The 119,354-nt window shown below is 36.2% G+C and overlaps 9 protein-coding genes across 15 annotated transcripts; 5 read left to right on the top strand and 4 right to left on the bottom strand.

Annotated features, from left to right (window-relative positions):
• Positions 1–2,318: 2,318 nt before the first annotated feature.
• Positions 2,319–8,648, bottom strand: LOC116177107 (transcription initiation factor TFIID subunit 2-like). Its single transcript, XM_031495982.1, has 7 exons — positions 8,494–8,648; positions 8,385–8,439; positions 8,176–8,339; positions 7,914–8,130; positions 2,868–3,594; positions 2,416–2,824; positions 2,319–2,367 (listed from the first exon to the last, which is right to left on the bottom strand). Exons 1-7 carry the CDS (start codon positions 8,538–8,540, stop codon positions 2,334–2,336), a joined length of 1,653 nt encoding a protein of 550 aa, XP_031351842.1. The 5' UTR covers positions 8,541–8,648; the 3' UTR covers positions 2,319–2,333.
• A 1,168-nt stretch (positions 8,649–9,816) lies between these two features.
• Positions 9,817–18,681, top strand: LOC116176726 (fringe glycosyltransferase-like). 4 transcript variants are annotated; one of them, XR_004146498.1, is made up of 10 exons: positions 9,817–10,109; positions 10,897–11,049; positions 16,116–16,164; positions 16,218–16,323; positions 16,374–16,518; positions 16,656–16,741; positions 17,201–17,363; positions 17,414–17,484; positions 17,529–17,803; positions 17,860–18,681. XR_004146498.1 is itself a non-coding variant. In XM_031495483.1 (10 exons), exons 2-10 carry the CDS (start codon positions 10,005–10,007, stop codon positions 17,683–17,685), a joined length of 1,035 nt encoding a protein of 344 aa, XP_031351343.1. In that variant the 5' UTR covers positions 9,887–9,906; positions 9,955–10,004; the 3' UTR covers positions 17,686–18,681. The 4 variants fall into 4 exon arrangements, 3 of the variants coding, with proteins under 3 accessions (XP_031351342.1, XP_031351343.1, XP_031351344.1); XM_031495483.1 differs by having other exon boundaries at positions 9,887–9,906; positions 9,955–10,109; positions 17,529–18,681; XM_031495482.1 differs by having other exon boundaries at positions 17,529–18,681.
• A 2,644-nt stretch (positions 18,682–21,325) lies between these two features.
• On the top strand, positions 21,326–24,413 carry LOC116177203 (fringe glycosyltransferase-like). The gene is made up of 8 exons (XM_031496104.1): positions 21,326–21,559; positions 22,676–22,724; positions 22,778–22,883; positions 22,929–23,073; positions 23,603–23,688; positions 23,871–24,033; positions 24,089–24,159; positions 24,210–24,413. Exons 1-8 carry the CDS (start codon positions 21,545–21,547, stop codon positions 24,310–24,312), a joined length of 738 nt encoding a protein of 245 aa, XP_031351964.1. The 5' UTR covers positions 21,326–21,544; the 3' UTR covers positions 24,313–24,413.
• Positions 24,414–25,569: 1,156 nt separating this feature from the next.
• On the top strand, positions 25,570–27,318 carry LOC116177362 (fringe glycosyltransferase-like). Its single transcript, XM_031496329.1, has 10 exons — positions 25,570–25,988; positions 26,034–26,201; positions 26,258–26,306; positions 26,358–26,460; positions 26,515–26,659; positions 26,709–26,794; positions 26,841–26,911; positions 26,959–27,053; positions 27,102–27,145; positions 27,205–27,318. The coding sequence occupies exons 1-10, from the start codon at positions 25,887–25,889 to the stop codon at positions 27,209–27,211; spliced, it is 870 nt and encodes a 289-aa protein (XP_031352189.1). The 5' UTR covers positions 25,570–25,886; the 3' UTR covers positions 27,212–27,318.
• Positions 27,319–31,008: 3,690 nt separating this feature from the next.
• LOC116176682 (fringe glycosyltransferase-like) lies at positions 31,009–112,081 on the top strand. The gene is made up of 10 exons (XM_031495412.1): positions 31,009–31,260; positions 33,769–33,984; positions 39,580–39,628; positions 42,656–42,758; positions 63,151–63,298; positions 97,381–97,466; positions 106,529–106,599; positions 106,678–106,772; positions 111,074–111,144; positions 111,584–112,081. The coding sequence occupies exons 1-10, from the start codon at positions 31,156–31,158 to the stop codon at positions 111,636–111,638; spliced, it is 999 nt and encodes a 332-aa protein (XP_031351272.1). The 5' UTR covers positions 31,009–31,155; the 3' UTR covers positions 111,639–112,081.
• On the bottom strand, positions 68,016–69,429 carry LOC116176687 (27 kDa hemolymph glycoprotein-like). Its single transcript, XM_031495420.1, has 5 exons — positions 68,878–69,429; positions 68,717–68,829; positions 68,386–68,662; positions 68,229–68,337; positions 68,016–68,174 (listed from the first exon to the last, which is right to left on the bottom strand). Exons 1-5 carry the CDS (start codon positions 68,936–68,938, stop codon positions 68,048–68,050), a joined length of 687 nt encoding a protein of 228 aa, XP_031351280.1. The 5' UTR covers positions 68,939–69,429; the 3' UTR covers positions 68,016–68,047.
• LOC116176683 (27 kDa hemolymph protein-like) lies at positions 75,976–77,174 on the top strand. Its single transcript, XM_031495413.1, has 5 exons — positions 75,976–76,130; positions 76,226–76,398; positions 76,444–76,714; positions 76,758–76,899; positions 76,951–77,174. The coding sequence occupies exons 1-5, from the start codon at positions 76,097–76,099 to the stop codon at positions 77,087–77,089; spliced, it is 759 nt and encodes a 252-aa protein (XP_031351273.1). The 5' UTR covers positions 75,976–76,096; the 3' UTR covers positions 77,090–77,174.
• On the bottom strand, positions 80,920–85,492 carry LOC116176684 (27 kDa hemolymph protein-like). Of its 4 annotated transcripts, none has more exons than XM_031495417.1 (5): positions 85,028–85,098; positions 81,714–81,877; positions 81,396–81,666; positions 81,214–81,343; positions 80,920–81,164 (listed from the first exon to the last, which is right to left on the bottom strand). In XM_031495417.1, exons 1-5 carry the CDS (start codon positions 85,059–85,061, stop codon positions 81,026–81,028), a joined length of 738 nt encoding a protein of 245 aa, XP_031351277.1. In that variant the 5' UTR covers positions 85,062–85,098; the 3' UTR covers positions 80,920–81,025. The 4 variants fall into 4 exon arrangements, with proteins under 4 accessions (XP_031351277.1, XP_031351276.1, XP_031351275.1 ...); XM_031495416.1 differs by lacking the exon at positions 85,028–85,098 and adding an exon at positions 81,940–82,115; XM_031495415.1 differs by lacking the exons at positions 80,920–81,164; positions 81,214–81,343; positions 81,396–81,666; positions 81,714–81,877 and adding exons at positions 82,574–84,221; positions 84,269–84,398; positions 84,445–84,715; positions 84,761–84,936 and having other exon boundaries at positions 85,028–85,492.
• LOC116176686 (27 kDa hemolymph protein-like) lies at positions 88,277–89,323 on the bottom strand. The gene is made up of 5 exons (XM_031495418.1): positions 89,218–89,323; positions 89,041–89,168; positions 88,711–88,987; positions 88,525–88,660; positions 88,277–88,469 (listed from the first exon to the last, which is right to left on the bottom strand). The coding sequence occupies exons 1-5, from the start codon at positions 89,249–89,251 to the stop codon at positions 88,340–88,342; spliced, it is 705 nt and encodes a 234-aa protein (XP_031351278.1). The 5' UTR covers positions 89,252–89,323; the 3' UTR covers positions 88,277–88,339.
• Positions 112,082–119,354: the final 7,273 nt, after the last annotated feature.

The following is a 119,354-nucleotide window of genomic DNA, read 5'->3' as shown; positions in this document are numbered from 1 at the left end:
CAAGAGGACTATAAAGAGCTTGATTTCCTTAAAAAAAAACATGTAGATAACGTTCCTGACGTTTTACTAATACATATGGAATTAATACCGAGAAAAACGAGAAAATATTAAGTGGACTTTTATGCCTACATTTTGGCAAACCATGCCGGCCTTAAACTCATCTCAAGATTTACTTTCAAAAAAGGATGCCAATGAAGTAAACGATGACGACAAATAGTTTCTAGGTACCATATTTTGTTCATGTTGATCTATTTAGAATTTAAGTTTTTTTGTGTGTTATATTTATAAAGTATGCTCATAGAAAAATTATTTTTGTTAGCTAGTTGGTTTAATTTAGGCCTTTTTAACATTTTGTCATGTGCAACTGCACTTACTTTGTTTTTGCACAATACTTTCTGATTTTTAAAAAGTAATACTTTTTTGAAAAAACAGTTTTTTGATCGCCTAGCGGGCCTAGCCTAAGAAAACATTCATAAAATAAATGAAATCTCAATAAAAGGTACTGTACACTAGTCGATTTGCTTTGGTAATTATTCAATGGCAAAATTTCATAAGGCATCGTAAGTTATAATAAATTTATTTAAAAGCAACAACAAGTTTTAACGACTTACTCAGTTTTTGCTTGGGACAGCCGCGCTATACCTTTACAAATATCCATGCCCGAACCCGGATTCGAATCGAGGACTCTTGCTACCGCAGTTCTTCAACTCCAGTTCGCCACAGGAGCCGGCACTGTATCACACGGACCACATCTGATTTTTACTATACAGGGTGACCATTTGAAAACGAAACAGAGCCTATTTTGGGAACCTCAAAACATTTACGAAAAAATCCTCGGACCTGTCAATTTTTGAATCAAGGGGGAACCATTTTTTTGCTAGTTTCGCCCCCCTAAGGGCAAAGCCCTAGCGGGGGTGACAAGTGCTCCCAAAATTTTAAATCGAATGGGGGGTCGAGTGATAACTTATTTTGAAGGTATTTTTATGTGGATTATAACCCTTAAGTTTTAAATCGCTACTAATTTGCCTAGCCGATACAGGGGCTAATAAATGTTAAAAACATTTTCTTATGAAAAAAATGCTTGTAAATGAATTAGTTAAATAACAAAAATTAATACAACAGTAAATACAAAAATGTTGTTCTCCTACATTCTGAACCGTACTTTTTGTTGTTTGTTTTTTTTCTTTTTAATATCTGTAGGTAGGTGGCTATGCCAATTCTGCAACGGAAATCTTGGTTATTGTTCAGAGCGTTACTATAGCAACATTTTAAAGTTTAATAGTGCGTGTCAATTGTTGTTGTCAAATAATAGTAGTGACAAATACACACCTGTCGCTATTGGGCTGATTCAAATCCCAGAATATTTGGTGAGGTGCACACACAACGTCCTGAAAAATTGAATGTTTGTGCTGGCATTTTTGGTAACCATATCGTAGGCCCCTTCTTTTTACCTGGCAATCTAACAGGAGAGAAGTACTTGAAGTTATTAGAAAATACGATTCATCCAGCATTAGTGGAGATACTAGAAAATAACAACGAGTACTTGGAAAATCGTATAGTATTTCAACAAGATGGTGCGCCACCCCACTATGCTGCAAGGGTTTCGTCAATATTTGGACCAAACGTTTCCAGGACAATGGATTGGAAGAAGAGGAGCTATTGAATGACCTCCTCGTTCCCCGGACTTAAATCTGTTAGATTTTTTTTATGGGGACATTTAAAAACTAAAATTTATGCTAGTCAGCCAACGTCGCTAGAGCACTTGCGACAAAGAATAATTGATGAATGTCGTCAAATCACCCCAGAAGTTTTGCAAAATGTACGGGAAAGGTTTGAACAAAACCTGTATTATTGTATGGAAGTCGAAGGCCTACATTTCCAACATTTACTTGATTGATTTTAGCTTTAAGCACTTAAAATAAAACTGATTTAAATCTTAAGAGTTATAATCTACATAAAAATACCTTCAAAATACGGTATCACTCGACCCCCCCTTCGATTTAAAATTTTGGGGGCACTTGTCACCCCCGCTATGGCTGTGCCCCCAGGGGGTCGAAACTAGCAAAAAATGGTTCCCCCTTGGATCAAAAATTGACGGGTCCGAGGATTTTTTCGTAAATGTTTTCAGGTCTCCAAAATAGGCTCTGTTTCGTTTTCAAATGGCCACCCTGTATGCGTTAAAAATTCAAAAAAAAATATCTCAATAACTAAGGAAGTTGATATTTGCGCAGTCTGCGCATGCGCACTTTTAATCGGTAAGATTTTTCTTGGTTGGGGTTTCGGAGCTACTGAATTAAAAAAGAACGAACTAAATACATTGAAAACTGTTGTAGTTAAGGGCTCGGAAGGACGGACAGAGTAAATGCGCTAAAGAGTGGGTAATGATTCTAACTGAATCTTGGAGAAAGTTCTTACCTTTTTCGATTAAACACCGAACTTAAGTGAAATTTGGCATGGCCGCCAGTTCGAACCCACTGATCAATAAAAACGATCATATCCTTCCCGGTCACGGTAAAAATCGCTTTAGTAAACGTGATCGTACTAATAAGCATGTGACTCCACAATCCGCTCCCAATTTTTTGTCCCGCCGCGTTCATCGCCAACGACAATTGCTTATTGAACACCTGCAACAGCAACTCCAACCCTATTCTGTTCTCCAGCATTCGCATAACTAGCAGACCTTTCTTATACATGGCCTCGATGTACAGTGGAGATAATGTGTGCAAATTACGAATTGAGAAGTAGAATTGCGCCTCGTGGTGCTTCGTGTGGCTCGAGGGGGTGCTGGACGATGTCGGCAGAGGCGAAGGAGGCTGACTGGGATCTGCAAGAGGTGGGGTAGTTAAAAGTTTTTGAGCATTTTCTACCTAAGATTATTCCGCCGTATTGCTCCTCGTACTTCACGACGTCCCTCAGCGTGCTTTGGACGTACTCTCTGTACTCGTTATTCCCGAAACACTTCTTGCAATACAATCCGCACAAATACTGGCTGATCGATTTGGGCAGCCACATATCGGACCAGTTCTGCATGGAGATGAAGCATCCGAAAAACTGCTCGGCGATTGCTTGCGCCATCGCACGTCTCGTGATGTAGCACTGATCGATGATTACGGCCGAGTGCAACAGGTTCGTGTTTAAAATGCTCATCGTCGCGTACGATCTGTAATCGTACGCGACCTCGTCGACAAACACCTGCTTGTAGCACGAGTACGGGTAGCGATTTGATAGCGTTTCCTCGTAAAATTCGAACGCCTCGTGCATGTAGCGTGTTGTCACCTTCAGCAGGGGTAGCAGCTGGGGGAGGCAGAAGTGGGTCACTTCGTGCATGAAGGGGTCCACGTAGATTTCGAAGGGGCCGACGGCTAGAGATATGTTAGGGGCGCAAGTTGGAATGCCCAGCACGTAGTGGAAGGTTCGCCGTCGCATGTCCGGGGTAAATACCACCTCAATAAGATCCCCATTGGACACTGCTGTCATTCCTTCGTCGACTGTAAACTCCAGTTTCCAAGTGCAGGGCTCGGCGTAACTGTCGACACAAGGAAACCACAGCCTGGATGAGTTTTCATGGCCGTAAGTGTACAAGTGGACGCCTCTCTACAACGTTACTCGGTCAGTTTCAGTGGATTAAACCACTGTGAAAATGTTACAGTAGCACCTTCATACAATAAAATCAAAATTTGAAAATATGCCGTTTTCAAGACTGTGGCGACGGCTGCACTGCCTCGACGTAGAGCGATTTTAGCTCTCTTTCGTCTCGACGGGAGAACCAGGCGAAACGAATAAATAGTGCACACAGCAAGAGTCACTCGTTCTCGATCGCGCATCAAAAACATTGCACCTCCGAGTTTCGACGAGCACCTAGACCTAACATCCGTTAGCCGCATAGCAATAATAATAGGCCCTTTTTGGACACTTGAACAAATTTTCAGGCGGCATCCTTATTCTTATTCTTCACACATACATCATTTTTACAATACACCCTAAAAGGGGTTGATTCTGTCCCACCTGATCAGCATAGCTTGTAACACAAATTTTTTGAAATGGCATTAGTTTTACTTTTATTTGAGGTGCCTGCATACAAAATTTCATTTAAATATATTAACAAATAAAAAATTAGGATTGCGCAAATACAAAAGTTGTTATGCGCATGCGCAGTATTTGTTTGCATCTGCATAGTTGCCTGAAGTTTAAGGAATATTTACTAACACAGAAAACCGGACATTCATTGTAACAAGAGTTAGAAACCCTTTTTGGAGGTTTGCCCAGTTTTTGGTCTGTAACTATTTGGCCCGTTGGTCTACGTAGCCGAAAAACAATTGCGAACTTTGTTATATCCTGAAGAACATGTGTATATCAATTTTTAAAGCGATCGGACGTTTCTACACAAAGTTATCGTACACACTGACAGACAGACTCACAGGCAGGCAGCAATACGAAATTATAAACGATCTCGAGGTTCGTTAATAATATAATGGGAGGAATAATTTTAATTTTTTTTGTACTTCTTTCCAATTCAGGAATATCGTTTCAACTTTTCTTCTCCTATAATACAAGAGATGATCCATAGACAACTCAGACACTTTTAACATTACTTTTTTTAAAACCTGAAACACAACAACTTGCTATATAGGTATTTGATTTATTAGTAAAAGAAAATTCAAATTTCAAATACCTACTTGACAGATGTCTCCAAACAGGTGGAACAATCCCTAACATTAAAGTTACTAGAATCTGGTAACTTCCGCAATTTTTGGGCAAAAAACATGCGTTCTCTCTCTAACACACGGGCCCAATGGATTGCGGTACTTTCTGTATTTAGTGACTTATAATGGATCTACAGTGACTGTATACCTACTGTATAGAGGTCATACCTTGGTGTTGTTTTTTTATTGGTATGCGGGATATCCGCCATATTTTAACCAAATAAATCGGGTTGGCGGAAATTAACTTGGAATCCAAGGTGATCAAGTCACAAACAGTTGTGGCAATAATATTGTAACCATAGAAAAATGCCAAAATCTACCAATTCAATTAAACCGATCAGCTTAATGAAGAATATGGGAAAAACATGGCGGATATAGAGCATATGACCACACTGTCTTTATACAGTCACTGTTAATGGATCGATATTAATTACAAGGCAAAAATTTTGCGCATGCGCATAGCGTATCGCACATGTGATCAGTTAGCTTCGTCTTTAGCCAGCAGAGCCACAGTTTTTTTCTTTAAAGGATGCCGCCTGAAAATTTGTTCAAGTGTCCAAAAAGGGCCTATAATTCTGATGTATTTCTTCCTTCATTTTTCTAAAATGGCTCTGCTGGCTTGTGGGACCTACCGTTTTGGAAGAACGACCCCAACCAAAGAATAACTCATAACGTATTCTTTGCTACTACACTTATTTAGTTCACACTACCGATAAAAACACACAAGGGCTATTCAAAATGATTAAAAACAATTGAAAAAAAGTTCAATGATTAAAAACAAAAAAAAAATTGAAAAAAAGATTTGAATTTTTTTGAATCAACATTTTTTTAAGTGTTACATTTCAAAGAGAATATTTTTCTGTATCTCTTTTAACTAAGAAAAGCTCTGATTAATTATAGGGGTATTCTGAAATTGACAATGGTTTTATTTTTTAATTTTTCGCCGTATCTCTTAAGCCAGCGAATATTTTCAAATTTTGATTTTACCATTTTAAGTTTGACCCAAAAAGAACACATGACTCCTATACTACTTTGTTTGATAGCACTAATAATTACGAAAATGAAAGTGCCAAAAATGGGACACTGTACAAAAAAAGTTACTTTCCGCAATGGGGGTTTACAGTATAGTAGAATTCCGTAGTTCTAATGTAATAAGCGTGTACCTGAAACCATAAAACATTTTTTTTGGACAGTAAAAGATTATTTAAAAATAGAGGCTGACTAGCAAAAAAATAATGAACTAGTGCGGTTTTAGAGGTTTATTCAAAACGATATGATTGTGGCGGGCTCTGTGACGTAATAAGCCCGACCAATCAGCCCCTAGAACCATTCAGATGACATAACGAATTGGCAATATAGCAGGAGAATGTCATTTGTAATTTGCGTCACCTGTCACTTGGTTCACTTTCGCGTTAGATGCAGTTAAACAGGCCTCTTAAAACGTCAAATCCGACAAACGTCAGACCCTCGCACAAGGTTGCCGGCTCATTTCTACGTGATTGGTTGTAGGTTTGTGACGTATTTAGACTGAAGCGTTTCAAATTCGGACTAAAAGCACAGCTTTTCAATAATTTATTTTGGGTTTATTTTACTCGCAAATAAAAATTGAGGACACACGGGTCTTTTTATTTTTAATGTACTTTGTGGATCAGAAATAAAAAATGAAGGCGGGATGATAATATTGCTATGTAAGGGCTAATTTTATTAAAAATTGTGATATTTCAAGACGGGCCGAGATTTTATTTTTAGGTGGCGTTTGGAAGGTTGTCAATTGAACATAATCTATCACTTCTATCATTTAAAAATTTTTTGATGCGCAACAAAAGTTACAACTCCGGCAAATGAATATTGCTACAATGCAATGAACACAAATTGTGAAAAGGGCTTCTTATTAATTTTTGAAACGAAAAAGGACTGTACTGTAGCGAATATTCCAGAAATTCCAATAGATATCGCGGCGGCTTGAAAGATTAGTCATAGGCGATAAAGAGCGAAGGCGGATAAGACGCAATCCTTCCGGGAAAAATGATGTGTTTATTCTAGAACATTCTAAGTATACTCTAGCACAATAATTGTCGTTTACTATATAAACAAATTGTAGGGTATTTCAGTTCAGTTCCAACTTCGATGCTCTTGTGTTATGTTATAATGTGTAAGTGATAAATAATAATTACTGTTATAAATTAATCCATTTTAAGACTGTTGTAAATTTATTGTTCGTTCACTGTAAATAAACGACGTAATTAAATTTACGTTACAATACTCTTCTGTGCATTTAAAGGGTGTCTTGTGGATTCTGTAAACGAAACACATATTGGAAGTACTATAAAAATGACAATCCTTACAATAAAAGGATTGTTAAGCCCATTTAAATCTGTACACCGATTATTTTTAAACTCAAGCTACAAATTCGTACTGTTAGTACCTACCTGAGCAATGTCACCTGGAAAATTGGTTTTTCCTTCGTTCAAATAAAGTTACAAAAGCTACACCCATTTCATGGGAACATTTGACCCCTTCTTCAACTAAACATCGTGAACAAAGTCACTACGCCCCAAATATGACCCTTTGTGAGTGGGTCCATATTTTCAAGTCAAAATTTTCCTTTTAGTGGAACGTTTTTAAATTTTTTGGTATGCCAGAGTAACAATAATTTCCAGGGGGTTTGTAAACATTTTTCTAAAATTCCACAAGATGGCCCACCCTTGAACGAGGGACCCAAAAAGCCCGAGATTTGAAAATACAGAGTGGTACAAAATGTGTTGCTTATGGTACGAATAAGTTAAGACACAAAAGATCTCACAAATAGTTTGTCATTTTTTAAAATAAAAGATAATGGATGCAGTAATAAGGTTTTCAAAAACAAATAGACATATAATTATAAATTTTTTCCAATACTGTGTATGGGGGCTAATAGGGGAACTCAATCCAAGCCTGAACGTGCACCTATTTATTTTAAAAACCAATGTCTGTCTGTTTGTCCTGTGCATTTCACACTACCATTCATCTGATGCCAATGAAACTGATATTTTTTGAAAGTTTTGGAAAGGGCCTGGACACGAACTGGATTTCTTTAAAAAGGAAAGTTCCTAAAATGTTCCAGGAAGTTTTAAAAATGTGATCACACTCCTATAAAAAGTATAACAATAACATAGATTACCTGGCGCTACTGTAACCGTTTAAATAAAACAATTAAACCTAAACCCTTACTTCAGCATAAGTACCCTCCAAAGGGGGTACAACAAAATGCAACCCGCCTTGCGGTTGCTCGAGAGAAAACTCAATCCCGACTCGTAAGGCCGTCCCTTCCGCCACCAAATGAGCGGCTTCCTGCGGAATAACGACCACCAGCTCACCTGCACTGTTATCGGGATCGACTTTTAACGCTGCCTGGTGATGCAAGTTCGAGAATTGCTCCAACGAGCGACTACAAAAACCGTACGGATAAAAAACTCGTGCGACGGCTACTTACATATCCACATCGCCCTGGCAGATATCCAAGAAAGGATCAAAGTACTGAAACTGCGCCTCGTAGCTTTCGTTGAGCACGACTCGGTAAATACGGCATTGTTTAGCGTTTAATTTGATGTGGCGCAGGTTGTCGCGAAGTGGAACGACGGTCAGCTCGACAAACCCCTACAAGAGATGCCTTTACGCTGTGATATTGGAGAGGTAACTTACGATGACGCTTTTTCGCTCGAAGCTTATTCCGGTGAGACTCAGAATTTGATGGGCTGTAAAGGATTAACTCGTATTATTGCATTGCCATTTTCTAAAAGGGGATACTTATAATTTAAATGGTCTACAATTGTCGGCGGTTCGATCACGCTGCTTCATGGCGAAGAATCTTTGAACATTCTCAGTTTTTCATATAAAAATTCAACAACGGTAAATTGAGGTTAGAACAGTTTTATAAACAAACACGAAGGTGGCCATTTTGGTTGTTTTCGTACTGTCACTGTCAAGACAGGTTCGCTACCAACTTTCAAAAAATGAAATCACCAAATGTACAGAGTGTTTCAGTAAAAGTTATACCAAATGGGCTTGAACAGAGCGTTCATTGTCCACACATACGGTAGCTTTCTGTTTGTCTAAGTATTCCACGACCCTTTTAATAATATTTCAGGCTACGGAATGCGCAGGATTTTTTCTATTTTCTAGCCGTACGGATAAAATTGATTCAACAAGCGGATTCAACATAAACATTTAATTTATACATTTGTCACTGTCACATTTTTACGGACTGTACACACCTACGTTGTAGGTATTGGCTTAACGTTTTCCCGCCACGAATTTTTAAAATTAGTTACCATATTTTCGCTCGGACTTGTTTGCTTGGTGGAGCTGTAAAAAGTGGTAAATGGAATCGGCTTGTTTGGAATTAACCCTGCCACTGTAAAGGAGCCTCTTTAGAATTTCTGAACAATTTCGTAGAAATGCCAAAAGAATCCCTCCCAAAAATTTTTGTCGTAGTGGTTGAAAGACCACGGTGGTTGGCGGTCCAACAGTGTATGTGAAGGCTATATTGAAACATCAGTTGGAAACAAGAAATGCACAACTTCAAAAATCCTGCGAGATTGGTCTGATGGAGCTGGACTTGAGGCTGTAAAGTGTTTCCAACAGTTGTTCCAACCAAGATCTAAACATTCTTGAAAAATAGATTTTGAATAGGCACTGAAACTACAACAGGCCAACCAACATTAGTAACAAAAATGTATTTCAGGCAACTTCATCTCATTATCACTAATTGTCATAGTCGTGTTATTAATATATTTAACAAATAAGTTAATGTTAGTTTAGTTTTTGTTTATTTATTTTGTAATTTGCATCTTAATAAAATTTAATTTCGTTGCGTTTTGAGGATTTTTCATTACAACACTAGTGGTGTAATGGTGGTCATTATTCAACGTGTGTCTAATGAGTGGAATAATAAGGTCGTTAAGGGCAGTTGTAGATAAAAAAAATTTTCACTGGGAAACTGATCATTAAATATCCTCTTGAGATTAATGTGTACAGAACATATCAAATATCCCCCTTATGGCCCTCTCTTTCGGATCGCGCTGGCGGACAGAGGACGCGTTTCAGTATAGTTCAGAGCTGATGGTCTGTGGCTCAGAGGCTGTAACAATTTACACCAGTGCATTGTTATACATTTAGATTGCGCCAATTTCTTCCGGGAAAACTCCTGCAATTGCACGGAAAGGTTAAATTGATTAGATTACGGATATCATTTGACACAGTTATCCAACAGTTAGTTTCAAACGATATTTCCCATTATTTGTACAAGAAATTAAATAGGTGATGTCGAAAAGGACAGTATTGAAAGCGTTGTTTACAGTTATCATCATAGGAAATTGCATGTTACTATTATTATTGTACACACCAACGAGATGCACACATTTGCAGGTATGGTACATTGATTTACTTTTTGGTCTACCAATATGCATAGCTTTTGCCTGAAATTTAAATTAGGTATCATTCAGCATTTTGCTGATGTAGATATTTTCCTAGCCATTTCCTCTTTGGCAAGTCCCAGTTTACACTATAATTTCAAAAAATGACTAATTTTAAGGTACGACTGCACATTATAATATGCACATTTGTGTGTTTCTACCACATCATTTCACGCTAAATTTGGTTGAGAGAACTTTAACACTAACAGAAAAAGTTATATTGACACATGCCCAACAATTTAATCTAATCAATTTTAATCCCTAACGGCACTTATCTGTTTACAAGTGTATCCTGTAGATGACTAATCTAATTCATTCATATTGTGCGTGATCCGCATTGCGATATCTTAGTGTTCGTCCGCACATTTTGTAGATATGTTCTTGAAAACCTGATTTTGAAATATTCCCAAGTAAAAATCCCATCGCTCCAATTTTTTTGAGATACATAGTTCTAAAAATATGACCGCGACTCCGCGTTTGGATACATCCTTACGACATCTTCTAGAAATCCTACTTCCTTCCCACTAAGGAATTCTACCAGCGATCTTGTTGATAACCTGGGTAAAGATTTTTTAGAAATATTCGTAAGGATCTTCTTTGTGAACATGTTACAAATTGTCTTCCAACTCTTCTGAGACAATTCTTAGCATTTATTGTAGAACACCCTAGTAGAAATCTTTCTTTTTAGTCGCACTCTATGGGTGCATTTATATAACAAAAAATAATTGATTTGTTTGCAGGTCACCAAATATACAAAGAAGAACATACCGTACCACACCACGAAACCTACAACATTAGATGATGTATACATCGCAGTTAGAACAAGTAAGAGTAACCACAATGGAAGGATGGCAGTGATACATCAAACGTGGTTTCAACTGGCAAAAAAGCAGGTGAGTTTTATCTAAATTACTTGGCATATGGTATCTTAAAACATTTGTCACTTTTCTTTCAACTTCAGCTTTTTTCTTCTACTATTCCATTCTTATCACGTTCTTTTTGGTATTTGCTAAACTTTATTGTACACCCAATCATAATTATCTACAATCTACCTCAAATTTGGTGGTACTACGTACTGGGTATCTAAATATTAGGGCTTTCCATTACCCTTCACCCAAATAAGCACATGAGTATTTTTACGCAAAAATAATACATTAAAACATAAGTCTATAATGCAATCGATTATGATAAGAGTAATTGTTTGAATACGAACGATTGTTCCAAATAAAACGATTTCATATTCTATTTGGGCGCCATGACAACTCATGGCGCCTTTATTGCACGATAAATAGTGCTGTAATGAAAATCGTGCCATAATATCCCAGATTTTTAATGTGTCAAAGAGACAACTAGAAGACTACTCGCAATTGAGAATTGCTTTACACGCATAGAAGAATTTTGTTAAAAAAATTTGAAATTTGAAGGCGGGGTGAGATTTTATCTTTAGAAGGCAATTGGGGGGTTGTTTGTACATCATTTAAACGTAATCGGGGAAGGAAACAAAAATATTCCGTGTACCACAAAAGTTACAACCCCCGTATTGAGAATTGCTATACATGTATAGAAGAATTTTCTTAAAAAATATGAAACTTGAGAACGGGGTGCGATTTTATCTTTAGAATGCAATTGGGTGGTTGTTTGTACATCATTTAAACTTAATCGGTGAAAGAAACAAAAATAAATCGTGTACCACAAAAGTTACAACCCCTGTAATTGAGAATTGCTATACATGCATAGAAGAATTTTCTAAAAAAAATATGAAGTTGGAGAACGGGGTGCGATTTTATCTTTAGAAGGCAATTGGGGGGTTGTTTGTACATCATTTAAACGTAATCGGGGAAGGAAACAAAAATATTCCGTGTACCACAAAAGTTACAACCCCCGTATTGAGAATTGCTATACATGTATAGAAGAATTTTCTTAAAAAATATGAAGTTTGAGAACGGGGTGCGATTTTATCTTTAGAAGGCAATTGGGGGGTTGTTTGTACATCATTTAAACTTAATCGGTGAAAGAAACAAAAATAAATCGTGTACCACAATAGTTACAACCCCCGTAATTGAGAATTGCTATACATGCATAGAAGAATTTTCTAAAAAAATATGAAGTTTGGGAACGGGGTGCGATTTTATCTTTAGAAGGCAATTGGGGGGTTGTTTGTACATCATTTAAACTTAATCGGTGAAAGAAACAAAAATATTTCGTGCACCACAAAAGTTACAACCCCCGCAATTGAGAATTGCTATACATGTATAGGAGAATTTTCTTAAAAATATGAAACTTGAGAACGGGGTGCGATTTTATCTTTAGAAGGCAATTGGGGGGTTGTTTGTACATCATTTAAACGTAATCGGTGAAAGAAACAAAAATATTTCGTGTACCACAAAAGTTACAACCCCCGTAATTGAGAATTGCTATACATGTATAGAAGAATTTTCTTAAAAAATATGAAGTTTGAGAACGGGGTGCGATTTTATCTTTAGAAGGCAATTGGGGGGTTGTTTGTACATCATTTAAACTTAATCGGTGAAAGAAACAAAAATAAATCGTGTACCACAATAGTTACAACCCCCGTAATTGAGAATTGCTATACATGTATAGGAGAATTTTCCTAAAAATATGAAACGTGAGAACGGGGTGCGATTTTATCTTTAGAAGGCAATTGGGGGGGGGTTGTTTGTATCATTGTACAACCCCTGCAATTGAGAATTGCTATACATGTATACGAGAATTTTCTTAAAAATATGAAACGTGAGAACGGGGTGCGATTTTATCTTTAGAAGGCAATTGGGGGGGGTTGTTTGTCATCATTTAAAAGTAATCGGTGAAAGAAACAAAAATATTTAGTGCACCACAAAAGTTACAACCCCTGCAATTGAGAATTGCTATACATGTATACGAGAATTTTCTTAAAAATATGAAACGTGAGAACGGGGTGCGATTTTATCTTTAGAAGGCAATTGGGGGGGTTGTTTGTACATCATTTAAAAGTAATCGGTGAAAGAAACAAAAATATTTAGTGGACCACAAAAGTTACAACCCCTGCAATTGAGAATTGCTATACAGGTATAGGAGAATTTTCTTAAAAATATGAAACTTGAGAACGGGGTGCGATTTTATCTTTAGAATGCAATTGGGGGGTTGTTTCTACATCATTTAAAGTAATCGGTGAAAGAAACAAAAATATTTCGTGTACCACAAAAGTTACAACCCCCGCAATTGAGAATTGCTATACATGTATAGGAGAATTTTCTTAAAAATATGAAACTTGAGAACGGGGAGCGATTTTATCTTTAGAAGGCAATTGGGGGGTTGTTTGTACATCATTTAAACGTAATCGGTGAAAGAAACAAAAATATTTCGTGTACCACAAAAGTTACAACCCCCGTAATTGAGAATTGCTATACATGCATAGAAGAATTTTCTAAAAAAATATGAAGTTTGGGAACGGGGTGCGATTTTATCTTTAGAAGGCAATTGCGGGGTTGTTTGTATATCATTTAAACTTAATCGGTGAAAGAAACAAAAATAAATCGTGTACCACAATAGTTACAACCCCCGTAATTGAGAATTGCTATACATGCATAGAAGACTTTTCTAAAAAAATATGAAGTTTGGGAACGGGGTGCGATTTTATCTTTAGAAGGCAATTGGGGGGTTGTTTGTATATCATTTAAACTTAATCGGTGAAAGAAACAAAAATAAATCGTGTACCACAAAAGTTACAACCCCCGTAATTGAGAATTGCTATACATGTATAGGAGAATTTTCCTAAAAATATGAAACGTGAGAACGGGGTGCGATTTTATCTTTAGAAGGCAATTGGGGGGGGTTGTTTGTCCATCATTTAAAAGTAATCGGTGAAAGAAACAAAAATATTTAGTGCACCACAAAAGTTACAACCCCTGCAATTGAGAATTGCTATACATGTATACGAGAATTTTCTTAAAAATATGAAACGTGAGAACGGGGTGCGATTTTATCTTTAGAAGGCAATTGGGGGGGTTGTTTGTACATCATTTAAAAGTAATCGGTGAAAGAAACAAAAATATTTAGTGGACCACAAAAGTTACAACCCCTGCAATTGAGAATTGCTATACAGGTATAGGAGAATTTTCTTAAAAATATGAAACTTGAGAACGGGGTGCGATTTTATCTTTAGAATGCAATTGGGGGGTTGTTTCTACATCATTTAAAGTAATCGGTGAAAGAAACAAAAATATTTCGTGCACCACAAAAGTTACAACCCCCGCAATTGAGAATTGCTATACATGTATAGGAGAATTTTCTTAAAAATATGAAACTTGAGAACGGGGAGCGATTTTATCTTTAGAAGGCAATTGGGGGGTTGTTTGTACATCATTTAAACGTAATCGGTGAAAGAAACAAAAATATTTCGTGTACCACAAAAGTTACAACCCCCGTAATTGAGAATTGCTATACATGCATAGAAGAATTTTCTAAAAAAATATGAAGTTTGGGAACGGGGTGCGATTTTATCTTTAGAAGGCAATTGCGGGGTTGTTTGTATATCATTTAAACTTAATCGGTGAAAGAAACAAAAATAAATCGTGTACCACAATAGTTACAACCCCCGTAATTGAGAATTGCTATACATGTATAGGAGAATTTTCTTAAAAATATGAAACTTGAGAACGGGGTGCGATTTTATCTTTAGAATGCAATTGGGGGGTTGTTTGTACATCATTTAAACGTAATCGGTGAAAGAAACAAAAATATTTCGTGTACCACAAAAGTTACAACCCCCGCAATTGAGAATTGCTATACATGTATAGGAGAATTTTCTTGAAAATATGAAACTTGAGAACGGGGAGCGATTTTATCTTTAGAAGGCAATTGGGGGGTTGTTTGTACATCATTTAAACGTAATCGATGAAAGAAACAAAAATATTTCGTGTACCACAAAAGTTACAACCCCCGCAATTGAGAATTGCTATACATGTATAGGAGAATTTTCTTAAAAATATGAAACTTGAGAACGGAGAGCGATTTTATCTTTAGAAGGCAATTGGGGGGTTGTTTGTACATCATTTAAACGTAATCGGTGAAAGAAACAAAAATATTTCGTGTACCACAAAAGTTACAACCCCCGCAATTGAGAATTGCTATACATGTATAGGAGAATTTTCTTAAAAATATGAAACTTGAGAACGGGGAGCGATTTTATCTTTAGAAGGCAATTGGGGGGTTGTTTGTACATCATTTAAACGTAATCGGTGAAAGAAACAAAAATATTTCGTGTACCACAAAAGTTACAACCCCCGTAATTGAGAATTGCTATACATGCATAGAAGAATTTTCTAAAAAAATATGAAGTTTGGGAACGGGGTGCGATTTTATCTTTAGAAGGCAATTGGGGGGTTGTTTGTACATCAGGTGCGATTTTATCTTTAGAAGGCAATTGGGGGGTTGTTTGTACATCATTTAAACTTAATCGGTGAAAGAAACAAAAATATTTCGTGCACCACAAAAGTTACAACCCTCGCAATTGAGAATTGCATGCATCGAGGGTTAAAAAAAATGTCATTTGAAAGCAGGGTACGATTTTATTTTTAGAAGACAAAATCCCGGGTTTCTGAAATCCAAAAAGGAAGTTTTCATGGAAACTGGAATATGTTCAAAACGTATTTTTCATAGGATACAGGAAAATGTTTCCTATGAACTTCTAGAAATATATTCAATAAAATTAAAACTCGTAAATATAAAAATTCAAAATTGTTTTTATTTTACTTGCATCGTCTTGATCTTTTAAGGGTGTCTGTAATACTTTTGGCACATAGTCACAGCCCTCTGTGTGTTATGGATAATTCTGTAAGGTAAATTTAATCACGTATTGGAGTAACAATACTAAATAAAGGCTCATTAATCCCATTCCCGTATAGCTCAAGTTTAATTCAAGTAAAAGGAAAAAGCATCAAACTTAATTGTTTGTTTACAGACTTGGTTTTTCACCGACGTGGAGGACGAGAAACTACAAAACTTAACAGGTAAATTATTCATTTTGTACATTCAAGTTAATTTTAAAATTTACTTTACGAAGACGGTCACATGATTAACACCAAATGCGGAGAGTCACACTCCCGAAGAGATCTGTGCTGCAAAATGGGGGTTGAAATCAGTACATTCATGACGGCATCTGAGAGCAAGTAAGGGTTGGTTATGAAAAAAAAGGCACCATCACAGAATGTAATTGTAGGTGGTTTTGTCATTTTGATGACGACAACTACATCAACATTCCAAAATTAGTGGATGTACTGAATGGTTACGATCCTGATGCGGATTGGTATTTGGGAAAACTTAGCTTAGACCATCCAGCTATAGTGACCCACAACGAAACCAAGGTAATAAACTATTTTTTATGTGGAAAGGTTCTGCTAAAATCGCCGTAAACCCTACAGATCTGTTTTTGTGGCGAGTATCTGCTCCACCATCCTAATTATAAATAATTCCGTAATAACGTCTATTTTTTATTCTCTAGAAAACGACAAGATTCTGGTTTGGAACGGGAGGCGCAGGGGTTTGTATTAGCAGACCCCTAGTTACGAAAATGAAACCATTCACAATGTAAGTATTAAAGTCTTACTAATGATTCAGATTAAGTAGTAGCCATGCAACGGAGAAGAAAATTGTCCAAAAATTTCCGGCATTTTGTAGTGCTATCACAAAAAGAATGACGGATAATCTATGCTTTATCTTAATTTGAACCTCTTTTTTGGAAAAAAATACTGGCGCCCTGTTGAAGAATTTCACTGAAAATTAGTAAATATCTACCAAAGAATGTCTAAAGCATTTTCTGAAGAACTTTTAGACGTATCTGGAGAAATATCGAATGTATAAGTTATGAAATGTCTCCCAAGAATTTCCGAAACCAAAAAAATCAACAAACCCTGTTTCAACAGTTAGGAGTATAATAAGACCATATTTTTTGGTATTTTCTTGCAATCCCTATAGCTTTGCCAGCTCGGTAAACTTACAGGGTGGTCAATTTTTTATTATTTGGTGAATTAATTTGAATTATTACAGTGGCGACCAATTTATGCGCACCTGCGATCTTGTGGCCATAGGGGATGATGCTACTATGGGCTACATACTACACGCGCAGAACATATCATTGACGGTTATAGACAGATTTCACTCCCACTACGAACAGTTTAAGTGCATCCCTAGAGAAACCATCGAGAAGGAGGTCAGTTGTGATTTATATTAAGGAATTTTATGACATACGCAAAATTGCAGATCGTACTCAGTTATAAAGGTGAAAATATTTTGGAGATAGAAGGATTTGATCTTGAAACCGACCCCACTAGGTTAGCCATAGCTTGTTGTTTGAGCGATGTAATTTTTTTTTTAGGTTTATGTCTCTGCACTGTGTTTTATTTCCGAATGCAGATCTCTGTACCACAATGAAAAGGACGTATACTATACCGACTAAAAATACTCAACACTCGTGCATAATACACAAATTCTTGTCAATTATAAGTGTTTCATTTTGGTGTAGATATATATAACTGTGTAACAATGCGGCGTCATCGTGGCGCATAAATTCGAGAAAATGAATATAACGCTTTGTTTATTCGAAGGATAAAGACTTGTTAACTATGTTTAAATTGACCATTGACGTTAATGGTTTGTTTTGGTCAATCATAAGTTAGATATTAAATTGTAATTCTCACAATTTCTAGTGTGGGAGCTGTAACTGTGATTCAATTCAACGTCAAGAAATTATAAAACAAAATGTTATCTTGAGTATTAATGTATGTCCTCGACGAGAGCTCCCATCGATGCGATTCCAGGCTAGAACAAGCAAGTATCCACGTATCTAATTATGTGGCTTAACAATGACTGAATTGTGGCTGAAGGACCAAAATGTTAATTACTGATAACCGAAGTTCAATATCGAATTCATCAGTTTTGTCTCTGATGGAGTTCACATTTACATTAATACCGAGAGCAAAGTCGATCAGGTATCGATTGAATTTGAGGCCTAGATACGCGCGTGGCTCCTGTCCACCCTCCTATTGTAATCCAGAATCCAAAATTCACATACATAAAAATATACTCTTCCTTGTCTTAAGAATTACAAGTCATTTTTACAAGAACTCACTCCTCGTGTATTACAAAAGCTTATTTTTACATTACGATTCGTCTATTGGCTGCCATTTTTACATACTTATGCGGAGTGGGAGTATGGATCCGTTGACCCAGTGACCTACCTTAAAGCGGTGACCTACGTCTCACCACCCAAGCTAAGTAGGTATAGCTCTCTTATTATTTTTACGTGTAAATTGTTTTATGACATTTTAGATAACATATGTTTATCTTTACTTTAAGCGACACAATTTATTACTCGTTGTGGTAGGTCATACATTTAATTTATTTAAATAGTAATAAACAAGTAGACGAAAACGTTCGAAATTGGAAGGAAAAGCTTCTATGGAAAGTTTTCGAGTTTAACTTTGTAGCTCGATAAAGTACATTCATAAACATCTTTCTCTCTCTTAAATAAATTTTTAGGCTTTATGTTTAGGAAGGTATTTGAATATACGTTTCAGAATTTAAAAAAAAGTTTATTAAACTCGAAAACTTTTCTAAGTTCTGAAATGTATTGGTATTTTTCTCGGGGCTATATTCCAATTGTAAAGCGAAACGACCTCAAAACCCAAGTAGAGACAGAAGTATTTTAATTTTGAGGTTCGAGATCCTTTAAACGTCAAAACCAATCTTCAGTGGGACTGCTCCTGTACTTGGAATTATTATTAAAACTTCAATGTGGTAATATAATTGGAATTTGCTTCATCTTCTTCAGTGGTTCTAGAAATTCTGCACTTTTTTGGAACTCTTGGCTTACTGTACCAAGTCGTCTAGAAATAAAATTAAGTTAGAATGGCGACCATGCTAAAAAATTGAAAAACAATTGAAATAAGAATCAAACAGGTACTTACATTGTAACAGATCATCTAGATAATACAACTACCTACAGGAACATTCATCAAGATATATGGCCACAAAAACTTTTCAACCATCTTCCACCACACATCCGCAACTGCGCCTCCTCGAGGGAGTTCAAGAAAATAGCCCAAAACCTGTTCGTCGATCACCCCTACTACAGTATTGGAGAGTATTTGGTTCAAAAGCTGTGATAACCTTATTTTTAATGTTTGTTTGTTACTGTTACTGTACTGATCTGTCTCCATGTCTTTTTACACTTATTTATACGATCACTAATTGACAATCCAATATTACTTAATGTAATCGAAATGGAATTAAAGAAATAAAGAAAGAAAGAACACCATAATGCTTAACAGAAGACTTTTAACCATAACGATCGAGCGCGTGACCATTGTTTTTTCACCAGCGAAATTCCTTGCCACATAAAAGAAGAACACTCTTTAGTTACTGTATCAAGGCCACGACCACGGCCCATAAATTTCCTTCACCAAGGCCACGGAATTTCTTGCCACGGCCATAAAACAATTTCATTTGGTTTTCCAAGGTTAACTTGTTGTCGAATAGGGAAATCTTGGGATTGCAACGTTACATGACTTTGGGACCTTGTGAGGTCACAAAAAAGTGGCGGGGGGATAGTTTCCCTGTTCTCCTGACATGTTTTCGACCCTAAAGGGCTAGTATTCCAAAAAGATTTTATCGACGGCTTCGAAGGGGGTTAGAGAAAGATTCTTATCTCCAAGAATTCCTAAATGGATTTGGAAGAACATACGTTGTAAGGGTCGTGACAACAGATTTAAATACCAGTTTTTAGGAAAATTTGCAACCCGATACGATTCAGTTAATTTTCTATTTGTTTGTTATTCACTGCCTAGGCTAGGTGTTTAGGACAAAGCATAAATATTTATTCCTCCGAAAGGAAGATAACGCTATTTTATTAGGTACTCATGAACGCTCGCTTATCAGAACAAATGAGAACGTGAACGAAAAATGGCAAGCAGTCTGATTTTAAACCATAAACTACTTATAATAATTACAAGCGGTGTTGCACTGTTGTACATATTGATTTCACATCTTAATCCTTACTTGCAGGTAAATTGAACTATCTGCAATTGCTATTATCAACACGTTGCTTTCAGCACGAAGGGGGAATCTTTAGTTTTAAAATAGGTGGTGCCACCTCAAAGTCCGATGACATTACACTAGATGATACCTACATTACAGTGAAAACATTGAGCGGTTTCCACCAGACAAGATGGCCGTTAGCAAAAGATCAGGTAGGGGTTTCCTCGGCAACTGTGTTTGGGTATGCTCGAAATCTGGAGCAGGGTCGTTGACTTCTTTGTCTATAGCAATTTCTGTAGACTCATGTAACATATTCTCTTTTCCCTTTTTGCAACGAACTATGTAGTGAAGCCCCCTAAGAGGAGGAGCATACCTCAGCAATCGCGAAGAGGTCATTTGTCGCAGGTGAACGATTTGGGTGGTAATCGGACTGATAACTTCTTCACTTTCAAGTTCTCTTTCAACCTTTTCCCGCAATGCAAAAGGAACATCTCGCTCACGGATGAAGACTGGCTTTACGTCTTTTCTGTTTGGGAACGTAAAATGATTCACTAGAATTTTGAATTCAATTGATTTTATTGGCGTATCTGGGCCCAAAATTGCGGCAAGGTTGATGGTACGATGAACATATTAACTGAGCTTTCTAACTAACAATAAGTTTCATAACGCTCCAAAACGTTATGCATATTTATAGCTTCTGGGGTGCTGGGGCTGACTGGCTTTGAAGTACATTAAACAAAACTGCTTCCCAACTTGACCCACAGATCTCACTGTGACACTTTACTATTTGTCCTACGGTCCCATACAAACGACAGGAAAAAATGTAAATGTAAATCTTTCCAGTGATTTTTTAACGTAATGTGTACAGTGTTTTTGGTCTATTCATGATATCAAAAAACCTCACTCTAGTGTTTCAAAGTTGATGCATTAACAAAACAAGTTGTAAATCATCATATCCATGATGAAAGCGCATTTTTGGTAATGCAGATCCGTATTTCATTAGCAAAAGTTTAAAATTATCGATCTCACTCAAAATAGACTAGAGCCTGCACATCTACACTAAATCAGAAAGCTTTTAGTGAACATTTGATGTCTCTTTAAGCTATTGTAATTGCTGAGATCTCAGTCGGACAGCCAGCCTGCCGTAACGAATATAATAGCGTATTTTTTTTTCCAAAAACGCGCTAAAAATAATTGACTTGCCCGCAGACCACCGAAAACGCAGAGAAGACCGTACCGTACCTCACCACGAATTCTCCCAAATCTACAACATTAGATGATGTATACATTGCAGTTAAAACAGGAAAGCGGAACCACAACGGAAGGCTCGCAGTTATACTTAAAACGTGGTTTCAAATGGCGAAAAAGCAGGTGAGTTTTATATCTAAATGCTTGGCGTTTGGTATCTTAAAACATTTGTCACTTTTTTGAATTCACGTTCAACTTATTTCTTCTACTATTCCATTCTTCCAGCCTGTCTCTGTTTTTTTTCCTAAACTTTATTGTACTTACACCGAATCTTAATTATCTACGACAAAATTTTGTAAACGTGACAGTAATTCTGGGTGGATTATGTAAGTGTTAGTATCCAATTTCAGAAAAATTTAAAGTCGTTTCGCTGCAAGGATCTTCTTGACGTTCAATCATGATTCCAGAAACCGTATCATTCATCGTGGTCCCTTTTGTCATATATTTAATAAGAAAAACGTCCTCATAGTCCCAAAAAATGGTTGCTATCCATTCTCCCTAAGACATGGTTTGGGTGGGGGGTGTGGAGAGCCCAAATAATTCATTCATTCCATGCATAAGATAATGGGCTGTTAGTAGGTACACCTAGGATTTTTGTTCATTAATAACTTTCGCACCATTTCTTTCTTTGGGGAGGAACTTAGTTCATTCATTTTTCGGAACAAAAATATTGCCAACACTGCCCAATGTTCTGGATCCGCACAGAATTAAGTCAAACTAGTTATTACACTAGTAATTATTTGACAGTCAAGATGAAATTGTTTGTGTGTAGTCATTATCAGGTTGGGCAAGTAATTAAAAAAACCGCCCTCGTATTAAAATAGTCGTAAAGGAAATTCCCAGAAAAAATGTATAGAGCTATATTGCTATAGATAGTAAGAAGAGATTTTCAAAAAAAACTGCTTACAATCCATAGAAGATCTAAATAGAATTTCTCGAGAAAGGTTTCCGAAATGGTTTATAGTAAGGAGACATCTGAAACAGTTATTTAGAATTTTGCAAGAAATTTTCCAAAAAACAAAATTTCTGAAACTTCTAAGTTAACATTCGAATATGTTCAAAACGGATTCATCGAAGGATGCAGACTCTTCCTTTACCGGGTTTCTAGAAAAATTGATTCCTAAGAATGTCTTCAATTCGATTTTTAAAAAGAGATACTTTTGATATTTTATTATATTAATAAATTAATCCCTTCTGTCAAGTTTAATGCAAATGAAAAACATAATTCTTTGTTTTCAGACATGGTTCTTCACCGATGTTAATGACGAGAATCTCCAAAACTTAACAGGTAAAATATTCACCTGGTACAATCAACTTAATTTTAAAATTTGCTTTACAAAGACGACCACATGATTAACACCAAATGTGGAAGGTCACACTCCATCAGAGATCTGTGTTGCAAGATGGGGGTCGAAATCAATACATTTCTGACGGTATCTAAGAGCAGGTAAGAGCAAGTTTTGCAAAAAAACACCATCACAGAGAATTCTAGGTGGTTTTGTCATTTTGATGACGATAACTACGTTAACATTCCGAAATTGGTGGATGTATTGAATGGTTACGATCCCAATGGCGATTGGTATTTGGGAAAGCCTAGCATAAAGTATAAATATCCAGTGTACAACAAAAAAACCAAGGTAATAGGTCATTTTAAACTATTTTATCTTTGGTGCAAACTTCAAACAATTACATGTGTAACTAAAATCTTTTTTAATAGATTTAATAGATTGATATGTATTACATTTCTTAGTAAGAACGAGATAACTCACTAGGGAAACTTTGGGGGGGATTGGTAGAATAATTCATTCAACACTTTCTTTGCAATTTAATTACTTAGAATTTCCTAAGGAAAATTTGTAAAAAGGAATATGTGTTTGGAAAGAGAACGTCGTAAATTTTTTAAATCAATATATTCAAAACGTCGTAGCAATTTGGTGTGTGATTTGGCAAGCAAAATATTCAATTAACTATACAAATTTTAAGGACAAAGAAGTTCTGCATTAAGTAGAAAATAGTCATGCTAGCCGGGATAATTTAGGAAGTTTATAAAAAAGTTTGATTTTTGGTAAAGAATCCATATGATGTGCCATTAAGAGAGTTCAAAACCCTTAAATGAAATAGCGAAGCCTACTATATTCGTAACACCGTCTATTTCTTTATCTCCAGACAAAAACAAAGTTATGGTTTGGAACGGGAGGCGCAGGGATTTGTATTAGCAGACCTCTAGTTACGAAAATGAAGCCATTTACAATGTAAGTATGAAAGTCCTACTGGGGTAATCTTCTAAGCAGCAGTCACGCCACTGGGAACAAAAATCGTCCAGAAAGCTTTCTTCCCATTCGATTTTTTAAAGTGAGGTTTAATTGGAATCTGCATCCAGCACTGTTTGATAGCAACATGGTAGTAGTAATTTGATATATTTGGATTATTACAGTGGCGACCAATTTATGCGCACCTGCTACGCTGTGATCAATGGGGATGATGTAACAGTAGCCTATATAGCACACTTGCAGAACATATCGTTAACGGTTATAGATAAATTTCACTCCCACTTCGAAAAGTTTAAATCGTTCCCTAGAGAAACCATCGAGGATGAGGTACCTACCTAACTTGTTATTAAATATGAATTTTATCAAATATGTAAAATTACAGATCGTACTCAGTTATAAAGGCCCAAATATCCTGGATATTGAAGGGTTCGATCTAATAACCGACCCTACTAGGTTAGCTAATTTGTTTGGAGCTTTGGACTATGTAGTCAGTGATTTTTTAGGTTGATGTCTCTGCACTGCATCTTATTTCCGAATGCCGATCTCTGTTCCACGATGAAAAGGACATACCCTACAACAAGTAAAACGATTGAAGATTCCGTATAATATACAAATGTATGGCAATTAAAAATATTGTACGTAATCGGCGTCACCGAGGCGCATAAAAACGGAATACTCGAGAAAATTTGGTGTATAAATAACGCTTGGTTTATTTAAATGCTAAAGACTTGTTCATTATTCATTAAATTGACTACTGTTTAATTAAATACAGACATTAATGGTTTGTTTTGGGATAACGTAGTCCAACATAAGTACTATGTTATTGTCACAAGTTACAAGAAGTCGAGGAGGAGGGGTATAGTTGGTAGAAATTAATTCCTTCCATTGAGACCTTTCATTAGAGTACCATGAAAGATAAAACTAGTTCCACTCCCCCTCATCCTTCGCCCCGCACTTTGATAAGAGGAGGACAAAAAGAAGGGTAGTATTTCGTAGAAAACGGTTCCTTTCATTGAGACCTTTAATCAGAATACAATGAGAGATAAAATTAAGTTATAGTTTGTACAAACCAATTTATTTCGATGAGATCTTTCTTTAGAATATCATGAAGGGTATAACATGCGTTTACTTCCCCCCCCCCCTTTCTAAAGTTTAATTTGGCACCACTAAAGGCATGAATATGCAAAATCTGAGACCAATTGGTGGTCGTATGTAAAAGTTATGCACGTTTTACTTTCAAAACCAGCATCTCGCGAAATAATTCGGAGGGGGGAGGGGGACAGCGCAATTTGATGGCCGTCTGGCACACCTTCAATGCATAGGCATTGTTTAAATCCTTTATTAAATATAGGCTACCTACTGCAAAAAAATTCCAGGACTCTAGGACCATTCCCCTAGAAGTAGTTCGAAACGGTAGAAGTGGGTCCGGACAAAACGCAAATAATAGCACATTTTTTAAGAATTAAAAATGTGCTATTGTTTGTGTTTCGTCCGTCCGTCCGCCCGGATCCACTTCTGCCGTTTCGAAGTACTTCCAGGGGAATGGTCCTAGAGTCCTGGAATTTTTTGCAGTAGGTACCCAGACGATTTACCTAATTCACTGGAGGTGATCGCGGTTTTTGATAAAAGTTGAGTTTACAATACATTTGTCGCATCTTAATAATAAGTTCCGACCAACAATTAGTCCCCATTTTGATCAGCTACTTCCCTTCTATAAAATACCAACCCTTCCACCCCTTCATTACAAATGTGAAACAAGCGAGTTCATAATATGGACTGCCCATACAGTATAAGGTTTAGGCAAATTAGAAATTAGTGAGCATCTTGTTAATATTGTGTGTGTGGGGGGGAGGGAGGCATACCCTTTCAAATTGATTAATAACAGAAAATCAAAACACCACAGTCTCATCATTAAAGTGAATTTCTATTTTGGTGGTTAAATAAAATTTATGCTCTATTTATCACACTACTGTCTGTTTGTTATTCATATCACTCCAGATTTGCGTTGCTATGTTTTTAGATATAACAAAACAAATGGATCTATACCTTTATAAGGGAGATAACGCTATTTGATGACTGAGGGCGGGAACCTCGCTTTGCGTCAGTACAAATGAAAGCATTAGAGATAAAAAATCCAAAGACACCGCTATAGATATTCACCATAGAGATAAACGCGAAAAATGGGAAAAAGTCAGATTTTAGGCAATATGTTTAAACTACTTATAGTTATTGCAAGCTGTCTTGCACCGTTATACATATTGATTTCACATCCTAACTTGAAGGTAAAGTGAACTATATCTTGAAATGCTATGATACGTTGCTTTCAGCATGAAGGGAGAACCTTTCATTTTGATTTTAAGATAGGTAGCACGATCTCAAGGCCCAATCACATTACGTTAGATGATGTCTACATTGCAGTGAAAACATCGAGCAGTTTCCACCAGACAAGATTGCCGATGATTTTGCAAACGTGGTTCCCGTTAGCAAACGATCAGGTACCAAATCGTTAATGAACGATAATCGTTACGCATCGTGTTAACAATTATTTCAGATCTGGTTTTTCACTGACGCCGATGACCTCGTTCTCCAGATGATAACCGGTAAACTCAGTGAAAATCGATTTCACTTAATTTAATGTTGATTAATTTTAGACCGTCACATGATCAACACTTACTGTCCGCCCACGCACTTCCGAAGAGATTTGAGCTGTAAAATGGGAGTGGAAATCAATACGTTTATGACCACCAACAAAACGTACCCAAGTGGCATTCGTGTACCTGCATTTTAACCCATTGTTATTCGCCTTAGGTGGTTTTGCCATTTCGACGACGATAACTACGTCAACATCCCAAACTTGATCGAGATGCTCAAAGGGTACGATCCCGAAGCTGATTGGTATCTGGGGAGGAATAGTTATTCCACCCGATACAATGCAACAATAATAAAAAGAATGGTGGTAATAGTTTCATTTTGATACGGAGGAATAACAGCCAGTTTCACAGGAAACTGTTAATTTTTGGTTCGCAACCGGAGGTGCCGGAATTTGTATCAGCAGACCTTTGGGAGTGAAAATGCTTCCCTACATCAGGTGAAATTACTTTCATTAAACTTCTTTACAGTTTGAAACATTACAGTGGGGTGAAATTTTTGCATACCTCCGATAGTATATTAGAACCTGACGATGTTACTGTGGGTTTCATCATTGGTAAAGACCCATCTAATAAATTCACTACTCCCACCTTTTTCCTTCAGAGCACTTGCTAAACGTGTCCATGACGAGGATAGCAGAATTTCATTCGCACGAAGAGAAGCTGAACCTGGTTAAACGGGATACAATCAAGGAGCAGGTGAGTATGTAAGTGCTTATGGCACTGATTATTTTTTAAACATTTCAGGTTTCATTCGGGTACCAAAACAAAAATATTATCGAGATAGAGGGGTTCGATCTCAAAGTTGATCCCACCAGGTTTCTCTCACTACATTGTATTTTGTTTCCAGGCGTTGATTTTTGTTCAAAGATGGATTGGGGACCGGTTCAGAAATATGCAGATGAGAATACCACAATTTCCTAAATTTAAGCATACTGTCAACTTTTTTTAAATATATGTATAACTGTTTTTATTGTAGACGGAGATACGTATTTCTGTAACCTAACCTAACTATCACACTAACCTAACCTCACTAATAACTAAACCTTGAATCACGTCGTGCGAGAACAACCATTCCCTTTAGTGGTGTGGTTGAAGGAGGTGGTTGGCAACCTCCCACAGGCTACACACTATAAAGGTAGTGCAGGGAAAGACTGCTTTCCTAGGCTCCTCAAGGTTGCCATCTGGGTGGAAATCTGACGATCTGGTGGCGGTTAAACGGCGCTTACAGGTACACTACCATTTAACACGGGGAGAACGCAGAGTACCTACGGGTGTCGTCGCTTTTCAAAAATGTACCTTAAGAGCCACAGCAATAGACTCCATCCATTTTCTATATCCATTAATTTTTTAATGGTACTATGCAGAGCTGGGCAGAATACTTTCAAAAAGTATTTGAATACTAAATACTTTTACATCCAGCGCAAGCGAATACTAGATACAGATACATTGAAAAGTATTCAAATACTTAAAAAAATAAGTATTCACATACTTTAGAATGTATTCGAATACTTTCAAAGGTATTCGAATACTATAAAAAGTATTCAAATACTTGTCACTCAAATATATTAAAAATTTAAAATAGTATACTAGATAAAAGGCTTAATACTACTTAAAAAATCAAGTTATACTTTGTATGGGGTTAGCTTTTTTTATATTTCTATTGTTATATACAAATTTAAGGGGAGTAAAAGCATATCGTTATTATTATATAGGAGGTACCTACCAGGACCTTTCTTATACCAGTTATATCCTTAAGAATACGTGTACCAGTTTTCAAAGCGTCGTGCACATGATACGTACGTCTTTCTGAAATTAATCCTAGCGATTTTGGAACAGATCCATTTTTGACCATCCGTTTGTCCGTGTGCATGATAACTTGTTTAGAAACGTGCGATCGCTTTGAAAATTGGTACACAATGGTCTTAAGGATATATGAAAGGTCCCTATTGTTTTTAAGTTACGTGGACTATCGAGTCAAAAAGTTTCACTCCAGGATCGTTCGGTATTCAGTTGTATCGGATTTTTATATTTGATTTTGTGACAATGGAAACTTTCCCTAAACATTTCTAAATTGTTCTCAAATATTTGAATAACTTAAAAGTACTGCCTTTTTTTGAGGCCGGAAAAAAAATTGTCTGAGATCGAGATCGATCGAGAGTCCATAATTTCAAACATTTGAAGATTGGGCTACTAGTTCAAAAGTTACAGCCCTTTGAATTTTCTTTCGAAATTGGTTTCTAGTCTATAACTTTTGATTGAGAAGTCTGATCGAAAAAGTACGAATTGTTTTGGATTCTACGCACCAAAATTAATAAGAAAAAGTGTTTTCCCGAGAAATTTTGGTGCAGTCGATTTTTGGTAAAAAAGGAAGGTTATACACTGCCTTTTTTTGAGCCCCGAAAAAAAAATTGTCTCAGATCGACCCGGAAAAAAATTTTCTTATAGAATGTGGCCTGTAGAATCCATAATTTCAAACAGTTCCAAGATTGGGCTACTAGTTCAAAAGTTACAGCCCTTTGAATTTTCTTTCGAAATTGGTCTATAACTTTTGATTGAGAAGTCTGATCGAAAAAGTGCGAATTGTTTTGGATTCTACGCACCAAAATTAATAAGAAAAAGTGTTTTTATTATACTACATTAAAATCACCTTATTTACACCTGTATTAGAAATAATGGTATCCGGCCTTTTCCAAGCTAGCGGATGGAAAAACTTTTACTCACAATCGGTTAGTATTATCTGAATTCCTAACCTTCATAGCGGTTGCGAAGCGACTCATTACTCACCTTAGCCGGGAAAGTAACTTTCCCGGCTAGCTGTCACTTTCCCGGCTAGCTGTCACTCCCGGCTAGCATCTGTCACTTTCCTTACCTGCAAATGCTATTCATATTATCCTTATATGAAACTTATACTAATAGTGACACCGCCAATGTAACCATTAATGTTTACAACAATAGCAAATTACGAAGAAGAACGAAACTATTTGCTATTGTTGTAAACATTAATTGTTACATTGGCGGTGTCACTATTATTGACAGTTAAAGTAACACCTTGTTGAATTATATACTTTACCTTAAATGATCGATTGTGAGTAAAATAGTATACAAACCTCGCTGGTCAGTGGTTCATAACCAACGCCTCGCGCTTATACCTTAAGCCCTCGGGGTAGGTAATGAACCACCTCCCAGCTCGGTATGTAATCTACTATTCCCGGTCCCATTGATTCTTTCCGTGCGCTGAATATAAATACCCAAAATATTGCTTTAAAATACAAATTTACAGGGAAGTAAACTAATTTTCAGAAAATCTATATACGTTGTAATGTTTCATATGTAAGTATTTTGCGTTTTAATTCGTAGATGTTTGAATTATTAGATAAACTTCTTTGAGAATTTGTGACATTTTTTGACGTTTCGTCAACCTTATCTGAAATAAACTAATTAAACAAATCTCCTTTGAAATGATTTGAGAGTAACCATGAAAACGCACTTTCTATAGGTATAACTGTTACAAAATAAAAATGTTAGCGAGTTTGTTGTTTTTTATGTTATCGATTTAAAAGAAGTATAATAAAAAGTATCGTTCATTACACGTCCAGAAATGCTTTTTCCGTGCTTGCATGACTTTGCCACGCGCACGGAAAAAGCCTGCTTTCCGGACTCCTAATGATACTATTTCCCGAGAAATTTTGGAGTAGTCGATTTTTGGTAAAAAAAAGGAAGGTTAAGTATTCAAATACTATGCGAAGTATTCGAATACTAAATATTTGTGAAAGTATTTGAGTTACAAAAACAAATACTGCTTCCATAAAAGTATCTAATTATTTACAAAGTATTTGAATACTAAAAAGTATTTACAAAATCGAATACTGCCCAGCTCTGGTAATATGCAATTCAATTCTCCAATGTAAAATAAAGAGAAATTTGATTGATTAATAACATTAAAATTGCACAACTCTGTAAACCTTATCAGGAGTAGGTAGTGTAGGTGAAAGTCGGAAATTTAAAAATTAATTAAGGCCAATAAAATCGCAAACCACATCAAATACATATTTAAGGATTAATAGCATTTACTGGACTATATTCTAAATATAGGATAAAAACCATCACATTCAGGAAGAAAATTTCAAAAATCGACAATAATGGAAAAACAAAAGTGCGAATGTTCTGACCAATTAAAAAATCATCTTTACTTGAATTGGATCAAAACTGGATTGAACTCTACAATTTTGACAGTCGTGTTTCCAAAACCCACCCCTTCTTTACGGCGATCGTAAACAGTATCTTTCATTTAAAAAACGAAGAAAAGGTCAATAAATTGTGTAATGAAAAGATTTGACCTTGTTTTCGGTACAATGCACTAATTGCGAAACGATATGCTAATGGTGACCACCTGCTCTAAGAGTGCCGAATTTCGGAAATCGCAGGTACCATCTTCCATCTCGAGATGAGCACAACAGGTAAAAAGAATAATAGAGAAAATAATGAATAGGTATAGCTATAGGCAAAATTGTCGAGGGAGACCTTTTTTTTTTCCTCGTTTAAGCGTGCACGTGAAGTTTAGAGAGTGCAGGGGGAGCCCCCGTTCGAGCAACATAAGCGTGCGAGTGAGAGGCGCATACAAACAGGTCGTACCAGCAGCTTCTTGTTATTTACATTTTCTGTTTAGTATGTATGGAGTGTTCGAAATGTGCGGTACAAAGATCGCGTCTTCTACCGTATGTTTTTATTTATAGTATGAACATGTGTTTGCGCGTCAATTTTTAAAAATTTTTGTGCGCCCGTCCCCCGTAAGTTCAATATGCACGGAAGGCGAGTTTTTCAGACATTTTTTGTGGCGCTACTTGTTGCTTACTGCACGTTGTTACTTTACCAATCGTTCTTGCGCGGGGGATTTAATGAGCAGGTAAATAAATACCTAATTAGAGATAATTCGTTTGGCGGAAATTGTACTTTGATATTGGGCACGTTATCTGAGGAAGTATTGTTGCTATATAAATAGTTCACTTAGGTACCTACACGCGTTCTTTGATTGCTTTTTAATAATTAATTAAATTCTTTTGGGGGGAGGGGGGCCAGAAATATTTCAAGTTTTATTTTTATTGGTTCCCGCCAGAAAAAATATTGGTATTTTGTGAGGTCAATAATTAAAAGTTGCAAAGTTCTTCCAGGCGATGAGAAAAATGTCAAAGAAAAGTAAGAGTTTTATTAGCCAATTTTTCGCAAGATTTTTGGTCTTTTGGACGTTGTCATTCGTAAAGTGAGTTTATTACAAATTCGGAAATTATATGCTCTTGAACGAATGTCTTTACAATAAATATTATTGAAATTGGTGTTTTCTCCACAACTGAACTAGTGGTATTTAAAGGAACTGACCACCCCCATTTTCTTGTCTGAGTAGTGAGTGCCAGAGTGACAGAAGTCTCTCATCTCTGTGGAAGACGATCATTTCAAAAGTATTTGAATCACAATTCATCCAACGTATGTCAACAATTTTTTAAGCTAGTAACCATAGTAACCGCACTTAACACAATACTATCCATGACCAGGATCTATTTTCCCTCAGATTTCCCTTATCTACACCTTTTCTGGTTATAATTCGGATATTGTAAGATACATCTTTTTTTCGCAAAAGATAGTAGTCAAGTTCTATTGAGTTAAATTTGTTGTTTTATTTGAAATTACATTAATTTCCGCATATTCGAATGTATGTACTAAAAACCAGGAATAGTTGCATTAATTAAAGTCATTAAAATAAATCGTCTCATTATCCGGATTTGCAAGTTGATGCTAGGGAATGTATATGGCTTAGTTATACGTTTAAGGATTGTCCTCTATTTTTTATTGTCTTTCGAAATCAATTATAAATTTGGACATTCTATGGATGAAGATTTTGATTTATAGTAAATGTTTAACCCTCTGAATGTTAAACAACCAATAGGGCTGACTGTCAAGTAAGTACACAAAATACTGTAAATACATACTTAGTGGTGTATTGAATAATTTTTATTTTGCACTCTAAATCTGGTAAGCTATAAATAAAATATACAGGGTGTCCGAAAAGTATGGAATATCGTATATATCTTTTATCAAAAATAAAATTTTTTAACACGTGGAATTTTTTATTTTTTTAATACAAAAGCGCAACAGATAAAGCTGTCGAGGTAGTATGTCAAAAAGTTGGGCGACATCCATTTGTGAGTGAAATACGCTTAATATAAATGGCTCATTTATCTGAAAGGCAAATGAGAGCACTCTTGAACGTTGTTGAAATAGTTTTTTGATGTTTTCTTAAAATTTTTCCGAAGCAAGAGTACTAATATTTCACATTTTTCAAAAGGGAATAAAACATCAAATAAGTTGGCAAAAGATATCTTGTCATTTGATAAAAAATTATCTGTTACGCTTTTGTTAAAAAAAAATTAGATATCAAATAACTTTTAATTGAAACATTTTTCGATAAAATGGAGGATAAAATGGAAATTTACAAGGATGTATACGATATTCCTCCGCCTTTGGAGTGATTGCTTACCTCCTGGACAAAAAAATGCCCCCGAACCCGCTCAACCGCCCTCCCCAGATGCCGTTGGTACTTGGTACAGAGTTATCTCCTTATTCCGGAAGTCCCTCGTCCGTTAGAGCCGCATCAGTGAAAACAGAGGAGATGACACACTACGCCTAATGCCATCTTTACCGAGTTAATGACCATGACTTGGGGGACACTTTAGATAAATTGAGATTTGACCTGTCTTCCTAAAGCTCTCTCCAAATTCAGTTTGGTATCCCTATCATCAACATGAGAAGCAGCCCGAAAGCATTGCTTGAGAACTTATAAGGAACCAGCTGCACAGTCTTTTCTATCCACAACAAAACTGGAAAACTCTGTTGGTTTCAACAGGATGGTGCACCCTCACACAACGCTCTAATAGTGTGAGAAGATCGATCGGACAAATGTCCCGGAGAATGAACAAATTTGTCCGATATGTATTGTCGCACGATTATGCCGTTGTATGCGGGTGCACCATCCTGTTGAAACCAACGGAGATAAATTTATATGAGCATACTTTAAGTAAAAAGAGGGCTCAAAATTTAAGGTCTATACTTGAAGTTATATTCGAAAACTAAACCCTCGGTGTGAATTTTATTACATCGGTACCCAATTAGTTTTTAGCTCGCTTTTTGGGTATAGATTTTAAATGAAAGTACATTCCTCTTTTATTAGCATAGAGCAACCCCATCTGCGACTATCGGATTAACCCTTTTAAGATTATAAATTCCCGAACGAGCTTTATTTCATTAATTCAAACGCGCGCCAATCAACTGTCAATAAATAACATTTTATAATATAAATAGCGACAATCGTCCTCGCATACTTGACGCCACTAAACATTTACAACTTTGACGTTTTTTACAGGCCATTCTGAACGGCAAAGGTGGCAAGGATTACCGGTACGATTTCGGCTACGAGGAGCTGGCAGCTAATAAGGCGACGAGCGAGATTCCTACCACCTTCAGGCCACCAACGATAACCGTAGACGATATATTCATCAGTGTCAAAACTACGAAACGATATCACAAGAGCAGATTATCCGTGATCCTGAAGACTTGGTTTCAGCTGGCGAAAGAACAGGTAAGTTTAGCGGGTAGGTCGCGTGCCCGTAGAGACTACCTGAGGAATTGTCACTTTTTTTTCTTTCGTGCTTGTAGTAATTATGGGCATTCTATTAGAGATAATGACACCTATCTTTTAGGTTTGCGTACATAAAGTACTCCCATGGGGAGAGGAGTACACCAGAAACATATTGTTTGCGCCCTTTATGCCGGTTACGGTTGTCTAAGTGAGGGTGAGGGTTAAATTTTTCCCACGGGTAACGCCATTGACGTTTCAATGAGACACGTGTTACACATACGTTCCTTTGCTTTATATTAGTATCGATTTAACTTCTCCTAAAAGCCACGTTTTGGAAACAATTGAACTTTCCATTTTTTTACATTCGGGATGATACACGCGCCGAATATCAGTTTTTTACATGAGCTCGTAAAATTACAACCCTTTTCCCTTTCTCTCCGCTACTTTCCCAGATTCTTATATCAAATATTGCAAAATGCTTCAAGCTGAAGTTTTGCGTTTTAAAAATGGTTAATTTTGTTATTTCAAATCCAAATTTCTATTTTCAGTCTAAATTTCGTGTTTCAACCCGAACTTTGGGTTTTAAAAATGGGATTCAAGGGTGAAATTTCGAGCGTAAAGTCTACACTTTGAATTTCAATCTAATTTTATTATTTCAAATCCAAATTTCTATTTTCAGCTTAAATTTCGTGTTTAAAGCCGAATTTTGGGTTTTAAAAATGGGATTCCAGGGTGAAAATTCGAGCGTAAAGTCTACACTTTGAATTTCAATCTAATTTTATTATTTCCAATCCAAATTTCTATTTTCAGTCTTAATTTCGTGTTTCAAGCCGAACTTTGGGTTTTAAAAATGGGATTCAAGGGTGAAATTTCTAGCGTAAAGTCTACACTTTGAATTTCAATCTAATTTTATTATTTCAAATCCAAATTTCTATTTTAAGTCTAAATTTCGTGTTTCAACCCGAACTTTGGGTTTTAAAAATGGGGTTCAATGTCGAAATTTCGAGCGTAAAGTCTAAACTTTGAATTTCAATCGAATTTTATTATTTCAAATTCAAATTTCTATTTTCAGTCGAAATTTTGAGTTTCAATCCGAGATTTTGGATTTAAAAATGGAGTTCAATGTCGCGATTTCGATCGTAAAGTCTACAGTTTGAATTTCAATCGAATTTTATTATTTCGAATCCAAATTTCTATTTTCAGTCTAAATTTCGTGTTTCAACCCGAACTGTAGGTTTTAAAAATGGGGTTCAATGTCGAAATTTCGAGCGTAAGGTCTACAGTTTGAATTTCAATCGAATTTTATGATTTCAAATCCAAATTTCTATTTTCAGTCTAAACTTCGTGTTTCAAGCCGAACTTTGGGTTTTAAAAATGGAGTTTAATGTCAAAATTTCGATCGTAAAGTCTACAGTTTGAATTTCAATCGAATTTTATTATTTCGAATCCAAATTTCTATTTTCAGTCTAAATTTCGTGTTTCAACCCGAACTGTAGGTTTTAAAAATGGGGTTCAATGTCGAAATTTCGAGCGTAAGGTCTACAGTTTGAATTTCAATCGAATTTTATGATTTCAAATCCAAATTTCTATTTTCAGTCTAAACTTCGTGTTTCAAGCCGAACTTTGGGTTTTAAAAATGGAGTTTAATGTCAAAATTTCGATCGTAAAGTCTACAGTTTGAATTTCAATCGAATTTTATTATTTCGAATCCAAATTTCTATTTTCAGTCTAAATTTCGTGTTTCAACCCGAACTGTAGGTTTTAAAAATGGGGTTCAATGTCGAAATTTCGAGCGTAAGGTCTACAGTTTGAATTTCAATCGAATTTTATTATTTCAAATTCAAATTTCTATTTTCAGTCGAAATTTCGAGTTTCAATCCGAGATTTTGGATTTAAAAATGGAGTTCAATGTCGCGATTTCGAGCGTAAAGTCTACAGTTTGAATTCCAATCGAATGTTATTATTTTAAATCCAAAAAATTTCTATTTTTAGTCGAAAGTTCGGGTTTCAGCCTGATTTTTTGGGCGTAAAAGAGTCATCTCACAAACTAAAAGTCTAGAATGCTCTTGCGACTCTTCGATACTGATGGCGACGTTTTTAAGTCTTTCGTAGATTTTTGTTATACCTCTTACATATGTTTAAAGCCCTTAAAGGTTCTAAAAAAACACCTTTGTAGACCCTTAAATTCTCTCAAGAGACTCATAAAATCGCACCAAGGCTCTCATTTACAAAATTTGCCCCCGAATCCGAAGTATAGTTCATCTTTAGGCCTTTCTAGCACATTAAAATCTAATGGCCGTTATATTGAAAAGAGCTATACCACGTCCTTATCGAGGAGTTCATTTTCGCACTAAATAGGAAGTTGATGATGTTTTGTAATGGATTTTAGTGGGCTATTCTGGTCACTATTTGTATGTAAACGTGTTTTGAAAAACGGGCGGCCTTTTTCTATCTGTGGAATGTCTTTGTTCTGACAGTATTGTTGGTGCAAAATTTGTTGAAATGTTTAAAAATAACCACATACTGACTCATACCAGTCAACGCCCAATTAAATATAATTAAATGCAATTAGCATGCTAATGAAACAGTCCAGGAAATGCCAAAGAAAGGTAAAACATGAACGAGACTGGCTAAAACTATGTAACAAAAGCCAAAATAAACCCTTCAAAAATTCGTACATATCTCTGATATAAATGTATTATTTAATTTCCATAATTTGCGTTAGAAATGCGGTTATTTATGTAAATCCCATTCGGCAACGAACGCATATCCCCTTTAAGCTTGAAACTGAAAATTAATTCCAGACTGAAAAATGATATCGTCCCCCAAATATTAATATTCAACGTTTTAATTATTATCCGCACTCATCGAGTTTCCATTTTCCAGGTATAAACTTTTTCTCTTAATTCACCTTTATAAAAACTGCTGAGGTACTTCCATCCGTACTTAGAAAAGTCATTTTCTGAAAATCAGCGTAAAGTTGACCTAGCATAAAGCTTCCTTTGATGTTTTATCATATGATAAGGAAGCGTTAACTTCAGTCTCCACTGATAACAGTTTCAAAGGTAGAGATTGTTCCCCCTGTGTAACTAAAATGAATTATCCAATTAAAATTGAATGGAAAAAGTTCTGGTGAAATTGAATTTTATCATACATTTCAAAAAAATCTGCGTATTGGACCCAGCCATGATATTTCAGTATGAATAAATAATCAAATAAATAAACTTCACTCCTAGGCATGGGCGCTTCCTTTGATGTATATTGGTATTATATTTAAATCCTACACCAAAGTTTATGTAACTAAAAGCCTTTTTATGTAGTACGGAAATACGGTATCGCAACCTCACCCTCCCATTTAAAATATTTAGACATTATCCACTAGCCGGAAAAATATCACATTTCGATTCGGCACAAAGACGAAACCTGCGGAGGGTTAGACGAGCGCACCTGCTTTGCTAAATACTTCGAGAGGAATTTGGGGGTGGTCGTAAACTTAAAACAGAAGCTCCTTCGCTTTTCCCTAATCGCTGTCGAGGATTTTTGGTGGAGGTTTACGCTCGGATTGGGATAAAGCAGACATTGGCGCTTTTACAGAGGGTCGAGTGCCACTTCAGGATTTTGAGCGTTTTAGTTATTTTGTATAGGAGGGTTTTGATATTCTTACTAGTTTATTTGCAATTTATAAACAAGAAATAATGTTACAAGTACCTATACGGTTTGATTGCCAATTGAGTATGGAGTAAAGGGGTCTCCAGGTTGGTTAAATTAACCACCTCCGGCAAGTACGAATTTTTTAAAATCGAAATAAACATCATGAACTGAAAATCCCTTTAGGCCCAAGTCAAACAATTTACAAACCCCTCGAAGATGGCTATCCCTTGCTACACACATTAAAGGGAATTTTTTAGCTGCATTAGAAAATTTTGAAAAAAAATATGTAATTTGAAGGAGTGCGATTTTATCCTTAGAAGGAAATTGGGGGGTTCTCTGTACTTCATGTAAACGTAATCGGTGAAAGAAACAGAAATATTTCGTGTACCACCAAAGTTACAACCCCCGCAATTGAGAATTGCTATACACGCATAGAAGAATTTTCTTAAAAAATATGAAATTTGAGAACGGGGTGCGATTTTGTCTTTAGAAGGCAATTTGGGGGTTGTTTGTACATCATTTAAACGTAATCGGTGAAAGAAACAAAAATATTTCGTGCACCACAAACGTTACGACCCCCGCAATTGAGAATTGCTATACATGCATAGAAGAATTTTCTTAAAAAATATGAAATTTGGGAACGGGGTGCGATTTTGTCTTTAGAAGGCAATTGGGGGGTTGTTTGTACATCATTTAAACGTAATCGGTGAAAGAAACAAAAATATTTCGTGCACCACAAAAGTTACAACCCCCGCAATTGAGAATTGCTATACATGCATAGGAGAATTATCTTCAAAATATGAGGCTTGGGAACGGGGTGCGATTTTATCTTTAGAAGGCAATTGGGGGGTTGTTTGTACATCATTTAAACGTAATCGGTGAAAGAAACAAAAATATTTCGTGCACCACAAAAGTTACAACCCCCGCAATTGAGAATTGCTATACATGCATAGAAGAATTTTCTTAAAAAATATGAAATTTGGGAACGGGGTGCGATTTTGTCTTTAGAAGGCAATTGGGGGGTTGTTTGTACATCATTTAAACGTAATCGGTGAAAGAAACAAAAATATTTCGTGCACCACAAACGTTACGACCCCCGCAATTGAGAATTGCTATACATGCATAGAAGAATTTTCTTAAAAAATATGAAATTTGAGAACGGGGTGCGATTTAATCTTTAGAAGGCAATTGGGGGGTTGTTTGTACATCATTTAAACGTAATCGGTGAAAGAAACAGAAATATTTCGTGTACCACCACCAAAGTTACAACCCCCGCAGTTGAGAATCGCCATGCCATCTGTATGGTATTTTATTTTAGGTGAATTAAAGTGTTTCAGTTACTGTTTGAAAAGAGTAAACATTGAAATCTGAATTTCGAAGTATTAATTGATTTTATTCTTGCAGCAATTTAGGTGTTCGCAAAGTAACGGCATTGAATTTTAGACCTCCCGAAAAGCTTCCTACTATTATGCACCTATAGGGAAATTGCACTTAGAATCAACTGGAAACGTTTCCGCTAGATGACGCAGGTTGTTTTTTATTCGATACGTTCCAATTGTCGGAAAATATGCGGACGAGTATGCGGATAAACGCATGAAAAATTATATGATCTTTTAATCGGATTAGCTAGTACTGAATAACCAATAAAAACCCTCAATTTACCTTCTATAATTAAGAAAATTCCAAGCATAAATAAGACCAAGCTCGATTAAGATTTTCCTTTTTTTCCTTCCCCTCGCCTTCAGGCAGGACGGCAATGAGTTATTTATTATCCTCCAGAATTATCTACAAGAAACAGTCTCTTATGATGTGACAAACGGAAGTTCATCTTTTTATGTCGGAGGGATGAGTTTTCTATTTTTATTATTAAGAGTGTGGCGTAATTAAAAATTTTTGATGAAGAAGTGCACGGAGATTGTAATTTAATTAGTTCCTTTGTTTCAGACTTGGTTTTTTACCGATAGCGATGATAAGGACCTTCACAACAAAACACGTAAGTTTTACGGTCATTTGTCTTCGTCTATTCAACCCGCGCGAATGTGGACGTTAAGTCGATACAGTTAACTGTTAATTATGTGAATTTGGGGCACTCATTAGAATGCTTTTTTATTGTTCGTTAATTGTTATGTATGGTCTTTATTCGACGTAACTGTCAGTAATTATAACGTTTTTGGAAGTACCACACGAAGCACTATTACATGCAAGAGGGAAACCGCAATTTATTGTTTAGTTAGTACAAATCCTATGCTTCGAAAAGAGGTAGGCATTAATTTTAATTTCAAAATTAGGCCATTCTTCATTAGTAACATAATGGAAATATATCTGGGGTGGGGATCTCGATGGGGATGCTCTTCTGGTGGCTCTGTCGGACTTCTCCTTTTCCCTCTCAATGTTGATTACACGGTTTTTCTTAGGCTACGCAAATACATCACAGGTTTCTAAGCCTGATGGAACGAAACCTGTACTTCAAAAAAAGGAAAAAAGAACGTTACATGGGTATGTTTTAGACGGTTTTGTGCACCATTTTGGATACAATTACGTTAAACGGTAATTACTCTGATAATGTTACATCTTTCGGTAGGTAAGTACCTAATTTTAATATGTTGATGCCTCAAAGAAAAGCTGCTGTAATTCCATTTTCATTTTAAATACAAACGAAATATTTAAATCCCTTACAAGTGTATCTTACACTTAAAAAAATATCCCAAATACCTTTGGGAAATATTGTTTTATTATCCGACTTAAATTACTGTTTCACTTCGCTATTCTCCCTCATCTTTTTATTATTATTATGCGTTATGGGCCTCCGACGTAATAAAAACCAAAGCCGAAAAGGTCTTGCGGCAGTTAATTGTGGATCTATACGGGTTCTGAAAAAAAAGTATATATCTATCAATGAGCGGCAGCGCATGCGATCAAATTGATAAACGATCGGACTTTTTTTCTCATGGAACGCGGGAAATTGTAAAGTATCACAAAAGGGAACTCCGGCACACGTCTCCGTAATTGATGGGTTTCTCCCTTTTTCCGGCTTTATCTCTATTTTAAATGTGTTTCACCTTCGATTTATAGATAAAATTCTCGTGCAAATTTTATGGGATTCTTTTATCGGAAGGGTGCGTTTTAAGAGGCTTTTGGCGAGAGAAATTTTTTAGGATAACAGGGGGCGATCAAATTGAGTTAAGCGTATACCTACAGCTTTTTATTGCCGTAGACGTCGGTAATGAAAACGAGCAGAGAACGGACGGACGGAACAATCACGTTACTCGGCTTTCGCCACAAAGGATATTTGGATAATAAGCGTAATTGATCTAAATAAGATCAGACAAATGGCTACCGACGTTTATTGAATTACAAAGATCCGTTTCCTGTTATTTTGTAACGTTAATTATATATCCTTTTAGACAATTGCTCGGGTTTTATTGGCTAGATCGAATTGTTATCTCAAGACGATCGTTCTGTACTTAACTAATTACGAGCTGTACGTAATTTAAATTAATGGCGATGTGTTAAATTTGTAAGTACTTCCCGCACCTCCACTGTCGCTTTTCTGCTTAAATTACCGGCGGGCTAATAGCGCTATTGTATTGTAATTTATTCATTGCATATTAATTGGATCCGTTAGTAAAACACTTCCTTTTCTTTGTACTGCTCAAATTTCGCATTTCCATCATGCGAGAAGTTTGCTTTTGAAACAAAAGTTTGTGCTTCACTTCCATGTTTTGTTAGAGCTACTTCACCAAATGTTCAAAAATTGCAAGATTTCCATAAGCGACGAGCATTGTAGGAACATCCCTTTGAGTGATTATAAATAAATTGCTTAGGGGCGAAGAACATCTAATTTTCACAAAATTTCCTCCAGAAAGATTTTTAATTTAATAGAAATTGAATGATGATGCCTGTACCATTTCTTCAGAACTTGTAAAATTTTGGAGTTTAATTTTATTTAGTGTTGTGCTGAGTATCTTTAAAATACAGATGGCATAGAAGAGGTTCTACACAATTCTCGCAATGTACTCATAATATGGGTGCAATATGTAACCAAATAAAGGTATTATTATTATTATTATTAGTAAAGAATATGGTTTTGTCTCCAAAATAAAACGAAAAGAAGTTGTTGTTGCAGATCGCACCGATATAGGGTTGTGCGGTATCGTATATTTTGATTATTTTTCAATTACGAAACGATTTATAACAACTCACAAATAACTAATTTAAAATTAAAAGAAACAAATTAATTGCAATAACTGGTACGTAAAGCTCTAAAGTCGGCCGCAAGCTCTAAGATTGGGTAAGATTTAATCTTGGAGCATATGACACTTGAAAGCCTAAACTAAAACTTGCCAATTAAGGGCAATTAAGGCTTAATCCTATTCTGTCAAATATACCTACAGTTAAGCTGCGAAAATTATAGTAGTCAGATGCCAGAAACTAAAGGAATTTTCATAACGGTAAACAGGAACCCGAGGCTTAAAGCCAGGAAAAGTTGGGGGATTGGTCTTAACAGTACTACTACAAAAATTAGATTTCTGTATAAATTGCGCCTTTAAACAATTAAATTGAAATTTTCTTCTACAGTTTCTTTCTCACAAATTTCCATACAGTAATAAGTAAGGTGACATTTGGGCAAAAATGGGAAAAAAATCACGTCCTCTATTTTCATGTTAATGATTTCTTTTATTTGTCGCATAAATAAATATTTTTATGTAAGAAAGTCTTGAATAATTCATCCAATCGACAAGTTCCAGCTGTGCAAATTACAACAACGCCCTTAATACGGCAAATGCAAAGTAGAAACAATAAAGAAGATCACTAATCAGTACATTTCCTTGCCGTAATAATCCTAGCGGAACAAAGGGTAACGTAAAGAGAGAGAGTGCAGGTGAACTACATGCTTCACTGGCCACCCTTAATTTAAATAAACTTACCATATTCTTGTGCGCTCGCTTTTTGCACACGAAGCATTTGCATTAAAACGTTCGGTAGTAAACATGCAACTGAAATGTTTATATTTTTACAGATGGCCACGTGATTAACACCAAATGTCCAGCGTCGCATCACAGAAAGGCTCTCTGCTGTAAAATGTCGGTCGAGTTTGACGCCTTTATGGATACAAACAAGAAGTAAGTGATTTATTTAAAGATTCCGTGGGAAAAATTCGACGTTTACTGAAACGCGTCTGTTTGCTTCCCACAATGGGCAGGCGTTGTGTTTGGAAAAGTGTTGGATTTTTCAATCGTCGCGCGTTTTGAGTGGTCTGGTGTGGTATGCGAGTATAAACCAGCCATGCTTGGGGAAAAGTTGCGTTTACTTTCACTTTTAATTTGTGGTATAAATTTTGGGAATGAATTTGAGAGTGCGGAAAATCTAATTTCCACTCTTGCTTTGTGCTTTTAATGTTGATGTCAAATATCTACGAATTATCCTTAAATCTCAATTAATAAACACGGCTGCGATTTTCAAACCGTCTAATTATGATAGGGATCAAAATTAAAACACAGAATTTTTGCATTTATATACATTTATTACTCAAAAGTTGGTAAATCGACGTCAATAAAGTTGGCACCCTCACTTGTCCACAATTTATAATTAATGTCCCAATAATTAATTTAATTGGCAGCCGTACTAGTCCTCCCACGATTCCACCTTAAACATTGTAAATTTCAGAATTAATTTGAAAATAGTTTCCTATAAGTGTAGAACTAACTTATACTCATGTGCATTTTTTATAACCAAGTTATTTTTGTGCTTACTTACAATATCAATGATATCACGAGATGTTCACAAAGAATGCCCGAACAAATGGAACCATCGTATAACTCGAGAAAGTTGTGTTTCGAATTTAGGACCAATTTGCACTCACCTTAAAAAATCTCTCTTAAAAAATTCATTCCTTTCATTTCCTATTATATTTGGCAATTGCTAAGTTTAAAACGAGAACGAAATTTCTTGTTAGAGGGCAGTTTCAGGGTTGGTTGTAGATTACTTAAACATAATCTGTCAAAAAATTCAAAATGTTGATGTACAACAAAAGTTACAACCCCCGCAATCGAGGATTTCGATACACGTAGGTGTGAATTCTCAAAAAATTACGTAAGTTTAAAGCGAGAGGGAAATTTATTCTTAAATGACAGTTTCAGGGTTGGGTGTAGTTTACTTAAACATAATCTATCAAAAAATTCCAAATATTTGGTGCACAACAAAAATTACAACCCCCGCAACCGAGCGTTGCTATTCAAGCAGGTTTTTATTTCCTAAAAAATTCCGTAAGTTTGAAGCAAGAAGGAAATTTATTGTTAAAGGGCAGGTTCGGGGTTGGCTATAGGTTACTTAAACATAATCTATAAACAAATTCAAAATATTTGGTGTACAACAAAAATTACAACCCCCGCAACGGACCATTGCTATACACGTAGGTGTTAATTTTCTAGAAAATTACGTAAGTTTCAGACGAGAAAGAAACATATTGTTAGAGGGCACTTTAAGGGTTGGTTGTAGTTTACTTAAATATAATCTATCAAAAAATTCAAAACATTTGGTGCACAACAAAAGTTACAACCCCCGCAACCGACCATTTCTATACCCACAGGTGTTAATTTTTTAGAAAATTACGTAACTTTCAGATGAGAAGGAAACTTATTGTTAGAAGGCACTTTAAGGGTTGGTTCTAGTGTACTTAAACATAATCTATCAAAAAATTCAAAATATTTGGTGTACAACAAAAGTTACAACCCCCGCAACCGACCATATACACACAGGTGTTAATTTTCTAGAAAATTACGTTAAGTTTTAGACGAGAAGGAAACTTATTGTTAGAGGGCCCTTTAAGGGTTGGTTCTAGTGTACTTAAACATAATCTATCAAAAAATTCAAAATATTTGGTGTACAACAAAAGTTACAACCCCCGCAACCGACCATATACACACAGGTGTTAATTTTCTAGAAAATTACGTTAAGTTTTAGACGAGAAGGAAACTTATTGTTAGAGGGCCCTTTAAGGGTTGGTTCTAGTGTACTTAAACATAATCTATCAAAAAATTCAAAATATTTGGTGTACAACAAAAATTACAACCCCCGCAACGGACCATTGCCATACACGTAGGTGTTAATTTTCTAGAAAATTACGTAAGTTTCAGACGAGAAAGAAACATATTGTTAGAGGGCACTTTAAGGGTTGGTTGTAGTTTACTTAAACATAATCTATCAAAAAATTCAAAACATTTGGTCCACAACAAAAGTTACAACCCCCGACCATTGCTATACACACAGGCGTTAATTTTCTAGAAAATTACGTAAGTTTCAAACGAGAAGGAAACTTATTGTTAGAGGGTCCTTTAAGGGTTGGTTCTAGTGTACTTAAACATAATCTATCAAAAAATTCCAAATATTTGGTGTACACCCAAAATTTCAACCCCCGCAACCGAGCATTGCTATACACGCAGGTGTTAAAGTTCTTCTGACTGTGCATATAACGAAGTTCTGGTCTAAAAACCGAAATATGTGTTTTTCGAAAATGAGCTGGGGTTCATTTATTTTCAAAAATATTAAAAAATAATTTTAACAACCACCTAGTGATTTTTTTCTCAGCTTTCTCATAGTTCTAAAACAAAATTTTTATAACTTGTGAGTTTCGAGTAAATTACATCAATTTTCTTATTTATTATGGATGTCATATTGGATTTTTATGGCATTCCATAGAGAAAAAAATTACAAAATCAGGGATAAGATCTCCTCCATCCTCAATTATAGCATCATACAATTCATCCTTAACATATAATAATCAAGTGGTTGAGTGGCGTCAACCCTCTTCTAATGGAATCGAACACATTAGACTTTTTCGCGTGGTAAATTTAATCAACATTTTCTGCAATGGACGGTGGAAATTCTTGAAACCCCCCTCCTTCAAAAATTGGTTAAATGTACCCAAGCAACAGTTTTGGATGCGGGGCCAACCTTTTTCACGCATAGTAAATCGCAGCGATTTGGCAGTGGACACACTAATCGTTCCATATGAATACTGAATACAATTGTGGCAAAAACTTCTTCTGGAAACAATTCCACCGCAAGCCATGCCATTTTACTGAAAGTGAGAAGAGAAATCAGAAAATGCTGAAAACAAAGTCACTTGCATAGACGTATATTTTATTACAACTGAAAGTTTTGGGAAACGACGGACATTTTGTATATATTCAACGACGAGAAACCAAAGCGAATCAATTTTTACGTATGAGCTAAAATATTTTTAATTTTATACGACTATTATTTTAAATGTGATCCCTTAATCTTTATTGAATTGTTTTCGAAATTTTTGAAAAATGTTCTCCTTCATCCTCTTAATTGTTCAATAAACAGGAGAGATCAGGTAATCGGTTAAAAATTACTTTTGTCACGAGTGACGCTGTACCATTATCAATTATGGTGAAAATTTAAAGAAATTGGGCAAAATCCAATGTAGATTTACACTTCCAGATACATAATTATTGCTTCAGTTCGCGCCATGGGTTTATAAAGTATACATTTGTGGCATCTTATCCTAGCCATCAATCTTGTATTCTTTAAACTTTAACGAAAAAGGACAATAAAGTTTTATTATCTATTGTAATTTTGCAAGAATATACTTTGGCATGTGCCTAGACACCTATAATCAAAATTCATTTTGGAATTAACGCTTCGAGTTACAAAAACACGTGGAGTAACGGTACTCGATTGAAAGAAGATCGGGCGGGTCAACACACCTATAAATGGAAAGAAATTTTTTAATTAATGTAGTCCGATACGTTAACCCAAAAAATTAATTATCTTTCGTCTAATTGACGGATAATTCAGTGGCACCGGGGCAAATAAACGGGTACACTATTGTATGATGGCGATTTGTAAAAGAGGGTGACGTTGACGGATGGTACGTCCGTATCGTGTCCATCGGTCCAGTGATTTTGAAACTTTGACAGATATCGGTACGCCGTCTTCATTTGCATTTTTAAATGTAAAGGACGTATCTATTATTTTTTACAACCGGTGCCGAGGATGATTTCTCCGCTTGCTCGATACTGGAATAATTTACGATGGCAATTTAGAAAGCGATCGCAGTCCATTTTTTAAATATTTTGTGAATGCCACACTAGATAGTATCGGTTTTCATACGGCAGAATTCGATCTTAAATCTCTTCTTTCTGCGGGTGCAGCGAGACCACATGTGATCTTTATACGAGTAATTTGATTAATGATCTCGATCAAATCAAAGTATTTGTGGGTGTAGGTTTGGCGATGAAAGCCCACTTTTCGGCAGAGCTGGGCAGTATTCGATTTTGTATAGTATATTAAGATACAAGTGTATAATCAAGTCTTTAAAGCACGCGCAACGAGTTTAAGGGCACGACGCAAAGCGGAGTGCCTTTAACGTTGCAAGTGCTTTAAAGACCAATTATACACGTGTATCTTATAGTATTTTTATTATACCTGCAGTATAATTTAAAAATAGGAAATACAATGAAGTCATATTGACGTTATACTCGAATACATGTCTAATTAAGTGGGCTGGGTGTTTGTTATTTCACGATTGCCATGGAAATGTCACTTGACGTTTGCTTATAAAAATCATCGTCTTTGTGAATTAAACGATTTCCGTTGAAAAAGATAATACACCGTCCATTAAATCGATTGTTGTAAAATCTAAACAAACGTTGGTAGGTGTAAAATCCAACTCCAGTAAAGCCTATATAAAGAATATGAAAAGTTGTTTCCATGGATGAATAGGAAGTTACTTACGAATACAGTCTTAAATGCATCCATAATGCTGGCATATATGATGGAAATGTCAAAGGTATTTAAATCTTCTATATTTTGGTGCATTCATTCAAAACTTTAAAGCAATGCTGCGATTAAAAAGTGGAACAGATTTGAAAGCATACCCTAAATTACGCGCGTTTGTGAAAGCTTCAACCAAAGGATAGGTACAAAAGCCAAAGAAATGTTCCGCATTTACAGAAAGCGACCTAAGAGGATTTTTTATTTCATCCAGATGACAGTTTCAAAAGTCATACTTGAAGTATCGTTACTTAGCAACTTTAAAGCACGTGTGTTTTAATAGTATATTGCATAATAAGTGTGCTAAGAAGCCTATTTCGCACGAGTAGTTTGCGACACGAGCGAGCGCAGCGAGCGAGTGTTGTAATAAAATCGAGTGCGTAATAGGCATTAGCACTCGAATTATGTACTATACTTTTTCTACGACTTGAATATAATTGATAAAAGATTGATAGATTACGATTGATTTGGTTCTAAATATTCGTACTTCGAACTAAAAATTAGAACTGTCAAGTGTCAAATGTCATGGTCTATTTAAAAGGAATACAAAATACAACGTAACCTCACTTATATTCCATGAATGCACGCCAGCGAGCAAGAATTTTATAAATACTTTTTACTTAGATTGGATGTGTATTGCAGGGTTTTTACATCCCTATTCCTTACTGCAAAGTGAGTTTCATTTTAGCACCATAGATGCAATAGCCAATAGGATACAAGATACAAGTGTTGAAGTTGAAGATTACTACCTAACTAGCTCAGGTGGTGTTTGTGCTCTTTTTCATTACAGTTTTGAACGATTTCTATTGTTGTAGTTGCCAATGTATTAGGTACCTAACTATCGATAATACTAAGGCCTTCAAAACGCTGCGTCTTTTAACGAGTTTTCCCGGGAAGAAAGCATCGGACTACCCAGTATTCTAAAGTGCATTATTCCGTGTTCCATGCAAGTCGTAATTGGCACCATACATTAATTCTTCGAGTACTTATTGTAGTTTTCTAAAATACAAAATAGTAGCAACAGAGTTTGCTTAATTAACTGAACGCAGCTTCAAACCATTCTTGAGTAGCCCATTGCGATTATGAAAAATAATTGGGCACGGCTAATAAATTACATACAGGCTCCATTCTTCATTCTCATACAAATGGCAATGTTTAAACAAATTATGAGTAATTCTGTTCAAAGAATTTTACAAAATGTGAAACATAACCTACTACAACAAAATCTGACGTTACTTCATTCATTGGGCAGGGCTGACAACCTACTAAATTAACATTTCGCGTTTGACCTTTAACCTGTTACGTAATATATATATATTAAGTAACAGTTCTAATTTTCATTATGCAACCGTATGATATAATGAACGATTTAGATGTGCAGTACAGGGTGACATTTTGGGTATGTTTACGACATAGGAGTAGAAAAAGGCCCTTTTTCGCACGCATTTGAGTGTTTAAAACGGAGATTGTGATTCAGGTATAATAAAAAATACTTTTTAGTATTCAAATCCTTTAAAGTATTCAAATACTTTGTAATTAAATACTTTTATGGAAGCAGTATTTGTTTTTGTAACTCAAATACTTTCACAAATATTTAGTATTCGAATACTTCGCAAGGTATTTGAATACTTTGAGAAGTATCCGAATACTTCGCATAGTATTTGAATACTTAACCAGAAACCAATTTCGAAAGAAAATTTAAAGGGCTGTAACTTTTGAACTAGTAGGCCAATCTTGGAACTGTTTGAAATTATGGATTCTACAGGCCACATTCTATAAGAAAATTTTCCCGGTCGATCTGAGACAATTTTTTCTTCGGGGCTCAAAAAAAGGCAGTGTCCTTTTTGTCCTTTTTTACCGAAAATCGACTACACCAAAATTTCTCGGGAAAACACTTTTTCTTATTAATTTTGGTGAGTAGAATCCAAAACAATTCGTACTTTTTCGATAAGACTTCTCAATCAAAAGTTATAGACTAGAAACCAATTTCGAAAGAAAATTCAAAGGGCTGTAACGTGAACTAGTAGCCCAATCTTGGAACTGTTTGAAATTATGGATTCTACAGGCCACATTCTATAAGAAAATTTTTTTTTCCGGGTCGATCTGAGACAATTTTTTTTTCGGGGCTCAAAAAAAGGCAGTGTATAACCTTCCTTTTTTGCCAAAAATCGACTGCACCAAAATTTCTCGGGAAAACACTTTTTCTTATTAATTTTGGTGCGTAGAATCCAAAACAATTCGTACTTTTCCGATCAGAATTCTCAATCAAAAGTTATAGACCTTCAAATTGTTTGAAATTATGGATTCTACAGGCCACATTCTATAAGAAAATCTTTTTTCCCGGTCGATCTCAGACAATTTTTTTCCGGCCTCAAAAAAAGGCAGTACTTTTAAGTTATTCAAATATTTGAGAACAATTTAGAAATGTTTAGGGAAAGTTTCCATTGTCACAAAATCAAATATAAAAATTCGATACATCTGAATACCGAACTACATAACTTAAAAACAATAGGGACCTTTCTTATATCCTTAAAACCATGTGTACCAATTTTCCAAAATCGCTAGGATTAATTTCAGAAAGGCGTACGTATCATGTGCACGACGTACGATCGCTTTGAAAACTGGTACACGTATTCTTAAGGATATAACTGGTATAAGAAAGGTCCTGGTAGGTACCTCCTATATAATAATATAATAATAATAATACGCTTTTACTCCCCTTAAATTTGTATATAACAATTGAAATATAAAAAAAGCTAACCCCATACAAAGTATAACAATTGATTTTTTAAGTAGTATTAAGCCTTTTATCTAGTATACTATTTTAAATTTTTAATGTATTTGAGTGACAAGTATTTGAATACTTTTTACTGTATTCGAATACTTTTTATAGTATTCGAATACCTTTGATAGTATTAGAATACTTTTGAAAGTATTCGAATACATTCTAAAGTATTTGAATACTTATTTTTTAAAGTATTTGAATACTTTTCTATGTATCTGTATCTAGTATTCGCTTGTGCTGAACGTAAAAGTATTTAGTATTCAAATACCTTTGATTTGTGTAAAGTATTTACTATTTAGTATTCAAATACTTTTTGAAAGTATTCTGCCCAGCTCTGCTTTTAGGTGTACTTTCAATTTGGATTTTTCTACCATTTTTGGAAGCAATAAGAAGCAATAACAGCAAAAAGATCAGTATAAATTTAGTATCAATCACTAAATATGCAAATTGTCGAAAAAAAAGAGCAACATGAAAAAATAAACTGTGCTGGGGAGTATTTTGTGAAATTCAATAGAATTGTTTGGTGGAAGGCCTGAATCGAGTTTTTTGGACGTGAAGTAGGTACTCGAAGTGGTGTAATTGTTTTCAGTGGCTGCATCGTCCGCAATTTTTCTACTCACCTGCAATACTCACTATTACAACGTTATGACGTGATATACTATTTTCTATTCTGACATTCATTGCGAAGATTTGATAATGTACAAAGTGAGTTAGGTCGCATTATTAATAGTAATGGGATTACATTTCTGAATGGGCAATTACGTAATGGCATTGACTGATTTAATGGAAGTGTAGCCAAAATGCTAATTAAATTATGCAAGTACATTGGCAAATAAAATTTCAATTAAAATCGAAGTAATGGAGCGCAGCCATAACGACGAACGTTCTTATTAGTTTGACGATTCGTCCAGCATCCATCGATTTCCTCGACCATCCAGTTTTATTTCGAATTACTTCGAGATTAATTATAGGATTGATCGCTTCCATGTACGGCGATTATACGCCAGCGTGATTACTACTCTCTCCTTTTTTTGTACGATTAAGATTCGTATTAGAGAAGACTTCCTGTGATCTTATTATAAAATTGAATGACCGTAAATTAAGTTTGAAGCGATCGTAGCAGAATACACACTCAGAAATAATTATACCATAATACATATATTATAAACGCCTACTGCCTGCCACCGAGAAAATCGCTAGAAGGAAACGTACGCGGTTATTATAAACGACCTGTGTTTTAAAATTAAGCCAACGCCCTATACACGAGAAGAACCTATGAACAGTTATAAATTATATTAATAATAATTACCCTTACGAATTATACGCGACAAGAGTGCTGCTTCGTTTTCCAGAACAAAATACGTTAATAACCCCCCAAAAAAAATGAACGCTATTGTTCCCACTTTGTCCGTCTGTACCACTACTAGAGCCCCACCAGAAAACTATTGAAGATTAGTCACTTTCTCCCCGAGTTATCACTGATTCGGTGGGGGAAAATGTCGCGAGTGGCCACGTTTTTAACTTGTTTCTGGAAGCACCTTACCTTGCCAGAAAAATGAAGGAATTTGCTGGATATTGGGTACATTCTGATCCACCTCAGTCGCCCTTCTGTTCAGAGATTAAGCAGTAAGTCAGCATCCTCCCCAGTAAATACTCGGGAACGATGAGATTTTGGTCAGATTGTCCACTTCTTTCATTTTGTGAGGCGAGCCATTTTAATTAACAGCTGAAGCGTTAGTGGGAACGCGTGGAATTTTAATTACCATCATCCATATTTTATTAATCTCTGGAAATTGGATTTATTAAATTGGGGATTCTGGAGTAATTAGTAAACGGATCCGCTTTTAACTCCGTAGGAGGATATAATTGCGCGTTTTCTTCTTTATCGTAAGTACCGCCATTTGCGAGGTTGTTACACTGGGGAATTTCAATTGTACATTGAAGTTACTAGGATTTTTGTGTAAGGTAAGTTAGGGGTGTATTTGTGCAGAGAACTTTTATTTTTGCCATTATTTGTTTGAATAAACCAGTGTTTCTTTGGTTACCTCATTTGATTTGTATTGTTATTACTACCCTCGTATCTTCTCAATTTCATACGGACAGACAGATAGATATTGAGTGGCGCTCGGCCATTGGTAAGTGCAACGAAGAACGAAGATCAAATTCCCAGAACGAACTACCGCTGTAACAGCTTGTATTTTCGTGTTTAACTCTGAGCTAGTTGGCCGTTTATCCGGCGACGGAGCGCCAACTCTACCAACTGTTATATCCTTGTTCAAGAGGTGGTAACCACTCGATCACTGTGAACGCTCTGTTGCCTGGGATGATATTTTTAGTGAGCGGTGTAAATGGTGAATAGAATGCAGATTTCTAGCTCTCGTGCTTCCTTCTTCAATTAACAAGGGAAAGGGATACGGTGCTAGCTCATACTCAAAAAGCTGCCACAGTTTCTAAAGTATTCTAATAGTTTTAAGTCGCAGATAACTAAGAAATTTGAACTTTTAATTAACATTATAATTGAAACTGAAAGCGTTCGGGTTGGATTTGTATTGTAGGTGCTGAGAGGTTAACAATTGACGCTCGATGTCCGGTGGTCATCATGCGTATTTAGAAACAATTGAATAAATTTCAAAAAAGCTCTCAGACCATTTGATGCTGATGAAGTTTCAACTAAATTGCGGTTTAATGTAAACGTAATCAGCTGAATTGAATGAGATGGAATTAATTGTTCGCCCTTTCACGCGTTTTCTATAAAACCGCATTTCGCAACTTTTCACGTTGCACATTTCCGGAGCGCACGACACAATTTCCGCCACACGTCACCAGCCTTTAAGTCCGTCCTATACGTTAATTGAATATAGCGTCGGTTTTCCTTTTCAAAACGAACATATAAAAAAAAACCGTATTTTTAATGGACACGCTTGTTAACGTTCGTCGTGTATAATAAATGCCTCGACGGCATGATTGATTTTCAATAAGTAATAGGAATTGTTGTCAAAATTATTTACGATTTTGATTGTGACGGTGATTAATCTTATTCGAAATGATGCTAGATCTGAATTAGAAGCCTGGGGTTTGCGCATTTTCGCTTTAATTAATCTTGGGCTTGTCACAGAGTAAATATCAGGCGATTAAAAACGGTAATTATTTAAATAATCATTAATTTTCGACGCTTTTGTGGGCGCTCGCGCAATCCAATGGAAGAATTTAAATTTGACGTCTCTGTGTGTATGCCTATAAATCATACTTGGTAATACCGTCGAGCACCTGTGGACAATGCCGTCTCGTAAAAAGATTAAAGCTCCAAAAGGTTTAAAAATTAATACACAGTCAAAGCACCACCACCGTTTTTCTAAAGCGTTCGAGATTTATTCGGGAGATTAAATGCGCCCGCATATCCTTATTGCATTATATGTCTAGCTCTAGAGCTTCCTTTGAATAGATGCGTGTGGCAGTTCCCTAATAGAATAACGGCCTGCTTAAATACTAATTACGTTTTACGTTACGGGTAAAAGAAGTCTCCAATAATACATAGGATACAAAGAAGTCCAACCTTCAGTTTGATAGTTCAAATTACATATAGTTTTTGTGTTTATCCATTACAATTTGAACAATTAATTCCAGATTCTTGTGTCTTATTTTTTTGTATAAAACAATGGTCGAAAATACTTTAATAAAGGTGCTGTGGCTAGCACAGATACCACTCACACATCTGCGCATGAGCGATTCTGCCCTTTTATGTCTAAGAAGATGTGTACCAAATTGGTTCCAATCGGTTCAGCCGTTTCCCCTGAAGTAAGAGTACAGACAGACAGACAGACAGACCGACAATACAGATAGACATCATCGAGATTTTGTTTGATTCGGATTCCTAGTGCTTCAAAACGAGTATTTCCGTCTAAAAGTGGAGGGGTCATTTTTTACCACAATGCAATACCTCCCTTACTAACGTGCGGGTGGTAATAACGTAATTTTAAAATGGTAAGGGATTTTATTTTTAGGGGATGTTACTGGTAAATTATTTAAACACAATCTATCAAAGGAACAAAAAAATGTGGTATCAGTTACAACCCCGAGGGATTGTTATACATGTAACAGCGAGTTTTCAAAAAAAAAATAACGCAATTTCGAAATTGGAGGGATTTTATCTTTAAGGGTCCCTTAGAGGGTTGCTGGTTATTATCTGCCAAAGAAACAAATATATTGGGCTTTAAAAGCTGCAACTTTCACACTTGAGGATTGGGGTCCTCAATTTGCCATAATTGCACGGGACATTTTGAAGATCTTTGGGGTCTTTTTAATAAAACTTTTGAATCGCTATGAAACCTTCGAACAGTCTTTGAAACTATGAAATTCTAATGCTTCTTCCAAACCTTTTAAGCCAACCTTTCAAAACTGCATTAGAGACTTTGAAGCACTCCATAAAGCGTTCTAAATATAGTTCTTAACTCTCCCAGACTCTTTAAAGTCTCCGAAATTCTTTGAAATGTGAAACGTTTATGAAACTTTCTGAAACTGCCTCCAGCTCTTTAAAAAATTAAACTTTTTGATCTTCTTCGAAACTATGCTCCTCAAAACTAATTGAAACGGTTTCTCAAAATTTTTTCTTAGAATTCAAAATTTTTTTCTTAGAGCTTTATAGTCTATAGTTACTATCGGTAGATTACACAAAAATGTCCCCTCGCGCCCTCGTATTGAATATTTTGGAGCGCTATCCCAACGTACACAATAATCGAGTAATAACTCAGAATTAATGAATAATTAATTACTTTCTCTTATAATTCTCAAACTGGAACAGATCTCGACCACCACGCCAATTAAATTGTGATTAAATTGGTGTATGTAACTAGGAATTTCACGCGAAAAATCTCAGTGTTACATGGACCGCAAAAAGAAGTCTCTACGTGCCAAAGTGTCGAAACAAACCTTCTTAAAAATTCGATACGCGGTTTTTAAAGCGAAAAACGACGATTAAATTAAAGTTTTCCCGTGTAAACCTTGTCAAGTAAAAACAATATTAAATTGAACCAATTTTCGAGTTTAGTGTCATTCACGCTCCATCTACGGTAATCGTGATTGATGATCGTTAAAAACCTAAACTTATTTTCTTAAATTATTTTCGGAGTCCTGTAATTGTGTATTAAAACGGGAAAGGTCTCATTTCTAAGCGTAATTTTAAGGCTGCTTGTAGATCCTTCGAACATCAAAGAAAATAAAATTAATGTACCAGAACAGCGTCAATTCTTTTAAAAATTACATCATTTCAAAATGAGAAGAGATTTAATTTTTTAAGCGCAATTTAAGGGTTGCTGGTGGATCATTTAAGCCCAATCGATCAGAGACAACCCACGATATCAAAAACTACTGATCATGTAACTGCCAAGTCTCTTAAAAATGAGGTAATTTCAGAATTTGAAGGGATTACTTTTTTAAGCACTATTAAAGGGCTGCTAATAGGCCCTTTCAATACATTCGCCAGAAAAAATAATGCCCCCACGGGCCCCACGTCATTTAAACGCAGTCGCTAAGGCGACATGGATATTGACAAGGACAGTCCGTCATATTCTGGAAAGGCATAGGGTTAAATAAATTGTGTTACCTGTTAATTATAATTTTCTATTTCAAAGCAGATGTTAAATTGATATTTTAATGGGTTTGAATGAGTAGACCAAGCCGCTCTTTAACCGTAAGGGTAGAATAAAGTGATCACTTTAACCGCAAGGGTAGATAAAGTTCTTATTTTAAATGGGACGCGGAGTACGATATAAAATGATGTTCAGAACATATGACGATGCTGTTTCTATGCAAACCACCGCGACGCGACGTCAGAATCTAAGGTTGCTATTTTTGACGTTTAGATTAAATACAGAATTGTCCGAAATTTTACAATGATTTGTATGGATTCAGAATTGCTGTGTAAAGCGCTGTAAGAGGGTTGCTGGCGGCTCCTTTTAACACAATCGATCAGAGGACACGAAGATGTTTGATGTATTCGAAAAGTTATAACTCTGGAAATTAAAGATCGCCAGGTATGTAAAAGCGAATCTGTGGAAGAATCACTAGTGAGACTAATTTGTGTAGAAAATACATTTCTAACCACCTTGATTAATTTAGTTTTCAAATTTTGTGTGCGTATCTCAATACGTCACTTTTGAAGGAAGAAGGGCCACATAGAATTTTTTGAAGCAATATAATTCATCGCTCTTTACAAACGTACCTGAATTGAAGCTGAAAAATATTTCCCGGTTCATACCCCTTTCGTCCCAATTTTCTAGTGCGTTAATTAAAAGCACTTAAACTTGCATATCCGCCATTTACAAGGGTAATTAGCGCATCTTGTTTCGCATCATTTACGCAACGAACTTCAGAATGATGAACCACTGGATGTCTTAATTAATGTACTTAATTAGTGTCAGAAATTGAAATGCGCCAACTACATGCTAATGAAAATTGAAGCAACTGGGACAAACTGACAATGATTCCCCTTCGCCCCGTCGTCGGACCAATAAGTTTAATTAAAAACTAAAAGTAATTACGGACGAATTCTTTACAAAGATTGTGCTCTTTTTTCATCATTATAATGGGGGATCGCTGACACGAAAACAGGTGCGTAATGCGCTGCAATTTGATCTAATGAACGTTTAAAATTTCTTTTGGGGATTTTTAATGGGCGATTAAATTACTGCAGAACCAACCACGCTTGTGTAATTACAAACGGTTTATTAACAGGTTGTAAATTGCTTCATTTCTTTTTTTTTTCTCAGTTTCCGTACGAGACGTTAATTAAACAAACTGTGTATTAACGTGTGTTAAATTAAGAAGCAAACTACGAAAAAAATTAATTTGCTCTTTGTAAATATCACAGTTGCCTTGGGACGTAAAGAAAGTATCCCCGAATTGTAAAAAGCGGTAAAGGAAATTCGATTTAAGCCATACCGAGCCGCAGGGGTACCTAAAACATTTTTAAGCCAACAAACGAAATAGTCTAAATTGGATATTACGAACAAATTCAATGATTTTAATGTTGATGGTGCGGTTAAAAGAACCAAAAATTAAAGATCCACTCTCTTTCATGGAGGTCTTACGCATATTTCCTTCCTTTTAATTCGTACATGTTTTTAGCGCATTTCCACAAAAAAAAATGCGCTATTGTCGCCACTTTGTCCGCCCGTCCGTCGGTCCGCTCGTTTTGCGACGTTACTAGTTATTTATCTTAAGAGCTATTGTTCTACTTTTTTCGCTATTTGGTTTGTTATGGTGTCGAGGCTTGCACCAAGGAAGGAATTTTTTCTCCGTTTATTGCTAAAAAAGTTATTGTAAAAAAACCAACAAACCGTTTTTTACATGTTCTATAATTTTACACTTTTGCCATTTTTTAACGATCCTAGAGATCATTTATAATTTTGTATTGTTGTCTGTCGTCTGTCTGTTGGTCTGTCCGTCTGTTCCTTTGCCTGTCTGTCCCTCTATCTGTCTGTGTGAACGGTAACTTTGTTTAGAAATGTCCGATCGCTTTTACATCTCCGTTAGTTATGAACTGAATTGCATGAAATTCAATATGGGCATAGATTTAGCCATATAATACCCAATGCCAAAAGTTGAGTCGAATCGATTCAAAATTCACAGTGCCCTTTTCGCATCTCGACCATTTATAAACCGAATTGCAAACTTTTTTTCTTAGAAAAGTATTTGAATGAAATTTGATACATAGGCACTTGGAATAAATGAAAATCTAACGCCAATATCAAAATTTGGTTTTGCGCATGCGCAGTGCTAACTTTTTTATTTATGGAAGAATTTAAACGAAATTTGATACATAGGCACTTGGAATAAAGGAAAATCTAGCGCCAGTTTGAAAATTTAGGTTTGCGCATGCGCAGTTCCAACTTTCTTATTTAGAAAAGCATTCAAATGAAATTCTTCTTATAAACTGAAATTGAAATAGCACGTCAAAAATGGATTGCTCATGTGCAACACTATCTTTCAAAATTGTGGCCGGATTTTTACGGTTTTAACAGAAGTTGTATCTTACAAATGGGAAATGAATGCAAGTGGAAATGCGCTTTATGTAAATCGTTTACGATTACTTTTTAACTTGTTGTAGTTTTCATTTGCTCTAAATGAAGAAGTAAAAACTACGAATCAACAAAAATTCATAAAAATCGGAGGCGAGTTCGGCATAAGTTATCATTGATATTTTCGAGGGCGTTCTTCCCGTTACACAAGCGATTTTAAAATAGCGCGTGTATCCATCAAGACTCGTTTAATCGCCCTATAAATTAGTTAAAAAATGCAAATCACGACATAGTCTTAAGTTAATTTTTTTTCGTACCACTTTAGATACTTAATGGCACGATTTAGAATTAGAAGAATTTTAATGCCCTCTTATAACTGTAAGTAGATCTGCGAGTCCATTAAATCGATAATTAAAAAAACCAAACTAGATCCAGTGGATTTATTTAAATTTTATAAAATTTAATTACCCAAGAGAACTAGTTTGATGGATGATCGTTAAACCGGTGGAGATTTTTTGAAAAGGCTCGCCGCGAAGGTGTCGATTAAATACATACAAAACGGACCTCGGTTTCCAGACGTTATAAATTTTTATGTACGGTCGAGAAAATATGATAATTTGTCGCACGCTGTGCAATTCTCTTAACTAATTGGTAACGTGAAGTCTGTACAGTGCAAGTATCGCCATTAATTATGTTCGGGTTTATTCGATGATCGGCAGTTAATCAATTTTTTCTTTTAATTTACGACGGGGACGCACCGCATGGTTGCTTCTTTAATTATTTCCAAAAAAAAACCTACGCATTTACGAACAGGATTTCATTCAATTCATCTCCAATTTGGTGAGATATTTGCGAAAAAAGGCGGCGAATTGCATTGCAAAGTGGTTCATTAATACGACGGCGTATACATATAAGATACGTGTGACAAGTATGCAAATAGGAAGCATTTAATTAGTCCAATTTGAATATCTGCAGCAACGGCTCAAATTGACAATTTTAATGATGTCACTCTGCATACTGAAATAGAGCTGTGCGAATTTACAATCGAATAAGCATCCTGTTTAGTCAAGTTTCCATTTTGGAGTGTCAACGTCTCTATATACGATATAACAAAGTTTCGTGTAGTGAATCAATTGAGAGTCGGAATACAATGAATATTTATTTCATTCAAATCATCTCGTAAACGTATTATGTACTTCATTCGACTGATGCTGGCAGTAGAAAACAACCCTAGTGTTAATAACCAACATTTTACAGTAACACATAAAAAATGTCTAAATTTAACAAAGTTTCTGTTACCACTAATTAATTACATAATTAAAACCCGTGCTTGGTTTGCCATTAATTATCCCCCTTTTTTGTAAGTATCTTAGACAGAAAACCTTGATTTTCGCATATTTTTCGGTTCTGTTTGATTTTGAAATATATTGTTTATTAATTTCTTTTGAACCACTAATAACAGTTGATGATAGGTATAACACTTACATGAAACGTGCCTAGAATTTTTTGGAGACTCCAAAAATGCAATAATGTAAGGATATTTCTATTTAAGGAGAAACATCTTTTCTGTCACAATTTTTAGGGACACCCTGTGTTTCAAAATATGCGCCAAATCCAAAAACAAAATTAACGGATAACTTTGCTGACAGTTTCCTTTGTCGCAATTTCACTTTACACGGGAAAGTAGAATATATCTCTTATACGTTGTGGCACTGCTTAGAGCACGGTAAAAATGTTTGGGGAATTTACTGAATAGCACGTGGTTTATCAATACGGACAGTATATTTATCTAACTGAATTGATTTCAAGCTTTTAAACGGCTTAATCCTTATTGACAAATGACACTTCTTTTGACTAACTAATGTGCGCGATGACTACACACGGATTTCGCTAAGGGTAGTGAAAATTAAAACGCACTTTTTAGATTATAATTCCAAATTGGAATTTTACTTTTCCACTGGTGCAAAATGATAATTTCGAGGATAATTTCCAAAAAAAACTACTGGACACTAATTGTCGCTCTGAACTGGATTAACCGAAGGAGGAGGGGTTAATAGTTGCGGGCAGATTTTAACCTCAGAACAAGAATTAAAAGAAAATGGGTAGAGATGGGAAGAGGAACACAAGATAGAAAATAAAGAGATAAATAGTACAACAAAGGGGTGAAGTATTACTGGAATTATCAGAAAAGTGTAAATAAAAAAGACTGGAATAAATAGACGAATTTAAAGATAGGAACAAGGATAAAATCAGATCATCAACCGATGGAGTCTAAAAGATAAGAAAATCAAGAAATAAAGAACATTAAAATAGCGAAGGAGAAGAGAGAAAAAAGAAAGAAGCGGTGGGGCACCGTGCACAGAAGAGCGAAATAGATATAGAGAACAGATGGAGAATGAAAGAAGAGGGCAAATAGACGGGTGAGAGGAGAGAAAAAATACTCAAGAAAATGTAAAAGAAAGATGACGAAACAGAAAGACTACGAAGAGCAATTCATGGAAATAAGGGTGAGAAAAATAGAACAGAATACAATTAGAGGAACGGAAACATTTTGTGAAGCTACTGTGGAAAGCGGAAGAAAGAGGAGTTAATGGAAGAGTAGAGGTTGAAGGAGATGAGATCTAACAATCAAAAAGATTGCAGAAAGGGAAAGCGGCAGGGAAAGATGCAGATAGCTAATGAGGCAATGGATAGGGTTCAGGAAAGGTTAAGAAATCTAGTAAACAAGAAAATATAAGGAGGGGGGGGGGCGTTAATCCGAAGAAAGCAAGGGAGGGGCTGATCTTTAAAGGAGATTGTGTGGGAAACTAGGGGAAACACTATAATGACCAGGGCGTATAGAATCTATGTAATGACGACAAAAGAAGAGAAAGAGAAATGGAAGGGTAGAGGAGGAAACACAAATGGGCTTCAGAAAAGGGAGGAGAACGATCGACTGCCTATTTATATGTCTTTTAGCGAAATCCTTCATTTCACGAAACGCTTAATCATTTAGTGAAAATGTGGCACATTGTACTTTCTAGGGCTAAGCGATTGGGTTCCCTTGCTCCTCGAGATCGACCAATGGTATCTCTTATTGATCTAGAAGGGAAAAGGAAATTACCCCACACGTGATATTGCCAGCGTTTCACTAAATGTCAGGCTTTTCGCGGAATGACGGATTACACAGATTGGTGGAAAAGGCATTGGAAAAAAAGGGAGGAACAGGTGAAGGAAATGGCCGGCAAAATGGAAAGGAATGGAGCTAAATGTAGAAAAGCGAAGATGATGAGATTTGGGAACGGGGTGGAAGGAGAAGGGAGATGGAAGTGGAGAGAGGAAAGAATAGAGGAGGTAAACGCATTGAAATATATAGGGTACCACATGCAAAAAAAATAATTGGGAAAACGCACAGATATGAAAATTATGGAAAATGGGGGTGGTGGCGATGAAATAGGTGTGGGGAATCGGAGTGAGCATGTTTTTACAACGGAAGGGACACATGAGGGTGGAAGGAGTGGGAGGAACTAGAGGAAGTGCAAAGATATTGTAAATGGGTATTCGGGTTAAACGGAAGGACATCAAATTGTGGAGGAAGAAACTACCATGGAAAAGATAAGGATAGCGTCGGGACTTAAGGGGGTAGGATTCGAAGAAAGGGGCGATAGAGAAAGAGAGTTGGTGAACGAATGCTTGACAACGAGGATGGACGCAAAATGAAGGTGGGAAGGGGAAAATATTACGAAATGAGGAGCGGAGCAGGAGAAAAGACGGAAAACGGGTAGCAAAAAAGGATGTGGATGCAAAGAGAGTGAAGATAGAGAGCGCTCGCGGCAGCAGTACTTATAAAGACCAAATAAGGGAGTGGTTCCCAAAATATTTGTGAGAAGGAAGAAAAAATATTACAAACAATATCGAGATTCAGATGCGGAAATGAAGAAAGAGGAAAAGAAAAATGGAAACAAGAAGAGGAAAGAAAATGTAGGGTGTATGCGAAGAGGAAGAAGAGCACCTAGAACACATGTTATGGAACTGTACTGAGGTGGAAATGATAAGAGGGGGCTGTAGGAGTGAGATACTGGATGAGGGAGCGGAAGGTGGCGTCCAATAATCATTGATTGTCTTTAAATGATTTGCGATTAACCCCATTTCCTGCAATGGTTATTTAGCGGTCTCACTGGAACACCCAAATTTAATGTTCGTTTAACAATTTTGACCACCCACCAACCAAAATGTTTGAAACACAATATGACATCAAGTTAACACCCCCATTTGCTTTTGTGTTTGGTGTTGAGGAGATTAAACCGAAATTTTTATTTCAGTGAGGGGTGTGAACTGTCTGCACTAGGGAAAATCAGCCTTGTCATGGCGTACTCTTTGCCCAAATGTGCTCTAATACCAAACTAATCCAATCTGAACTTACGCACACAGATTTTATCTAACACGTGTAGGTATAATCTAGTATTATGAATATACTTAATAAAGAGATGGGGGTGTATCTCTATAAATCTCATTCATTTCATAATCCAACATGCTCTTCAACGTGATTAAACGACAGCAAGCATCTCAATATCGCACATTTTGCTATGAAAATATTTTTCTCGTGCCACACCAGAAAACCCAGGTGGCTTTTAGTTAATTGAAATTCCGGTAGAGTGCTTTTTTTTCTATTCTTTCTTTTACGTGCGAATGTGTATGTGAGGCAAACGCCTGCAGAGGTGACAATATCGAAAAATCGTTCGTCAATCACGTATCGAAATTGGTGCGCGTCCAAACTTGATGTTTCATTTAAACGAGAGGCACTCATAATTACCATAAACCGAACGATCGTAGAATGTAAATTGGATGTAAATTATCGAAGCTGAAAAGATTTAACTTTGTGTCGTCCGTCATGAATGTCGAATTAATATTTCTGTATTCTTTTCGTTTCAGGTGGTTTTGTCATTTCGACGATGATAATTACGTTAATGTGCCTCGACTCGTCGAGTTTCTAAAGGATTATAATCCTAAGGAGGACTGGTACTTGGGGAAGCCGAGCATACAGCGAGCTTTTGAAATAAGTAGTAAAAATAAGACCGCGGTGAGTACTTACATTTAGAACTGTCTTTAAAATTACGACGACTGTTCAGTTGAGCAATGCAGCATTTCATTTTCTATAAAGCAACGGTTAAAAGCTGGCGAAATGGGAGAGTATTCGGTTGGAAGGACCAACGGTATTAATATAATTTGCTGAAATAGAAAAAAAACATACTAAATACGTTTTATCAGTGATTAAATTTTCCCATATGAACAAGCATTTTTCTAAGGAACGCACTTTTCATTCTAATAAGATTTAGATGTGAGTGATTCGTCATTCATTGGGAATTTCTCCCAAGTAATCGATACCAGGAGACACTGTTTGAGCGTCACTTGTCTCAAGTTCCTACGAGCCCTGAATTTAGAAACTTGTGCTCTCTTCTATTAAGAAAATGAATTTGAACTTAATTCATACGAAACTTATTTATATATTCTCTACTAAAGAAAAATTTCAAAAAACCGAAAACCTTTATATATAACTACAAAAGTTATAACCCCCCACAAAAGAAAAGTATGAATGTAAGAGCGAGTTTCCTTAACAACTATAAAGTTTAAAAACGAGAAAGCCGAAAATAGAGGGTTTCTTTTAGACATAATCAGAGAAACAAAAATGTTTTTACGAAATTGTCAAAGTGCTTTAACTTCCATGCCTTTGTGCCAGGCAATTTTAGTTTCCTTGACAGTGGCAGTACCTGATTACTTTACCTGTCGGTCAATTAAGAAGAAACAGGCCATTTTGAGACAAATACTTTCAAAATTTTGAAAGAATTCCAAAAATGACGATTGTGGTCATAATTCTACCCGTAAAATTACGGTCTATTTTCTTAAGATGTGTCCATCTAATGGTTAATAGTTGTGAAAGCTGAAATAAATGTCCCATTTTAGGCATACTATAAAATATGATGGTCTGTTAGCCCGAGAACTAAAACGTTATTTTTGGTGACAAGAAAAGCGTATACTACACTAACAGTAAAATATTGCCGTTTACCCTTGACGTCACACTCTAATAGAGGAAACGATATAAAATGTGAAACATGTGGCACAGCATTCCAGTTCGTTGACAAATCTCCACAGAACTCGATCTTGATCTTGAATCTCTCGAGTTTATTTATACTAACAACGAGGCCTCGTCCTTATATAATTAAACCCTCAATAAGATAATTAACGTTTACCACATCGAAGGAAGCGCATAAATCTTTGACGCGTTTTTAATGAGGGATACGCTACCTACCGCTGCTATGTCCACGTTATTTCAACTCCCGGTAACAAAACGAACAAGACTAAGATTAATAAACCTTCAGTGGTATTTAACGTAGAAAAGGATTACGCTCTCTTCGCAATTATTCTAATTACGGTAACTGTATATCGAGAATTATCTCATTAAGCGTTGGTATTTTTTTTAAATAGGCGACAGGTGCGCGTTAGGAAGAGGTTTGTTGGTCCATTAACGCTCCCAAATTTATGGGAGCTCTCGTTTTGTTCACAAGTTGATTTTAATAAGCCGAAGGCTGTTCCAGTTCAAACACCTCAAGGATTCAGTGATTATCTAATTTCCTGCTTAATAAGTTATGCGTTGCCGGTGGGCTAAAGACTAATTTGGGGTTATCATTTTCTAAAGTTTGGTTTTGGCCTTATTTAGTTAGCTTAATCTAAGCAAACGAAACGAAAACAACATTTAATTTGGTAGATCAGTTTGGTCTGACTTGGTTAGATTTTTTTGCTTCGGACCTAGGCATTCATTCAAGTTTGTTTTTCATTGTTTCCACATGGTTCAATTTTAGCTTGTTTATTAAATCTGGTTTATCACTCTGTACGAGGTTGTTCATCATGGCTTTTAAATCTTGTGAGATGTCTACTTATGGGCAGGGCCCGGGCTATGTTTTAACGCCTTGGGCTATAAATTGGCAAGTCCAGATCTAAAATGAAAATAAATTAAAGAATATAATTCAGAAAATCTTGCCGCCCCTCCGAAAGTCGCGCCCTATAGCCCATTTATAACCCGGGGCCTGCCTATGAATGTGGTATTGGGGACATTCGAGAAGAATGTGCCGCTCCCATTATTAGTCCCAGGGTTGTCTGATTGTTGCTCAAATTAATAATTTTGCTTCCGGATTGTATTGAGTCTAGTTCCAGTTTTTGCGGCTAAGTCGGCTCTTTCGTTGCCTTGGATACGCTGGACGCCTCACAGGAGAAAATGGGGTTGTAGCTGATACTCTTTGAATGTATCTACATAGGTGAAAAAGTCCCGGGACTAACCAATAGATGGCGCCAGAAATATCGAATGCGCTAAAGTCACTAGATATAGAAAGTACCGCAATCTTCCGCCATTTTTGGGCAAATTTGCTGCCAACTTAAAAAAATTGACGAATAAAATCTAAATACTTTTATGGAAGCAGTATTTGTTTTTGTAACTCAAATACTTTCACAAATATTTAGTATTCGAATACTTTGCAAAGTATTTGGATACATTGAGAAGTATTCGAATAATTTTGGTGCGTAGAATCCAAAACAATTCGTACTTTTTCGATCAGACTTCTCAATCAAAAGTTATAGACTAGAAACCAATTTCGAAAGAAAATTCAAAGGGCTGTAACTTTTGAACTAGTAGCCCAAACTTGGAACTGTTTAAAATTATGGATTTTACAGGCCACATTCTATAAGAAAATGTTTTTTCCCGGTCGATCTGAGACAATTTTTTTTTCGGGCCTCACAAAAAGGCAGTGTATAACCTTCCTTTTTTACCAAAAATCGACTACACCAAAATTTCTCAGGAAAACAATTTTTTCTTATTAATTTTGGTGCGTAGAATCCAAAACAATTCGTACGTTTTCGATTAGACCTCTCAATAAAAAGTTATGGACAAAAAACAAATTTCGAAAAAAAATTCAAAGGGCTGTAACTTTTGAAATAGTAGCCCAATCTTGGAACTGTTTGAAATTATGGATTCTACAGGCCACATTCTATAAGAAAATTTTTTTTCCGGGTCGATCTGAGACAATTTTTTTTTTCGGGGCTCAAAAAAAGGCAGTGTATAACCTTCCTTTTTTACCAAAAATCGACTGCATCAAAATTTCTCGGGAAAACACTTTTTCTTATTAATTTTGGTGCGTAGAATCCAAAACAATTCGTACTTTTTCGATCAGACTTCTCAATAAAAAGTTGACTAGAAACCAAATTCGAAAGAAAATTCAAAGGGCTGTACTTTTGAACTAGTAGCCCAATCTTGGAACTGTTTGAAATTATGGATTCTACAGGCCACATTCTATAAGAAAATTTTTTTTCCGGGTCGATCTGAGACCATTTTTTTTTCGGGCCTCAAAAAAAGGCAGTGTATAACCTTCCTTTTTTACCAAAAATCGACTGCACCAAAATTTCTCGGGAAAACACTTTTTCTTATTAATTTTGGTGCGTAGAATCCAAACCAATTCGTACTTTTTCGATCAGACTTCTCAATCAAAAGTTATAGACTAGAAACCAATTTCGAAAGAAAATTCAAAGGGCTGTAACTTTTGAATCAGTAGCCCAATCTTGGAACTGTTTGAAATTATGGATTCTACAGGCCACATTCTATAAGAAATTCGAATACTTTTTATAGTATTCGAATACCTTTGATAGTATTCGAATACCTTTGATAGTATTAGAATACTTTTGAAAGTATTCGAATACCTTTGAAAGTATTCGAATACATTCTAAAGTATTTGAATACTTTTCAATGTATCTGTATCTAGTATTCGCTTGTGCTGGACGTAAAAGTATTTAGTATTCAAATACTTTTTGAAAGTATTCTGCCCAGCTCTGCTTCATAGTACTGTCATGTTTTATAAAAATATATACAGATATCTCCAAACAGGTGGAACAATCCCTAACATTAAAGTTACTAGAATCTGGTAACTTCCGCCATTTTTGGGCAAAAATCATGCGTTCTCTTTCTAACACACGAGCCCAATGGATTGCGGTACTTTCTATATTTAGTGACTTTACGAATGCGCTATTGTTTTATGTAGTACCAACCTTCAAAAGAAACGTTTCAAAATTTCCAGCATTTCGTTCAGTAGTTTTCGAGATATTGAGGTTGAAGTGACGCTACTTTTGTGAATTTGTATAAAATGAATCAAAACGAGTTTCGCGTCTTAATAGAACAATGCTATTTAATGAGTAAAAGTGCCGTACAAGCCCAGGAATGGTTTGCAAATGTTACCGGAAAAATTCTCCGTCGAAAACAATCATTTTCCCATGGTATGCAGATTTCAAGCGTGCTCGTACGACCACCGAAGACGCAGAACGCTCTGGAAGGGCCAAAGAGGTGACTACGCCACAAAGCGTTAAAAAATTGAGATTGAGAGCTTTGGTCGCATGATCCTTCTCCTTAAGTCGGCCAAGTAAAATGCTGAGCTGTTCAAAATCATAGTGATATTCTTCAGGGTTGTTCATAATTTCAGTTGCAATGACAGATTTCTGCCTATAGCTTCTTGATTCATAGTTTTGGTTTTTTTGTGCCAGGAGCTCGCATTTTTTGGTATGTTCTTTGGGAGATTTTGAGCGTTTGCTCTAAAAGCTTCTTGAAACTCTCGTTGGATGACAAAGAAAGTTGGTAGTGTGGGAAAGCTCGATTTCATTTCAGGTTGGCGGGTCACTACACCAGTAGGGTTTTGTCTTTGTGTTGATTCGACTGTTGTGGTTTGTAGCTTCCGTGAGAGTTGATTTTTGTTTATTAAACCAAAGTTTGGAGAGCACTTTATTCAATAATCCATACTTATGCTAAATTAGAACATTGAGAAATGTACAGAAAATTAAGGAGCTCGTCCAAGATTGTTGCTGGAATACTGTTGCTACAATTGCTCATTGTCTTCACGACACACTGCTGAACTTCTGTGAAACCGCTACGAAATACAATTAATAATCGCAATATTGTAATGGAACTACAAGCGCATTACCGACACGCGTCCCATGTCTCGCTAAACTTATCGACAGCAGCAGACCCACACTTTTGCATAGGAACCCATTTGTCATTAACGCACTGAAAGCCATCTTCTACGATGTAAGCTTCGGAAACAATTAGCAAACAGGGTTAACTTCCAGCAAAGTACTTACAAACGATTCGTTCCCCGTCGCTTTCACAAACAAAGTTGACTAACCCATCCGTCACCTTCCAAATCTGAGTGAAGACGTTCCTTTTGTCGACCTCCACGCAGTTTGCAAATCCATCCATCATTGCATGGACGCGCTCGAGCAGCGCAACGCGTAAATCGCAATACTTCCCCACGACCTCATTCAAATCTCCGGTAGTGCGCGACCTCTTCACTTCGTCCTTAATTTTCTGCAGACTAAACCGGGTGTTCGTAAAATTACTCATCTCCCCAACCGACTTCTGTAACATCTCCCGGTGAGATTCGGCCAGAACCAATAAAAGTCGCTGACTTACCACCAAGTTATCGTAGCTAAACTCGCCACCATTTCTCTTGCACGTTTCCTCAATTGCGTTGGCGATGCCCTTCACGAAGCTGTTTCCATGATTCTCTACAGCCCGTGCGGATGCTGGAAAGGTATGTTACGTTGGCGAAACTGGGTTCAGAGGTGACTTACCGAGCAGCAGTAACAGTCCAACGAGGTACTTCATAGCTAGAGTGGTACTGAGGTTGTTCATTTATCTTCGGCTGGCGTAATTAGGATGATAAGAAATCAGGAAGTTTAGAATCAAATAGAAAGTTGTTTGTATAAGTCTTTGATAAAGTTACAATATTGCAAACCCATTTCAATAATTGTGGATGGATATTCATTCATTCAAAAATACCGAAGACTTTGGGAAGTCCAAAATAGATTTTCCATAATTATCGTCTTCAAGGGGAAGACTCGCCGCGACCAATTCCATCTCAACAGTTCGTTATCCCCGCTGAAACTCGCTCCAAGAGAAATTTTCTGAACCAGCTTTTTAGGGGATGCACAGTTTTCTGTGAGACCCATATTCTCGTGAGCGAATTATTTCGAATTTTTTTAGGGTGAATCAATAGCCTAGGGACCAATTTCCACAGCTTCGCTTTGCCACTCTGCAAAGAATCCGAGGGTGCATTGACTCCAGAGCTGGGCAGTATTCGATTTTGTAAATACTTTTTAGTATTCAAATCCTTTAAAGCATTCAAATACTTTGTAATTAAATACTTTTATGGAAGCAGTATTTGTTTTTGTAACTCAAATACTTTCACAAATATTTAGTATTCGAATACTTCGCAAAGTATTTGAATACTAACCTTCCTTTTTTACCAAAAATCGACTACACCAAAATTTCTCGGGAAAACACTTTTTTTTATTAATTTTGGTGCGTAGAATCCAAAACAATTCGTACTTTTTCGATCAGACTTCTCAATCAAAAGTTATAGAGTAGAACCAATTTCGAAAGAAAATTCAAAGGGCTGTAACTTTTGAACTAGTAGCCCAATCTTGGAACTGTTTGAAATTATGGATTCTACAGCCCACATTCTATAAGAAAATTTTTTTTTCCGGTCGATCTGAGACAATTTTTTTCTTGGGCCAAAAAAAAGGCAGTGTATAACCTTCCTTTTTTACCAAAAATCGACTACACCAAAATTTCTCGGGAAAACACTTTTTCTTATTAATTTTGGTGCGTAGAATCCAAAACAATTCGTACGTTTTCGGTTAGACCTCTCAATAAAAAGTTATGTACAAAAAACAAATTTCGAAAAAAAATTCAAAGGGCTGTAACTTTTGATCTAGTACCCCAATCTTCAAACTGTTTGAAATTATAGACACTCGATCGATCTCGATCTCAGACAATTTTTTTTCCGGCCTCAAAAAAAGGCAGTACTTTTAAGTTATTCAAATATTTGAGAACAATTTAGAAATGTTTAGGGAAAGTTTCCATTGTCACATAATCAAATATAAAAATCCGATACATCTGAATACCGAACTCGATAGTCTACGTAACTTAAAAATAATAGGGACCTTTCTTATATCCTTAAAACCATGTGTACCAATTTTCAAAGCGATGGCACGTTTCTAAACAAGTTATCATGCACACGGACAAACGGATGGTCAAAAATGGATCTGATCCAAAATCGCTAGGATTAATTTCAGAAAGGCGTACGTATCATGTGCACGACGTACGATCGCTTTGAAAATTGGTACATGTATTCTTAAGGATATAACTGGTATAAGAAAGGTCCTGGTACGTACCTCCTATATAATAATATAATAATAATAATAATACGCTTTTACTCCCCTTAAATTTGTATATAACAATAGAATAATATAAAAAAAGCTAACCCCATACAAAGTCTAACTTGATTTTTTAAGTATTATTAAGCCTTTTATCTAATATACTAGTTTAAATTTTTAGTATATTTGAGTGACAAGTATTCGAATACTTTTGAAAGTATTAGAATACTTTTTATAGTATTCGAATACCTTTGAAGGTATTCGAATACATTCTAAAGTATTTGAATACTTATTTTTTTAAGTATTTGAATACTTTTCAATGTATCTGTATCTAGTATTCGCTTGTGCTGGACCTAAAAGTATTTAGTATTCAAATACCTTTGATTTGTGTAAAGTATTTACTATTTAGTATTCAAATACTTTTTCAAAGTATTCTGCCCAGCTCTGATTGACTCTTTTTTAAATGAACGATATAGTCCTTCGCCACGGCTCAATTTTGTAGAACCATATTGACCCTCCTATTCTACTTATTTGCCTGATTGTCTATTGTGCCAAATCTTGGATCGTGTCATTTTTCAACTTATAAGTATCAAAGTCAAACATTGAGAAGCGATCCTGAGAGCAATGTTTTAAATACAACATCCACTATATCATCATTAAGTAAAGCCCGTACAGAAAAACGACGCCTACCTCAAGCTGGGCCAGGAATGCGGTTGCACTTTCAGTTATAAGCCGAATTAAACATTATGTGTAACATAAAAAACGACTTTCGCCGCCGTATATATCAAAATTGAATTCGGTGTACGAGATTGCTTCCTGGACAGCAGCAAGTCACTTCACCATGATAGTTAGGTATGATACAGAAGAGCTTTTCCACTTCGCTGCCTCCGCCTTTCTGATACACGCAGTCGTTCATCAACTCGCAGCCTCGGGGTTATTACTGTTCCGATATCAAGATCTACATACATGTCCGCATATCGTATCTTAAATTAGAATGCAACGTTTAGATTTAATTTAGAAAATGTGACCTTTTTTGGAGCGCGAGCTCACGAATGTTCTTAAGACACGCGCTGGTTATTAATTTCTTTTACGTAGAGGCTGCGAATTTGTCACGATTCGCGTCGATAAAGATATTGCATAAAAGTGGACCACCCTTCAACTCCTGTGGAACACCGTCAACTGCTCATGAACATTTATTAATTACAGTAGTTTCGCAAATCGCTTTACATAAAAAAATCAGAACAAAACTGCTCCGTTGCAGAGGAGTTTCATACTTCTTGGCTTACAGAACCAAAAATCCGCACTTCTCCTTTGAATTCTATTTTTGCTTCTATTTAAAAAGAGTAGTATGCTTTATAAGGGTGGAGCGATTATTCCGATAAGTCTCGTTGTCAACGAATGTTGAGGAAGAAACTTAAAGGGGAAAGTTACCCTGCGGCCTGCAATCCTTCTTAAGACGCATGTCAGTAGTATCTTCTAGAAATCTTCAGTGTTCAGTTAAAAATAAGCGTTTGTAATATTCGGGCAAATAATCCTAATTTCCCTATGGACGAATTTTCAAAGGAACGTGTAAGGAGGTGCATTTTCTTGCAATCCTTACGACTGAAGTAACAAAAACCGTTTGCAATGAATATTCGGATCGAGAATATATAGTGGGCGAGTCGCTCTGCTGCAGAGAAATTTAAAGGGACAAATTATCCCGCAAATTAGAGGTACCTATTCTGGAATAAGGAACTATTGTCGAAGTTACACAAAAGCGTTTGCAGAGAATTTTCTAGGGGCGAATATTCAGAGCGCAACTCTCCCTGTTGTAGAGAAATTTAAGGGAACAAAATATTCTGGAATCCTCATGAGACCATTCAGGGCCGTTCCTAGACACTTGGCCGCCTGCGTGACAAAATGAAATTGCCGCCCCTTTTTCCAACTTTAGAGAATAATCAAGTTAACTAATAATGCTTTACTTTATGCTGTAATTTAAAAATAATGCACTAACAACAAATTGTGAATAATACAACAAGAATTGCTATCTTTTTTTGAGTTCCACTACATTTTTATCAATTTTAGTTTATTAAAAATTGTATTACTTACATCCTATTTCTAGAATTGTTAATCGATAAACAATCTACAAAACAGTTTGCGAATTATTTGCATAATTAAGTTGCAACTCAATCGTATATTCGTTTAAAATTAGTAGTCATTTAATAATTTTTGCGTAACCGTATTTTTTCTATTGCATACTCGTAATGAAGGTAAAATAAGCTATCCAACGATGTTGCAAGACCTATGTTGCCATTAAAAAAAAAACAAAATGGCGCCGGTGTCAAAACCATACCGGACAAAAATCTCCTTTTCATGCTAGAATATGCACAAACACATCATATTTAAGTCCTAAAACTTTTAAACCGATATCTCCAACCGTTTTCACATCAGTGCTTTGGGTCCATCTGTATTAGCCACTTTGTATAATGAATGACATAATTGTATACAAATAAAGCCTTTGAGGAACGACCCTGAGACCTTTATGGAAAATTCAAGACACATCTTCCGGACGAAAATCTTCAGCATCGAGTTAAAGAAAAGCGTTTGCTATGTTCAGTTCGACAATTTTCTTGGGGCGAATATCGTTAGGGTGGATTCGAGTTACAAATAGAAAGCGATTTTCAATATTCAGACGCAGTTCGGATAAATATTAGATTCCTTATGGCGCAACTTTACCTCGAATTTTCAACTTTTTCTTCAATGACTTCTAATAAAAACCGATTTGTGACTTTGTGATTTTGGTTTAAGCGTAAAGCGCTTTGACGCTACCGTGAAATCTATCTGACAGTAATTTTCGTAGAACCAAATGTATTTACATAGGTGGGGGAGGAGGAGAGGGAGATTATGTTTAACTGAAACGTGAAAGGATCCACAAGAACTGGCTTCCAAAATATGAATCCCATTCTTCCTCCTCTTCCTTGGTATTTTATTCTTTTTTTTTAAATAATAATAATATATTTCGTTGACCCAGGCAATAATGACTATTGTTTGGTAGTGTCAGATGAGTATTAAATAATTTTGAAAATACTGTATAAAAAACCGTACACAACACAAACAGCAATTCTATTCATAAGGGGGGTCCGACCAGGCAACACTTAGGCACGCCTACCCCCTTTCTTTCGCAACTAGGTTCAGAGCCCGTTCCTCTCAATAAAGGATAGGACCCTGTTGCGTCACCCTCCCCGGTTTCAGATAACTGTCGCCAAGTAACTGAAGCCTGTCTTTGATCATTGTGTCACAGTGACAGACCACATGCTCTGGGGTGCCATAGAATCTGCACGTGGGCTTTCGTACAAGCCCAAGTTTGTGCAGGTGGGCCACCAGTGCCCCGTAAGGACACCGGTGATCTTCCTAGCTTATATTCAGTTTTAGAAACTTAAAAGACTCGAATGAATTTGCCAAGGAGCCCTGTTGAAAAGGCGCCCGATTGCTTGTTGCCCCTGACAACGAGGAATCAATTTGTAGGGTATGTTCGGGCCCAACGAGGACTCCCCCACTACCTTCACGAGCCAGCTCGTTCGCCCTTTCGTTGCCTCCTATCCTGCTACGCGCTGGCACCCAGATCAAGCTTACGCTGTTAGTCTCACTTATTCGGGCTGCAATCAAGGGCCGTAGCCGATCGGAACCTGTCGGCTGCTGCTCAATGTGCCCTTTCCAGGTCAGGTCAGGCTCATTTGACGTCCTCTAAGATTGAGCCCATCAAGGGCCGGTTTCCTTCCATTCGTAAATGTTAACAGGTTAACAAAGGCTATGGCTATTGCAACACCTATCCACCTATCCCAGAGCCTTTCCAGTTAGAGATCGTCCGCATATCTTTGTTTAAACGCTCCGTCCTCGTTTAGGGTGCGGAGGAGCCCGTCTAGCACCAGGCACCATAACAGTGAAGATAAAACTCCATCCTACGGATGTCCTCTACAGTAACCGATAAGCTCATCTCCGTCGTCCCGATTGAGGGTATAATGACTCTACTTTTGAACATGGCGCGGATCTATCTTACGATTGACTCATCAATTCCAAAGCATTCAGCAGCTTTCTTCACTCTATTTAGAAAAAAAACGATGATATGCTGATGTGCATTTAATTCTTCGCCATGTCATATTTGGTACGACCCGGTTTAGTTAGGTACAACTGCCTTTCTCCAGATTTCTGAGATACACTCTAAAACCCGGGAGGCTATAAAGAGGTGTAGCAAATGTAAAAGCAGCTCTAGGCCCTTCTGCAGAAGAACCGGGAATATCCCGTCCGATCCTGTACTCTTAAATGGGCTGAATGTGTTGACCGCCCATCTCAGAGAAGGCCACCAAGCGCCTACTCCGTTCTTTCAGCCGAAGTCTTAGAGCTACGAGAGCCCTGAAACAGAAATCAGCCATTAGAAAAAACTGGATTCGTCTATCTACATAAATGCAAGTCCTAGGGTTCGGTTGACTGTCCCTCTAAAACACGGATAGTCCTCTGCACCTGGCCCTGGCCCTACCAGGCGCCTTCCTGCGGGACAACGTCCTTTACAGGCTCATCCTGAGACCAGGATTGTGCGTCTGGAGGCGCTTCAAGTGGGCGGCCGTGACTGGGAGCTCGTTAACACATTCATCACCTTAGTTATCCTAGGGATGTGCCTCTGAACTTTCAGAGACGCGCCATCCCAGCGCCTAATAAGAGAGATGGTCCTTTGCACGGTACATTGGTTCTCGTATTCGACCACAATGGCACCCTGCGGATTCCGGCGGAACCCTGCTGGCCGGGGAAGGGCCCCACCCTCCTCCATTCCGTCTACAACTGCATTTAATACAGCCATAATGCACCTCTACTGAGACGGGGCTCCGTGATGTCCACCTCTGGGTGCGGTTCCGGAACAATGAACACCCTGAGCCCCGCTGCAGCAACTTGCCCATAGGTTCGTGCTGCACCTGCAACTTTAGGCGCTCCAGAACTTCTAGGCTTCTTCTCAGGTGATCCTGAGCCAGGCCCCCCCGATCTGAGACGTTTGGTCCCTGACGTCGGCGCAGGACCCGCTTCACCCGAAGTTTTACTCTCGAGCCGGCGCTTCCTGGCCATCGCCAGTCCCATTCTTTTTGCGAATAGGAGCTGGCCCACTACCAGGTCCTACTAGAATATGGCCCTGCGTTGGTGGTTTTGGTCCTCTCCGACGAGGAGCCCTGAAATCGTTTGTGTGAATTGTCGTCCGTACAATTCCCAAGTGTATATAGTGCGGAAATGCGGCCTCACCTTGGCAGAGTCGCTTTCCCAGGGCTTGATTGTCAGCCCCTTCCCGAAAGAAAGGGGCCATCACTTGAAGGTCTCCCGGTATCTGAGGGGCACCGTTTCCGACACGCAATCCTCGGCAAAGTAGCTAACATCTTGACTTGGGAGCTTGGTCCGCGACGATTTCTGCGCAAAACTATTTCGCGGGATTACCCACGTCTACTTAAGAAAGCAATTACTGCTCCTTCGGTCAACCTTTCGGATTTTACACAAGCGCAGTTATTTGAATCATATTCTACTGTCTCAAGGTCCGAGCAAACGCTCCCTGCTATCATTCAGTAGCACATACGCAAGATATCCAAACCTCTGTTTGTCCGTCAGTAGTTACTCAACCATGAAAATAATTTTCGGGCTACTTTTACTAGTCGGTAAGTGTCTATTTTTTTTTTCTAATTTCCGCATGACCAGAATAATGAAGATAAAACTTGCATCACCGGGAAAAACCTACACTTATTATTTTTAGCGCTCGCTTCGGGTCAAAACGAAGTTCAAACTATTGGTGAAATCCTAATGGCGATACTGGAGGCAATCGCGAAAGTACTAGAAGCTCTAGGTCGCGTCTTTGTACAAATTCAAAAAGCGATTAAAGATGGCTGTGACCGAAACGGGGGTCCTGGTGCCTACGAGAACTTGACCGTAAATACACACTTCTAATTCGTACATTAAAAGGCGGTCTTGTAGAAAGTCTGGTCGGAATCGACCGACTTTTATAACAGTCACTTCGATGGATTTCAGCAGGAAGTTGAAGTAGCGAAAAAAGCTGGAAACTTAAGTGCGGTTTTTAAGAATTACTGTCGCCTAAGTGTTCCACTGATCCATCACGTACAACGGTTGTCAGATGCGACAAGAAAATGCAGTGGGCCGGATAACATACCCAAGATTCAGCATTTTCGAAATATGGCGGAGAGAGCCATCCATTTTGGTTGTGAAAATGATGGGGCGCGGATTGCATGTAAGTTGACTAAAGCGATACTTTATTAGGTGTTGCGTTGAAGTATTTGTAGCAGAAGATGGCTACGATTGCGTGATTGGCAAGAATACTGCTCTGTTGGAATGTGGAGGAAATACAAGGTTTGGCGATCTTGACGCAATCCAAAGTACAATCCAAAGCTTTGAGTTCGACAAAGGAGTGTGCGAGTAAGCTTTTTAGATTAATCACATGTGTTTGTCACTCATCGTCCGTTATAGGGACTATAAAACAATCCAGAAGTGCATGGTTGGGGTACTAGGAGAATGTAGCAAGAGTGCGCCAGCGAAACTCATGGATGATTTTTTAAATGAGATATTCAGTTCGTCGCCATGTCTCAATTTTGCAGAACTATATTGACGGAATATCACTCCTTATATTTTTTTAAAATATATGTATAATTTGTTTTGTTTTCCAATACATTGCTGGGTTATTGCTGAATAATTATTGGTAACTTAATTCGAATTTCTCATCAGCCAATTAAAACTTCGTGCTACCATTAAATAAAAATAGTGTTCTTATTTAATGACTGTAAAATCGAGCGATCACCCGTCTCAAGGGAATACAGGAAGAAATTAAAGAATCAAGAAAGTCTGGAAATTTTAATGTCGCATTCATTTATCAATTGGATAAGACCAACCCTTTAGAAACCATTCAACTCACTTTTCTACCACATAGGGATAAAATTCGGACCATTATTCAAAGACGAATGCAAAATTATCTTGGTTCATGCTCGTTTTTGACCCCAGTTCCCTTCTACGTTTTTTCAGCGAACTGCCTTGACGTATCATTCCAGAAAATGTTAGATATTACAGCGTAAGCAAATTCTTATCATAAAGTATCACCTTTTGCTGGAAAAACCAACAAATTTATGTGACCTTTACGAATTTCTTGTTTTATTAATAGCAACTAAAACAACAACAAGTTAAAAAGTAATCGTAAACGATTTACGTAAAGCGCATTTCCACTTGCATTCATTTCCTATTTGTAAGATACAACTTTTGTTAAAATTGTGAAAATCCGGCCACAAATATGAAAGATAGCGTTGCACATGTGCAATCCATTTTTGACGTGCTACTTCAATTTCAGTTTATAAGAAGAGTTTCATTTCAATGCATGCGCAAACCTAAATTTTGAAGCTAACGTTAGATTTTCCTTTGTTCCAAGTGGCTATGTATCGAATTTCATTTAAATCCCCCCATAAATAAGAAAGTTGGCACTGCGCATGCGCAAAACCAAATTTTGAAATTGGGGTTTAATTTGTTTTTATTCCAAGTGGCTGTGTACCAAATTCCATTTAAATACTTTTATAATTAAAAAAGTTTGCAATTCGGTTTATAAATGGTCGAGATGCGAAAAGGGCACTGTGAATTTTGAATCGATTCGACTCAACTTTTGTCATTGCGTATTATATGGCTAAAGCTATGCCCATATTGAATTTCATGCAATTCAGTTCATAACTAACGGAGATGTAAAAGCGATCGGACATTTATAAACGAAGTTATCGTTCACACGGACAGATAGAGGGACAGACAGACAAAGGAACAGATGGACAGACCAACAGGCAGACGACAGACAGCAATGCAAAATTATAAACGATTTCTAGGATCGTTAATAAACGGCAAAAGTGTAAAATTATTGAACATGTAAAAAACGGTTTTTTGTTTTTTTTAAGCGGTACAGAAAAAATTCCTTCCTTGGTCCAAGACTCGACACCATAACGAACCAAATAGCGAAAAAAGTAGAACAATAGCTCTTAAGATAAAAAACTAGTCTCAAAACCAGCGGACGGACGGACGGACGGACAAAGTGGCCACAATAGCGCATTTTTTTTAAATTTTTGTGGAAATGGGCTAAAAATGTTCCACGAACTACGTTCGCAGCACAAAGTTCTCGAGTTTCGAAATATGGAACAATCATGAAAGACACTAATCTAAACCATTTGCCCCTGTTGCGGAATTAGCATCAATACGAGCTGCTGTTGCTGCGCTCCCCGAAATTTCGCTCCCATGACAATTCGCGCCCAGGATAAATCGTTCCCGGAAAAAATGCATGTTGAGATGGCTCGTAGGACTATTCGCGCCTGGGCAAGTCACTCCCGGATAATTCGCGTCTGGACAACTCGCTCCCGGACAATTCGCACCCGGACAATAATGTATTTTGAGATCGGTCGTAGGACTATTCGCTCCCGCAAAATTCGCGCCCGGATAATGCTCCCGCACTTGGTTGATTTACTCCCCGGACAATTCGCTCCCGGACAATTCGCACCCGGTTGATTTGCTCCCAGGACAATTCGCGACCGTATAATTCGTTCCCGGGCAATTCGCACTCGGACAATTCACAATGCGCTCCCCGAAATTTCGCTCCCATGACAATTCGCGCCCAGGATAATTCACTCCCAGGACAATTTGTGTGCGAATAATTCGCTCCCGGACAATTCGCACCCAGGATAAATCGCTCCCGGATAAAATGCATGTTGAAATCGCTGCGTATGATAATTGGCTCACGGATAATTCGCTCCCAGAACAATGCGCTTTCGGAAAATTTACTCTCAGGACATATCGCTCCCGGAAAAAATGCGATCAAATGATTTAAGAAATATTGATGAATTAAATTAAATAGATTTTTTCACCACATCAATCTATCTATCTTCTGATGGTGGTGAGCGAGAATCTTGGTTGTATCAATATTCTGCTACCTACATAAAGCAAACAAATTGTCTGCTTGCTGGTTATTCGACAGCGACTATCGGCCACATAAAATACAAAAATATGACAAGAAATTACCAAAAATAGAATTGATACATAAAGTAATTGGTAGCTATCCATCTTATAACGTAATACATAAAGCACTGCCGCAGTCGCTTCCTGGAGCGAATTATCCGGGCGCGAATTCGCGATTCAGATTAACAGTGAGACCTCTGGTGGCAGCACATTATAATTAAAATCTATATTGTAGTTTTTAAGGCTGTAAAAGTAAATACACTTGCACAAATTTCATTTGCAATCAATAATTACATCTTAAAGTGCAAGGTTACTTTCAAGAATTTTAAATAATGATCAGTGCAATTATGCAACCAACAATAAGGACAATTTAAGACACCGTCGTCTGACGCATAATAGTTCAAAAGTCTTTAATTGTGAACAGTGCAATTACACAACGAAAAATAGGAGATATATACGTCACACTCCGCTTTGAATAACTTTCTACCACTTCTATCAGTGTAATTACGGCACAATTAATAACGTTGGCTTAAAGCGTCACCTTTCAAACCTTCTCAAAAATTTGATTTGTGATCAGTGTAATTGCGCTACTCACGAGTCACGGTAAGCATAACTTAAAGCGGCATATCCATCATTCAAGTATGGTACGTGCAGTCTGTGCGATTAGGTTATTGTTTAAATTGTGGTCAGTATAATTATGCCACGAATAGTAAGGCTATTTTAAAGCATTATCCACGTAAGGGAATGTCGGCGAGTTGTTGTACAATTGTACGAGTGCGCTAGAAATTGAATGATAAATTGTAACTAGAAAATTAAGTTAATGGCGGGTTCAAGCTGTTTCAAACCAGCCTCGAGTTCATATGAAAACGACCTTTCAGGTAGGATAAGACTAAGGGGTTATATTTTCAATCCGAATTTCACTTAAAAACCTGTTAAAAGGGGTTAAGACCGTGAGCTCTAAAATTAAAGTTTTCAAATTTTAGATTTTAAGGATGATGCACTGGCTGCGAACTAAGAGGCGCAACTTTAAATTTGCAGCCTCCTTGTACCAAGCCCGGCACTTGAACTTGTAAATTTCAGGCTTAATTCTTATTTTGGTTTCAAGCTTTCTGGTTTTTGGGATTACTTTTCATTTAGGTTGCATATTTCAAACTTTCAACTTTTTTTAAAATTTCAAATAAAAGCCATATTTTGACGAGGGGTGGGGGCGAAATATATACCGTAGCGAATTTTCTACTTTGGCCCTATTTAAGACTTCTCTTTAAACAACAATATCGCTCAATCTACTGCCATTTTTGTGCTTTTTTTAGAATTGAAATTAATTGACTTATTGGAAAACAGCAATTATTGAAAATTCAAGGCAGAAATTCGTAATTAAGAGCTGGGGAATTACCTTTTATGATCGTAGTGTCAAGTAGGGTCGGTCTATAATGGAAATTCCATTTCATTAAATAATTGTACTGCTTGGGCCATAGGAAATTGGTTGCAAATGTAACCAAGAAGTTTATTGGTCAAACATACAAGTTATACAGTACATAAATCGGTTATTTGTAAGGAAAGGGATGCGATTCAATCAGCTGAGTTCTGCCAGATCCAGACATGGCGATGAACTGTACAGTTCATTTAGAAAGGCATCGATGACTTTCGCTGGTGCGCTCTTCTTACATTCTCCTAGTGTTTTGACTATGCACTCCTGAATTCTTGTATAGTCCCTATAAAAACCGACGAGTGACAAAGACGCGATTAACGTACAAAGCTTACTCGCACACTTCTTTCGTGAAGTTAAAGTTTTGCAATGTGTTAACATCGCCAAAAGCCACATTCCCTCCACATTCTGTCACAGCCTTATCCTTGCTCATTACACACTCGATGCCATCTTCTGCTAAAAATACTGCAACGCAACACCTAATAAAGTACTGTGTTTTTAGAAGAAATCTACTTACAAGCAATTCGTGCCCCATCATTTTCACAGGCAAATTTAATCGCTTTCTCGGCGATACTCCGGACCTGTTGAAGCGTGAGCCCGGTTTCGGGCCCACTGCATTTCATTGCTGCATCTGACACTTTATGTACGTGATGGACCAGCGGGTCACTTAAGAGACAGTAGTCCTTAAAAACCGCACTTAAATTTCCAGCCTTTTTCGCTTCTTTAACATCCCGTTCAAATTCCTTGAAGTTACCATTATGAAACTCGTTCGCTTCCGACCAGACATTCTGTAAAACCGCCTTTTAATGAACGAATTAAAGAAATGGCCATTTACTTTCAAGTTCTCGAAGGCTCCGACACCCCCGTTTCGGTCACAAGCGTCTTTAATTGCTTTTTCAATTTCCTCTATGATGCCAGTGATAATTGCCACGATTAGTTCCTCGATGCCTTCCAGTATCGGATTTACGGTTTGACCCTCGTTTTGGCCCGAAGAGAGCGCTGAAAATAGTCATTGTGAGATTTCCCAGTTCTTGTGTAGTCGTGTTAAGATGGGCACCTACCGACCAGTAAAAGCAGCCCGAAAATCACCTTCATAGCTCGCTAGCACTGACAGAAAAGCAGAGCATTGGATGTAGCAATAATAATGGTGTCTATCGATTAGCAATAACTAGGTTTTATAATAATCAATATGTTCAGGGTCAGATAAGCCATTAGGTTATCTGTTTTGCCCCATGCACCCCTGGATACATTCAATATCTACGAATCGAAACAATTACCGAAATTCACCTTTGATTGCAAACGAGCACACATCTACTAAGCAACTATTTACCAACAAAAGAAAAGCCATTTATGCTCGCATTTATGTATAGCGTTTAAAAGTCGTTCCCAGATTATTAAATTTTTCATTTTCCGTATACAGGCACCGCCCCGCTGCCTGTATTCCGAGTTATTACGGAACTTACAAACATTAAATGAAAAGGAAAATTGTACATGAGAGTACCCGTGTGAAAGCAGCAACCATATCCCTTTCATATCTTTTTTTCCTGCGGCCCCCTACATTTGGACCACCACATTCGTTATAATTTCCCGCATACATAAATCTTGCGTTCTTCACCACCTTCTGGGCATTTCTGCAAATATTTCCCTTCTGGGGTTTTCCCAATTAACTCTCTATACTTGTACTCTATTTATTAATTCTTTCCCTCTACGTTATAATTACTCGCAAAATTAAATCTTGTGTTCTTCACCACTTTCTGGGCATTTCCGCCAATATTTCCCTTCTGTGGTTTTCCCAATTAACTCCTTACACTTGTCCTACATTTGTCAATGCTCTCCCTCTACGTTATAATTTCTCGCAACGCCCTCTGGGCATTTCTGCAAATATTTCCCTTCTGTGGTTTTCCCAATTAACTCCTTATACTTGTATTCTACTTTTTAATTCTTTCCCCCTACGTCATAATTTCTCGCAAAATTAAATCTTGTGTTCTTCACCACCTTCTGGGCATTTCTGCAAATATTTCCCTTCCGTGGTTTTCCCAATTAACTCTCTATACTTTTCCCTCCATTGTTCAATTATTTCCCTCTTCGTTATAATTTCTCGCAAAATTAAATCTTGTGTTCTTTACCACCTTCTGGGCATTTCTGCAAATATTTGCCTTTGGGGGTTTTTATTATATCTATATCTTGGACATAGAGCAGGCCGAAATGGTTCTTCAAGGCCAAAGCCGATTGCAAAAAGAAACGTAAGCCTTCATTTCAAACATTCTCTCTCCGAAAATGCGTTTCCATAAAACTATACCAAGGCTTGATTTCAGGTCTAAAACATCAATTGCTATGGAGCTTCAGATCGTCAGTCTTTTTCATGATAGGTCGAATATCTCGAAACTGAGCTAAATATAGTTCGAGGAACTGTTTTCGTTCTGTAGTAAATAAATCAGGAAACTCGTAAAGGTCATATAAATTTGTGAATTTTTCCAGCAAAAGGCGATACTTTTTGATAAGAATTTGTTTACGTCTGCAAAATCTAAAAATTTCTGTTAGGAAACGGAGATAAGAACTGAGGTTAAAAGCGAGCATGAACTCAGATACTTTTGAGAACTGGGTGCAGGTGAGTGTAACTAAGGTCAAGAAAGCGGATTGTTTTGAACAAAAATTGCCCTCGTACTTAAACCTATCTATTTCGTGGAACTAACAGGACAGGACTAGACTTTGTCAAGGGAACTTTGTCTAAATTAGTCTGTAGAATGTGGTAGAAAACGTAGAGATTTCCAGGGATTTTGAAGGATTTGGTGTTATTCAATTGAGGATCTGGTGACATTGTCATACAGCGAGGAACTGTATACAGTTTCCGATCGTTCATCCTCCAGTTTATGAATGCATCTGTAAGACTAGAAAACTGATCAATGAATGGTACACGTATGGCACAGTATTTTTGAATGACCACATTTAAATTTCCCGCTTTTCTTGATTCTTCAACTTCTTCCTGTAGTCCCTTGAGATTGGCCCCATACAAATTGCTCGATTGGGATAAAGCACTCTGTTACATGGAGTTTCCAAATTGGCTCGAGCAATGAATCTATGCACGAGACAGAATAATTTCCAAGATTCAATGCCGGGAATATACAATATAGATTGTTAAAATTGTACCCAAGCAATTTATTGGGCAAACAAGGAGATTATACAAATAGTTATCCGGCGATTCGGTCAGTTTAGTTCTATAAAACTGAGACATGGCGACGAACTGTATATTTCATTTAAAAAATCGTCGATGAGTTTCGCTGGCGCACTCTTGTTACATTCTCCTAGTGCTTCTACCATGCACTCCTGGATTCTTTTATAGTTCCTATGACGCAGGATGAGCGACAAAAGTGATTAATGCAAAAAGCTTACTCGCACACTCCTTGGTTGAACTCAAAGGTTTGGATTGTGTCAAGATCGCCAAAAGTTGTATTCCCTCCACAATTTAACAGGGCAGTATCCTTGCTCATCACACAATCGATGCCATCTTCCGCTACAAATACTTCAACGCGACACCTACTAAAGTACTGAAGAAGAAATCTACTTACCAGCAATCCGCACTCCATTATTCTCGCAAGCAAAGTTGATGGCTCTCTCGGCCATATTTCGAAAATGTTGAAGCTTGGGTCTGTTTTCTAGCTCGCTGCATTTTATTGCTCCATCTGAGAGCCTATGTATGTGATGGATCAGTGGAACACTTAAGCGACAGTAATTCTTAAACACTGCACTTAAGTTTCCGACTTTTTTCGCTTCTTTAACCTCCTGCTGAAATCCATTGAAATGGCTGTTATAAAAATCGTTCGCTTCAGACCAGACTTTCTAAGAGACCGCCTTTTAATGTGCAAATTAGCCATGTGTATTTACGGTTAGGTTCTCGTAGGCACCAGAACCACCATTTTGGTCACAACTATCTTTAATCGCTTTTTGAATTTGTTCCACGATGGCTTTAATAGCTTCTGCTAGTAGTTTCACGATTCCTTCCACTATCGCAGTGAAGAGTTCACCGACAGTTAAAATGTTATCTTGACCCGAAGTGAGCGCTGAAAATACTAAGAGGTTTTCCCAGTGACGTCAATTTGCAGGTGAACTCTTAATTCTGATCATGCGGAGATTAGAAAAATGTACACTTACCGACCAGTAAAAGTAGCCCGAAAATTACTTTCATGGTTGACTGAGAAACAGAGTTTGGATATCTTGCGTAGGTGTTACTGAATGATAGCAGGGAGCGTTTTGCTCGGACTTTGAGACTTTGAGATTAAAATAACTGCGCATGTGCAAAATCCGAAAGGTCGACCGAGAGATATTTTTCGCATTTGCGTGGTGATCCCCTGAAAATTTCCAGAAAAATTCTCTTCCAAATGTTTCATCGTTTATCTGTTCCGTAAAGTTCGCCACATATTATTCCAATTGTTTGACTTTTTTCCGATGGAAGTTTGCCGCCAGGCTTTAGAATATTTCTCCTGCGGTCCCGTAATATTTGAGTCCAACCCTCCCCTCTCAGAGTTTCGCTCGCTAGCTCGCCTTTAAAGAGTTTTATTTACCAAGGAAGAGGAGGAAGAGAGGGGTTTGCTATATAAGTAAATCGAAATATGATTTAGGACAGTTCCAATTTCGATGCCGAAGTAATAAATAGTTCCCGCTGTTATAAATTGTGTATATGTGAGTAATAAATAATATTCTGTTATAAATTAATTACAGAGCTGGGCAGAATACTTTCAAAAAGTATTTGAATACTAAATAGTAAATACTTTACACAAATCAAAGGTATTTGAATACTAAATACTTTTACGTCCAGCACAAGCGAATAGTAGATACAAATACATTGAAAAGTATTCAAATACTTTAGAATGTATTCGAATACTTTCAAAGGTATTCGAATACTTTCAAAAGTGTAGTCGATTTTTGGTAAAAAAGGAAGGTTATACACTGCCTTTTTTTGAGGCCCGCAAAAAAAATTGTCTCAGATCGACCCGGAAAAAAATTTTCTTATAGAATGTGGCCTGTAGAATCCATAATTTCAAACAGTTCCAAGATTGGGCTACTAGTTCAAAAGTTACAGCCCTTTGAATTTTCTTTCGAAATTGGTTTGTAGTCCATAACTTTTGATTGAGAAGTCTAATCGAAAAAGTACGAATTGTTTTGGATTCTACGCACCAAAATTAATAAGAAAAAGTCTTTTCCCGAGAAATTTTGGTGTAGTCGATTTTTGGTAAAAAAGGAAGGTTGTACACTGCCTTTTTTTGAGGCCCGCAAAAAAAATTGTCTCAGATCGACCCGGAAAAAAAATTTTCTTATAGAATGTGGCCTGTAGAATCCATAATTTCAAACAGTTCCAAGATTGGGCTACTATAGTTCAAAAGTTACAGCCCTTTGAATTTTCTTTCGAAATTGGTTTCTAGTCTATAACTTTTGATTGAGAAGTCTGATCGAAAAAGTACGAATTGTTTTGGATTCTACGCACAAAAATTAATAAGAAAAAGTGTTTTCCCGAGAAATTTTGATGCAGTCGATTTTTGGTAAAAAAGGAAGGTTACACTGCCTTTTTTTGAGGCCCTCAAAAAAAATTGTCTCAGATCGACCCGGAAAAAAATTTTTCTTATAGAATGTGCCCTGTAGAATCCATAATTTCAAACAGTTCCAAGATTGGGCTACTAGTTCAAAAGTTACAGCCCTTTGAATTTTCTTTCGAAATTGGTTTCTAGGCTATAACTTTTGATTGAGAAGTCTGATCGAAAAAGTACGAATTGTTTTGGATTCTACGCACCAAAATTAATAAGAAAAAGTGTTTTTCCCGAGAAATTTTGGTGTAGTCGATTTTTGGTAAAAAAGGAAGGTTATACACTGCCTTTTTTTGAGGCCCGAAAAAAAATTGTCTCAGATCGACCCGGAAAAAAAATTTTCTTATAGAATGTGGCCTGTAGAATCCATAATTTCAAACAGTTCCAAGATTGGGCTACTAGTTCAAAAGTTACAGCCCTTTGAATTTTCTTTCGAAATTGGTTTCTAGTCTATAACTTTTGATTGAGAAGTCTGATCGAAAAAGTACGAATTGTTTTGGATTCTACGCACCAAAATTAATAAGAAAAGTGTTTTCCCGAGAAATTTTGGTGTAGTCGATTTTTGGTAAAAAAGGAAGGTTATACACTGCCTTTTTTTGAGGCCCGAAAAAAAAATTGCCTCAGATCGACCGGCAAAAAAAATTTCTTATAGAATGTGGCATGTAGAATCCATAATTTCAAACAGTTCCAAGATTGGGCTACTAGTTCAAAAGTTACAGCCCTTTGAATTTTCTTTCGAAATTGGTTTCTAGTCTAAAACTTTTGATTGAGAAGTCTGATCGAAAAAGTACGAATTGTTTTGGATTCTACGCACCAAAATTAATAAGAAAAAGTGTTTTCCCGAGAAATGTTGGTGTAGTTGATTTTTGGTAAAAAAAAAGGAAGGTTAAGTATTCAGATACTTTGCGAAGTATTCGAATACTAAATATTTGTGAAAGTATTTGAGTAACAAATACAAATACTGCTTCCATAAAAGTATTTAATTACAAAGTATTTGAATACTTTAAAGGATTTGAATACTAAAAAGTATTTACAAAATCGAATACTGCCCAGCTCTGATTAATTAAATAAATAAGCAATCTTTGTCAGATTAAGGTGCTTAAGGTAGACATTTCGATGTGTGTACATTATGTCTCAATACAATGGTTTGCATAATTTTGCGTATTAAAAAAAATTATGCCTTTACAATTAAATGATCGAAGCTCTCCACGCCTCCATTTTGTTCACAGGTCGTTTTAATCGCTTCCACAATTTCTTTCAGGATGTCTTTGATCAAATCGTCTAAAATTTCACTAGCGCATTGTCGTTTCCCGACGTAATCGCTGGAAAAATAAGTAGATATTGTGATCGTTTCTGATTAAAACGACACTTACCAATAATTAATAAAAACAGCCCAAAAATCACCTTCAAAATTTAAATTCTATCGATACCAAAATAAAGTCTACACTATTCAGTGATTTTGTGATCAAACTGGAGGGGGAATCGCAGGTGGTTCGCATTACTTTAGATATTGAGTTGGTTTCGACCTAACCTCTTCGATTACAATTTTTAGAGGCAAGGTTCTCTAGAGTATACTTTTCTCGGGGCAGAGTTCAGCTGATCTAAACCATTTGGCGGTAGTTGATGGTTTCTGATAAACACATCAGAACAGCTGTGTACTGTTAGATTCTTTGGAGTTTCAAGTGGTGTGTTTCCATTGGTCATAGCAAACTTAAGATCGTGGTCTTACAAAAACATCGAAAACTGTACCTACTCCAATGCGTAAAATTAGAATCTAACCACTGCGATTTCGTAATTTGATATCAAAGGAATAACCTCCCAAATAGACAAAGTAATTTATTTATAATTCTATCACTATAATAATTGCATTTCAGCAAACTGCGAACTACGCCAAATTAGGACATGGAGACAAGCTGTAAATGTGGTTGAATAGAGCATCGATTATCTCTGATGGCATATCCTTTTTGCACGATGACATTGATTTCACGACACAGGCTTGGAACTCTTTGACTTCACTACGAAAAAAAAAATCATGTTCCATACTCTCACCTTGAATTGGGCAAAACTTACTCGCATTCCTGCTTTTGAATGGAAAGCTTCGGTATTTTGTTCTTTTGAATTTTATCACCGACTGCGCCCTCTGCGCATTTCTCCAACTCGCTGGACTTTTCGCTCAGACATGCGAAGCCATCTTCCGCGACGAACACTTGAAAGACCTGTTAGTACTGCATCGAAACTGATGTGAAAAACACTTACGTGCTACTCGCTCCCCGTCTTTGTCGCAGGCAAAAGTCATCAGACTTTCAGTGATGTTTGCGGCAAGTTTTATAGACGACCTGTCTTCCTCTACAACACAATTGATACCGGCATCAATCAACTTGTGGACTTTCTCGAGGGATTTGGAACGTAGCTGGCAGTACTTCTTGATGACATCATCCAGTTCTCCTGTTTTGCTCGAGTCCTCCACTTCTTGTGCAATTTGCTTTTGGTCGAAGTTAGTCTGGATGAATGCTGTCATATCGTTGATGGCAGTCTGTAATTGTCATTGAGTAGATTGTTCCAAAGACGCGGCAATCTCCACCTTACCACTAACTTATCGTAAGTACCCTTGCCGCCGTTGGTATCGCATTCTTCTTTAATCGCACTTGTAATCTCGTCGACATCGAAGAGCTTTGGAAATTTGTCCAATGTGGCGTCGTCACCCCAAGCAAATGCTACAAAGTGACGTTTTCACAAGTTCCCTCGACTTTTTTGGCGACTTACCTACGAGGAAAAGCACCGGAACGATGTACTTCATGGCTGATGTGGCGAGAAACACTCGAATAGTTTACCTCCCAACCGCAGTACCGCCTTAAATATCTCCAATTATCTTAATTAAATGATAACCGAGAGATCAAAAGTCATTTACTCATTACCCAACATTCTAATCGTCGCTTTAATTGATATAAGGTCAGACGCCCACGGGCGGCGTTAGAACACACGAAAGGTACATGAGGGACAAATTGGTGTAATAGCGTTGGAGTTGTTATGTTGGTCAACTTCCCGACTTCTTGAAGATGAACAGGTTAAATTGTAGGTCACCCAAATTTGTTTACCCAACTCGATTTTACAAGAAACCGAGATAATGAGTGTTTTCGTGTTTAGTCTGAAGTATTTACAATTATTGGTCAAGGCTGTGTCATGCAAAATAAGTGAGATAAGGGAGACAGGTTAGAAACAGAACAGGGAAGTAACCCAAAAGTAACTTATCCCTGGTGTTTCAACTTCCGATTTTAAGCGTTGAGTTGGCTTTAGTTAGGCTGCTTTGAATTTCTTCGTTTCAGAGTTGCAAGGCTTCAATGGCTTGGATATGAAATTATAATAATACCTACCCTTCCAAGTGCCAGATTTAAAAGGGAGGCCCTAGCTTAGGACCAAGAGCTCTAGGTTTAAATGTTCAGGCTTCAAACTTCAGCTGAAGCTTAATATTGACTCGGCTGGGACAATAAGCGATTGGAGTTCTTCGAAATTGTGTTGCATCATTCGTTGTAAATGAACCTTCTTAGATTTTACTCCGGTTCCCCACAGGCCACCGAAATGTGGCAAGAATGAAGTAAGCTCAGTATGGATATCAACTAAGTTATTTACATAAAAGTCAGGAAAATGATACATTACCGGCGTGGAAATATTGAAGTGCGAGGGCCCTTTAGGGCCGAGTACTTTAATTTTCGAGTCAGTAATGTTATTTTATTGACGAGTTTTGCATTAAATTTTACCCAAAATCGTATTTTATTATAAAATTTCAATTTTTATATAGAACTTTTGATTAAGCTCAATCTGTCAGTGATAACAGGAGTCATTATGGACATTTGAAAATGTCACAAATGCGGCCGATAAAGTGATAAGCGGCACGGAACGTAGTCTGCTCTGCCTCTGTCATGGTAACTAAAATTTCCTGACAGATAGTAGGCATGCAAATGAAGGTTTCAGGGCGATTTTGGGTAAACTCTATTACAAAACTTGTCAGTAAAATGACACTACTTGACTGGGAAAAAGAGACCTTCGTGCTTCAATATTTCCTCACCAGTAATGTGTCATTTTCCTGAATGTACATTCCATATTTTGCTGATACTAACACTTTCTAGAACCGAAGCTTATCGTTACCTCTCCGGAAATTATTAATTGCACTCACACAGGATATGCTCCTAAAAAACTCTACTTCTATTTCCTCTGTTTGGTGAAAGCTTCTGGAAACTAATTCTATCCGGAGCACTTACCTGGGAATTGATTTGCAGATATCTTCTACTGAAGTATAGGGCGACCTTCAGATCTCAAATTCATCCTAATCAAAATGAGAAATGTACTGTTTAATGTTTTACTGCATCACTTTCCCTCGAATGGATGGTATCAGAAGTCAGCTGTGTTACGTAGCTTCTCCAAAAATGCATTTTGAACCATGCCGAAATCGTAGTTTTGCAACTTTACTTAATTTATTCTACATCCCACAATAGGAATTAAATGGATCACCCACTACATTCACTTAATGTTTCTATGCAATTAATCTGAATTTTTGTTGTCCAATTTCTGAATACCTCTTGAATTAATCATGATTCCTTCTACCGTCCTCTTTCGGTCCAATTAAATTTCTGTCGCAACTAATCTTTAATTGCACTTCAATTTTTTTTAACATAAACATAGGAATCTTAAATGTCAGATGGTCATTTTTACCCTACAAAAGGTGGTGTAGTAGTAATTAGCTTCCTAGCATGAGCTAGACATCAAATGTCGACATTTTATATGATTTTAAGCAACTTTCAAAGAAAAAAAAATTCAAAAAAATAAATAAAAGCAATAGATAAACGTACAATTTTCAGGAGGGAATCTGACTCATATTCAATCGGCTCACGAATGTTTGAGATCGATTCGTTTTTTAGTTTGACGGGGAACATACAAATGAACACACAAACGGAGCATGTAAGGGGAGTTTTCAAAATAGTGTTTCAAAAATTTGCACACACAATATTCGAGTGCCGCTCCATACTGTGTACGTTCTTAGTACAATGTGGAATTAATTGTATCAGTAACACTTTCAAAACAGGGTTTTCTACTTGGGTCATATTCTCCTGATTCCCTTCCCCTTGAAGGTTTGTTCTTTTCAAATATCGCAAAAAAACATAGGCATTGTATTTGAAAAACAAAAGTTGCATCGATTTTCGGTGACACTGATGCTGGAAGTTTGAATATGCGATCTAATGTCACCTATAAAATTACATTTGACAAATTTTGCATATTTCACCAAATGAAAGAAATATTGAGGTGGCCCTCTTATTTCAAACGCATTGTATACAGGCTGTTTCACGGAAACCGTAATCTAAAAGCGTTGAGTGAAATGCTAAAAGTATTCAGACTCCCATTAATAATTTAAATGTGAACATTTGCATAGGAACATAGTTTTTTATGATTTATCGAAGGAAAATAAAAAATATTCATTTCACTTCCGGTTTTGCCGGATGTGGATAGCAACTTTCATATTTTAAATAGAACACCCTATATTTTATTGCATTTTCGAAATCTACATGAAAATCTACGTCATTTGATTGACATTTCCCTATACACAGCACCAAAGGTTTTCAAGTTATTCAAGATTTTTCAAAATTTTTGACGTTTCACTGCTTTTCTTTAGAGCCCTGTACTCATGGCTCCGTTGAGTTGAATTTCAAAGTCAAGTTCCAAAATCAACAATACTGACGTGATGCTATACGTGCGAATGATTTAATTTTTGATCGCCCTTTAACAGGGCGTTTTAAAATTAATGGTCAAGTTTAAAACTTCGAACCTTAAAAAGTTGAGTTTTTCAAAAGAAACCCACTTTATTTTTTTGCACTTTCAAAATGTCTTCCTAAGAAAGTTATGCATATAACGGTCATAATTTTAGAAAATCTTAAATAAAACAAAACCATAATAGATAGGTATAAGCATTGAATTTATAGATAGTTATAAATTCAATGGTATAAAGAATTAATAATTGATCGATGTAGAATTTTTTTGAAAGTGCAGGTTTCATTTGAAAAAAAAACAACTTTTTAAGGTTGGAAGTTATGAAACTTGACCATTATATTAAAACACCCCGTAGAAGGGTAATCAAAATTTAAATTGCTCGTATATGTAGCATCACGTCAGTAATGTTGATTTTGGAAGACTTTTTGAAATTCAAGTTAAGAGAGCCATAGGTACGGGGCGCTGCAGAAAAGCAGTCAACGTCAAAAATTTAATGCTAGGAATATTTTCTTTCGATAGATCATGAAAAACTATGTGGGTATGCGACGTTTCAGATTTAAATTATTAATAGAAGTGTATAGTATATTGAAAGACAAGTGTTACAATGCGACCTATTGTAATACGACTATCTTGTGGCACGAGTGGCGACGCGAGCGTAGCCACGAGTGTCCGCAAGATAGGAGTATTACAATAAAGCATTGTAACACGCGTTTTTCATACTATTTTTAGCGCATTTCCACAAAAATTTAAAAAAAATGCGCTATTGTGGCCACTTTGTCCGTCCGTCCGTCCGTCCGTCCGCTCGTTTTGCGACGCTACTAGTTCTTTATCTTAAGAGCTATTGTTCTACTTTTTTTCGCTATTTGGTTCGTTATGGTGTCGAGTCTTGTACCAAGGAAGGAATTTTTTCTGTACCGCTTACAAAAAAAGTTATTGTAAAAAAAACAAAAAAACCGTTTTTTACATGTTCCATAATTTTACACTTTTGCCGTTTATTAACGATCCTAGAGATCGTTTATAATTTTGCATTGCTATCTGTCGTTTGCCTGTTGGTCTGTCCGTCTGTTCCTTTGTCTGTCTGTTCATCTATCTGTCCGTGTGAACCATAACTTTGTTTAGAAATGTTCGATCGCTTTTACATCTCCGTTAGTTATGAACTGAATTGCATGAGATTCAATATGGGCATAGCTTTAGCCATATAATACGCAACGCCAAAAGTTGAATCGAATCGATTCAAAATTCACAGTGCCCTTTTCGCATCTCGACCATTTATAAACCGAATTGCAAAATTTTTTACTTATAAAAGCATTTGAATGAAATTTGATACATAGGCACTTGGAATAAAGGAAAATCTAGCGCCAGTTTCAAAATTTTATTTTGCGCTTGCGCAATGCCAACTTTTTTATCTATGGAAGCATTTAAGTGAAATTTGATATTTAGGCGCTTGGAACAAAGGAAAATCTAACATTAGTTTCAAAATTTAGGTTTGCGCATGCGCAGTTCCAACTTTCTTATTTAGAAAAGCATTGAAATCAAATTCTTCTCATAAACTGACATTGAAGTAGCACGACAAAATTGGATTGCCCATGTGCAACGCTATCTTTCATATTTGTGGCCGGATTTTTACGATTTTATAGAAGTTGCATCTTACAAATGGGAAATGAATGCAAGTGGAAATGCGCTTTATGTAAAACGTTTACGATTACTTTTTAACTTGTTTCTATTTCGGTGTTTTAATTTAATTAAAAAAATCATTATCAGAAACTATAGGGAACATTAGAACTAACATGTTTTATGTTGGGAACACTTTTTATCCCGTTAAGTTTTAGGTTGGCAGCGTAGTAAGACTGACATTTTGAAGTTCAAACATGGAAGTACCCAACGAAGTACCTACTTGTACTAACTAGTAACTGCCAACTTAAGAGATGAGTTACCAAAAAAAAACGACTATAATCACTGTCTTTGTACAACTGTTTTCGGCCGAAAACAGTTGTACAAAATCATCATTGTGACACCGAAATAGAAAGTAATTTTTTTAAGTAATTGATTACTTCAACAATTTGCCTGGGAAACATCGGACTACCCAAGTCGGACCACTAATCCAAACCTCAGAATTAATTGCAGAATCGGGAGAATCCACTTCTCTTGCAATCAGGTCGGCAGGTTTTTCTTATCCAGACAATACCGCCATGTGGCATTATTATTAACGATCCTCGAGAGTTTATAATTTTGTATTGCTGTTCGTCTGTCCGTGTGCACGATAACTTTGGGTAGAAACGTCCGATCGCTTTGAAAATTAATACATATGTTCTTCAGGATAGAAGAAAGGTCGCTAATGTTTTTCGGGACCAAAAAGTTACAGCCCAAAAACTGCATAAACCTCCAAAAAAGGGTTTCTTTTATAATTTTTGTTGCAAAGAACATATAAATGCCCGGTTTCCTGTGTTAGTAACTATTCCTTAAACCTCAGGTAACTTTGCAGATGAATAAACAAAATAACTTTTTGCACAATTTTTTTATGTGTTAAAATATTTAAATGAAATTTTGTATGTAGGCAAATAAAAGTAAAACATGCCGAATCAAAATTTGTTTTACGAAATGGGACAGAATCACTCCCTTAGGGCGTGCTGTAAAAATGATGTATTTGCGAAGATCTCGAGGATCGTTCGGTATTCAGTTGTATCGGATTTTTTTAATTTGTAAATCTCTAAAACACGTAAGGTTCTCGTTCTTTATTTACTCCTTTAATCCAATAAAAGATTATCTTGAAATCAGACTATAGAATCACATCTTTTACGTTAAGTTAATGTTATGTAGTAAATAATTGAAGATTTGCAGAATCGCAGAGCTGCAGTAAGTTCCGACTTCGGTAAAGCGAATAATTTTTCATTTCTCCATGGAAAGGGTTGTGAGGCACAGATCTCATTGCGTCTCATTATAAATCCTCTGGAAAACCTACGAATGTTGTAAAAGATATTGGGATTCATTTAACAGGCTTTCCAGAGCCAACAGCTTTACGGATATAATCCCCAGGAATCGAAGAATCGGTAGAATCCAACGAGCTAAAAATTCTAGGATCCATAGAATTTGAAAAATCGGAAGAATTTAAAGGAGCGGAATAATGCACGGAATTTAAAGAATTCAAAGAAGAATTTAAGGCGCACTTGAGTTCAAAATTAAAGGAACTCATTTCTTATTTCAACTTTCAAAAATCCGAAGCGTGGAAAGAATCCCCGAAGAATTTGAACAATACGAAAAACCGAAAGAAGGAACAGATACTGAACAGTTTGAAGAGTATTAAGAATATAAAAAAAATACTTATGGATTTGAAGAAACCGGAAGTCTAAAAATCTGAAGAATATTTAAAAAATTTGAAGAAGCTGTCAAGAAGAGTCATAAAATTTTGAGGTATATGAAAAATCGAAACGATTGGGAGAAACTGAAGAATTCGACGATTTTAAGAGACTAAAGAAACGAGCAATTTGAATGAGGGATTGAAAACCGATTCAGAAATTCGAATAACTATACGTCCAATCAAACGAAATAACCTGAAGCAATTGACAGAACGAAGAAATTGAAGAAAATTTGATAATTGATTTGCAGTTACTGTGATTACTTGAAAATTTATTGCTTGATTAGCGATTATTGAATAATCGAGAAATCAACCTTCTAAAAATCACTGATTATCGCTTATTATTTAAACTTAAGCACAAACAACTTTCTTATTTGTCAAAGGGGTTTGATATAATTAGATTATTAATGAAACTTTAGATTATTATTAGATGTCACTACTTTCTCCTACAATATCGATATAGTTAGCTAGCTATAAATTGGCTACGTGCCGTTATCTTAAACTTCATTGGCAATTACTATCAGAAAAGTACTTCAAGTAGCACACCGCCACGCCTCGCAAGTGAAAATGTTGCGTGTTCATCACCCATGCAGAAAGGGAAAAAAATCGAGATCGCGAATTAGAAACGCTTATAAGTTTAAGTCACGATTCACAAGAATATCAATCTATTTATTTACTGCTACTCGCCTAGAACACTCACTTTGTCAGATCTCGAGTCATTTCACGACCACGCCTCGTCCTTTTTTTTCGTATAATTGAATAGAAACGTTGCCTCGGAACGCGATCCAGTAAATGATAGCCCCATTAATTATACTACTTCATCTGTTAACCGTGCGAATGTTTCAAATCCGGATTAAGTTTCCTGAATGGGCTGAAATGGTATAACCCCCGAAATTCCTCTTTGAGATCACAAAGTTTCCGGTTGCGCGCCGGAGGACAGAAAAACGAATCCTTTAATCAGATATCGTTTACGAAAGGAGAATTAATGCGACTTCACCGCCTGAATTTGGGCTTACGAAAATTTTTAATATCGATTAGTGTCATAAATATTGAATTTGAATCAAAACAAAATGACTGACAGCCATTTTGCGAAAAAAAACTATTTTTATTACAGAAAATTATATGGGGAAATAATATGTGATGGTTACCAGCCCATGTTGCGTATTAAGGTCAAATGTCGTCGATTGTAAGTGTTTACGGCGAAAATGCATCAATAATTGATATCCTAATTAGTTGTAATCAAAACAACTACTACTTCTGGATACAAAGTACAAAATTATATCAGATCAGTAATCCCAATACGAGTTCAAGTATGTGCTAATCATTCTTCATAGCGTAACTAAATTAAGGTGACTCGTAAAGAATGCGTTAAATAAGTGTAAGTGGGCCCTTTTTCATTCTTCCAATGGATAATCTCGTCACAATTAGTTTTTGATTCCTTCCCATAATGAATTGTGTAATTTGAAGAAAAAATTCATACTGGCCTCTAACGAAGCATTTCAATACGCTTCGCTGCCGCATGGATCGGAATTAAAATTGTGCGATGCGATAAAATCAATCTATTTCGAAGATTGATATTTTGGTTCTCATCGTAATTGAGTCTTTGTTATTTTAATGACTATTTATATTGTCTGTAGATGTGTCAATCAATTTATCAACGGTTTTAATTCATTTAAGCAGCGTAAAAGGAAAGCGTTCATAAATATTCATACAGGATTTAGTCTCCTGTTGCTTTCTTATTTTAATATTTTCTCATGCTGCGTGAATTTCATCCATATGGTATAGGCGCGAGTTACTAAATTTTGTTTTTTTTTCAGCCTAAAGTCAAGTTTTGGTTTGGAACGGGCGGTGCTGGAGTTTGTATCAGTAGGGCTTTAGCTTTGAAAATGATGCCGGCCGCTGGGTAAGTCGTATTTTGTGTTCCTTTACACCTATGTTTTAAAATTCTGTCTACAAATAATTGTTTATTGTTCTGTTTTGCCTTTGTCATTGTTTAGTAAACGGTTTCAAATCAATATAGACAACGCGCGACAAACACAGACCGACGAACAGAAAGTCCAAATGACCATATCTATTACTGAAAACAGAATTGGAAAATTCGAAACCGTTCACGAGTTATCACGTACACAGACGACGGACAGAAAGTCCAAAATCATGAACGAGCTCTGGGTCGCTCGTTAATAAAGCATGTAGATAATTAAACCAAGAATCCATATTAAAATGGGGTTGATGTGAATCAATGAAGTAAATCGGAGATATTGGTAACTCCATTGAAGCATGTAAATGATCTACATTTGTTGTAACTTTCGTAATACAGTGAACATTTTTATTTCGTTGATAGATTATGATTAAATAATGTATAAACAACCCTTAAACTGCCCTTGAATAATAAATTTCCGTATGCATTAAGCTTTCCAAATATTTTAAGCAATTCAAACTATAACTTACTCTCAATACGCGGAAACATTACTACCTAGAGAATCCTTTGGTGACAGCAATAATAGCAGAAGCGTGCAAAATTAAGGAGAGGGGTTCTGAGGTGGTTTTTTATTGGGCGAAAGCACACGTTGGCTTGAAACACAATGAAATAACAGATAACTTGGCAAAATTAGCAGTTGTTAGTGGAGAGGTTATAACTCAGAATATACCGAGGTCAGATTTTGTGGGTTTTGTCAAGTCACATATTACGAACAAGTGGGACATACACTGGAAACAGTACTATAGCAATCAGATGACTCATTATGCAAGAATTCACCCAACTGTTAAGTTTAGCCCTTGGTACGCAAATAATTTCGTATGTAGAAGATACTATACGGCCATAGCACGACTTAAGTTTGGTCATGGAAGATACCCTTCCCATCTATTTAAAATTGGTGTTTTGGAGTCTCCCGCCTGTTCATGTGGTTTTGAAAGCGCTGACCTTAATCATATTTTTTTCGGGTGCAGTAAAACTGAACAATCTTCCGATCGAATGATGTCACAACTAATCAATTGTAAAATTAGTCGGCCCATTAATATAACTTCACTGCTAGCCAGTAATGACAAGAAAATTTATGATCATCTCATTGAATTTCTTAATAATATTAAATTAAATATATAAATAGGTTACAATAACTAATAAAATGCCTTTGTCTTTTATCCTTTGTTTGCCCTCCCATGTATCCAGGGTCTAAGTCATGTATGTCATAACTAAATGCCATGATGGACCTCTTGGCAAGAAGCGTGTGTCCCGGTATATCCTTTTAGTTAGCTAAAAAAGGTACAAACGTAGCTATATGGGCAACGATCCCTTAAATAGCTAAAATAAAAAAAAAAAAAAAGTGAACAGTTTTATTTCGTTGATAGATTATGATTAAATAATGTATAAACAACCCTTAAACTGCCCTTGAATAATAAATTTCCGTGGGCATTAAGCTTGCCAAATATTTTAAGTAATTCAAACTATAACTTACAGCATACTTAGAGTGCGGGGGTTGTAACTTTCGATATACAGTGAACATTTTTATTTCGTTGATAGATTATGATTAAATAATGTATAAACAACCCTTAAACTGCCCTCGAATAATAAATTTCCGTATGCATTAAGCTTGCCAAACATTTTAAGTAATTCCAACTATAACTTACAGCATACCTACTTAGAGTGCGGGGGTTGTAACTTTCGTAATACATTTTTATTTCGTTGATAGATTATGATTAAATAATGTATAAACAACCCTTAAACTGCCCTTGAATAATAAATTTCCGTATGCATTAAGCTTGCCAAATATTTTAAGAAATTCAAACTATAACTTACAGCATACTTAGAGTGCGGGGGTTGTAACTTTCGTAATACAGTGAACATTTTTATTTCGTTGATAGTTTATGATTAAATAATGTATAAACAACCCTTAAACTGCCCTTGAATAATAAATTTCCGTATGCATTAAGCTTGCCAAATATTTTAAGTAATTCAAACTATAACTTACAGAATACTTAGAGTGCGGGGGTTGTAACTTTCGTAATACAGTGAACATTTTTATTTCGTTGATAGATTATGTTTAAATAATGTATAAACAACCCTTAAACTGCCCTTGAATAATAAATTTCCGTATGCTTTAAGCTTGCCAAATATTTTAAGTAATTCAAACTATAACTTACAGCATACTTAGAGTGCGGGGGTTGTAACTTTCGTAATACAGTGAACATTTTTATTTCGTTGATAGATTATGTTTAAATAATGTATAAACAACCCTTAAACTGCCCTTGAATAATAAATTTCTGTATGGTTTAAGATTGCAAATATTTTAAGTAATTTAAACTATAACCTACAGCATACTTAGAATGCGGGGGTTGTAACTTTCGTAATACAGTTAACATTTTTATTTCGTTGATTGATTATGTTTAAATAATGTATAAACAACCCCCAAACTGCCCTTGAATAATAAATTTCTGTATGGTTTAAGATTGACAAATATTTTAAGTAATTTAAACTATAACCTACAGCATACTTAGAATGCGGGGTTGTAACTTTCGTAATACAGTTAACATTTTTAATTTGTTGATTGATTATGTTTAAATAATGTATAAACAACCCCCAAACTGCCCTTGAATAATAAATTTCTGTATGGTTTAAGATTGCCAAATATTTTAAATAATGTATAAACAACCCTTAAACTGCCCTCGAATAATAAATTTCCGTATGCATTAAGCTTGCCAAACATTTTAAGTAATTCCAACTATAACTTACAGCATACCTACTTAGAGTGCGGGGGTTGTAACTTTCGTAATACATTTTTATTTCGTTGATAGATTATGATTAAATAATGTATAAACAACCCTTAAACTGCCCTTGAATAATAAATTTCCGTATGCATTAAGCTTGCCAAATATTTTAAGAAATTCAAACTATAACTTACAGTATACCTACTTAGAGTGCGGGGGTTGTAACTTTCATAATAAAGTGAACATTTTTATTTCGTTGATAGTTTATGATTAAATAATGTATAAACAACCCTTAAACTGCCCTTGAATAATAAATTTCCGTATGCATTAAGCTTGCCAAATATTTTAAGAAATTCAAACTATAACTTACAGCATACTTAGAGTGCGGGGGTTGTAACTTTCGTAATACAGTGAACATTTTTATTTCGTTGATAGATTATGATTAAATAATGTATAAACAACCCTTAAACTGCCCTTGAATAATAAATTTCCGTATGCATTAAGCTTGCCAAATATTTTAAGTAATTCAAACTATAACTTACAGCATACTTAGAGTGCGGGGGTTGTAACTTTCGTAATACATTTTTATTTCGTTGATAGATTATGATTAAATAATGTATAAACAACCCTTAAACTGCCCTCGAATAATAAATTTCCGTATGCATTAAGCTTGCCAAATATTTTAAGAAATTCAAACTATAACTTACAGCATACTTAGAGTGCGGGGGTTGTAACTTTCGATAATACAGTGAACATTTTTATTTCGTTGATAGATTATGATTAAATAATGTATAAACAACCCTTAAACTGCCCTCGAATAATAATTTCCGTATGCATTAAGCTTGCCAAATACTTTAAGTAATTCCAACTATAACTTACAGCATACTTAGAGTGCGGGGGTTGTAATTTTCGAAATACAGTGAACATTTTTATTTCGTTGATAGATTATGATTAAATAATGTATAAACAACCCTTAAACACGCTCGAAGTTAAATCATTGAACCCTCAAAAGATTTTGTAATTTGAAGCTGAAAACTGTTTACCTAAGATTATAGTTCTTAAAAGTGAAATTTTTGTAGCACTGCCCTGTAAGTTGAAACTTGGAACAGACGGACGGACAAAACTATCAAATAGGAGGAATTTCTTTCGAAAAATTCCCTTACAAGCGCATTGTTTGAGTTTATGGCACACTTTTTATGTGATGGTTTTGTTCGTCTGTCTGTCTGTTCCCCCTCTAACTCGAGAAGAAAGGAGACAGCGATGTCAAACCTTTGCCAATCGATTTCTACGAGTTCAAGGATCAGTGCTATTCAATATGAGCCGGATCAAAAGTCTGGTTTCCGAATTCCCCTACTGAAAATCGTATGCGATTCTTCCTATCTTGTTATAAGTTTTAACATAATACTGTTTTGCGTTTAGAATATCTTCGCATTAAATGTGAAAGAAACATACACGTACAATATAATATAGTCTATGGAAAGAAAGTAACGTCTTTCTATCTGTTATAGAGTGTTCAGTCAATTTTCAAAATTATTCTACTTCAATCTAAAACATCGTTCTGTTTCTGTAACAGTTTTCCTTACAAAAAATAAATGTCAGTTCGACATGCCGTATTTACACATAAATCGCTTAGCATGTATGGGGCTATACAAATAAGTTTGTTTCAAGTTTACTTTTCAATTAAAACTTTGCACAATTTTGAGCTGCCCTGTTTCATTTACTATTGGTCTATCAAAATTGGTTGGACAGCTCTTTCACAATATGAAAAATTCCATAGATGCAAATTCAGTAGCAAAACACGACAGGTGCGGTCGACAACGACGTGCCACATTCCACCACGTAATTCCTTCTTGAATCAAAAACCGATTACAGTGACCACGTAATTCCTCATCGTCCACGGATTCGATCAAATCAATTTACGCAAACTGCGGCAATCACCTGGCGAGTATAAATAGTCAATTAGCGCAACTTTCGATTTCGCTTGAAAAATACCGAACGAAATCCTCGCAATCCCGGCCGGGACATTTTATAATAATAAGCGGCTCCGTTCGACAAAGCTAACGATCGCACTTCCTACAAATCCTTTTTTTCCAAAATTAATTAAAATAGTTCAGCTCCGACCTACACTATGATCACCGATTCCATCTTTAATTGGATGCATTGTCGCTCATTAATTTTTATCGCGAAAGAATTTTCGGGCATTCCTCCAACTCAAAACTGAACTAAACGGGGGCCGAATTGCCGTACGAGATTAATGGGACCTGTATATCTAATCAGAACTGTCAATTAAGGAGAACAGTCGGGTGTCGTTGAATTCCTCTCGACCGGCAAAAAATACGTCCCCGGTTCCATTTCATTTTATACCTTCGCTATCTGAATTTGTCTATCAAAGTTGCTCTTCTTACATATATAACCAAAAAATATCATTGTAACGAATGAATTCAATTGCAACATTTACAAAAACATCAATGCAGACTTTCAGAGGGGGTTGCACAAAGAACGAAACACGTGCGTGTTAGCATAATCGACAGGTGGCATATCCGGCCCCCTTTTCCTTCTTTCCATCATCGTCTTTCGCTTGTTTTCTGAGGGTTGATGATATCTTACTTTACAATACAAATTTTTGTGGGGTAGGCGCATCCAAGAAATCAAATTAAAGAGGATGACTGGCGCGAGGCGAGCGATCGTTTGCGTTATAGAGAAGGTGGAAAAAAATCAACAGTTTCGCATTCCCAAAGGGCGAAAGAGTGGTGTTCTCGGTTCGTGTTAACCACGAGCGAGCCTGGACATTCATTTTTAATGCAATTTTTGCTACCTGGAAGAGAAATTTAATTTATTTACGCAAGCTTTTCAGCATTTTCCTAAATTCATCACGCCTCTTTATGCGTTGGTTAACATAACGCTTTGATATTGTGACCATTACATTAGAATGTGGGGGTGGGTAGGACAGCCATTATAATTTTTACATGCTTTACATTCTGTTTATGTTTAAAAGTTCAAACAAGTTTCAATTTAAAGCTTTTAAAGAAGCCGCCACGTGTCGCAAAAAGATTCCACATCCTTCTATTTACAAAGCCATTATAATTTAGATTTAGTAGCCTTATTCTTAAAAAATTGGTAATCAGTTATTGCCCGCCGATCAGGGTGAAGTCTACCCCCAAAGTATAGAAAAATTCATATAGTATATTTTTAGAAAAAAGGTTTCACATACTAAACAATTTTTATACTTTCGGGGTAGATTTCACCCTGTCAAACGAACAGCAAGTGATTGAAAACGTTTTGCAGTTATTAGGGGTACATGAGAATTGATCTGTAGATATTAGAATGTGAAACATTTTTTGAAAGGGTTCTAAATGAATTTTTTTATACTTTTAGGGGTAGATTTCAACCTGTCAGATATTAGAACTACATGCGAATTGATCTATTGATATTAGAGTGTAAAACTCTTTTTGCAAGGGTTCTTCTTTGGAATTTTTTATTTTGGGAGTACATTTCACCCTGTCAGACTAGCGAAAAATGATTGAAATTTTTTTGCAGATACCCAGGGTACACGCAAATTAATCTGTAGATGTTCGAAGGTGAAACCTTTTTTGTAAGGGTTCTAAATGAATTTTTTTTGCCCTTTTAGGGGTAGATTTCAACATGTCAGATACTAGAGCTACATGCGAATTGATCTGCAGATGTTAGAATGTAAAACCCTTTTTGCAAGGGTTCTTATAAGGATTTTTTTTAATTTTGGGGGTACATTTCACCTTGTCAGACGAGCGGAAAATGGTTGAAATTTTTTTTGAAGATACTAGGGGTACATGCGAATTGATCTGTAGATGTTAGAATGTGAAACCTTTTTTGTAAGGATTCTAAATGAATTTTATTTACACTTTTAGGGGTAGATTTCAACCTGTCAGATACTAGAGCTACATGCGAATTGATCTGCAGATGTTAGAATGTAAAACCTTTTTTGCAAGGGTTCTTATAAGGAATTTTTTTTATTTTGAGGGTACATTTCACCCTGCCAGACGAGCGGAAAATGATTGAACATTTTTTTAAAGATGCTAGGGGTACATGCGAATTGATCTGTAGATGTTAGAATGTGACATATTTTTTGTAAGGGTTCTAAATTAATTTTTTTACACTTTTAGGGGTAGATTTCAACCTGTCAGATACTAGAGCTACATGCGAATTGATCTGCAGATGTTAGAATGTAAAACCCTTTTTGCAAGGGTTCTTATAAGGCATTTTTTTATTTTGGGGGTACATCTCACCCTGTCAGACGAGCGGAAAATGATTGAAATTTTTTTAAAGATGCTAGGGGTACATGCGAATTGATCTGCAGATTTTAGAATGTGAAACCCTTTATGCAAGGGTTCTTATAAGGAATTTTTTTTATTTTGAGGATACATTTCGCCCTGTCAGACGAGCGGAAAATGATTGAAATTTTTGTGAAGATACTAGGGGTACATGCGAATTGATCTGTAGATGTTACAATGTGAAACCTTTTTTGTAAGGATTCTAAATGAATTTTATTTACACTTTTAGGGGTAGATTTCAACCTGTCAGATACTAGAGCTACATGCGAATTGATCTGCAGATGTTAGAATGTAAAACCCTTTTTGCAAGGGTTCTTATAAGGAATTTTTTTATTTTGGGGGTACATTTCACCCTGTCAGACGAGCGGAAAATGATTGAAAATTTTTTGAAGATACTAGGGGTACATGCGGATTGATCCGTATATGTTAGAATGCACAACTTAGTTTGCAAGGGTTGTTAATGAATTTTTTTAAACTTTTAGGTGTAGATTTCAACTTGTCAGACGTGCGATAAATGATTGAAAATTTTTTTGCAGATACTAGGGGTATATGCGAATTGATCTGTAGATGTTAGAATGTAAAACCCTTTTTGCAAGGGTTCTTATAAGGAATTTTTTATTTTGGGGGTACATTTCACCCTGTCAGATACTAGAGCTACATTGCGAATTGATCTGCAGATGTTAGAATGTAAAACCCTTTTTGCAAGGGTTCTTATAAGGAATTTTTTTATTTTGAGGGTTCATTTCACCCTCTCAGACGAGCGGAAAATGATTGAACATTTGTTTCAGATACTAGGGGTACATGCGAATTAATCTGTACATGTTAGTATGTGAAACGTTCTTTATAATGGTTCTAAATTACTTTTTGTATACTTTGGGGGTAGATTGCACCCTGCCAGACGAGTGGTAAATGATATTAGATAGATACATGCGAATGAATTTGTGGCTGTCAGAATATGAAACCCTTTTGTAAGGGTGCTATATGATTTTTTAATGTTTTGTTGTCTTGTTCAATAGCTTTATATTAGTCCTAAGGGAGAGATTCAAATTGAATTTTAGTTTAGGTACTAGAAAATGGCTGCTATTCGAGAGTCAATGCGCAAATATATTTTTTATGGTTAACGGCGCTACTGGTCGTTCATTAGTTCAACTTCTTGTTCCTCTGAAGGCACATACTCAATTCTAATTTGACCAGAATCCAAACTCCAAACCACAGGAGTACATTTGCAGTCCATTTCATTGAGAATCCTTGTGTCCCAGATAGCTTCTCCTACAGGCAAACTTGCTGAACAGTCTCTGATTGGGGTCCCTTCTCACGATGAATCAATCAATCAATCGGAAACAGCAAAATGCTAAGCTAAGCAATGAAATGGTCTTATTGTGCGATACTCTTCAGCAAATTACTTTGTCCATTTCGCGTTCGTTTCAAAAATGACGACGGCGTCTTCTTCACGAGCCTGTTTACTTTGTAAAAGAAAACTTAACCAATTCCCATTGTATTTTGTTGGCGATAATTTAAATGTTACCTTTCGCCATTCTTTTGCGGATAACAAATCACTGCTCAATATTCGTATATTCAATTTGTTTTGCGCAAGTAAAGAAAAACTTGTTACATTCCTCGTGAAACCGCAATCAATACTCCATTAAAACTTGAAATACGTTCACGAAACTTTTCAAACCCGACTTACATTATGTAAGTTTTAATGTAATAAGCGGTCCGACTGCAAGAAACATATTTGGGACGACGTTATTACATTTTCAAATTGAGTCGCGTCGCTGCTGGATTAAACGGGGGACGATAAAAAACGTGGAGAAATGCCCTCTTTGTGTCTGCGGATTACGCTAACTAAACCTCTTAAGACAAAAGGCAAAAGCGCAATCCGATTATACAAAAACAAATTTTGTAATGTTGATTTAGGCAAATCGGATTAGTGTATAATGTATAATTTTTGTTGCAGGGGCGGCCAGTTTATGCGGACCGGCGAAAAAATTCGTCTACCGGACGACGTCACCATGGGATACATCATCGGTAAGTAGGAAATATCAATTGAATTAAACGGTGGCAATTGTAAACTATAGGTTTAATCCGTCTCTTTTCACTTTGCAGAGCATTTGCTGAAGAAACCGTTGACTGTCGTTAATCAATTTCATTCGCATCTGGAGCCGATGAAGTTCATACGAAGGGAGCTACTTAAAGATCAGGTGAGTCCACTTTTATTTTGAGCTTATGAAACAAATTGTCCAGTCTGCATCTTTTATCGCAAGAAAATTACACTCAAGGTTAGGCAGCCTGAATCTCAAAATCCCGAAAAATTCCATTCCGATCTCAAACTGAAAGCTCATACTGTTCTGTGATTCGGTCTAAACACCAAAAATAACGACGGGACACCCTGTATATGAGAGTATTTCAATTTGAAACTTGAAACTTTGACATATGCCTGGCGTCGCCGCCTCTCCCAGGATTTAGTCAACTGTCGTGAGGATGCGTCCCTGGTAGACACTATCAGGGACGTTTCTCCACTACTTTGTTGCCATCGCGCTGGGCCGCGACATATGCCAAGCAATGTGGTGGATTTTGCGGATTGGGGGCATTGTGGGGGGGCGGCTAACTGGGTGTTATCCGACTCGATCGCCCTGAGAAAACCGACTGAGTTTGAAAATTATTTTTAGTGGAACTGGGCATAATTTTTCGAACTTTATTAACGTTTTTTAAGAGATGATACGTGTAGATTTGTTATCAATTTAAATTGTTCAACAATTCCCACCCAATCATACCTTACATTAGCTCGATCGCCCGCATTACGTTCCCTGAGAGAACCGACTAAGTTTGAAAATTATTTTTGGTGGAACTGAGCATAATTTTTCGAACTTTATTAGCATTTTTTAAGGGATGATACGTGTAGATTTGTTATCAGTTTGAATATTTTAACAATTTCCACTTAAGCTTCCCTTAAATCGTCTCGATCGTACGCATTACGTTCCCTAAGAAAACCGACTAAGTTTGAAAATTATTTTTAGTGGAACTGAGCATAATTTTTCGAACTTTATTAGCATTTTTTAAGGGATGATACGTGTAGATTTGTTATCAGTTTGAATATTTTAACAATTTCCACTTAAGCATCCCTTAAATAGTCTCGATCGTCCGCATTACGTCCCTAAGAAAACCGCCTAAGTTTGAAAATATTTTTAGTGGAACTGAGCATAATTTTTCGAACTTTATTAGCATTTTTTAAGGGATGATACGTGTAGATTTGTTATCAGTTTGAATATTTTAACAATTTCCACCTAAGCATCCCTTAAATAGCCTCCATCGTACGCATTACGTTCCCTAAGAAAACCGCCTAAGTTTGAAAATATTTTTAGTGGAACTGAGCATAATTTTTCGAACTTTATTAGCATTTTTTAAGGGATGATACGTGTAGATTTGTTATCAGTTTGAATATTTTAACAATTTCCACTTAAGCATCCCTTAAATAGTCTCGATCGTACGCATTACGTTCCCTAAGAAAACCGACTAAGTTTGAAAATATTTTTAGTGGAACTGAGCATAATTTTTGGAACTTTATTAGCATTTTTTAAGGGATGATACGTGTAGATTTGTAATCAGCTTGAATACTTTAACAATTTCCACCTAAGCATCCCTTAAATAGCCTCCATCGTACGCATTACGTTCCCTAAGAAAACCGACTAAGTTTGAAAATTATTTTTAGTGGAACTGAGCATAATTTTTCGAACTTTGTTAGCGTTTTTTAAGGGATGATACGTGTAGATTTGTTATCAGTTTGAATATTTTAACAATTTCCACTTAAGCATCCCTTAAATAGTCTCGATCGTCCGCATTACGTCCCCTAAGAAAACCGCCTAAGTTTGAAAATATTTTTAGTGGAACTGAGCATAATTTTTCGAACTTTATTAGCATTTTTTAAGGGATGATACGTGTAGATTTGTAATCAGCTTGAATACTTTAACAATTTCCACCTAAGCATCCCTTAAATAGCCTCCATCGTACGCATTACGTTCCCTAAGAAAACCGCCTAAGTTTGAAAATATTTTTAGTGGAACTGAGCATAATTTTTCGAACTTTATTAGCATTTTTTAAGGGATGATACGTGTAGATTTGTTATCAGTTTGAATATTTTAACAATTTCCACTTAAGCATCCCTTAAATAGTCTCGATCGTACGCATTACGTTCCCTAAGAAAACCGACTAAGTTTGAAAATATTTTTAGTGGAACTGAGCATAATTTTTCGAACTTTATTAGCATTTTTTAAGGGATGATACGTGTAGATTTGTAATCAGCTTGAATACTTTAACAATTTCCACCTAAGCATCCCTTAAATAGCCTCCATCGTACGCATTACGTTCCCTAAGAAAACCGACTAAGTTTGAAAATTATTTTTAGTGGAACTGAGCATAATTTTTCGAACTTTGTTAGCGTTTTTTAAGGGATGATACCTGTAGATTTGTTATCAGTTTCAATATTTTAACAATTCCCACCTTAGCTTCCCTTAAATCGTCTCGATTGTCCGCATTACGTCCCCTAAGAAAACCGCCTAAGTTTGAAAATATTTTTAGTGGAACTGAGCATAATTTTTCGAACTTTATTGGCGTTTTTTAAGGGATGATACGTGTAGATTTGTTATCAGTTTGAATATTTTAACAATTTCCACTTAAGCTTCCCTTAAATCGTCTCGATCGTACGCATTACGTTCCCTAAGAAAACCGACTAAGTTTGTAAATTATTTTTAATGGAACTGAGCATAATTTTTCGAACTTTATTAGCATTTTTTAAGGGATGATACGTGTAGATTTGTAATCAGTTTGAATATTTTAACAATTTCCACTTAAGCATCCCTTAAATAGTCTCGATCGTACGCATTACGTTCCCTAAGAAAACCGACTAAGTTTGAAAATTATTTATAGTGGAACTGAACTTCGATTTTTCGAACTTTGTTAGCGTTTTTTAAGGGATGATACGTGTAGATTTGTTATCAATTTGAATATTTGAACAATTCCCACCTAAACATCCCTTAAATCGTTTCGATCGTCCGCATTACGTTCCCTAAGAAAACCGACATGTTTGAAAATTATTTATAGTGGAACTGAGCATAATTTTTCGAACTTTGTTAGCGTTTTTTAAGGGATGATGCGTATAGATTTGTTATCAGTTTGAATATTTTAACAATTCCCACCTAAGCATCCCGTAAATCGCCTCGATCGTCTGCATTACGTTTCCTAAGAAAACTGACTGAAAATTATTTATAGTGGAAGTGAGCATAATTTTTGGAACTTGGTTAGCGTTTTTTAAGGGATGATACGTATAGATGAGTCAGAATATATCCCACCCAATCATCCCTTAAATTAGGATTATTGACTTTAATATCAAAATTCATACTTAGAACACCTTTGTTAAAAGTATTATTTGGTGTTTGAGCGTGGAATTCTGGTTTAAATACCCAAAGTTCGATTTTGAAACGGAATATCGAATTCAACTTTGGAATTTTGGCGTTGAACTGTTAATCTGGAGATTTCGAGTTTAAACTTAACATTCATGTAAAAACACTATAGAATTCCTTTCTTAAACGTATTTCCCTGTATTTTTCTCATTATAAGCATAGAATTCTGGTTTAAATGAAAAAAATTTTAATTTCGACTTGAAACTTGGAATTTCGGCTATGAACTTAAAATCTGGACATTGAGAAAGTAAACATTCTGACTTTAAACGTAATTTGAGCTTTGATCGCGGAGTTTCGGTCTAGTCTAAGTCTGTTTTTAAACGGAATGCTGATTTCAAATTGGGAATATCGACTATAAATTCAAAATCTGAAAATTGGACAATTAGAAATTCGACTACAAACTCAACATTCACACTTTTAGACATAGCATTCCTTTCATAAACGTAGTATTCCAACTTTGAATACGGAATTCCGATTTAAATGCCGATTTTGGAATGGAATATCAACTTCAAACCAAGAATTAGTAGTTTCGACTTTAAATTCAAAAATTCATTCTTTTATTACACATAGAATTCTGTTCCCAACGGTGCCGTTCAGATTTGGATCGCGAAATTCCGATTTAAATACACTAAGCTCCGCTTTCGAAACGGAATTCCGTGCTTCCTCCTAATATTGAATTGCAATTGCAAAGGGCGGATTGTCTATGAGACCTTCTTCAATTTTTCAAGGGCTTACCGTTTTCTGAAGAGAATTTTAATAGAACTCGGCTCCAGTGTATATAAGATTTAAAAAAAAGCGCAAGCTTGTAGTTCTGGGTGAGCTTTCAGTAGACAAAGATATTGAGGTCGCAAAACCACAATTTCTCAATTTTCTAGGACGAATTAAATGTACTTAGCAATTTAAGGATAAATTCAAGTTGCACCCACTCTCTTGATTCGCAATATGAAATGAAATTATAACCGCGTCGCACCTGCTTCGTAATCCCTAATTATTTATTCCATTAATTTCGGCCTAAACATAAACTAATAATTTTCATTTCATTACAGATCTCATTCAGCTACTCGTCGAACAATATTATTAAATTGGAGGGATTTGATATCTTGCGTGATCCCACAAGGTAAGTGACCTTTTCGTAATTGTTATTTCCTCGTTAAACTCAGTGACGTAATCCCGTAAATTAGTCTCATTAAGGAACGCACCTGCACAAACAGCCTTCCTTCCACTTTAGCCGGGGGAATTCGCGCGGGGGTGACGTTGGCAATTTTTCGTCGATCTGTACAAACGCTTAATTACGCCATTGATTATTAGTTTGATGTCAATACGCCGCCGTATATGGCGGGCGTCGCATAATAGCTTCATTAATGCATTTTGAATTTGCCTGTCAGTGCTAGTTAACCAACATTGTCCAGCGTCCATCCCGATAATTATTATTTAAGAAACTCTATCTCCATAATCGGCCATAAATTCAAATTAAGGCATCTATTTTTGTACACTAAAGCTAAACCAACATTGACCAAAGTACTCTTGGAGTAGTAACCCTTTCGTCATTCTTGCAGGTTTCTGTCGCTACACTGCCTGCTATTCCCATACTTCGACTTTTGCCCGAGGTGAGATGAGGCCCCCTCGGCAGCGGCGGAAGAAGAAGAGGCCAACGAATTGTGATCAATACAGAAGCACTTTGGGTGCAATTTTTCTTTGTGATGTCTTTAGGAAATAAGTACACTGTAAATACAAAACCGTATCCTTACTTTTTTATTAACTAGTCTGATTAGGGCAACTAAGTTTGTAAAAAACGAGCAAATGAATGACAACCAAGAATAATACATATTAATTTTTATAGGTGTAGTTTGGATTTTTGTATAATTTGTAACGTTGGTAGCTAGAAATGTCTACTAGTCTCGTTCTTTGTACATAATGTGCAATTTTATATCTACTGTATTATTGAAGAGTATTTTTTAATGTAAATAGTTTTATACTGTACATACCACGTATTATAATTTATGAACGGTTGATCAATTTTTTATATGTTTATACAATGTAAATAAAGGAGAAGAGATTTTGTACTTTATTTGACAATTTTCAGACAAACCAACAATGAAATTGGTTTGACTTAATTTCTCACCCAGCTAGCAATTGAGCCTTGAGGTGTCATTCGACGTCGATTCGACTTGAAATAAGTAACGACACCAATTTCAATAAGTGCAGTATAACATAAATTCGACGTCGAATCGACTTAAGTGGTGTTTTTTGACACGTCGATTCGATGTGAGAAATAAGTTAAATACTAATAGGTGTTAGGTGTCTAGACACCTTATTAGGTAATTTTCTACGTCAAATCGGCGGATTACTTATTTTCTACATGTCGTTTTGAACTTATAACCATACTTCATTATTGTCCTCTCTTTTTAAAGAATAGTAGGTATCTACACTTAATAAGAATACTGTTATGAACTTTATATGTAATTTCTCTGGAAATGGCGGATGGTGGCAATTATTCATTTTAGAGAACTTGTCCAAACGTTTATTGAGCGAAATTTCGGGTTGTTTTTCTAAAAGTGACAGCGTGACAGTTCTCATTATTGACTACTAGTTAATAATGTCCACATTATTAACCACTTTGAACAAATGCCGAGAAAGCCTACTTTACAAGTGGAAAAAAGGTTAATAATCATGTCATCAGACGCTAGTAGTGAAAAAAAATAATTATTCGTTTTTCATTTTTATAGTTGTACATTTTTGGCAGTTTAAGTATTTTATTCAAACATACAATCATTAATAATACCTAAATATAATTATATTTTAATTGTATAACACATATTTATTCATTAATGCTAAAAAACATGTATGATGATATTTCGGCCATCTACGCTAGCCAATAAATATGTCTGCCTTCTCGTTATATTAATCTAATAAGTAGAATACCCTAATTTGCACCTATATTTTCGACCTCATGTTTCAAGTTGGTGAAGAACAAGCTACTTTTGATACCTGTAACCTGTTACCTAATTGGTGTACAATATTACCAATTTTTATACACCTAATTGTAACAAATTCATGTAAATACCGTATTATATACTTATTGGTGGTCTCTTTAAGTATACCTAATACGTGTAATCGCAACTAAGTATGTTGGGAATTCGACCTAACTAACTAAACCAACCTATTACTTGTGTAAGTCCAACACCAAACTCCACCTACGTTCACTAAATCGACACCTATTAGGAGCGCATGTAACTTCTTTTGGTAGATTAATACACCTGTTAGCAACACAACTTATGATTGTAACCTACTACCAGGGATTCACAACCTATTACCTATTGTTTAGGTCGACATTGATACCTACTATTATCTCTTTACCCAACAGATGCAGTAAAGCTCCTCCCAAAAAAATCCCGGCAAATTTAAATGAACATTTTTAATTGGCCGAATTTTCAAAACCTGTAACACACGCAACTATTTGCTCCCAATTATAATTGCTGCACCTGAATTGACATCCTTAACCTCAAACCTGTCACTGCGTTTTGTATTTGTCTTGCCTCAATTTCTCGTTAATTTCATTTATACGAACAAAATAATCTTTCTGAACTTAATAAACAATTTGAAACTATGTACTGCTGTGTGTTCAAAGATCAATATTCAAAACATAACACTTTATAACTTCGTCGTACAATGTGACATGCGATTTTAAATTTCCCGGTTTTTATAATTTTGTGACTGTAAAACGGGTCTGTTATTACATTGGCCCAAATTTATTGGGAGTGGCTTAACTGCATCTGTTGGGTGAACAGATTATAGTTGAAACAGATCGGCACTTTCGCGCCATTATTTTACTCGAGTGAAATATATTTATTTTGGTGAAATGCTACTAAATAGGTGATCTGTCGTTTCGACCAATAGGTCGAAAAACTTAATGGTGAAATATTCAAGTCATTTCAACCTATTGGTCGAAATGTAAGTAACTGTATTCTCTTATTAGGTGTCTATGAAATTTTCTTCTATTCCTATTTAGTCATTTTGTCGACTTTGGCCTATATCTCCTATTAGGTTATATTTATGACGTGAACAAAGTTACCTAATAAGTCATGGAACGAATATATTACCAATTAGGTAACAAGCGTCCCTTTAGTTAGGTTACAAATTGGTACAAATAAGGTCCTTCTACCTACTGCTCCTATTAGGTGATACAAAGTTAGGTATATGCCACTCCTTAATTGGTATTTTTAACGTACCTCACCTATTAGGTGACCATTTTCCACTACCATAGTTTGTTGGATCCTAATAAGAGTTTATTTCACCAATATGTCACCAGTGCCTAATAGGTAACATATTTACTTTGACCTATTTAACATAAACATTACATAATTTCCACCTACTTTGGTCGAATTTCTTTTGCCTCAGGTTGCCGACACCTAAATTGCTAGCTGGGCATGTGGTCCTCCCTTATTTAACCTTATTCCCATTCGGGAGCAGGACATTTGATGTATTTCAGGCAGTTACATTGGTAAATCCGCCACCCCTCCAAGTAGGGATTGTGATTATTTCTTTCATTATAACCCGAAATTTGTAATTTCAGCGTAGAATGGCTCATTCGTCTTTTATACGATATGTGAAAATCGTTATTCCTGATAGTTGTGGAGATTTGAGGTAGAAACTGGCACAAACACAGACATGTGACGAAGCCCTTAAAGCATCCATCTATGCATGCGCGTATTACACGTTCCAAAACAACACAGTAGGTAACTTATATAAATAATTTACATAAATACGCAACGGCCCAAGGAAAGTTGTATGAAAATCCCTTCGTGAAAATAAATCTGACGTGGCAACTGTTCGTGACAGTTACATGAGGGTATAAAATTTAAAATCCCTCGACTTCTTAAAAGAGCGGTTTCGTCGAAGAATTCGAAGCGATTACAAAGATAATAAAATACGAATGCTGAAGTTTTCCGCGGCCCTCATATTTTCATATATGATCATCATTCCGCGAGCAAAATTTAAAGATTAAGTTTGGACCGAAAAGTTTAAAAATAAAATTCATTGCCGACATACGACCGCCTTCGCTTCGGATTAGCGAAAAATGAAAAAGCTCAATACCTACAATTCGGCTAAATTATTAACTCAAAAGTTCAAGTGGTTTCAGAATATCAAGTTGATGTTACAAGAGGTCATTATTGAAGGATATGCCTATCCTTCAAATGGCACTTGAATTCTGTATTCAGAGAAAAAATATTTGCGTTTTGATTCAAACTGTCTAAATTATATGAACCTGGGAAGTTATCCTGTCTTGATTTAATTACTGGGTAGTGAAACTAAAAGGGTGATTCGCTTCTAACCACAAATCGCCTCAGTAGTTTCTCATATCCAAAAATTAAGCTTTTTCAAAGGCGAATTCCTGGGTAAAGCGTAATAAATTATAAATTGTTTATCACATAATTTTCCTGCGGCCCTTATGAATGAAAGAAAAACGTTTTGCTCAAAAAAGAATAAAAAACCATTGAAACCTCATTTTTAATCAATTTTTATTTTAAAAAATGTAAAAAAACTATAACTTTGGTTCACCCTTTGCGTTTTGCCGATTTCCAAATGATTTGTCAAAAGACTTCTACAAATATGATACTAAGATTGCGAAGGATTTAAATTCTCCTCGTATCAGTCACTTTACTTACAGTTTGGATCAATATAAAATGACGTTTCCCTGTATTGGACAATATTGGAAAAATGACGAATTGTCCACTTTACCAGAGTGAAAAGTACCAAGCAGTTATCTTTTTTAGCTTCTTAGCTCGAGCCAGGTGGCTATTGCGATTACGGTTTCTGGCCATATCTTAATTTAATCATTTAATTTAATGTGATGTGCAAAGTATGAAAATATACTTTATCATTTCGAGTTGGATTTCTGAGATTTTGAACTATGTTTAGGGGATTATTTTGGTTTTGTTAACATTTTGGCAGTGGGCATTAGGCATCTGGTTTGAGCTAGGAAGCGGTTCTGTCAAAAATCTAGCACCTGGTTTTTAGTAAGCTGCGATGCTTTTTAATTAATGAGTAGAAAAACTAATGAGGTGATTTGGATTTTACGACAAATCACCTCGATAGTTTCCCATACACAAAAACTAATTTAATTATAAAGGAAATGAGAGGAATCGAAAAGTAACACTCAAAATCGTCAAACTTACCAGGAAGATTTGACAAGTTGCTGTTCATTTCTCATTTTCAATTAGTTCTCTTGGCAAAGGTGTCTGTGTGGCACCTTAGTTTCAATTACTCACACCTTGGATAACCGTATTTTATGACTAAAAATTACATAAAAACGATTTACCAAAGCATGAGCAACAAAATCAATATCTTGTTTTATTCGTGGTTGATTAGTGAGTAGGGAAACTATAAAAGTGATTTGAATTCGATTACAAATCACATTTATAGCTTCTGATACTCAAAAACTCTCTTCAAATTTCCAACTTCCAACAAAACATTCGTATAATCTGCTCTTAAAGGTGAAGTTGGAAGGTAACTCCTGTAGGAATGGGTCAAAGGAGACAAGTTTAACACATCACAACTTGCCCTCTCTTTGGCTCGTTCACACAAAAATTATAGACATTTAAACAGGATTGCAAAAGCGATGCTCTTTATCAGCGCAATTGAGAACTAGGCAATTCAAACAATCGGAAACAGGATAATCGTAGGGACTAAAAACAGATCAACAATTTTAAATTGTTAATGCACCAGTCTTAATTTCTAGTCAAGAATACTCGAAATTATTTATTTATTTTTGGTCTTTATTTTTAGGCGAGCGAGGTTTGAACATTTAATTTTAATCTCAACGGACGGATCTTAATTCAATGAGACTTTTATTGGAGAGCCTTAACCAATCAACTTTCTTAATCCCAGTCAGCTGAGGGAGGCTTAAGTAACGTACTTATACCTTATTATACTAATTCCTATGCAAACAGGCCAAAAAGCCCAATTGAGCTCACTACAACTTGGCCTCCTTGGCCCACTCGCACAAGAATGGTTTTTTTAGACTTATACTTTTTGGAATGGAATATACAGACCGTGAAAACTTTTGTTGGTTAGATCCGTTTTGAAACGTGGATTGTGAAGCAAAGTAAAAAAAGGATTTAGGATACAATTTTATTGAGCCACAAACCACAATGGCAAATATCGGCATATACATATCGAATTAATTTTGAGTATAGCTAACTACAATAATAATTGAATCTGTAGGTATGGAATACCACCCAGCTCGTATCCCCAACAAAGGAAATATGGATGGCCATTTTGTTATAAGCGACTCCTGGTGTTTTGCTACAAATCGTTATAGAAATGTAGTGCACATTGGGGGGTATTCACTACCCCCTAGACCCCCGTTAACACGTACCTTTTTCTACAATATATTTACCCTTCACAACTCTCATGGTAGTTTCTGTGAAAGGATTATCAGATCGCCTGCCCCTAAAAAGGCTGCAAATGTCAACTGGCATAGGAGAAAGGTAACAAAAGTCATATATTAGTGCAACAATCAGATGTGCCTTTTACTGATGTTTAGGGAATGCAATACCCTTAAAAATCCCTTTTAAACATCCTTTATAGATGCCAACTAGTCCATGTAATGTTTTTATAGAAAATACTATAGTTAAGATCATACTATGAACGAGTCGCAAACTGAAAAATAGGTTACTTCCTAGATCAATTTGGATACGATAAAAGCTGACGGTCAGTATTTTTCTAAAATATTCAATTACAGTGTTGAAGATATAGATAAAATGCTGACTCTATATACCCAAAGTACATTCCGAGCACACAAGCAGTAGTTACTTATATAAATAAATATAAATAAAGTCCTTTGACCATTACCATCGCATATTTCTAAGTTGGAATGACATTTAATTAGTGAGCGGAGGAGCTAAAAAGGAAATTTCTTCTTACTCGCAAAACCGCGTCTATAGATTGCACACTAATTTCTTTAGATTTCGCGCAAACCTTGCTTGTGAACAGAGCTGGGCAGAATACTTTCAAAAAGTATTTGAATACTAAATAGTAAATACTTTACACAAATCAAAGGTATTTGAATACTAAATACTTTTACGTCCAGCACAAGCGAATACTAGATACAGATACATTGAAAAGTATTCAAATACTTAAAAAAATAAGTACTCAAATAGGTACTTTAGAATGTATTCGAATACTTTCAAAGGTATTCGAATACTTTCAAAAGTGTAGTCGATTTTTGGTAAAAAAAGGAAGGTTATACACTGCCTTTTTTTAAGGCCCGCAAAAAAAATTGTCTCAGATCGACCCGGAAAAAAATTTTCTTATAGAATGTGGCCTGTAGAATCCATAATTTCAAACAGTTCCAAGATTGGGCTACTAGTTCAAAAGTTACAGCCCTTTGAATTTTCTTTCGAAATTGGTTTCTAGTCTATAACTTTTGATTGAGAAGTCTGATCGAAAAAGTACGAATTGTTTTGGATTCTACGCACCAAAATTAATAAGAAAAAGTGTTTTCCCGAGAAATTTTGGTGTAGTCGATTTTTGGTAAAAAAAGGAAGGTTAAGTATTCAAATACCTTGCGAAGTATACGAATACTTTGCGAAGTATTCGAATACTAAATATTTGTGAAAGTATTTGAGTTACAAAAACAAATACTGCTTCCATAAAAGTAAAGTATTTGAATACTTTAAAGGATTTGAATACTAAAAAGTATTTACAAAATCGAATACTGCCCAGCTCTGCTTGTGAATGGTGATTTCCATAGAAAACACTCTAAAAAAATGTTTGAAGTTTCGCACAGGTTGTCAAGTGGTCGATGGATTAATATGAAGCATTTCCTAATCAATGGAATAGATCATGTAAACAATCGCAGTATACAAATTAAAAAAAACGAAACTTACCACCCGACTGTGCATGACGTTAAACTAATCCCTGTAGTAGCAAACCAAAGAAGCCAAATTGGGCAACATCACAATTTGCTCCCCAATGGTCTGTTCCCACAAGGCTTCGAGCTCCTCTTTCTTCATACTGAGCTGCAAAACAATACCAAAACTTACTTTATATCTCGCTTTATACGTTCTTGACCTTTTACTAAAAATCACTCTTGCCGTGAAATTTGATTTTTTTCGGTTTCCCGAATTGAAAAATAAAAATGAGGACATGAGCAGAAGCTACAAAAAACCTATTTACAAATCTAGTCTAATTTAATTAAGGGAGTTATTAGCATTGACATCGCTATGATGCGTAAACCGTTTCTACACCCTGTATACCTGTGTGTACATACAGTGTGTCAATGTATGAAAATTGAAAGTCTTCCACAACTGTTAATTCTAAACA

This window comes from Photinus pyralis, unplaced genomic scaffold (genome assembly GCF_008802855.1).
Source record: "Photinus pyralis isolate 1611_PpyrPB1 unplaced genomic scaffold, Ppyr1.3 Ppyr1.4_LG7, whole genome shotgun sequence".
Classification (NCBI taxonomy): Eukaryota; Metazoa; Arthropoda; class Insecta; order Coleoptera; family Lampyridae; genus Photinus; species Photinus pyralis.
The sequence above is the reverse complement of the archived record's forward strand: the minus strand, read 5'-3'. Positions and strand labels throughout refer to the sequence as shown.

Bases quoted from the DNA above. Each gene is read 5' to 3' on its own strand.
- LOC116176687 (XM_031495420.1), bottom strand. From the start codon at position 68,938: ATGAACAACCTCAGTACCACTCTAGCTATGAAGTACCTCGTTGGACTG. The intron at 68,663-68,716 runs GTAAGTCAGCGA...GAGATGTTACAG, and splicing joins TTAGCTACGATAACTTGGTG to AAGTCGGTTGGGGAGATGAG. The intron at 68,338-68,385 runs GTAAGTACTTTG...TTGTTTCCGAAG, and splicing joins CGACGGGGAACGAATCGTTT to CTTACATCGTAGAAGATGGC.
- LOC116176682 (XM_031495412.1), top strand. From the start codon at position 31,156: ATGCACGGAAGGCGAGTTTTTCAGACATTTTTTGTGGCGCTACTTGTT. The intron at 31,261-33,768 runs GTAAATAAATAC...CGTTTTTTACAG, and splicing joins GCGGGGGATTTAATGAGCAG to GCCATTCTGAACGGCAAAGG. The intron at 97,467-106,528 runs GTAAGTCGTATT...TTTTTGTTGCAG, and splicing joins AAAATGATGCCGGCCGCTGG to GGGCGGCCAGTTTATGCGGA.
- LOC116176684 (XM_031495414.1), bottom strand. From the start codon at position 85,061: ATGAAAGTAATTTTCGGGCTACTTTTACTGGTCG. The intron at 84,716-84,760 runs GTAAATACACAT...GCGGTCTCTTAG, and splicing joins GTGCCTACGAGAACCTAACC to AAAGTCTGGTCTGAAGCGAA. The intron at 84,222-84,268 runs GTAAGCTTTTTG...CCTGCGTCATAG, and splicing joins TTCAACCAAGGAGTGTGCGA to GAACTATAAAAGAATCCAGG.
- LOC116177107 (XM_031495982.1), bottom strand. From the start codon at position 8,540: ATGAAGCAGCGTGATCGAACCGCCGACAATTGTAGACCATTTAAATT. The intron at 8,440-8,493 runs ATAAGTATCCCC...TTAATCCTTTAC, and splicing joins AATTGTAGACCATTTAAATT to AGCCCATCAAATTCTGAGTC. The intron at 3,595-7,913 runs GTAAGGGTTTAG...GTAACGTTGTAG, and splicing joins TGGAGGGTACTTATGCTGAA to AGAGGCGTCCACTTGTACAC.
- LOC116177362 (XM_031496329.1), top strand. From the start codon at position 25,887: ATGGGAAAAAGTCAGATTTTAGGCAATATGTTTAAACTACTTATAGTT. The intron at 26,202-26,257 runs GTACCAAATCGT...CAATTATTTCAG, and splicing joins TCCCGTTAGCAAACGATCAG to ATCTGGTTTTTCACTGACGC. The intron at 27,054-27,101 runs GTGAGTATGTAA...TAAACATTTCAG, and splicing joins GGGATACAATCAAGGAGCAG to GTTTCATTCGGGTACCAAAA.
- LOC116176726 (XM_031495482.1), top strand. From the start codon at position 10,005: ATGTCGAAAAGGACAGTATTGAAAGCGTTGTTTACAGTTATCATCATA. The intron at 16,519-16,655 runs GTAATAAACTAT...TTTATTCTCTAG, and splicing joins TGACCCACAACGAAACCAAG to AAAACGACAAGATTCTGGTT. The intron at 16,742-17,200 runs GTAAGTATTAAA...GAATTATTACAG, and splicing joins AAAATGAAACCATTCACAAT to TGGCGACCAATTTATGCGCA.
- LOC116176686 (XM_031495418.1), bottom strand. From the start codon at position 89,251: ATGAAGTACATCGTTCCGGTGCTTTTCCTCGTAG. The intron at 88,988-89,040 runs GTAAGGTGGAGA...TGACAATTACAG, and splicing joins GTACTTACGATAAGTTAGTG to ACTGCCATCAACGATATGAC. The intron at 88,661-88,710 runs GTAAGTGTTTTT...AGGTCTTTCAAG, and splicing joins AGACGGGGAGCGAGTAGCAC to TGTTCGTCGCGGAAGATGGC.
- LOC116177203 (XM_031496104.1), top strand. The intron at 22,725-22,777 runs GTAAAATATTCA...TGCTTTACAAAG, and splicing joins GAATCTCCAAAACTTAACAG to ACGACCACATGATTAACACC. The intron at 22,884-22,928 runs GTAAGAGCAAGT...AGAGAATTCTAG, and splicing joins CTGACGGTATCTAAGAGCAG to GTGGTTTTGTCATTTTGATG.
- LOC116176683 (XM_031495413.1), top strand. From the start codon at position 76,097: ATGAAAATAATTTTCGGGCTACTTTTACTAGTCG. The intron at 76,131-76,225 runs GTAAGTGTCTAT...TATTATTTTTAG, and splicing joins CGGGCTACTTTTACTAGTCG to CGCTCGCTTCGGGTCAAAAC. The intron at 76,715-76,757 runs GTAAGTTGACTA...GTTGCGTTGAAG, and splicing joins TGATGGGGCGCGGATTGCAT to TATTTGTAGCAGAAGATGGC.